This window comes from Oryza sativa, chromosome 2 (genome assembly GCF_034140825.1).
Source record: "Oryza sativa Japonica Group chromosome 2, ASM3414082v1".
Taxonomy (NCBI): Eukaryota; Viridiplantae; Streptophyta; class Magnoliopsida; order Poales; family Poaceae; genus Oryza; species Oryza sativa.
The window spans coordinates 22,679,225-22,800,158 of NC_089036.1; the positions used below are offsets into that span (position 1 = coordinate 22,679,225).

At 42.9% G+C, this 120,934-nt stretch overlaps 9 protein-coding genes, 1 long non-coding RNA gene, 1 other non-coding gene and 1 pseudogene across 16 annotated transcripts; 8 read left to right on the plus strand and 4 right to left on the minus strand.

Moving 5' to 3' along the window:
* The first annotated feature begins 4,784 nt into the window (after nucleotides 1-4,784).
* LOC4329762 (7-deoxyloganetin glucosyltransferase-like) lies at nucleotides 4,785-6,403 on the plus strand (annotated as a pseudogene).
* A 10,854-nt stretch (nucleotides 6,404-17,257) lies between these two features.
* On the plus strand, nucleotides 17,258-19,310 carry LOC4329764 (7-deoxyloganetin glucosyltransferase). Its single transcript, XM_015768641.3, has 2 exons — nucleotides 17,258-17,839; nucleotides 17,971-19,310. Exons 1-2 carry the CDS (start codon nucleotides 17,326-17,328, stop codon nucleotides 18,918-18,920), a joined length of 1,464 nt encoding a protein of 487 aa, XP_015624127.2. The 5' UTR covers nucleotides 17,258-17,325; the 3' UTR covers nucleotides 18,921-19,310.
* A 12,462-nt stretch (nucleotides 19,311-31,772) lies between these two features.
* Nucleotides 31,773-33,621, plus strand: LOC4329765 (7-deoxyloganetin glucosyltransferase). The gene is made up of 2 exons (NM_001428265.1): nucleotides 31,773-32,429; nucleotides 32,515-33,621. The coding sequence occupies exons 1-2, from the start codon at nucleotides 31,913-31,915 to the stop codon at nucleotides 33,477-33,479; spliced, it is 1,482 nt and encodes a 493-aa protein (NP_001415194.1). The 5' UTR covers nucleotides 31,773-31,912; the 3' UTR covers nucleotides 33,480-33,621.
* Nucleotides 33,622-35,564: 1,943 nt separating this feature from the next.
* Nucleotides 35,565-36,605, plus strand: LOC107275846 (casparian strip membrane protein 5). The gene is made up of 3 exons (XM_015768900.3): nucleotides 35,565-35,921; nucleotides 36,019-36,142; nucleotides 36,227-36,605. Exons 1-3 carry the CDS (start codon nucleotides 35,659-35,661, stop codon nucleotides 36,443-36,445), a joined length of 606 nt encoding a protein of 201 aa, XP_015624386.1. The 5' UTR covers nucleotides 35,565-35,658; the 3' UTR covers nucleotides 36,446-36,605.
* LOC4329766 (photosynthetic NDH subunit of lumenal location 2, chloroplastic) lies at nucleotides 36,572-37,638 on the minus strand. Its single transcript, NM_001428266.1, has 2 exons — nucleotides 36,942-37,638; nucleotides 36,572-36,795 (listed from the first exon to the last, which is right to left on the minus strand). Exons 1-2 carry the CDS (start codon nucleotides 37,518-37,520, stop codon nucleotides 36,697-36,699), a joined length of 678 nt encoding a protein of 225 aa, NP_001415195.1. The 5' UTR covers nucleotides 37,521-37,638; the 3' UTR covers nucleotides 36,572-36,696.
* A 9,586-nt stretch (nucleotides 37,639-47,224) lies between these two features.
* Nucleotides 47,225-49,678, plus strand: LOC4329767 (2-hydroxy-palmitic acid dioxygenase MPO1). The gene is made up of 4 exons (XM_015767510.2): nucleotides 47,225-47,586; nucleotides 49,018-49,080; nucleotides 49,153-49,224; nucleotides 49,319-49,678. The coding sequence occupies exons 1-4, from the start codon at nucleotides 47,275-47,277 to the stop codon at nucleotides 49,433-49,435; spliced, it is 564 nt and encodes a 187-aa protein (XP_015622996.1). The 5' UTR covers nucleotides 47,225-47,274; the 3' UTR covers nucleotides 49,436-49,678.
* Nucleotides 49,679-61,109: 11,431 nt separating this feature from the next.
* Nucleotides 61,110-62,949, plus strand: LOC4329768 (NAC domain-containing protein 4-like). Of its 4 annotated transcripts, none has more exons than XM_015767903.3 (4): nucleotides 61,110-61,172; nucleotides 61,351-61,612; nucleotides 61,762-62,027; nucleotides 62,119-62,949. In XM_015767903.3, the coding sequence occupies exons 2-4, from the start codon at nucleotides 61,360-61,362 to the stop codon at nucleotides 62,722-62,724; spliced, it is 1,125 nt and encodes a 374-aa protein (XP_015623389.1). In that variant the 5' UTR covers nucleotides 61,110-61,172; nucleotides 61,351-61,359; the 3' UTR covers nucleotides 62,725-62,949. The 4 variants fall into 4 exon arrangements, with proteins under 4 accessions (XP_015623389.1, XP_015623390.1, XP_066163369.1 ...); XM_015767904.3 differs by having other exon boundaries at nucleotides 62,122-62,949; XM_066307272.1 differs by having other exon boundaries at nucleotides 61,110-61,612.
* A 3,258-nt stretch (nucleotides 62,950-66,207) lies between these two features.
* On the minus strand, nucleotides 66,208-66,279 carry TRNAW-CCA (transfer RNA tryptophan (anticodon CCA)). The gene has a single exon. It is a non-coding gene; the product is annotated as a tRNA-Trp (tRNA).
* Nucleotides 66,280-70,056: 3,777 nt separating this feature from the next.
* Nucleotides 70,057-72,519, plus strand: LOC4329770 (transcription factor MYB106). Its single transcript, XM_015769376.3, has 3 exons — nucleotides 70,057-70,339; nucleotides 70,464-70,593; nucleotides 71,496-72,519. Exons 1-3 carry the CDS (start codon nucleotides 70,204-70,206, stop codon nucleotides 72,256-72,258), a joined length of 1,029 nt encoding a protein of 342 aa, XP_015624862.1. The 5' UTR covers nucleotides 70,057-70,203; the 3' UTR covers nucleotides 72,259-72,519.
* Nucleotides 72,520-97,010: 24,491 nt separating this feature from the next.
* On the plus strand, nucleotides 97,011-104,466 carry LOC4329771 (MADS-box transcription factor 27-like). The gene is made up of 8 exons (NM_001416694.1): nucleotides 97,011-97,455; nucleotides 98,328-98,406; nucleotides 102,750-102,811; nucleotides 103,313-103,412; nucleotides 103,506-103,547; nucleotides 103,640-103,723; nucleotides 103,810-103,964; nucleotides 104,045-104,466. The coding sequence occupies exons 1-8, from the start codon at nucleotides 97,274-97,276 to the stop codon at nucleotides 104,061-104,063; spliced, it is 723 nt and encodes a 240-aa protein (NP_001403623.1). The 5' UTR covers nucleotides 97,011-97,273; the 3' UTR covers nucleotides 104,064-104,466.
* LOC107280166 (uncharacterized) lies at nucleotides 101,833-107,658 on the minus strand. 3 transcript variants are annotated; one of them, XR_010739183.1, is made up of 6 exons: nucleotides 107,286-107,658; nucleotides 106,024-106,088; nucleotides 102,573-102,828; nucleotides 102,394-102,475; nucleotides 102,174-102,275; nucleotides 101,833-102,084 (listed from the first exon to the last, which is right to left on the minus strand). It is a non-coding gene; the product is annotated as an uncharacterized lncRNA (long non-coding RNA). The 3 variants fall into 3 exon arrangements; XR_010739182.1 differs by having other exon boundaries at nucleotides 102,434-102,484; XR_010739181.1 differs by having other exon boundaries at nucleotides 102,394-102,484.
* A 6,508-nt stretch (nucleotides 107,659-114,166) lies between these two features.
* LOC4329772 (cell number regulator 2) lies at nucleotides 114,167-115,406 on the minus strand. Its single transcript, XM_015767756.3, has 3 exons — nucleotides 115,127-115,406; nucleotides 114,740-115,024; nucleotides 114,167-114,645 (listed from the first exon to the last, which is right to left on the minus strand). Exons 1-3 carry the CDS (start codon nucleotides 115,245-115,247, stop codon nucleotides 114,563-114,565), a joined length of 489 nt encoding a protein of 162 aa, XP_015623242.1. The 5' UTR covers nucleotides 115,248-115,406; the 3' UTR covers nucleotides 114,167-114,562.
* Nucleotides 115,407-120,934: the final 5,528 nt, after the last annotated feature.

Below are 120,934 nucleotides of genomic sequence, written 5' to 3' on the forward strand. Positions count from 1 at the left end.
TTTCCCAATGAAGGATACGCATAGTAGTTCGAGCCAACCCTCTGAAATAATTCCCAGTTTAATCACACCACCAGAAGAAACTGAACATACACATGAACATGTCACTGAGGAGGATGTCAGTGAAGCTCCTCGAAGGAGTAAGAGACAAAGGACGGCTAAGTCCTTTGGTGATGATTTCACTGTGTACCTCGTGGATGACACTCCTAAGTCAATTTTAGAAGCATATGCATCTCCTGATGCAGACTACTGGAAGGAGGCTGTCCGTAGTGAAATGGATTCCATTATCGCTAACGGGACTTGGGAGGTGACAGAGCGACCCTATGGGTGTAAACCTGTGGGGTGCAAGTGGGTGTTCAAAAATAAGCTTAGGCCTGACGGTACTATTGAAAAGTACAATGCTCGGTTTGTTGCTAAGGGCTACACTCAAAAAGAAGGCGAAGATTTCTTTGACACTTACTCACCTGTTGCTAGATTGACCACAATTCGTGTGCTACTTTCCCTAGCAGCCTCACATGGTCTTCTCGTTCATCAAATGGACGTTAAGACAACTTTTCTTAATGGAGAGCTGGATGAGGAGATCTATATGGATCAACCTGATGGGTTTGTAGTTAAAGGTCAAGAAGGCAAAGTGTGCAAATTGTTGAAGTCTTTGTATGGTCTGAAACAAGCTCCTAAGCAATGGCATGAGAAATTTGATAAAACATTGACATCTGCAGGCTTTGCAGTCAATGAGGCAGATAAATGTGTGTACTATCGCCATGGTGGGGGTGAGGGAGTTATTCTGTGCTTATATGTTGATGACATACTGATATTTGGGACAAACCTTGAGGTGATAAATGAGGTTAAATCATTCTTGTCTCAAAATTTTGATATGAAGGATTTGGGAGTAGCTGATGTTATCTTAAACATTAAGCTAATTAGAGGTGAGAATGAGATTACACTCTTGCAGTCCCATTATGTGGAGAAGATCTTGAATCGCTTTGGCTACATTGATAGTAAGTCTTCTCCAACACCTTATGATCCTAGCTTGTTGCTTCGCAAGAACAAGATAATTGCTAGGAATCAACTGGAATACTCCCAAATCATTGGCTCGCTGATGTACATGGCTAGTGCAACTAGGCCTGATATCTCCTTTGCTGTGAGCAAGTTGAGCCGGTTTACCTCTAATCTGGGAGATGATCACTGGCGTGCGCTTGAGCGAGTAATGCGCTATCTGAAAGGTACTATGGAATTGGGGCTTCACTATACGGGTATCCTGCGGTACTGGAGGGTTATAGTGATTCTAACTGGATCTCTGATGTGGATGAGATCAAAGCCACTAGTGGATATGTCTTCACACTGGGTGGTGGTGTTGTTTCGTGGAGGTCTTGCAAACAGACCATTTTGATGAGGTCAACCATGGAAGCAGAACTGACGGCATTGGATACTGCTACTGTTGAGGCAGAATGGCTGCGTGATCTATTAATGGATCTGCCTATTGTTGAAAAACCGGTGCCGACTATCCTTATGAACTGTGACAATCAAACGGTAATTGTCAAAGTGAATAGTTCTAAGGATAATATGAAATCGTCTAGACATGTGAAAAGACGATTGAAGTTTGTTAGGAAATTGAGAAACTCCGGAGTTATAACGTTGGATTACATCCAAACAGCTAGAAACCTGGAAGATCCCTTCACGAAGGGACTATCACGAAATGTGATAGACAATGCATCGAAGGAGATGGGTTTGAGACCCATGTGAGTTATACTATGGTGGTAACCCAGTCTAGGTGATCGGAGATCCCGTGAATTAGAACCTGGGAAGAACAAACCATTAGTAAACTAGAGAAGAGTACCAATCTATACCCTCTCTAAGTGAAGATGCATGTACTCTCGTGAGCTGCAAGGCAGGTTGGCTATGCCTTAATGAGTTCTGTTGGCTTTAATTAGCGAAGATGCTATCCTGCAGAGCATTCTTGAAAGAACTCACCTTTGTGAGCTTGACTGTTGGTCGCAGTCTATGGAGATTTTGGGTAAATCTTTTAGGAAGCTTACTAAAGACCTAGGAGTATGACTTATACGCTCCACCCGAGGGGTAGTCTACAGACGGTCTAGTACCAGATAAGACTCTGAATGAAACTTGCTTGCACAAGACTTGCAATTCAAGGCGTAGTCCATTGTTCAAGTTGTGAGTAAGTGTAGCTTGGAGTTCTAGATAGATGTTCAACCTTAATCGGTCTCCATCGAACCGCTGGTATATAAACAGTACATTGGAAAAAGGCAAATCTCAGTGGGATTTTGAGATTTGGTGGAATATTGTTGGAATTAATAGATGGGCTAAGGCCCATTCGAAGATTAGTTCTTTTGAAAATCACAAAAGCTCACCTCATGGGATGGCATGCATGTGGAGTTTAGTACCACCTTGCTTATTCTAGGAGAGGGGGACCTCCTTAAAAGGGAGGATGCCCTCCTAGCCACTTAAAGTATGTGCGGTGGAGAGAAGAGGGGAAACACACATGCGTGCTCGCTCGCCTCGCCTGGCAGGGCAGGGCGGCGGCGCGCGTGCACGACGTACGCGTCGAATGGTCCACAAAATTGCCTCCTCACCCTTGCGCAGATGCAGCCTCCTTTTGTAGTTTTGTTTTGTTGCAGGAAATTCGGATTTGTTTTGTTTTGGAAACATTCCGAAAAATCTGGTGCGTGTAAACGGCGTGGAGTCCGGATAAGTTACGTACAACTTATCCGGTTCGGTTACGCGGGCGCCCTGATCAAGCGACCTATCTCTATATAAACCGAGCCACCGCCTTCGCGCAACATACGCGAAATCAATATAGGGTTTGCCTCCTACTCTGTACTGCGCCGTCACTCGTAGACTACTCCATCCCGCTCGCCGGCGTGCACCGGCGATCGGGAGAGCAGGTCTCCGGAACCTCTGCCTTCGACATCCTGCACCAGGAGAAGGCGGCAATAAGGTTTTTGGGAAGCGCTTCGCGCGACTGCTCCCTGTTCGTCCACGAGGCTCGTCTTCCTCTCCGCTCGCGTGCTGCGCGCCTTCGTCGACGCCCGAAACCGCGAGTTGCCGAGCAACCGGTCTTTCCGTCACCTCGGTACGTGTTCGACATGTTGTGCATATTTGATCTGTTCATGTTTTACTGCTTAGTTTATATGTGTAGATCTAATGATGCGTTCAATCTAGTTTACATCTGCAATGTCATAATTTATTTATGGAATAAATTAAATCATTAGATACCGTAAATCTATTGTTGTAATGGCGCAACCATCCACCACATCGAAACGTTTCTTTATAGGTATTCCATGCCTGGTGATTGGGTATCAGCTTGATACCGACGGGTATCAGATTTTGTACATAGGTATTAGTCATAGACATATATAATATATTCATAGGTATTAGACCTAGTACTCATAATATATCATCCCTTTCGGTTCTAACAGGATGCTTGTCCCCTAGCTAGCAGCCACCCGTTTGTTCATCTGATTAATTAGATGGATCTATAAATTTTGTTTCATTTGTTTTGTATGAGGTAGGAATACTAGATAGCCACCCATGTGAGAAATTAAATTAATCTAGCAAGATAAAAAAAATATGGCCTGCAGCTTGGGATTAATTGAGGAGCTGGTGAGCATTACTCGGCAAGCATAAGACGCACATCATAACTTATGTACACACTTAAAGAACTTTAGAAAGAGACGTCGGGAATCTTTTGGCACTTGCAGCTACTCAATAATCTCCAAGTCATCCAAATACAATTTCTTACTTCAGATTTTAAGACCACAAGTAGATATAGAATGTAGAAATGAACCATATAGTCGGAAGCTAAAGTTTCCCACCTTGTAAAAATTATCACCAGCTAGATGCCTAATTAAGTACCCCCAAGCAATTTCTTAGAATCTTCAGGTTCTCAATCTATACAGAGTACATCAGTACAACTGTCTTAGTCTAACTTGATAAGGAACTTTGTTTAAGACAGGAGGCCACTTTGTTTACAGTAAATGTTTTCACTAAAAATAGGCGGCTTTGAGATGGCCAATAGAGTAGGTGCATTGTGAATAATAAAATGTCATAGTGATGCATGTATATGCGTAATTCGTCGTGATCACATGGAGTCATAGGGGCGCAGCTAAAGGGGGTGCCGGAGAGGGCCAACACCCCCCTATCCGACCCCTTTCCTGTGCTACTAACTAGCGTATTAGCAAGTTAATTAGTCCATTATCAATAAACATGATATAGAAAAATAATTAATAAGAAAGAGACGGAGAGTCAACGCAAATCAACTCCTCGCCTTCATTGCTTCGGCTTCACGTGTATCTCCATTCTCCCATTGCGTTTCGTTGTCGATCATGGTGTCTCAAGTCAAATTGTCAAACATCCAATGATACAACTAAAGAGCTAAATTCAAGTTATTTTATGGCAGAACACATGATGTTTTATTTTATTATCGGCAATGCTTACTTTGACTTATAACTTATTTGCTCTATCCACACCCCCTAACCATAAATCCTAGCTTCGCCCTGGAGTCATGGACAGCATCCGTAGAACTAGCAAAGATATAGGGACTTTGTGTTTTTGACTTTTAATTTGTCTTCCTTAATTTGTTCTTTGTCCGTGGAGAAACGATTAGTTAAAGAAATTAACAAATCAAACAAAGAAGAATAATTACATACGACCGAGGAAGAAACACCGAGCTCTATAAATGGCAGCCCATCTCGTTGCTTCGCCTTCCAGAGCAATTCACGTACAGACGTTTGCACGGATCCTGTTCGATCGAGAGCTGACCAGGCGCGTGCATGGGCAGTGCGAGCACTCCGGCCGCCAGCGACGGCGAGATTAAGCTGCCGCCGCCGCACGCCGTGTGCATGCCGTTCCCGGCGCAGGGGCACGTCACGCCGATGATGAAGCTGGCCAAGATCCTCCACGGCAGGGGCTTCCACGTCACCTTCGTCCACACCGAGTACAACCACCGCCGCCTTCGCTGCGTCCACGGCGCCGACGCCCTCGCGGTCGCGGGCCTCCCGGGGTTCCGCTTCGCCACCATCCCGGACGGCCTCCCGCCGTGCGACGCCGACGCCACGCAGGACGCGGCGGCCATCTGCCAGTCCACCATGACCACCTGCCTGCCCCACTTCAAGAGCCTCCTCGCCGGCCTCAACCGCTCGCCCGGCGTCCCGCCGGTCACCTGCGTGGTGACGGACGCCGGCCTCACCTTCGGCGTCGACGCCGCGGAGGATCTCGGCGTGCCGTGCGCGCTGCTGTGGACGGCCAGCGCCTGCGGCTCTCTCGGCTACCGCCATTACCGCCTCTTCATCGACAAGGGACTTGTCCCGCTCAAAGGTATCGTCTCCTTCCTACGTACACCCGTTCTTCGTTCATGGCGATCCAGTTGCATGACACGCCGGTGATCAGATGCATAGCAGCTGACGAACGGGTTCCTGGACACGCCGGTGGACTGGGCATTCGGGATGAGCAAGCACGCGCGGATCGGCGACTTCCCGAGCTTCCTCCGCACGACGGACCGCGACGACGCCATGCTCACCTACGTGCTCCACGAGACGGACCACATGGCGGACGCGGACGCCATCATCTACAACACCTTCGACGAGCTGGAGCAGCCGGCGCTCGACGCCCTGCGCGCCACACTCCAGCCGGCGGCCGTCTACACCGTCGGCCCGCTCAACCTGCTCGCCGAGAGCCTCGCGCCGTCGAGCGGCGGCGGCGACCCGCTCGACGCGCTGGGCTCCAACCTCTGGAGAGAGGACGACGCCTGCCTCGGCTGGCTCGACGGCAGGGCGCCCCGGTCCGTGGTGTACGTGAACTACGGGAGCATCGCCGTGATGAGCAACCAGCAGCTGGTGGAGTTCGCGTGGGGGCTCGCCGGCAGCGGCTACGCCTTCCTGTGGGTGATCAGGCCAGACCTGGTGACCGGCAACGACGACGCCGCCGCCGCCGCCGCCGCCGCTCTGCCGCCGGAGTTCATGGAGGCGACGAGGGGCAGGGGCCTCCTGGCGAGCTGGTGCCCGCAGGAGGCGGTGCTGCGGCACGAGGCGGTGGCGCTGTTCCTGACGCACAGCGGGTGGAACTCGACGCTGGAGAGCCTGTCCGGCGGGGTGCCGATGCTGTCGTGGCCGTTCTTCGCCGAGCAGCCGACCAACTCCCTGTACAAGCGCGCGGAGTGGGGCGTCGCGATGGACGTCGGCGGCGGCGGCGACGTGCGGCGGGAGGCGGTGGAGGCGAGGATACGGGAGGCGATGGGAGGGGAGAAGGGGAGAGCGATGAGGAAGAGGGCAGCGGAGTGGAGTGAGAGCGCCGCGCGAGCAACGCGGCTCGGTGGGAGCTCGTTTGGCAACCTGGACTCGCTGATCAAAGATGTATTGCTCTCTGGCAGGAGGAGTTAGAAACGAAGGATGGATGCACTGCAAATAAAGTTCAGAAATTGAACACCTTGAAATATAGGGATTATCAACCATAGCATTATTTGGTAAAATTGATAATTATATAGCTATATTTAGTTTGTTACCGAATATTGGTAATATGTATAGAATTTGGCAACATTATTAAACCAATTCTATCAAAATTTTGGCAATTGACAACATTGCTAAAATTTTGGCATTACCAAATTTTGGTAAGGTTCATTTTGGCAGCAATCTGCACAGGCCCATAAATATAACCATAGTGTATACTAGCGAAAATTGCTATCAACACATAATGCTTTTACGAAATCCCGGAATGTGCATCGATATAGTATAATACTTTCTTTGTTTTATATTATAAGTCACTTTGTTTTTTTTAAAATATTATTTTTTAAGTTTAATTAAATTTATAGAGAAATATAGCAATATTTTCAACACAAAATAAACATATTGTCAAAATAAATTAAATGTTAGTTTTAATGAGATTAATTTGATGTTGTAGATATTATTAATTTTTTATGTAACTTAATCAAATTTTAAGAAAGTTAACTAAGAAAAAAAATTAAAAACCAGTGTATAATAAGAAACGGAAGGCGGAAAAGACAAACATCAAGAATGACTGAATTACATATGGGCCATCTGTTGTTCAAATAAGAGCAAGAATAATAGTGAGCTATGAGTAAAATATATGCTTATGTGGAAGAGAGGGATAAAGAAAAGTAGGGAGTGTGAGCTCTTATATAAGAGTTAGCTCAACATAAGCTCCAATAAATATATACTACCTCCGTTTCAAAATGTTTGACACCGTTGACTTTTTAGCACATGTTTGACCGTTCGTCTTATTCAAAAACTTTTGTGAGATATGTAAAATTATATGCCTACATAAAAATATATTTAACAATGAATCAAATGATAGGAAAATAATTAATAATTACTTAAATTTTTTGAATAAGACGAACGGTCAAACATGTGATAAAAAGTCAACGGCGTCAAATATTTCGAAACGGAGGGAGTATTAAATTTATAGTGAGAGAAAGAGAGGGTGACAAAAATAAAACTACCTTATAGCTAACCTATTATACATGTTAGGTTTAATATTAACTTATAGTAGTAAATAGTTATAGTAGGAACTAAACTTGCTCTAAACTCTGGGTGATCCTTCAGATAATAGTTCGGATCGGGCACTCGATCCAACCCGAAAGATCGGACACCCTCCCCGACACTACTGTCAGTTGTGCGTGGCATGACCGTCTCATATGGACTTAGTGCCTGCTTGCTGCAGTAACAACACATGATGGACAATTTCGGTTTTTTGCCAACTTTTATGTCCAATATTAATTTTACCTCTATTTTTAGGGGTTTTATTTTTGCCTCCAGTTTTTAATCGAAAGAGACGTTTACCCCTAGTTTGGACGGAAGTTAGTGGGAGGGTTTATAACAGTAAAAAATTAGAAATAAAAGAAACAAAGATTTTTTGAATTTGTAAGATCACACACTACTATATTTTGATGAAAAAATTGAATGTTATTTCATCACATATAAAAAATTGTTTTATCACTAGGTCAAATGTTTTTCAGAGAAATGAAATATTACTCAATACTGACTGCAACACTTACGACCGCTCTATAAAACATTAAATACCAACAAATGAAACATTGAAAATAATCATATGAGAGATACATTATATTTACAACAAAAATTGATATTTTTGAAACATTTTATGTCATGTCCAGAACATAAGCAATCTTATAAACCGATTTCAGGGTCCGAACCCAGGCGTCCCATTGGGCCACGTGGCATCGCGTGTTGCGCTCACTCGGGGATTCTCGGCTGGTGAACGCACCACGTGTTTGCACCCCTCTAATAGCCGTTAGATGATATATCAACGGTAAAAAATCATCTGGCGGACCTAAATGTAAATTGCAGGTTTGAGAGGGTTTTTTTAAAAAATGTGTGATCTAATCTTGAAGAATCTGGGTTATTGGAGAAAAAAATCAAAAAAAAAATCGCAATAAAAATCTCCTACCCATCGTGTCGCCGCCCTGCCTCGAGCCCTCGATCCACATCGCCGGTGCCTGCTTCGGGCGATGAGGATGAGGGGTGATGGCGGCTCGATCTACGCGGCCTGCTCCGCCTGGACATGCGCCGCCTAAGGGGGATGCGAGAGGTGGCGCCGATGCCGGCGGAGGGAGATGGAAGCCCCTTGCGCGCGCCTCCTCGATGTGCTCGAGCCGACGCCTCTAAGCTTCAGGGGATGTGGATGGCGAGAGAGAGAGAGAGAGAGAGAGGGAGGAGGAGAGGAAGCTGAGCTCGGCGATGTGGATGTTGAGGCTGATGGCCAGCCACGGATGGAGCAGTCGAGCGGTAGGTTTGCTCGTCGGTGGGATTTGGGCCTTGCCCTCAATACCGTCGTCGCCGCCATCCTGTGCCACCGGAGGCCGCTCCCGCTGGGCCCTGTGCCCGCCACGCATGCACTCCTGATGGTCCCCGTCTCTGCAGCCATCTTCGCTGGCATACTGCTCTCCGCCCTCGCATGGTTATCGACTTGTGGATGTGGGAAACGAGTGGTCGTGGTCTCGTGGGAAACGCTGCTCTTTATTCCTACTCCAGTACATGCACTAGTAGTAGTAGTACTCGGCTGGCCTGCGTTACTTTTCCTTTTTTTTTATTTATAACTGTTCGCTGCAAGGCTGCAAACATAGATGAATATCATATGCCCCTATATAACTTAATATGCCAAAGCTAAAGCTAAAGTTAAAATTTTCAAACTTAATTTTATAATTAATTTTAAGATACTTTTAATATAGTTTCTATTTTATATTAGCTTTCAAGTCACTAACAATATATATATATGTATATATATATATATATATATGTATATATATATATATATGTATATGTATATATATATATGTATATGTATATATATATATATGTATATATATATATATATATTATAAATTGATTTTTATTTTTAAATAAGACGTTTTGGTTAATTAGGGGATTATGGACAAGCGATGATGACCTTAATCTGTGTTCAACAGTGTGAGAATGTGAAAAAAATTCTTGTTTTTCGCACGCTCTACCGGAACCAATAAATGATGTGTTTTTTTCAAAAGAAAAATTTATAGGAAATTTACTTTAAAAACCATATTAATTCTTTTTAGGTTTAAAAAATAATTAATACTTATTAATCATATGCTAATGTCTTAATTTTGTGTATCTTATCATTGTTCTCTTTTCTCAATTACTCAAACACGCTCTAAGTGGTAGTTGTTTTGGGATAAATTTTAAACCCAGAAGAGCTTTTTTTTTTAAAAAAAAAGGATGGAGTAAATTAGAATGCAAAGTGGGCTCACAGGGTGTTTGTAATTAATTTTCTCATCTATGCTTTTTACGGTAAAAAAAAAATGATAAACCCTGTGTTTTTTGTAAATAAAAAAAGTAAATTTCACTTGGGACACTTTTTATTGCTGATGTTTCACTTTGGCTCACCCCCAACCAATTTTTTCACTTTTGACTGGGTATTTTCACCTTTGTGGCATTTTATAACATCCTCAGTTGTTTTATCCATATACATCTAAATTGTCGTATGTCAAAGAAATAGTCTACATACAACTAAGAAAGTTTATTAATGAATAAGAGTAGGAGTACTCGAGGTCATTCATATGCATGAGGAGAGAGTAACAAAGGCAAGATTACTCGATCCAAAATAAAAACGTTGCGTAAAAGGTGATCAAAAGAAAAACATCCGCAATAAGGTTGTCCAAAGTAAAATTTACTCTAAAAAATTTCTAGAAAATTATCAAAAAACATATTAATCTATGTTTCAGGTTTAAAATAATTATTAATCATTAATCTTGTGCTATTGACTTATCTTATTTTGTTCATCTTATCATTCTTCCCTTTTCTCCTTCACTCAAACACACCCTAATAAGTTAGTTATTTTGGGACAAATTTTAAACCCAAATGAGCGATTATTTGGGGATGGAGGGAGTAAATTAGAATGTGAAGTGGCCCATAGGGCGTCTATGTAATTAATTTTCTCATCTATATAATAAAATAAGAGGACTTAACTAGAAGAGGTAGGGACAGGGGCGAAGCCAGGATAAATGATCGCCGGGGTCATTACAAATCAGGGTATATGTTTTCAACCAAAACGGATTGAAAACAACGCAATTTTGATGTTCCGACTCGAGAAAAAAGTAAATTCTGAGTGAAATTTCGAATAGTTTTCAAAAATTCAAATTTGGAATGGTAAAATTGAACCAAAATAATAAAAAATATAAATTTTGGTAAAAAAAAGTCATATCGCTATGTTTGGAATCCAATACTAAATCGAAGAGGTGAGCCCTCATACAATCTGGTTGTGTTTGGACCTAACAATTGGTTCTGAACCCTTCTGTCCCAACACGCAAAATGGAGCAAGGATTAACACGTAATTAATTAAGTATTAGCTTATAAAAACTTGAAAGACAATAGATTAATTTGGTTTTTAAAGCAATTTTCTATAGAAATTATTTTGCTAGGGAATTTGAGACGAAGTTGTGGGCCATTGGCCTTATGCATAGTCTCAAATCTCAAAAACTCAAATGTATATCCATATTCAGCTGACGTATATATAATCATAAGTGGTAGCTAATTTTCTATTTGTGCTGCTGCAGTATTGTTTATAATTATCAATTGGGATTTAACGTAGCAATCAACAATTAATGTCACTGGGGTCTAATATTTTTTTTCACCGGGGTCATAGCTGGTAAAGTAAAGAGGACACGAGAGGTTAAAAGAAAATCATCGGGGTCAACTGACCCTGGTAAATAACTGTAGCTTCACCCCTGGGTAGGGAGCTGAAATACAAAACCAACCATGGGTACAATAAGGTTATCATGCATCTTGAAACACTACCATTGTGAATACCTCAAAGTGCACGATCTACACAAGAATTTGATGAAAAATTAAGCTAATTCCTATAAAGTCTAGCAAAATATTAGCATTAATTACCCTCAACAATTATATAAGCCATATAGAGAGAGCACACCAACCAGCATGTTTATTTTCCCGAAGAGCTGGCTCTTGCCTTTTCCAAGAATTGTTAATTATATCGAGGACTTGCTAAATAGTATTGCACGTGAAGCGTTTACATAATTGGCCAAATAAAGCATTCTGCATGCTAGCACATTAATATATTCTACTTGTTGGCCCATTATGCGACAAAGTCTTGTCTCTTTTGAGATGTTATTTTGAGCTTAGATTTTTTTTGCCAGTTTTCCATTTATCTAAGTGTAATATGTTTGTTGAGAAATAAACATTTCCAGATTCTTTTCCCAAAAAGAAATATTTCATATTTTTTCAAAATAGAAATGTATCAAATACCACTGATTATTGTCGCTCGGTTCATTTTTACACCATCTCATATATATCTAAGAAATCAAACTAATTCTAAATAACTCTACTACATTTATATATTCTATATCCTAAACGAAAAGTATAAATATTCACATGGTACTTTTAAGTGGTGCGCCAAAGGCGCACCCATTTTCTAGTATTTACAAATTACCGAGTGAAACATAGTACAAATACTACCTGGAACATTTATAAAAGCACGTGCAACATTTAGAAATCCATTAAAAGCTAAACTTTTTTTACGGAATATAATCATGTGTGGTCTTATTGTAAAGATTTAGTTGTAATAAATTTAATGGTGCAATCGAATCATAGATCAAAGAAGTATTTTAAAAGAAAAAATAGTTTTAAATTTGCTAAAGGACTTTAACCAACCTAACATACATTATTTATCCTTGCAATACAGTATAGCTGCTTTGCTTGGGAAGCTATGTAACTGCAGCCTCTGCATGCATTATACGTTAGGGAGAGCGCTCGATTTCAAACGCGAAAAATCGGGCGTCCGATCCATAGTTGTGTCCTAATCTTTTTGTAATTTTCGCTTAGGACTAATCAAACTTCTTGCACTTTACACCCCTTGTCCCCTAAACCAAATCAAGGAAGAAAGGTAGCCGAAACGGTAAACCACTCATGTAATTCACAATTCCTTGGCCCATCTATATATTTAACATGTCATCTTTTCGTGACAGCCGCGCACCTCCACAAATGAAGAGGCCCAATACATCTACCGCATGGCCGGCCTGGTCAAACTGGATTTCCTTACGGAATAAGTTTACTTTGATTCCCTTAATTAGTGGTCGAATATGAATCGTACCTCTAAACTATAATACCGGATATCTTGACCCCTTAACTCTTTAAACCGGCGCAATTTGACTCCCTCGGTGGTTTTGCTGACATGGCGTATACGTGGCGGCATTGACTCGATCTTCGCTCCACGTGAAGCTGACTTGACGCTTACGTGTACAAAAATAAAAAAATATGAGCGGGACCCGTTTGCCATAAAAAAAGGACCCACTGAGATGTGGGTCCATATGTCATCCTCTTCCCTTCATTCCTCTCCTCTCTCTCCCTTATCTCTCTGGATCGGATCGGCGGGCGAGGCGGCCGCAGGCGGGCGCTGCGACGACGACGTGTGGGCGAGGGCCAAAGCGGCGGCGGCCTCGGCCCGCACGCCCGGGCCTACACCACCTCCAAGCATACCATCGTGATGCCGCCTGCAAGCTCGGCGCCCACAGTATCCGCGGCCGTCTCCTCCGCCGGCGAGCCACCGATGGTGAAGGAGTGGCTCCGCTTGCTGGGCCACCTCGTTACCGGATGCTCCCCGCGCCAGCGCTGCTTGGGCAAACTACGTGGTCGCGCTGTTGATGCAGGTCAAGGCCATGTTCTCGTAGACCTCCTGGCCGCCGCCGCCGGTGACGCGTGCGACAGGGGGCGCCGCGTCGATGAGCAGCGAGCGGCACATTACGTCGGAGATCGAGGAGTAGCGCCGCAGCGACGGCAGTGGGGCGGCGCGACCATGCGCTTGCGGTGGCGATCGATCCCCTCGTCGATTAGGATAATGAGAAGCTAATACACAAAGCCATTTTTATTTCTTTCAGCTTGGTTATTGGCAGCAATCGATTTGGTTGGTTGCCTTGTTGATCAATCGGAGAAGGAGGTGAAGGTCGCCGGCGTATCGCTATCTTTCCTATTTTTCTCATCACGGCCCTACACGGGCTCGACGGCGACGCCATCCGCCGCGGGCGACGTCACCGACGGTGACCATGAACTGTGTCGCATCGGGGTTGTCCGCCACCACGTGGCTGAATTGAAACCTAACGACGAAGCCGCCGGACACGAATGCGGTGACCTTGACGAGCAGCACGAGCTCACTCTCCTTCTCCCCCTCCGGCATCGGCCTCTCCTCGAGTCTCCTCTCCACACGGGCAGTGTTATCATCGTCGTACTGCCACCGCCGCCGCCGATCCGGTCCATGCTCGCTCCGTACCTCTACCCCCCACTGCCGTGAGCCACCGCCGTCGTCCCCTTAGTCCTCCCATTACCGTGAGCCTCCGCGGCCGAGCCGCCGCCCCTGGTTCTGCTGCGCCCCCATGCCGCCGACCGCTGCTGCCAACAAAGGAAGATAGAGTATAGGAGGGGAGTCGCTGACAGGTGGGTCCCACTTTATTTTTTAAAATTTATTTGATGACTGGGATGCCACGTAGGCACCACGTCAGCGAATCCACCCTCCAAAACCGTCGAGGGAGTCAAATTGCACCGATTTTAAGAGTTAGGGGGTCAAGATATCCGGTTTTGTGGTTTAGGATCACGGATTAGATTTCGATCACTTTTGAGGGTCATAAAGTGAACTTATTCCTTTCCTTATAGATGACCAAATGGGCCACCGACCCAGCTCAGCTCGGGCACGACCGAGTTCGGGCAAGAGATTGGTCAGGCCACCAGCACGACTCGACCTACACACCGGGCAGGGCCGTAACGTGCCCGTCCACGAGCTGCACCAATGGCCTAGGCACGACCCAATAAAACTCGGGCCGTGTCTAGCCGGCCAGAAGGCACAAAAGTCCATCGTGCTCCTCAGAATAATTCTATTTTACCCTCTCATTTCGTTGGGCCATGTCTTAAATGATTAGAATAAGTCTATTTTGCATCCCATGCACTTTGGGCCATACATTTGTAGCTGAAATAAGTCTATCTTGCATCTCTAAATTTCATTTATTATCGGATTGTGCTATGCCGGGCCGGCCCATCGTACCGAGGCAGAGGCCCAGACATAGCCCAATGGTCAGGCCAGGCCAGCATTGGCCCGACACCAATCGTGTGTGTGCTGTGATTGGACCAGACCAAAACCTCGTGCCATGGGCCGGGTCGTGGGTCTTTTGGCCATCGATCTATTCCCACCGGTCAGTCGGCCACCACTGATCGAAAACACGAGAAAACTTAGCTTGGCCCCGCGCTTGGCTGGTCCTCGACCACGAGCTGTCACCTTCTCTCCTGACATAACAAGACCACGTTGATGGCGCTGCCAATCCGCGCGCCATGCATGCATTTGTCACTTGCTCCTGCGTGCCAAGCGTGTGACAATTTTTTTATTCGGTGATAACGCCATCTCACGATGATCCACATTGAGCGGCAGCTTGAAATTAAATGGTCGATCGATCGCGGAGTATCAACGGGAAAATGATGGCTTGTTAGTCGATCGCGGAGTAGTACGTCACTCCGCCAGGAAAATAGTGTATCCTACTAGTCATCATGTGACGGGCTCAGTCAGGTTGAACTGATCCAATGACCAATAATGGGCAAACTTGTAGAGACAGGGTCACAGGGATACCTACGTGTTTAGGCATGGGGCTGAGAGGCTTACGTTCTTACCTGAAAACGAACAGCTAAGATGGGAAGAACAACCCGCGCCGCGGCGGCCCGGCGCGCTTTCTTTACCCTTTTCGTTCGGTATTTTTGGTCTTCGCATTCCAAGTATCTAGAAAAAAGGCACAACTTTACGAGGGAAGCACACCAACACAGCAACACTAACACTAAGGTTCGTTCTTTTCTGATAAATAAGATGCATATTCTACCCCTGATTTTCGTTAGCATGCTTTTTTAATACTATTAAACGATATATTTCGTGTGAACTTTCTATATATAAATTGCTCTAAAATATTAGATAAATTCACATTTTAAGTTTATAATAATTAAAACTCAGTTAATTATACGTTAATGTTTTTTATTATGCCATAACTTCGCTTTCATTCAATTAGGTTGTGCTTTGAGATACACTTGATAGTGTGGTGGCAAGGGATGCGTGGTTTCAACTCTGATTTTCCGTGTTCAATTTCCAACGCACTCACAATTTCTTCTTATAAAAATGTTTGGAGGGACGTTTCTCCCTTCAAATCTCCTTTTTTTTAATTAGGTTTTGCTTTTTTATGGGTTATTAGCACATAATTAATTAATTATTGGTTCAATTTTTTTTAGATTAATATGTTTTAAAGCAACTTTTTCTATATAAAACTTTTTTTAAAAAATGCATTGTTTAGCAGTTTAGGAAAACGTGTGCACGAAAAACGAGAAAGTGAAGGTTAGAAACCTCAACATAAGAACTCGGCCTTAGATACTAACACCGCCTAACATAGAACAACTCATGGAATAGATATGAACGAAGCATTTAGAACGGATCTAGCTCTTTTTTTTCGCATTGGGATCTCTAGGTTGAAGAATAAGGTGGTTTTTGGATCCAGAGACTAAATTTGTGTTCTTGTCACATTGGATGTTTGGACACTAATTAGAAGTATTAAACGTAGACTAATAATAAAACTAACTGCATAAATGAGAGCTAATTCGCGAGGCAAATTTTTTAAGCCTAATTAATCCATAATTAGCACATGTTTATTGTAGCATCATATAGGCTAATCATGGATTAATTAGGCTCAATAGATTCGTCTCGCGAATTAGTCCAGGATTATGGAATGGGTTTTGTCATTAGTCTACGTTTAATATTTCTAATTAGTATCTAAACATCGGATGTGATAGGGACTAAATTTTAGTCTCTGGATCCAAACAGTCACTAAGGCCTGTTGCCTGCTCTAGTCTGATTCAACTTTCAACCCAAAAAGAATAGAACAGTAAAATAAAATTTAAGTACCCAAGCCAAATCCCAGAAGACCGGGACAATCAGGGATTGTATGGTTTGAAGCTGATTTTGGCCCTGCCAATATTTTGCTAGTGCCAAAATCTTGGCACTACTAAATTTAGTAGTATAGAATTTATGCTAATGTGCGTAAAAATTGATTTTAAACCAAATATTAAGACAGTACTTTTGAAGTTATCAAATTTTCAGTAGGACTAAAATCAGCTTCAATTCAAACATGGCCTCAATCCATCCCCGAAAAGATGGGAGATGCATGTAACTTAGACTGTAAATTCACATTTTTCGTATATGAAGCATTATTAAATATAAGATGCGTAACTTGGAGTACTATACATTCCATTATCTTAAAAAAAAACACACACAACATTGTGTGTTTCCATAGGCAAAATAATAATTTTCTTCTCTACCTGCATTAATTTGGTTTTGTTTTAAGTGAGACGAGATGTCACAAGTATACTTCTTGCCGTTCAAACTTTTGAGACTATTGTGAACAATGACAATGTCCTTGTGCAATCTATATCGGTCATGACGTCGTGTGTGTCGCATTGTACATGATTATTTATGTTTCAAGAAAATTTTAGACGTTAGTCATTATTCAAGTCAGAGTTCTCTAGGCCAATGATGTGAGAGAACGACAAGCTGGGAATCAAATAATTACGTTTGCTGAAGTATTGCATTAACCAGGCTAAAATTTGTCTTAGTCGTTAACGATGAGACCCCGGCCAAGCTGGAGTATACCAACCAACACTAGAATAACAGTACACGCTAGTAGTATATATGTGCAGTGCCTGCAATCGGAGAGGCTGCATCTCGTACACCGCTGCATCTCGTTTCCACCAGCCGATCGATCGACGAACGACGACGTACGACGACATGGTCGCCGCCGACGAGATCAAGCCGCACGCGGTGTGCCTGCCGTTCCCGGCGCAGGGGCACGTCACGCCGATGATGAAGCTGGCCAAGGTGCTCCACTGCAGGGGCTTCCACGTCACGTTCGTCAACACCGAGTACAACCACCGCCGCCTCATCCGCTCCCGCGGCGCCGCCGCCGTGGCCGGGGTCCCGGGGTTCCGCTTCGCCACCATCCCCGACGGCCTCCCGCCGTCCGACGCCGACGCCACGCAGGACCCGGCGTCGATCTGCTACTCCACCATGACCACCTGCCTCCCGCACTTCACGAAGCTGCTCGTCGACCTCGACGGCAGCCGCGCGGCCGGGATCCCGCCCGTGACGTGCGTCGTGGCGGACGGCGTCATGAGCTTCGCCGTCGACGCCGCCAAGGAGCTCGGCGTGCCGTGCGCGCTGTTCTGGACGGCCAGCGCCTGCGGCTACATGGGCTACCGCCACCACCGGTTCTTCCTGGACGAGGGCCTCTCGCCTCTCAAAGGTATTCGACCATATGACACCACCACATGCATCGTCTTGTTAAAGTTAAACACCGTAACGAGGAACGAAGTGGTTCGCACGCATGCATGACGCGCGTTCTGTGGTGTGGTGTGGTGTTCGACGTACGTGAAGATGAAGAGCAGCTGACGAACGGGTTCCTGGACACGGTGGCGCGGCCGGCGCGCGGGATGAGCAAGCACATGCGCTACCGGGACTACCCGAGCTTCATCTGGACGACGGACCGCGGCGACATCCTGCTCAACTTCCTGCTCCACGAGGTGGAGCGCGCGGACCGCGCGGACGCCGTGATCCTCAACACGTTCGACGAGCTGGAGCAGCAGGCGCTCGACGCCATGCGCGCCATCCTCCCGCCAGTCTACACCATCGGCCCGCTCGGCAGCCTCGCCGACCGCGTCGTCGCCCCCGACGCCCCGGCCGCCGCCATCCGCCCCAGCCTCTGGAAGGAGGACACCGCCTGCCTGGCGTGGCTCGACGGCAGGGAGCCCCGGTCCGTGGTGTTCGTCAACTACGGGAGCATCACCACCATGTCCAACGACGAGCTTGTCGAATTCGCGTGGGGGCTCGCCAACTGCGGCCACGGCTTCCTGTGGATCGTCCGCCCCGACCTCGTCAGGGGCGACGCCGCCGTGCTGCCGCGGGAGTTCCTGGAGGCGGTGGCGGGGAGGGGCCTCCTGGCGAGCTGGTGCGAGCAGGAGGCCGTGCTGCGGCACGGGGCGGTGGGCGCGTTCCTGACGCACTGCGGTTGGAACTCGACGATGGAGAGCCTCAGCGCCGGGGTGCCGATGCTGTGCTGGCCCTTCTTCGCCGAGCAGCAGACCAACGCGCGCTACTCGTGCGCCGAGTGGGGCGTCGGGATGGAGGTGGGCGGCGGCGTGCGGCGGGAGGCGGTGGAGGCGACGATCAGGGAGGCCATGGGAGGGGAGAAGGGGAAGGAGATGAGGCGGAGGGCGGCGGAGTGGAAGGAGCTCGGTGCGAGGGCGACGCAGCCTGGCGGGAGGTCGTTGGTCAACCTGGACAATCTGATCAAGGAAGTCTTGCTCCCAAGTAAAAAATGCGGCTAGATAGAGATGGCCTGCTTGGCTGCTAGCTGCTGGGGTGGAAAAGAATTACTACTGTGTTTTTACTTATGGATTATTCCTGCTAGAATAATATTCACCTGCTTGGAAGCAGGTGATTCCCGGGAAGTAGGATTGAGTTAATTATTTGGGGCGTCCAGGACTCCAGGATTACTATTTACTACTACTCGATCTCCTTGGTTACTGAAATTACTGTCATATTTTTTCTTTGTGTCCATTAAATTCCTGTCATCTAGTTTTCTTATTTTTTTCAGAGAAGACGTAGCTAATAATGTATTGCCAATTCCCAGCAATATTACAATTTTTAGAGTGCAATGGAATGCACCTACTTAACACATATAGAATGCATTTGCACCCTTTAGTGGTTTGGCTCTATCGGCATTGAGAGGTATATGGCTTTGTCGTAGGTCTAATGATGATCGGTCTCGCAGCGATAGTTGGTTTGGTGTTAGTTTTTCTCCTTGGTTTGTGTGTGGTGGTGCCGTTCATTTGTGGTTGACTTGTGGGTGAGCTGGATAAGTTTTTCTTTTCCTTTTGTATTTTCTTCTACTACATCAATAGTAACATCGTACGGTTTTGGTGCAGTTCATTACTAGAATACTCACACATACATATCTCCTACATGCACATAGAAATTGTTAGAGGCTTACAGCCAAGTATGGGCACGCTTGCATATCCACCGCACAAGCGCATGTGTGCATGCTTCCACGATAGTGGGCAACGGTGCCAGCCAGCCAGACATACCAAATTCTAACAATTCGACTCTTTTGTAAAAATAAATCGTGCCAAAAATATATTTTAGAATAAAACATGATCTTAGTGCTATTCCCAATAAATATGCAGCCCAAAATCTCAGCGCTAGATGTTTTGACGCTAACACCCCTTCCGCATTAGCGCCCTATGCGAGCTAGAGGACCAGCATGGCAGGAGGTTCCCGCCACTTAATTACCTCCCAACCTCCCACGTCAATGGACATGGTGTTGACGTAGATGACTTGACCAAAAACTCTAGAGCTTGACAAGGACGTTGTGGCACTGGAGTCGATAGAGCTCAATGAGGATGTCAGTGGTATGGAAGAGCATGGAGTCAGTAGCAACATGTGAGTCCAGCTGTTGTAACTTGAAGCGATACGACACTAGAGGATCCGGACACCACATCCTGATCGAGCTTCTGGCCAAGTCTCCTACCTCAACACCAAGCCCATTGGTGCTCAGGTTGGGGTCGAAGGTCAGTGCCAAATCTTTTGATGTTGACCATGCCACGTCGGCCCTCTTGCTCAGTTAGCGCACCACGATGGTATAAGTGTCAACTCCTGACACCAGCATTGATATGTTGGATTTCAACACCATTAGACTTAGCATTGAAATTATAGCCTATTTTTTAAATAAGTTTTTGGCGCTATATGTTCATAGAAATGTTTTTGTGCTCCTACTGAACATGGTTTGTCATCTAGCTAGTTGCTCATATAGCCCGTCACGCTCACACAATAGCAATAGCATACTTCGCCACCGCGGCTGACTCACCGCACTCACTCGATTGTTGGGATAAAACATTTGGCAATATTATTTTTGTGATAAATTAATTAACGAAAACTTCGCTACTCTCTCTCTGTTTCAGGTTATAAAACATTTTGATTTTGGTCAAAGTCAAATTACTTCAAGTTTAACTTAAATTTATAGATAAATATAGTATATTTATAATACCAAATTAGTTTTATTAAATCAATAATTGAATATATTTTCATAATATATTTATGTTGGGTTGAAAATGTTATTGTTTTTTTCTACAAACTTAGTTAAACTTAAAGCAATTTGACTTTAACCAAAGTCAAAAACGTATTATAACCTAGAACGGAGGTAGTATTTCTTTACCTTAAAAAATAAATCTTTGGCTGCTAACAAGGGTAACAAGTGCCATTGATATCCTATCACGAATGCATCAGATTCTATCAGCGCTGCCTCGTACCCTCAGTGCACTATCAGATCCATCACGGTGAGAAAACGGAGATGATAACTACACTAGCCAGCAAAAGCAGACAAGGCGACAATTCCACAATCCCTTTCGTTTCCATTCCACAAACATGCAGGAGATCCCGCGGACGCAACGAACTCGGCAACAAATTTCCAGCCACGCGACAGGCACAAACCAATCAGAGTCTGTCAGCTCGTCGATCGATCGTCGTTGATCGATTGGAATTTGTACATCCCAACCTTTCCACTTTCTTCCCATCTTGTTTGTCCTTGACGAGTTTGTTCCTTGTCATTTTTTTTCCCTCCTGCATCCAGAATGAAGCTTCAAAGTCTCTTCTTGCTGTCGGTATCGAGTTATGGATCCTACCAGATCTGGACGTGGCATGGCATACTTTTACTGTCTGTGTCTTTGGCATCTTGTATGTGTATGATGCATATACTATAATATGAATGGTTGATGCGTGTGCATGCTTCGGCGAGAGTCTCACGATCGAGTAGTACCACGTACTTCCTCCGTTTCACACCGTTTCACAGTATAAGTCATTATAGCATTTTTCACATTCATACTGATGCTAATGAATCTAAATAAATATATATGTCTAGATTTATTAGCATCAATATAAATGTGGAAAATGCTAAAATGACTTACATTGTGAAACGGTGGTAGTATTAAACAAGCCAAGAACACTGAGCTGGTAGAGATGTGTGGAGTGATGAATCGCTGTCTGCATGGCGCTGTCGTGGACCATGCCTCGTGCTTCTCGTGCCGTTGGTTGGACCCCTCATTCAAGTATGGTGTCCATTCCGTTCTCAAAAAATGCTATATATATTATCGTCTAACCTTAATCAGGTATGTTTAAGATGGAGGTGGTACATCAGACACATTTCAGAGAAAAAAAATCGGATAAATTTCTAGCCTTATGATTTACTCCCTCCGTTTCGTTTTATTTGACACCGTTAACCTTTTAGCACATGTTTGACCGTTTGTCTTATTCAGAAACTTTTGTGAAATATGTAAAACTATATGTATGCATAAAAGTATATTTAACAATGAATCAAATGATAGGAAAAGAATTAATAATTATTTAAATTTTTTAAATAAAACAAGTGGTCAAACATGTGCTAAAAAGTCAACGGTGTCAAATAAAACGAAACGGAGGGAGTACTTCCCTATTTGTGCTCCCGCAAACACCAACAAGATTATGGCCCCATTATAATCTGCATGTAACACAACATAATCAGGGGTGAAGCGGATAAATGATTGATGGGGTCAGTAGTAACTAATGGTGCTAGAAAAAGGCTGTGTTTAGATCAAAGTTTGGATCCAAACTTCAGTCCTTTTCCATCACATCAACCTGTCATACACACACAACTTTTCAGTCACATCATCTCTAATTTCAACCAAAATCCAAACTTTACGCTGAACTAAACACAGCCAAAGAATGGGATGTACAACCAGTGTTTGATGCACTATCTTTTCTGGAATTGCCTATTAAGTAATCAATTTATTACTGAACATGAATATATGCGTATCGTCCTAGTGTTATCCACGTTAAAGAACCTCGCAGCTCGACTGCTCGTGCCCTCGGCAGCTTGGCCATCGCCAATCGCCACTGCCATCCGCCGATCCTTGCCTGCGTTGCTCTGGCTAGATGTGCGACTCAAAAAAAACCCTGTGTTTTTTGGTTGAGGTTGGAACTAACCTCTCGCGCACACAAAACAGACTAACTTATTAGCGCATGATTAATTAAGTATTACCTTTTTTTTTAAAAAAAATGAATTAATATGATTTTTTAAAACAACTTTTATATTGATTTTGTTTTCAAAACATGCATCATTTAACACTGTAAAAAAGCGTACGCACCAAAAATGAGAGCGATGAGTTGGGAAAGTGAAAAAAAACTCAAAAGTCTGAGACTCAACCATGACCATGGGTGAAAAGCCAGAACAGGCAAAGAAAAAGAATGTGCCGTGTAGCGTGTGAGGCTAGGTACTCGGAGGAATACATTGTATGCAAGTGCTTGCTAATTTTGTAGGAGTATTTGCTAATGTCTCTCCTAGTTGATTATTGGGCTTTAACGAATCAATATACTCCCTCCATACTCGTAAAGAAAGTCATTTAGGATAATATTTAAGTCAAACCTTGGAAATATAAATCATGAATAACTCTTAAGTTCTTAAGTTGTTGAGTTTGAAAATGTAAAATTTGTATGAATAGATTTGTCTTGAAAAATATTTTCATAAAAGTATACATATATCACTTTTCAATAAATATTTTTATAGAAACAAGAAGTCAAAGTTGTGATTTGAAGACCGTGTCGCTGTCCAAAACGACTTCCTTTACGAGTACGGAGGGAGTATATCACCGAACACCGGGGTCATGTTGTCTTCTTAAACGGGGTCATAGCCTGTGAAATAGAGAGCGGTAAAGGAGTGAGCAGGAAATCGTCAAGGTCGACTGACCCCGATGACTTGTTGTACCTTCGCCCATGCACATAATCCCTACCGGTTCATTTAAAATCGGCACCTATAACCCTATTCCCACATTCCGTACGATGAAAAAAAAAACTAGCACTTTTGAGCACTATAGGTATCGGTTCTAAAGAAAAACATGTACCAGTTTTTTAAAAGAACATGCTTTTCTTTAGAACCGAAACCTATAATAGGTGCCCATACCAAACCGAACCGAACTCAGCCTTATCCTTATCCTCTCCACACAACCGCCTCCTCCTCCTCCTCCTCCTCCTCCTCTCTCTCTCTCTCTCACTGCCTACCTCGCCGTCCTCCTTCCTCCTCCCTTTCTCCTCCTTATCTGGCGGTGCCCTCCCCCTCTCTCTCCAAGCACCGATGGAGATCTGGAGGTGGCACAGAGGCCGGTCACTGCGGATGACATGGCGACGGCCCTAACCCGAGGGCTCTTCCACCTTCTCCTCCTCCAGCGGGGCGCGGCGAGGTAGTAGCCAGTGCTGGTGAGGTGGCGGCAGCGGAGGGCGACGCAGCGAGGCGGTGGCGGCGATGGTGGTAGTTGAGAAGGCTCGTCGGCCCTCTCCCCCTCTCTCCCGGGGGCCCTCTCTCATCTTCTCTGCCGCCATGCTGCCATCCCCCCTTCTTCTCCTCCAGATCTGAGGCGGGATAGCCTGGATCTTGCTGGCCCCCCTTCTTCTCCTCCAGCGTGGCGCAGCGGTGGAGAAGGCTGGCACCGGCGAGGTGGCAGCCGACGCGGGCGAGGGTGCTGGTTGTGGGTTAAGAACCGGCACCTATAATCTCTATAGGTGTCAGTTTCAGAACCGGCACCTTTGTCCGGGAGTATAGGTGTCGGCTGGGAAACTGGCACCTATAGCCGGTTTCCAACCGGCACATATTAGAGTTTGTTTACTAGTGTAAGTTATAGGGAAGAGGGGACTATTTCCTCATTTACTATGAGCACGATTTCCGAAGTGCTAAGGTGTGCATTCTTTTACAAAAACTTTATATACCAAAGTTTCTTTTTAAAACAAAATAAATTAATTTTTCAAGTTTATAATAGTCAATACTCAATTAATAGTTAACAAATAAGCCATCTAGTATCGCGTGCGGCTGTTCAGCTCATGCCAAGGACTTGTTTTGGACCCTATTCTCTCACAGAGAATCATAGCAAGAGGTGAGATAGTGTCGACGCATTTATTCCCAGTTATATATTTATCTAGATATTCATTATTTCCTACAATGATTGATATATGGCTGTTTTGTATTCCAGCACCATAATATGCACACATTACTAGGATTGTTCTCTACGAAGAGCATCGTTATGAGGCACACCACCTTTCCAAAGTGATTCTTCATTCCAAATAATTAGAGGAGTATTCTCACATTATGAGAACTTTTATGTTCTGACTAAGGCCCACGGATCATGTTCAATAACATGATCAATTGCCATAAATTCGGATACGATGATATTCCTAGATATCAACATCTTATCACAATTAGAACCATTACTTTGTTTAATAGCCAATCTAGTTGTCCCCTTTACGAAACTCCGTGCCCAAGCAACGACGAGTATGAACTAAATCCGCAAGTTTATTTTTTAATGTAATTTTATATTATGACTTATAAGTTTATTTATCTAAGTTTAATTTTTCATGTAATTTTGTATCATGAGTTATAAGTATATTTCCTTGTAATTTTATAATATTTTAGTTAGAATACTTTATGGTTTAACCTTTTATCTAAAGTAGAGGATTTATTTTAATAACTAGGAGAGGATTGATTAATACCGTTATAGCTAGTAGTTAGCTCTACTATTCAACTTAATCTAAGTGCACCCTTTCCATGTGCCGACTTGCTAGCTTACGGGCTTATGACATGTTCGTGAGAGTAAGTACTATAGCAAGCTACAAGCTGCTTATAAACACATGTGGAGGAGAGAGGGACAGGAAAAAAAAGAGTGTTGGTTCTTATATAAGAGCTAGCTTTTCACATGCTGCAAGATAACTGCATTGAATAGATAAATAAGAGAAAAGGAGAAGAGAAGAAGATTGAGACAACCTTCTAGCAATCTAGCTAGTCTATTATACATATTCGCTCTAAAATGAGCTTAGTGTAGCTAGTAGTTAACTCTACTATTAAACTTACTTTGAGTAGTAGCCTCAACCATGTGGATAAGTAGTGAAGGAAGTACTCACTATGGGCCTAATATAGGCCTTGTAAACTGTTTGGGTTCCTATAATTTGGGGTGGGTTGGATTACACCCACACTACCGCTGATTCCATCGGCCATGGAGGGGAGCTCCATTTCTTTTTTTTATTATTATTAAACTTAGCCTCCAGCTTGTAGCCATAAGCAAAAATTTGAATTTTGAAACTTAATTTGAAGTTGATTTTAGGATTTTATTTCATCGTTGGTTATATTCCAATGTTCGCTCCTAAATTGCTAAGAACACGTATATAAAAGTTTTACCTTAAAATTATGTTTTAGCCATTAATAAGGTATTTCACTTATAATAATTGTAAACGAAACGATGAGCCTGTAGATGTTTCTTAGGGCAAGTGCAATAGGGTTATTCGGTCCGACTATTAGACTGCTTAGATTAGTAAATGCTTATATGAAGGTGAGAGGCAACATAGGAGAGAAAAAAAAATCGTTGACTATATAGTCGCCAGTCTTGCATGGGCGGCTAGGCGCCAAGGCTGCAGCAGCCTGCTTTAGGCTATATTCGGCAAAACAGGTTGGGAACCAATCCTCTGCGCATGTAAAATGAAGCAACTTAATTAGTTAAGTATTAGCTTAAAAAAACTTAAAATAAATTAATATGTTTTTAAAGCAACCTTCATATATAATTTTTTTTGTGAAAAATTACAAAGTTTAGCAGTTCGGAAAACATGCGCACGGAAATCAAGAGGTAAAAGTTGCAAAGATGAAGAAAAGAACACAACCTTAGAGCAAGGTTAAATGAAGAGATATTTCACATTTGATTTTTTCCAAATAAGTTGTTCCTATTTGTAGTCTTTATGTATTTAAGATTTAAATGAAGAGATAAATTGAATGTTTGATGATAACCCAAGAAGTCATTTAAATACTCATTGGTTGCATATTTGCATTCACTTTTTGATTTTGTAACATCCAAGATGATTTAATTTCTCCTTGGTCTTGGTGATAAAAGTAATATGTGTAACTTTTGTAGATGGAGGGAGTAGTAGTGTAGGCAATTGGCGTTAATTTCATCCGACTTAGTTATAACTCTCTTTGCACCTTGTGAATACAATAAGGGCCTGTTTGGCACAGTTCCAGCTCCACCTCTCCTGAAGCTGGAGCTCAGCCAAACAGTTTCAGCACCACTAAAAATATGAGCGGAGCTGGGTGGAGCTCTCTCACAAAATGAACTAGAGAGGTGGAGCTGGGTTTAGGCAGCTCCACAACTCCACTCCAGACCCAACTCCTGGAGCTAAATTTAAGAGTTGGAGCTCTACCAAACAGTCCCTAAGAGCAAGTATAATAGTGAGCTATAAGTTTACTATAAGCACGTGGAGGAGAGAGGTAATAAAAAATCAAGGATGTTGGCTCTCATGCAAGAGCTAGCTTAACACAAGCTCCTAGGTAAATACATTAAATGTATAGGTGAGAGATAGAGAGAGGAGAAGAAAATTGTAGCCAATCTTATAGCTAATCCATTATATATGTTGCCTCTAAGATAGGCTAATAGTAAGAAGTGGGCTCTACTATTACTCTAAGTGACCTGCAATGCTAGACCGATCAACTTCACATCATATTAAAATAACTTACTTCCTCTCAAACATGCAGCTCACTCTCTCTGCACTCATCACTTTTTTCTCGAAGCCGATGTTGGAGCCAGCGATAAAATTGTCGCTCACTCTCTCTCCTCCCCTTACTCATCCAGTTAATCAGTGTAGCTGACATGTTTCTCCTATCACTAGTCCAGCTTGTACTATTGTACTCGCTCTCACTCATCTATGCACCAATCGAAAAGAAGATAGGAGGAATGGTGGGCCCAAATAAATAGGTAAACAATACTTATATGGAATACGAGAAAAGATAACATGGACAACTAGGGGAATATCAAGTGAAAACCATCAAATAAGTGAAAACCCGTGAAAACTGCATCTAAAAGTTTTATAAATTTATGAAAAAATTACTAGAGATAGGTATAGGCATGAAATACATTCATACCAAATCTCATGTTCAGACTCAACTTCATTTGAGAGAAACATCTTTTTTGTTTCTCTCAAATGAAGTTGAGTCTGAACATGAGATTTGGTATGAATGTATTTAATTCCTATACCTATCTCTAGTAATTTTTTCATGAATTTACAAAACTTTTAGATGTGGTTTTCACGGGTTTTCACTTATTTGATGGTTTTCACCGGATATGTCCCCGGACAACTATTGAAAAGATCACCTATAAAACTGCTTGCTATATATAGCTGACAGGAAGCTACCACGCGGACATTTAGAGAAGGTAGCCGACGCTGCTAAATTGCCCTTGCCCTTAGTTTTAGAGTAAGTAAGTTTAATAGTATAGCTAAACGATAGCTCTAAAAATTAACATATCACCTACAGCTAATTTTTATATATAATGATTTTGTATAAATATATTTAGCTCATCGTTTTTTCCTCTCTCTCCTCTTCTCTTTTCTTCAGGCATATGCTCTTATAGTACATTTTCTATTTTACTTGCTCTTACACTGCATTTGATAGTACCTGTTACTCTGTTAGGCTAGTTAATTAGTGAAAAAACAAGACAAGCCATTAAATGTATGATTAATTAAGTATTAACTTTTACATATATAAAATAGATTTATTTAATTATTTAAAGAAGCTTTTATTTTTTTTAAGGAATAAGTTCACCGGAGGTCCCTCAACTTAACAGCGAGATTTTTTGAGATCCCTTTACCACAAAACCAGAAATGTTTACCCCTAAACATACTAAAACTATTCACCCAAGGTCCTATGGCAGTATATATGGGTGGTTTCGCTGACGTGGTATCCTAGTCAGAAAAAAAAAGTATGTGGGGCCACATGTCAGCTGCACATTTTTTTCTTCTCTTTTCTTCTCCTTCTCTTCTGTTTTCTCTCTTCTCTCTTTCTCTTCTTCAATGAGAGAGGCTCGGCATCGGGGCAGATGACCGCGAAGGTGGAGAAGAGGGAGAGGGCCTCCCAGGGGCAGCCGTGGCGGGAGAGCGCGGAGAGGATGGCAGTGTAGGACGAGTAGGCGAGGGAGGGAGAGAGGGTCGACTAGGAGAGCGCGCCGCTCGCCGGCGGCGGGGCCCGAGGTCGAGCACCCGGCGCGTTCGAGCATCTCTGCCGCCGAGCTTGCCGTCGCGCCGGACACCACCTCTCTTCCTCTCCCGCCGCCACCGTCGCTTTGGCCACCTCTCTCTCCCTCTCCCCCCGCCGCTGTCCCCATTCCGCCGCCAGCCACCTCTCTCCCCCTTTGTCACCGCACCTGCTCAAGAGAACCCGGAGAGAAGAGAAGAGAAAAGAAAAAAAATAGAGAAATGTGGGACCCACACCATTTTCTCACTTACATGTGGGCCCCACATATTAATTTTAATTATTTTTGCTGACTAGTATACCATGTCAGCGAAACCAGGCCTCTATACTGCCTTGGGAGTTGGGACCTTTTATGTAGGTTTTGTGGTTAAGTGACTAAAAAATCTCGGTGTAAAGTTGAGGAACGGCCGGTGAACTTATTTCTTTTTTAAATAAAACTAGGAAGATAGCCCGCGCATTCGCGTGGTCATGCGCATTAGTTTGTTTCGAAAATAGTTCTAACAAAAAATAAAATTAAAGTAATATATGTTCTATTGTTAATTGAGTATTTATTGTATCTCTTTTTATGAAGAAATCTTAACAAACTTTCATTAGTAATAAATATTTTTTTACATCCTGCTAGCCCTCTCTTTAGTTGCTTCATATATATGCAATTCGTTATGCATGTGAATCAATAAAGATAGAAAAAAATCTTTTACAAAATATTTATTGTATTTTGAATTTAGTGATTGAGTGATTCTTAATTGGACTTTGTATTCAAATCAAATTACTTTATTCTAAATTGTCTTTTTAGGGATTTTAAATTATACTTAATCTTGTATCGTGTTGTATTCGAACTCTTCTTTTAATACTTATTTTATTATTCCAAATTTTAGATATTTATAATTTATACTTTTATAGGGACTCTTGATATTTTATATTCTACATGGAATCTTGATATATATATTTTTTTTATAGTTTTAGTGTTTTTTTAAAATTTTTGTTTGTGTATTTTAATCAAATTGCTTGTTTTATATTTTTTATCTGAATTTAATTACGAACTCCTTCTGGTGATCCGCCTGTCACCATCAGCCTCACCGACATTGTTGACCTCCTCATCAGTGAGCCTCTCTTGATACATTGGACATGACGTGGCGGGGCTCAGTGGCAAAGATGAAGCTGTTTTCTAGTTCTTGTTGAAGACATGGAACGTCTCCCTCTGCCCCCTCCTCTTAGTCCTTGCCCTTCATCTAATCATTTAGCACGCTATTAGGTCCAGGAACTTGTAGAAGTCAATGCTGCTGCTGCCGTCGGTGTCCACCTCACTAATAATATCTTGTAGTTCCACCTTCATCGGGCTCAGGCCTAGAGTATGCATCATGGTTCTAAGCTCCTTGGTGGTGATTGAACTTGGACTTTAGACCCACACATTTGAATTCATTCATCGTTTTCGAAGCGCTATTTTGCTCAAATATTTGTAGTCGGAATAGCCGCATTATCTAACTTCTATATAGTAAATATGGGCAATATGGATCTTGAATTTAATTATAAATAACACAACAAATCAAATAAACTGAGAAAAGTACATGTAACTTGAGAGTCATGATCATTTAGCTATTATTACTATTTTTTATATATTATGTGCTAGGTAGAAAATATGAAAAGTTAGCTAAAAAAATAGGATATGAGAATTGGATCCCAGAGATGAGTAGGACGGTGGAGGGAGTACGTATGTACGTGCATGCTCACATACGGTAGGGGTGGAGGTGGGTGTACCGGATTTATTTTTGTGAGATGTAGCAATTATAATTATTGGGTCTACCTATTTAAAGGAAAATCAATGGTTTGATTTTTTTTTATCATAATTTCTAGGAACTTTTAATTTATTTGAGCGCTACATGGCGTCTTATGAGTGTTTGTAAAAAATCATGTGACAGTTTGAGAGTATTTGTAGGGAGTTTAATGAATTTATAGTATATAATAGATAGTTAATATAGCATTTTTTTGGTTCTTTATGTACTGAACAGCTCGCTAGAAAATATGGATAAGAAAGTGAGCAGGAGAGATAATAAGAGATCATTTACGATGGCATGATATATGTTACTTTTTATAATATTTTATTACTATTTAGTTGTGATATAAAGGAGTTTATGTCAAATGATATGTTTCTTATATATGTACATGCCAAAATATGGTAAACATAGTTCAAATTAAAATCGAATATATTATAAGATATTCTAATTATTTAGTTGTGTTTTTTATATATAAAATTTTGCTACCATAAATGGAAGGAAGAAGAGAGGGGTGGGGAGACATACATACTTTGGATGTACGTACGTGCTAGGAGAGGAGGGACCTAGGGAGAGGTGTGGACGTACCGCGTACGTGACATTTTTTTTTACATATATAGATCTAATGGTGCATAAAGTGAAAATCAATGGTAGGATGTTTTCCTTTTTTTTCTTGGAATTTCTTAGATTTCTCTAATTTATTAGAGCGCCACGTAGCAGCTTAGAAGTGATTGTAGGAGTCACATGGCAGCTTAAGAGCGTTTCTAAAAAGTTTAATGGAATTACTCATACGAAGTCTATTTGTAGACATTTTTTTTCATAAAGATAGAAAAAGAAGAAAGAAACAAAGGGAAAAAAGAGAAGGGAAGATAGGGATCGTACACAATACGTGCATACTGCACGTAGGTAGGGACGGCGGGAGTTTTTTTTCTTTAAAGATAATCTAACGATCTAAAATAATCGGTCCACCTATTTAAGTGAAAATCGATGGTCAGATTTATCTATTTTATTAGAGTGCCACGTGGCGACTCAAGAATATTTTTAGGATGCCACGTGGCGGCTTGAGAGCGTTTGTAGAAAGTTTAATGGACTTTTAGTATATAATAATAGAAGATAGATAGATAGATAGATAGTTTAAGAGTATAAGAAGTGTGTGCTCCTGTTAAATGGAAGTTTAGTGTAATCCAATCCCACTTAAGACAGCAGCCTCAGTCCCAAGTCCCAACTCGTGAATGCTGGCCTGATCATGAATTAAAAAAAAAATTGTCGCTTGCGCGCGATGAGGTGGAGTTATGCTGACTTTTGCTGGCCTTCAGGCTCCATTTTTCTTCATTCAACATTGAGGTGAATAAACAACCCAAAATCTTGGAACCAGTCAACGATCAGCCCGAATTTCGCCGTTGTTGCTTGCCTACCTCTCCACTCCATCATTCGCAAATTTTTTGCAGAACACAGCAAGGAGTAGCAGAGAATGAGCGAGATGCAGCCGCACGCCGTGTGCTTGCCGTTCCCGGCGCAGGGGCACATCACGCCGATGATGAAGCTGGCCAAGATCCTCCACTCCAGGGGCTTCCACGTCACCTTCGTCAGCACCGAGTACAACCACCGCCGCCTCGTCCGCTCCCGCGGCGCCGCCGCCGCGGCCGGAATCCCGGGGTTCCGCTTCGCCACCATCCCGGACGGCCTGCCGCCGTCCGACGCCGACGCCACGCAGGACCCGCCGTCGCTCAGCTACTCCACCATGACCACCTGCCTCCCCCACTTCAGGAAGCTGCTCGCCGACCTCAACAACCGCTTGGCGCCTGACGACGACGACGCCGCGCCGCCGGTCACCTGCGTCGTGGCCGACCACCTCATGGGCTTCAGCCTCGACGCCGCGGCGGAGCTCGGCGTGCCGTGCGCGCTCTTCTGGACGGCCAGCGCCTGCGGCTACATGGGCTACCGCAACTTCCGCCTGCTCATCGACATGGGCATCATTCCCCTCAAAGGTCTGATCATTTCTTGAATTTTTCAATATACGAATCGTGTCGTCGATTCGTCTTCATCAGATTGCTCTGCTTGGCGATCGAGCAGGGGAAGAGCAGCTGACGAACGGGTTCATGGACATGGCGGTGGACTGGGCGCCGGGGATGAGCAAGCACATGCGGCTCAAGGACTTCCCCACCTTCCTCCGCACCACGGACCGCAACGACATCCTGATGACGTTCCAGCTGCGGCAGGTGGAGCGCGCGGAGGAGGCGGACGCCGTGGTCCTCAACACGTTCGACGAGCTGGAGCGGCCGGCGCTGGACGCCATGCGCGCCATCACCCCGGCCATCTACACCGTCGGCCCGCTCGCGTTCCTCACGGAGCAGATCCCGCCGGGCGGGCCCCTCGACGACATCAGCCCCAGCCTCTGGAGGGAAGACGACGCCTGCCTCCGGTGGCTCGACGGGAGGAATCCCCGGTCGGTGGTGTACGTGAACTACGGGAGCGTGACGGTGATGAGCGGCCACGAGCTGGAGGAGTTCGCGTGGGGGCTCGCCGGCAGTGGCCACGACTTCCTCTGGATCGTCAGGCCGGACGTCGTGACGAGGACCGCCGCCGCCACCGCCGCGGAGGCGGCGCTGCCGCGGGAGTTCACGGAGGCGACGAAGGGGAGGGGGCTCGTGGCGAGCTGGTGCGACCAGGAGGCGGTGCTGCGGCACCCGGCGGTGGGGTTGTTCCTGACGCACAGCGGGTGGAACTCGACGGTGGAGGCGCTGTCCGGCGGCGTGCCGATGCTGTGCTGGCCGTTCTTCGCCGAGCAGCAGACCAACTGCCGGTACAAGTGCGTGGAGTGGGGCGTGGCGATGGAGGTGGGGGACAGCGTGCGGCGGGAGGCGGTGGAGGGGAGGATCAGGGAGGCCATGGGAGGAGGGGAGAAGGGGAAGGAGATGAGGAGGAGGGCGGCGGAGTGGAAGGAGGCCGCCGCTCGAGCGAGGGGACGGTCGCTCGCCAACCTTGAGAGGCTCATCGGCGATGTACTGCTCTCTGGTAAAAAGGACAGGGTAATTTGATCATCAAATTCAGTAGAGCGTGTACTTGATTGGTGCAAGTAAAAGTATTATGCGGATGCTAGTGTGCAACTGCAGCATCAGATCCATGTACCACAAATGCGTTGGTGATCCATGGCAGCTGTGCAAATGTGACTTCTCGCCTATTACGAATACCTTGGTTGGGATGAGTCTCCTCTTTAAGTAAAGTTAGAGGGACATTGTCCCTGCCATGTGGGACCCACAAAGGTTGGACCCATATGTCAGTGACCCATGTCTCTCTGACTTTACGTCAGAGGAGCGCGATCTCTTGGTTTGGGTAAATGTGTAGACCTGGTAGATGAGCTGTGGCAGCACCCGAGTTGCAATAGCCTTTTACTTGCGTTATTTCTACACACGCAGCGGCCGTCGTGGCGTCATCCTTCTATTTTGCAATAAGTTTATTTTACCTCTCTCATCTTTTGCCTTGGTTGAATCACATCTCTCAACCGCGAAACCGGGTATAACACTTCCTTCAACTAAAAAAAAGGTTCAAATCAACTAATTCGGCTATTTGAATAGTGGTTTCTGCTGACGTGGCATGTTGGCAAGTTTAAAGTGTGCTGATGTGATAGCTTATCAAAGAAATTGAAAATACAAATGGGTCCCACATGTAAGTGGCAGGTAAATCTCCTTCTCAATCTTGACATGCCTCGATGCGTCGCTGCCGTCGGAGGAGAGGGAGTGGTCGTGGTCCGTCGCGGCGGTAGAGGACAAGATGGGGAGTGCTCCCATGGCGGCGAGGGTACCTTGACCTCACGGCATGATGGCCACCTAGAGCATGCGGTCGACAGCGGCGGAGGCTGATGGCAGCAACACGGTTGGAGGTGTGGCCGCAGCAGTGAGACAAGCGTGGAGGGGACGGAAGTCAGCGGCAGCAGCACGCTGCCCTTGTTACCCCATCTACATCTATCTTCTGTGTCTTCGTCTCCACAAGATTAATCACCGAGTTCCTCGAGGCCTCCCTCCGTATTCCCGACCTCACCCTGCTCAAGAACAACATGCAATCGTTCTGTTACCCTACGTCGCCGCCGACCCTGGACGTCCTCATGCAAGCCATCCTATTGATAGAGGCGGACGTCGCATTGATGGATGTCAGTGCTACCATGTGGTCGGTGCAGTCAAGGCTGACGAGGTGCCCGCGGCCGTGGAGCTCAGCAGAGGCGGTGTTCCAGGTGCCCGAGGAGATGAAGCGGATGCTTGGTAGGTGGTTTTGGAGGAGGGATTGGGTGGCTATGGAGGAGACCGGCTGATCGCAAGTGGAGGAGTCGCCAGCCGTGGCACGCATTGGGAGGAGCTCTCCAGCTGCGAGCTCCCGCTAGCCACTGCCGCCACCTGGCGAGAGAGAGAACTTAACATAAAAGAGAGAGAGGGGAGAGAGTGGTGAGGAAAAAGAAAAAATGAGATCAAGATGATAGATATGTAGGGCTATTATTTTTTTTCTCACTGACATGTGGGTCTCATGAGCGTCACATAGTATGAAAACGCTATCCAAACTACCGAGAGACTCGATTTGCTCTAGTTTTTGAAGATGGAGGAGCCATTATATCCGATTATGAGGTTGTGCGAGGCGATTTAATCAGGGACAAGACTTGACAGAGTTTATATATATGTCATCTTATTTAATAAGATTGAAACTCTTATTAAGAAAGTGCACTGGGAATGGATTAAAGTTTATACTGATTAAAACCAACCCACTTTATTCCGTAATAATTTTTAATTTTTTGTTACCAGAGTAATCAGCTTCAAGTCTGGGGATGGTTGTCAATTAAAAAGGCGGGCGGCGATTGCACACCGATAGCGGCTTGCCCATTTACTGAAGCATAAATTTGGTTCCGTGTGGCATTCTTCAGCAGTTGCCCACTCTCCATTCTGCTGATCTCAACATGCAACCTACTTCACTATCAGTTCATCAAAGTAAAGCAATTGCATCATTTAACAACTGAGACCGTCGCAAGAACTCAATATATATATATTCAGTAACTTTATGCTACTTGGAGAAGTAAACCAGCAAAAGCAGGGTCAGATGTGATCTTTTAACAATCGGGCCGCGGCTTGAAAAATCAACACGCCTAACCATGCCATTACGTCAGGGAGTTTCTATGGGAGATGCGAAAATAAGATTATTGGCAATCGAAAGGCTCAAGGTCGCCGGTTCACCACGATGGAAGCAGGTGAAGAGATCGAGGACGGTGAACCATCCACACCCACCTACAAGGCTCATCATCCTCCTCCCCACCTCCCGCCGCCGATGAGGTCGTCCGGCGTCAGCCTGGTCCTGTCGGTCGCCGACCTCGTCCTCCGGTTCGTCGCCATCGGCGGCACGGCCGGCAGCGCCATCGCCATGGCCACCACGAGTGAGACGCTCCCCTTCGCCGCGCCGTTCGTCCGGTTCAGGGCGGAGTACAGCGACCTCCCAACGTTAATGTAAGCGTGTAGTACGATCTAAGCTAGCTAGCTGCAGCCGTCGCGATGTGCAGATGACAACGGAAGACGTGTTATCGATATGTACACATGTGTGCAGGTTCTTCGTGGTGGCGAGCTCGGTGGTGTGCGCGTACCTCGTGCTGTCGCTGCCGGCGTCCGTCGTGCACGTCGTCAGGCCCGGGGCGAGGAGCAGCCGCGCCATCCTGGCATTTCTCGACACGGTAGCTTCTGACGGCTGCAGCTTTTACTACTGGCTCGCTCGAGCCTTACGTGCGTGTTTGTACTGAGAAACGAATGACATGCAGGTGATGCTTGCGCTGCTGACGGCCAGCGCGTCGGCGGCGGCGGCGATCGTGTACCTGGCGCACAGGGGCAGCGCACGGGCCAACTGGCTCGGGATCTGCCAGCAGTTCACCTCCTTCTGCCAGCGCATCACGGCGTCGCTCGTCGGCTCGTTCGCCGCCGCCGTCGTGCTCGTCGCCCTCGTCTTCCTCTCCGCGCTCTCGCTGGCGAGGCGCGCCTGATCGATACGTGTGTCACTGTATCATCCTTATTTACTTCCGAATTTGTGAGATGTGTTGCACAATACCATTTGTTTTCTTAAATTCACAAATGTTTGTTGACGCAACATAGCAACACACATTATGCGTATATGTGTATGATACTCACGTTTTCTCCGATTAATTAACGAACTTAAAATTTGATTACAAATTCAAGACGACAGTAGTACATTATTAAGTTCCTATATATAGACCTATATAGGATATATTTACAATCAAGCTAGGAACTCTGTCACGTCATCCAGAGACTTGAGAGTCTTCTCGTAGTAGAGGTACGACTCGTACACCTTGGGCGTCCGCACGAACCGATCGAACTGCACAGCACATTAGAATTAGCACTTGTTTTTGCAGTAGCTAAACGAGTTAATCACCGTAATTAACGAGTAAAAAAATTAATCGTCAATAATCCGTATTAAGTTAGCTTAATTTCATTTGGGAATGTATAGTAGACGAGACTGACCTCGGTCATGTTATCGACGAGCTCGTTGGCGACGCGGACGTAGTCGGCGCGGCGGGCCTCGGGGACGCCGAACATGGCGGTGGTGAGGTCGAGGTCGAGGTACTTGGACTTGAGGCGCACGTAGAACAGCACGTACTTCCACGACATGGTCTCCAGCATGGGCCGCAGCGTGCGCATCCCCTCCGCCGTCTGCCGGATGCGCGCCGCGGCCTCCTCGGCGGTCAGCCCGGGCTCGAAGAACCGCTCCCTGACGTACGACCTCGTGCCCCACCTCGGCACCGTCCCGGGCCCCGGCGGCGGGGGCGGCACCGCGGCCGCCTCCGCCGCCATGGCCGGGGGAGGCGCCGCGGGGCGCCGCGCCGACAGCGCCGCCGTCGCAGCCAGCGCCGTCGACGCGGCGACCGCGAGCCGGCGCGTCGCGGACTGCGGCCCGCCGCGCTGGTGCCTCTCCCCCGCCGCCGCCGCCGCGTCCGCCTGCGACGCCGTCCCGCGGCGGCGCGCCGAGGTGGGGGACGAGGCAGACGAGGAGGAGCTAGTGGCGGTGGAGCACAGGATGAGGTGCTTGGCGAGGGTGGCCATGGCGAGCGAAGTGGAGGGGAGTGATAGTGCAAGTGAGACTGAAAGTGAGGAGTAGAGATAGTTTTCTTGAGGTTGGAGAGAAGGGTGTGGGTCGTATGGTAGGGAGATATTATCCACTTTGTTTTCATTTGGGCCTCTGAGACAGTACATGTATGCTTACACTTTTTTTTTTTGGTATTGTGAGGTTCAAAAGATATGGTTGATAAAAAAGGGATAAGGAGAGTTTGTCTCACTAGCTGTGTTGCTGGAGGCTGAATTAAGGCACTGTTTAGATCCTCTAAAATGATAAAAGATTTGCTATTTTGAAGTATTTTTTGTCATTTTAGATCTAAACACTAGTAGTAAAAGTTGGAGTTGGCAATTTGTCATTTGCCATTTGCTAATCCATAGTAGCGAATTGTGCCAAAAAGTACTTTGGGACCACTCTCTCTCTCCACCAAAAAGTGCTAGAATGTCAAAAGTTTAGGATGCATCTAAACCAACTAGTACTTTTGTAATGCCAAAACTTTTGCTATTTACCATTTCAACTTTTGCTAGTACTTTTGTAACTTTAGCTAGCTTTCCCCTGCACTTTAATTTCTAACACATGTACATACTACCAAAGTATTTCATTTTATGGATCCTTTGGCCAGTCTTGAGAATTTGGACATCAGTATTATCAATTTCAGATGTCCAATTTGCTAATGGTGTAATGTCAAGAGAAAACTGCCCTACTGTAATGATGTAAAACCAGACAGTTCCAATTCAGCTTGCACCAAGTAACAGAATTATTGTACAGTAGTACATCTTTATTTCTGTGACTAGGGGAGCTTTAGATTTTAAGAAACTATTGTAAAAAAATCAGCTAGAGAATATGAAAAGAAACTAAATTTTAGCGTAAAGTTTAATTTTTGGATTATGTTATTATAGTTTCTTAGAAATTGAACCAAAAGTTAGATTGTTTAGAATAGCTGTTGATTCTGAGAGAAATTATAACCACTAGAAGCTCCCTAAATATATCTTATATCTAACAGTAACCTACAACTGCGAGGCTTGACCCCAAAAAAATGTTGAAATGGTAAGGACAGTGAAAAACAATCACACGTGAAACGATGAAAGCCGTCTATTAAGCAAAGTACTTGGGGAATCAATTCATGTTCCGAAAAGTACACCGAACGTCCCTCAATTTGTCATCTAGTTACAAAATCGTCCCCCAAGTGTAAAACCAGATATCCCTCAACTAATTAAAATCGGTTACAATAGATCCTTTGGTGGTTTTAATCCCGGTTTTATCCTACATGGCGGCAGAGTCAGCGTGGGACCCACGTGGGCCCCACATGTCAGGATGCCACGTCAGCGCACACTCTCTCATTCCCCTCTTCTCTCCCTTCCTCTCTCATTTTTTCCCCTGTGCATCATGGATTGCGGTAGCTTCGTCGACGCAGCGGGGAGGAGGTCAGGGACGGCGGCCCGAGAGGAACGGGGGTGGCGGCGGGCGAGCTCTTGCACTAGGAGGGGCAAGGCAGGAGAGGAGGGCATCGGCGGCCCACGGCTAGCGACGGGCGACACGGCTGCAGTGACGGCAATGACGACGTCATCCACAGCCAGCGACAGCGGCGCCGTCTCTACCTGCGCCGAGACGGGCAGAGGCAATGTCGTTGTCGTGGCATCAACGACGACAGCGAGGGCAAGACGCCTCTCCACCTCCACCTCTATGTCCCCGCCCACCATAGCCGTCCTCTACGATCACCACGGCCCGCCCCAACAAAGTCCTCAGGGTGGCTAGGCTGCCGCCGGCAGAGATCGGCGACCGCGATGTGTGCGTGCGGATGCTGGTCGCCCCCATCAACCCCTCTGACCTCAACCATGTCGAGGGTGTCTACCCCGTTTGCCCTCCCCTCCCCGCCGCCGTTGCAGGCTACGAGGGGGTCGACCAGGACCACGCCCTCGGCACCGCCTTCGATTCCCCGCTCCTCTCCCCCAGTGATTGGGTCATCCCTTCCCCGCCCTCCTTGGGCACTTAGCAGACCTACATCGTCAACCCAGCCACTGCCTGGCACAGGGTCCGCTCCGATGTGCCTCCCCCAATACACCGCCACCATCACCGTCAATCCACTCACCGCGCTCAGGATGCTCCAAGACTTGATGCCGCCATGGCGCTCAATCTGCTCAGCTCGACACCACCATGGCGCTCGCTGACATGGCCGGTGCCACACCCGGACAACACGAGGCCTCGCCACCGCCGCACGCCACGTAGGTGAGTAGTAGTAAATCCGTGCGACAATCTTGACTACCGCTGGCTGGCACATGCGCATCGAACGCCTTGGGCTTGATTTTGGTTTGTGCTATGTCGGCAGGAGGCGACGGCAAAGGGCGAGCAGGAGGACGAGACGGAGATGGCGAGCACGAGGCTGAGCCTTGAGCTGGGCAAGGTCGGAATCCAGTCGTCGCCGCCATGCTCCAGCAGCTCAAGCGCCGGCCACCCCACGATGCAGCCTGCCGCCACGGCCACGGCGGCGCCGGGCTATGGCCCCAGGCCACGCCACATGCTCACCGAGGTGAAACCGACCGCCATTAAAATTCCACGAGCCACAGGCCGTCGCCGGCAGCCGACGCCTCCTCTCCCGCCAGCCTCCTCCCCACCCGTTGACCAGTCTGCACAGAGAGGTGAGAGAGAGAGAGGAGGAAGGGAGATAAGAGGGGAAATAGAGGGGGTTGACGTGGACACCCTGACATGTGGGGACCACGTGGATCCCACAATGACTCAGCCGCCACGTCGGATAAAACTGGGGTTAAAATCACCTAAGGACCTAAAGTGAACGGTTTTGTAAGTTGAGGGATGTTAGATATCTGGTTTTGTGATTAGGAGACGATTTTGTAACTCGATGACAAGTTGAGGGATCTTCGGTGTACTTTTTCCTTCATGTTCGGCCGATGGCCTAGTTTTTACTGCCGAGGGCCCAAAACTCCAAATGCTATTCACAAGTTTAAGCCCACTACGACACAAGTCATCTTGTCATGAGGGACGTGGTCTTTATGTGGGCTGGTTCAGAGGCCAGCCTACACCGCCTAATCAACCTGCCACCAACTGGGTAAGCCCCAGGCCGTGCGAAGCGGCATAATACTCTCGGGCTCTCGGCCGACCAAAGCAGGAGCAACGGCGGAGGAGCTAAGGGCTTATTTCACTTCTTCGACAAAATAAGGGGAAAAACATAGGAATTTTAGAGAATTTTAATTCTATAGAGATTTTAGAGAAAATTTAGTAAGGGCTCTAACTTTTTGAAAAATTTCCTTTGAATCTATCTCTCTCATTTATTTCCTGCGTTTTTCCTACGCTCCAATCAAACGACCATTCATGTATTTTTCGTGTGTTTTGCTATCCTATGTTTTACACTTTCATTCCTATCAGAATCCTGTATTTTTCCTATTCCTACGTTTTTCTCAACCCTGCAATTTAAAAGGGCCCTAAACCTTATCAATTTTTAGCATTTTCAAATTTTTGGTAAGGGTAATAAACTAAACAAAATTTTATCATTGTAGCCTTACCAAACCCTACCAATATTTGGTAATTCTAAAATCTTCCACTCACAAACATCAAACTAAACACCATATCCACATTTTGATCTTACCCAAAATTGTTAGTGCTAATCTTTAACTTTACCAATAAATGGTAAAGTTTATCTAGGTTTGTCTTTCGGCGGCCTAGCGAGTGGCCCGTGCGCCACAAAGAGCAAGTGTGAGGCAGCACGGCGGTAGTGTGGGAAGTAAGGGCATGTTTAGGGAAGTTTTTGACAGCAGCCGCTTCTTCTAGAATCTTCAGTTGTCAGAAGCTCCCAAATAGTAAATATTTTCATTCATATTTTGAAAAACTGTAATTATAGAATTAAGAAAATAAACTATAATACAGACGTTGGGTTTATCAGCTTCATCAAATTCTCACCGGTTAACTTCTCTCACCTACTGTTTTTCAGATAGTTAAACTCCCAAAGACCTTAAGCGGGAGGGGAGCGTAGGTCTGCAGATCTGAGTTAGTTGCCCCTCGGCCAGGCAAACAGGCACACCGACGGGTTATTTTATTGGTATTTATTTGCTTCTTGCTTTTAAGGCTTTTAGCCTTTCATGCTGCTTAGTTATTTGCTTCGTGGTTTGATACAAACTGAACGATTATTTTTGGAATAGAAACTGAATGATTTTTTGTTCGGATTACAAACTGAATGGATGTATTAGCAAATGTATATGCATATACAACGCATGATCATAACTCTTGGCATACTAAATATTACTACTAACATGTTCTCCAAAATAAAAAAAATAACTCGACATACCGGTTTAAGGACCATTGCACAGATCCGCCATCCACATGTTTTAGACCCTGTTTAGATGGGACTAAAACTTTTAAGTCCCTATCACATCGAATGTTTGAACACTAATTATAAATATTAAACGTAGACTATTAATAAAACCCATCCATAATTTTGGACTAATTCGCGAGACGAATCTATTGAGTCTAATTAATCCATGATTAGCCTATGTGATGCTACAGTAAACATTCTCTAATTATAGATTAATTAGGGTTAAAAAATTTATCTTGCGAATTAGCTTTCATTTATGTAATTAGTTTTATAAGTAGTCTATATTTAATACTCTAAATTAGTGTCTAAATATAGAGACTAAAGTTAAGTCCCTGGATCCAAACACCACCTTATTTGTATCTTTTTCTGTTTGTAGGGAGTAGGAGTACTACTAATGTATTGGAAGGACAACAACTTATCAATTGTCATACTCCCTCTGTAAAAAAAAAAAGTAAATCTAGGACACATACTATTACAATAAATATGGACAGATACATGTCTAGATTCGTTGTACACTTACATTAGAATGTGTCACATCCAATACTATATTAGTTTTTTATGAGACAAAGAGATGATATAAACTGACAATAAGACTATTCTACGAATCTATTACTCTACTCCCTCCGTCCCAAAAAAAAGACAAACCCTGTTTTCCGTACCCAACATTTGACCGTCCGTCTTATTTAAAAAAATTATGAAAAAAATAAAAAAGACAAGTCACGCATAAAATATTAATTAAGTTTTATCATCTAACAATAATGAAAATACGAATTATAAAAAAATTTCATATAAGACAGACAGTCAAAGTTGGACACGGAAACCTAGGTTTGCTTTTTTTTTAGGACGGAGGGAGCATGAATCTTTTACCTACTCCATGTGGTGTGTCCACAGCACCGTACGGTCCAACCTGTATGGTGTGGCTAAAATTTTATTCTGGGTAGGGATGCAAGCAGGACAGACAAGCGGGTTTTTGCCTGTTTATCTTATTTCTTATTTATAGTTTATTTTCTCTTCTAAATTTTGTACTAGCATATGGAAAATAAACTAGCAAACAGGTTTTTTATACGGGTAGCGAGACTACCCACTTACATCTATAATTCTGGGTATGCCCCCTGTTTCGTTCCTTTCCATATTCCCTGATCTGAGACATACTACTCCCTTCGTACACTAGTATAAGGGATATTCACTATTTTTTTTTACGTTTGACCACTCATTTTATTCGAAAAATTTGTGCAAATATAAAACACGAAAAGTTGTGTTTAAAGTACTTTGGATAATAAAGTAAGTCACAAAAAATAAATAATAGTTCTAAAATTTTTTAAATAAGACGAATGGTCAAATAGTACAAATAAAATGTCAAAATCCCTTATATTAGGGGACGGAGGGAATACTAAGCTAAATCTATTTTTTTATTAAGATCTTGTTTAGTTCGCAAGCGAAAAATTTTGACGTGTCACATCAGATATATAGACATATATTTGAAATATTAAGCGTGCACTAATAACAAAACAAATTACAGATTTTTCTTGGAAACTATGAGACGAATTTATTAAGCCTAATTAATCCATAATTAGCAAATGTTTACCGTAGCACTACTTTGTCAAATCATGGCACAATTAGACTTAAAAGATTCGTCTCGCATTTACATGCAATCTGTGTATATAATTAGTTTTTTATTTGTCTATATTTAATATTCTATATATGTATCTAAATATTCGATGTGATAGGGTGAAAATTTTTTGTTTGGGAACTAAGGCCTTAGCTAATCGCCTAATCCCGCAGTTTTTTTTTTCCTCTGAGACCATCATAAGTTTTGCATGCTGTGCTGTTTAGCTGCACGGAATCGTCGCGTAAGGACGAAAGAGAGAAAACAAGATGTTTCCTTAAAAAGAAAAAGAAAATAAAAGAGAGATGTGACATTAGGCCATGTCTTTTCATATATGCTTTAATATAAATTGTTAGATTTTTTTTTCTAGTTAAATTTTGTTAGGTTTGACTAAGTTTGTTAAAAAAATTTAGCAACATCTAGAATATTAAATTAGTTTAATTAAATATAAAATTGAATATATTTTTATAATATGTTTATTTTGTACTGTAGATAATGTCGATGTTTGATGTCGCGATTCCGGTATTTGCATAGTATGGGGATCGTTGGTACTAGGATATACGCGAGACTTAGGTAAAAGAGATAGGGACGAGGATTTTTATACAGGTTCGGGCCCCTGAATTGTCAGGTAATAACCCTGCATCATGTTGGCCGAAGCCGGTATTGCTCTTATTCACTATAATCACACCAGTACAATATTTGGGGTAGCCTATCTAACTGTTGTCGACATGGCGGTCTGAAGTTCTGACTCGTAGTCGACAACAGGGTAGTCTTCCTCTTTGAGTTTGTGCCCGGCGAGATCAGAGACAGCGCTAGATCCGTACGGCCGGCCTCTGTAGGTACCGGATAGGGTCGATCCAGACATATCTCTGATGTCGATATCCGGTGGCTTGTCTTGACGTATGTTGGCTTGTATGTTGATCTTGTGTCTTGATCTATTATTCCGTGTCTTCTATGGTGGGTGTCTCCCCTCTCCTCCTAGGGGGCCTTGTATTTATACCCATAGGTGTCCCCTTGTCCAAGTAGAATTAGGGAAACCAATATGGATACAATCATAGTAGTCCTTATCGTTTCCATGTAGAACTTTAGTCATCCTTTCTTATGCGGAACTCCTCCTATATCTGCAGATTGTTTCCGTATAAGACATGGTATGTGGTGGGTCCTGTCGAGATTTAGTCAACTACTATTAGGTATGTTGTTTCTATAACCCTGACAGATAATATTATAGTTTTCTATAAATTTGATCAAACTGAAAGAAGTTTGACTAGAAAAAAATTTAAACGACTTATAATATGAAACGGATGGAGTATTATTGTTGCGGACTGCTCCACACCTACTATAAATATGTGTTTTCTTGAGAAAATTCATTCATCGATTCATTGTTCTAAGTTTATTTGTTAAATATTTTATTCATATCTGTAATTATGAAGTAACCGGTATAACAAACGGGTGAATACTCTAATTTTAAATTGGGCCTTAAGATGTTGATGTGCTACATCGCAATACTCTATTCATTTCAAAATATAGTGCATATTTTATTTTATTAGGGCGGTTTTGATAAATAGTTGCTTCCATAATATATCATTCATGTGATACGAAAGTATTTTTAAGATGAATCTAACAACATCAATTTTGCTTTAAAAAGTTATACATACCTAATTGTAGGTTATCATAACAAAATAAAGAGGTGTCTTATATTTTGAAATGAAGGGAATAATACGTACATCATATTATCATATGTACTAGCGTCAAATACAACAAATTGGTCTATACACTACCATTTACTACAAATTAAAATATCACTAGTACTCAAATTTAGCACGGGTGACTAATGAATTCTTTAGAGTGCAGGATTCTCCGTAAAAATTAATTCAATTTTATCGATATTCCTTAAATCTTTCCATTTCAAAGGAAGCCTAAATGTACAGTGTACTACGGTACAATCGGTAATTGTTCAAAATCAGAACGCAACTACGCAAGGCATTGTGATCCTCTGTCGTGACTGGGTGTTAAGGTAGAAGATGGGCAACCCTCTTGTAGTTTTGTGCCTGAAAAACTGGCCAGACGAAACTAATTGCTTTTCTCGACTTATTCGGATCGGAGCATGCTTCTTTCAAAATCGTTTTATTTTTTTTGAAAAATAGGATAAACCTGACCTCTACGCATCCAATCGGATGTATGTACTGCCATTTCAAAATTGATATGCCGTCTAGGTTCTGGTCTAATAAGCAACGCTAGTCAAATGAGACGATTATATAGTTTCGGCAATTGTTGACTGACCATATATATGCTGTCTCTGTTTCTAGAAGATTTGTAGTACTTGCTTGATTTGATATTGCCAATAAAGTTATCTTTTCCTATCTCGAGAGATCTCAGTTTTATTCATAAATATCGTTGTTTGAGTCACTTCTATGACAACTTGGTTAGAGCATCGTTGACAAAATAAAAACTATAACACAATTGGCATATTCAAGTTTTATTTAGAATATTAAGATACCTGCTTAAGATAGGGCTTATAAACCGAAGCTAGTTTTATATTATAGAACTTAATTTTAGAATGAATTTAAGTACAGTTTAAAACTGGACTCCTTCCGATCATAACTATTTAACGTTCAAAATAAGATTTGATTAAAACTCTAAAATTATAGCCATCCATTTATTTATATTAGAACAAATATTTAAGCAAAATTTTAAAACCCGGACATAAATCTACCAATAAATTTATGATATTATTTTTTGTTCAATTCTACTTATACTACTTTAATATCGATATTAAGATACTGTTGATAGGTGAAATTTTAATAGTTTGGTCGAATCTTATCCTAACTAAGGGTGTGTTTAGTTCACGTCAAAATTAGAAGTTTGGTTGAAATTGGAACGATGTGACGGAAAAGTTGGAAGTTTGTGTGTAGGAAAGTTTTGATGTGATGGAAAAGTTGGAAGTTTGAAGAAAAAGTTTGAAACTAAACTGGGCCTAAACGTGAGATATCTACGAGCCGCGAGATAGTAAAAAGTAATCCCTTCGTCCCCTAATATAAGGAATTTTGGTATTGTGCTCGCACTGTTTGACCATTCGTCTTATTTAAAAAAATCTTGGAATTATTATTATTATTTGACTTACTATCCAATGTGCTTTAAGCGCAACTTTTTATTTTTTATATTTGCAAAAGTTTTTTAAATAAGATAAGTGGTCAAACAATGCAAGCAAAATCCCTTATATTAGGGGACTGAGGGAGTATAGCAGAGTACCATAAGAATCGTTTATTAAAATTATATTTTATTGTAATATATATCTACTATTATAAAAATTGAAAATATTTTTGCCGGTACTTTGGTACGTCATCCGTGTATAAGTCGGTTTTTAAGTTCGTTCACCTTTGGAAATACAAATCCGTATTTGAGTCCGATTTTAAGTTAGTTCGCTTTTGGAAATACAGAAAGAGTCGTGGAAGAAAACTTTCGAAAAAACTCGCATGCTAATTTAAGATGATCAGATTTCTAATTGCAGTTCACCTTAACTAAACCGTAAAACAATAATAAGATTAAAATAATCTTCACCCATTACAACGCACATGTATTATTTTTTCAGTATAATATAATATAACAATAATATACCACTACAATTTATAAAAAAAAATCACCCTCGCTGTGGGGCCCACTTCTGGGGCTAGTACCCACCTCGCCATCCGTGGGCCCCACAGCCCCACTCCGCCCTGCACCGCAGTTGCAGCAGTTCGCACTTCCCAGTTCCCACCCCCGGCCAAATTGAAACTCTTGTCGTCCTCACCTGGAAGGAACCCCCCGAACACACGCAGCCATGGCGAAGCCTAGCGGCGGCGGCCTCCTCGACCTGGAGCACCACTTCGCCTTCTACGGCGCGTACCACAGCAACGCCGTCAACGTCTTCATCCACACGCTCTTCGTCTGGCCCATCTTCCTCACCGCGCTCCTCCTCCTCCACCTCGCCGCCCCCTCCGCGCACGCCGCGGCCGCCGGCGCCGCCGTCTACGGGGCCTTCTACCTCCTCCTCGACCGCCGCGCCGGCGCCCTCGCCGCGCTCCTCTGCTTCCTCTGCTGGGCCGCCAGCGCCGCCCTCGCCGCCCGCCTCGGCTTCTCCGCCGGATGGAAGGTGCGGGAAACCCTTTCTCTTTTCCCCCCTCTTGCTCTTCACTCGGGGGCCGTCTTGTGATAGTTTTGATTTTGAGTAGCTAGCTAAGCTTTTCTTAGATTCTAAGGTCCTGAGGATCAGCGATGGAGATTAGCTTTTGCTTTGGGTTGAGATGTGCCCCTGTGACTTTCGTGATGGTCAGCGATGATTAGTATTTTCTCTCGTAAATTTATAATTAACTTCTCTTTTGTCCGATTTTTAGGTTGTGATTTTTGCGGGGGAGGAGTAGCTTCTCCTTATGTGATTCATCTATTTCCTAATTTAATCCGTAGGCCAAAGAAATTTCGCTTCATCCTTATGTGATCCATCTATTTACTAATTTGATCCTTAGGCCATAGAAATTTCGCTCGATTGGGCGATACCTCAGCTTATGGAGTATACAGTTTTAGTGGTGTGTGCAACAGTTTTAGTGGTGTGTGCAGTTCTGGTTCGATTTGGTGTGGTAATGCATGACTGGTGTATCGACAAATAGAAATCATCTTTTTGAAGCAGAAGAAAAACTGCAAGTCATGACTTAAATCATGTCAAATGAATCGTGAGGCCTTGTTCGGTATTGTGCAAGTCATGAATTAAACGAACAAGGCCTGAGTGGGTTAACCTTTAGTTGCTAACTTTAGAGTTGTAAAGTATTGTGTAGTTGTCTGATCTGCAAATAATCCATAGTCATTTGTTCTGTTTGTGAAAACCAATTCGTAAGATGGGGCTGTGAATATTCGTTGTGACAGGTGATGACTGATGAGTCATATGAAGTACTAGTCATGCGAATAACGTGAATGTAGTGTTTCTGAAAGGTGATGAACCACATGAAGTACTTGTCATGCAAATAATATGATGTAGTGTAATATAATGCCCATGTCGGAGGAGCTCCCCTCGTAACAGCATGCTTTACCCACTGCTAACTGATGCATCAATCCAAACATTGGGATCCATACTTCTTGTTTGTGTCATTTGCTGATTGTTAATGCCCTATCAGGTTCCTGCTCATGGTTATGATACACTGATTTCGCACATATAGTTACTGTTAACAGCAAGAAGGCATTTTATAATGTCTTATGCTGCATGATGTTTGTTTGCCTCAACTAATTCAGCTTGAGATAAGCTATTTGATGTTGTCATAACCAATTCCAATGTTCCTAGTCCACTGAAAATTGCAATTTCAGTAGCTAGACAGTCCAGGTCTTTGCAAGGGATATATTTGGTTCTGTGTCCTTAGCACAACAATTTTAGAATCTGACCCGAAGATGAAATTGGCTAATTTCTTTTTGCAAAATACCTGTGGCTGATAGACAAAAAGCTCATTGCCTCTTGTTTTCTCTGTTTATATGAATTGAAGCTGTTGCAAGATTCTTTATATATTAAAAAAAATCCATAACTTGTGTTTTTTTTATACAGGTGGTATTGGTAGCTCAGCTGTTCTGTTGGACTATGCAGTTCATTGGCCATGGTGTTTTTGAGGCAAGTCTCTATAACACTAGTTCGGAGTTATGACTCAAACTTATGTATTAAATGTAACTCTTCTCATCGTAGAAGCGAGCGCCTGCCCTCCTTGACAATCTTGTCCAAGCTTTCTTGATGGCTCCATTCTTCGTGCTACTAGAGGTAAACTGCAGAGAAATATATGCAGTTTCTTGATTGCCTCCTTGCAAGGTGACATCGAGATCACCTCATGTATACCTTGTTTCTTTTGCTTCAGGCTCTTCACAAGTTTGTTGGGTACGAACCGTATCCTGGCTTTCACGCCAAAGTGCAGAAGCTGATTGACGAGGCCCGCAAGGAATGGGAGGACAAGAAAGCGAAGAAGATGACGTGAAGTGTGATTTGGAAGTTGGCAACCCCCATACTGCAGAGGCGTCTTAATCACGTGGCCATTTGATATTTTGATTAGACGGAACTGTGTTAACATGTCGCTGCCAACATATTGCCTTATTTATGTTGTAATATATAAAGAGTTTTATGCACTCTCTTGTCTGATGTGTATACGTTACTGGAGAATATAGAATTCTGATGATGATTGTGAACTGTATTAGAAAATAAATACAGGAAAGTCTTTTTACGGTGGTCTCTTCTGTACTGGTACTCTACTATAAGCTGGAAAAATATATATGTAGTGCAAATAAACATGTAAAGTACCGTGGGGATTAAAAAATTAGATGTACGAGATTTTTTCATGTCGGGCATTCATTTTTCATTTTTATAGTTTTCAAGTTTCCATTACACGTGGATTGTACATATATTTTCTCATCTAAGCCATTGATGTATTTGTACTATCGATAAAAGATAATCATACTCGCTTAATTTTGTTGGTGGCTTTCATTATTAGTTTACGACCCGTTTGATATGCCTCCAAACTCCTAAATTTAACTCCAATAGCGGAATAGAGGCTAGAGTTGTGTGGCAGCTAAAACCCATTCCACATTCCTAGTTCATTTTGTGAGAACACTTCATCAAACTTCACTCTCATTCTAGATGGACTTGAAACTGTTGGCTATGTTGGAGCTCTGCCAACCAGGTCCTGCTAATAATGTAATCAGATGGCTTGCACGAACTAGAGGGAAGTGCATATCAGGACCTTGAAAGGGTACGCCTAATGGGCGGGTGATCGCTCCCTCCCCTATACTCCAACGCTCCCTCCTCTCTCCCCTTCCTCCTCCCCTTTTTCTCTTCCTACTACACCATAAATATTTAAATTTAATATTTGACTTATAAACTTTGGTTCTATAAACTTTAGGTGTATAAACTTTAGATGTATAAAAATTATATATATATATATATATATATATATATATATATATATATATATATATATATATATATATATATATATATATATATATATATATATATATATATATATATATATATATATATATATATATATATATGAATTCAAATTCAAATTTGAATCGGGTATATAAACTTTTGATTTATAAACTTTGGGTCTATAAACTTTAGGTGTATAAACTTTAGATGTATAAAAATACTATATATATAAAAATATTTGAATTCAAATTTAAATTTAAATCGGATATATAAACTTTTAATTTATAAACTTTGGGTCTCTAAACTTTAGATGTGTAAACTTAAGGTGTATAAACTTTAGGTGTATAAATTTACTAAAATAGGAAAGTAATGCGGTGCCAAAAAAGAAAACCAAGTGGAGGGGAGGGAATCTAATCTGATCGCCGCTAGCTACCTCTAGCGATCAATCGCTAGGTAGCATTTCCGCCCTTGAAACGCCTGCGGCGTAGGAAAGTACACCGAAGGTTCCTCAACTTGTCATCGAGTTACAAAATCGTCCCTCAACCACAAAACCAGATACCGGACGTCTCTAAACTAACAAAACCGTTTACTTTAGATCCTCCGATGGTTTTGAGCCCGGTTTTATCTGACGTGGCAGCTGAGTCGGCGTGGGACCCACGTGGGTCATGTCAGAATGCCAGATCATCTCTCCCCCCCCCCCTCTCCTCTCCCTTCCTCATCTCTATCTCTCACTTCTCTCCAATTTGATGGCGACGCAGGCGACGCGGCTGCGGTGGCAACGGGCGGCGCGGCGGCGGTGCGGGGAGGAGCTGCGGGCGGGCGGCGGGGGGAGGAGCGGCGCGCGGGCTCCCCCGCCGGCCGCCACCCACGAGGCGGCGGCGCGCGGCCGGCGAAGCGGGCAGGCGGCGGGCAGAGCGGCTGCGGCAGATGCACCCGCCGCACGGGCCTGCCGGAGGATCGGGCGACGGCGCGGGGAGCGGCCGGCCGGTGGAGCAGACGGGGCGCGGGCGTGCGGCGGACGGCGGAGGTTGGCGTCGGCGTGGGCGAAGCGGATGACCGGGTGGGACTCGCGGGCGGCGATGTCGACGCCGCGGAGGTGGACGCGACGAGGTCGGGGTAGGCCTAGTGGTCGGGACGGTAGAAGAAGAGCGGCATGGGGTGGCGGGAGCAATGGCGCTAGTGCTTGGTGGTCGCGGCGGAAGGCGTCCGTGGCGATAAGGTCGTGCAGACGCCGCTGCAGCGGGCCACCTCGGCGGCCGGCATGCAATCAAAATAACAAAGTATTACCGTTTGTTATGGACAAAAGCATGAAATTTTATTCAGAATAGCTCATGATTGTAATGTTACCACATTCTGTTCACTCATAGCACAAATTGACTCTGCAGTGCACACTTACTAACAAAATACATTAGGAAATTTCATTGAATTTATCCATGCAGTTTGCATTGTTTTTGTATCAACAACATCTGTTTGGTTCTGCTTTTATAGTTTTATTTTGAACATTAACAGGCTAACTCTAACTCATATACAACTGGAAGGCATCATCCTAACTTCACCAGCGCTGCATGCAGCGGGCCACCTCGGCGGCCAGCCGTTTGCCGCCACAGCCTGGTTGCCTCCGTTCGCCGCCGCAGCCTGGTCGCTTCCGTTCGCCGCCGGCTCCTGGTCGCCATGCTCCTCGACGGCGCGAGGATCGTCGACGGCTGCTACATGGCGAGGCGCGGCCCCGCCGCCATCAGCATCCCCAGCGTCGAGCGGCGCGCGGTGGAGGAAGCCGCCGCCAGCGACTCCACTCAGCGGAAAGAGGAGAAGAAGGAGGCTGCCACGGCGGCTGCAACGAGGATGCGGACGGTGGCGTTGCCTCCGCCGGCACGACGCCGGCCGCCGGATCCCCGCCCCCGCGGGGCCTCCTCCCCACCCGTTGGCCGCCCTGCCGCCTGCCGAGAGCCCGAGATGAGCACAGGGAGAGAAAGAGGATGAAGAGAGAGGAGGGGAAATAAGAGAGAGGTGATGAGGTGGCAACCTGACATGTGCATAGGTCCCATGCTGACTCAACCACCACGTCGGATAAAAGCAGGTTCAAAAACCACCGAAATATATAATGTGAATGGTTTTGTTAAGTTGAGGGATATGATATATCTGGTTTTGTGGTTAGAGGATGATTTTGTGACTCGATGACAAGTTGAGGGACCTTCAGTGTACTTTTTCCGCGATTTTTCGTGGCATTTCTCCCGGCCCAGCATAACACGGGCCATCGACGCGAAGGTTCTGGGCTGCCTAGAAATGCAGACCCAGTCCATCGTGCGTGCAGCGTTCCGTATCGAAAGGCTGAAACACAAGTTCAGGAGCAAGAAAACAAATGAAGCTGACGATTGAGGTTGCTGAAAAATCTTGTTTCAAACGAGAGAAATTGGCGGAAAATCTAGTCGTGTTGTGCTACTATTATACTCTTTGGTCTACCAATCATGCAGACAGTGAGAAAGTGACCGTTGTCAAAAGTATATAGTAGTTTGGATCAGCAAGAACCATACTGGTACTGTTTACTGGTTCAAAAAGTTCTGGATACATGCGTACTTTAGGGTCAATGCTGCATGGATAACCTCATCATCATGATCTTGGACGGCGCCCAACTACTGCAATATGCCGATATGCTCTTGAATTGGCTGGCTAATTCAAGATATCACAAACTGCAGATATCACACTCTTCTTTTAGGTCAGCCATGCTTTTCTTCGGTTTTCCAGTAATGAGCTGTCTACCTTTAGATTTTTAGATGATGGGATGCCCTTTTGGAAATACAGGGCAAAAATCATCTATTGATCCTGACGGTTCTAAATGGTGGCCAATTTCAGTAGTAACCATGATGCCATTGAATCGATGTTACAGTTCTTCAACCGTATCTGTTGAACATAATGGAGGTGGAAAAAAATTTTATACTAAAGTTCAAACCCTGCTTGTGTTGAAAGCAAAAGACGAGTATTCATATTTGTGCATAAAGAAAATTTCAAGGGTACAATGCACAAGATATTTATTAAGCGTGATATGGCAAAGGCAAAGGTTTTGTTGGGGGAAGAGAAAGAAAGTATTCCTTCCGACTCGAAATAACTTCACCTTTCACCATTTTCTTTGTTCCAAAATTATATTTTTTTTAGCATCTTAGTCGTTCCAAAATAACTTTTTATTTCAAATAATCATTGCATTGGAGTTTGTCGAGACACTGAGTCATGGATAAATAAGGGATACGGGGAGAATATTGTTTTCCTGCCTATCCTAAGAATGAGATGAGCTCGAATTGTAAAGTATGTGACGTGGTATCTCAATGAATAATAATCATCCTCTACTATAGGATCTGGAACGGCTTATATAGCCCCATATGGTACATGCGAAATTACATTAATGTCCTTGAGGGTATATTGGTACATTTGGACGACTTAAGGGACTACTGGTGCTAGCTTGCAGGAGTGGTTGGAATGGTCCCACGACATCTTATTTTGGAATATTCCGAGGGATGGCGTAGCTATGAAGCCTCCCCTTCAACCTGACAAGTTCTAGCTGTCCCCTATAGCAAAACTCAAACAGTGTATGGTGGGTAAGCACAACTTTTCTTTGAACCATTTACCCTTTGCCTTCATCCAAACATGTAGGAAGCTTCAAAAAGTATTAGCCGTTAGTCATGAATAGTTTGATGTTGCCTTTGGGTGGAGTGGAAGGTGCAGCGCGTAGTCCCTGGTACAACAGAATTTGTCAAAATGCGAGAAACAATTATATTGGGAGTAGATAACAGTGGCGAACCAAGAACGATAATTACCAAGGGTCCTTAAAAAACATACTAATAATCTAATTATTGACTGATATACTAAGTAACATGATATAGTTTAGTTAGAATTGGATAATATATCCGATGCCCTTTGACCCCCAGAAAGGAGAACATAACAATGCCACTGCATTAGAGATAAAGTGAGGATATATAATTGTATTGAGATTTGATGAAGTGATGAACACTCTATAATTGCATTGGGATTGATGAAGTGGTGGAACTTTTTTTTTCTTTGGTATTGATATACGTAGTATGTAGCTAGGAGGAGTGAAAAAAAAATTATTTTGAGATAAAGTTAATAGTTTGTTTTGGCTAGTTGTGTAAACATGCTGGAGGCAACAGACATGAAGTAGTAGTAATAGATAACACCTGAAGTGGGCAACCAATATTGTTTACAAATAAGATTTGACAGGGAGATTATTTGACCACATATTATCTTTAGAACAGCTTACTTTATGTTGCTGACATAATATCATTTTCACTAGTGCTAGCTAGCATTACTTTCTGCCTGCACAAGCTGCATTTCAATTAGAAGCACTCAGCCTCGTGGACAGATTATGAGATTATTTTAGATGGAATAGAACCACAGGGTGCATTTGTCCATGGTATGATGAGCACTGCAGATCTGCAGTAGTTGAGATTTTTTTTTTCTTGATCATAACTTTGTAGTTCTCAGGGACAAACGCCTGCATTGAAGAATGTAGATTATTAAAAAAACAAAACAAATGTCAGGGACAAACGCCTACGTTGGAAAATTCAGTCTTAATGTCGTATGTGCAGTAGTTCAGCTGCACTTTTTTTATATCTTTGAGGTGATATATTTTTATTGGAAAATTCCTTCTTCTTGATGACATATTTGATGACAATTGACCTGCAGTCCTGCTCCTGAAGCCAGTGACGACGTGAAACAGACAGAATAGAACAGCTTGCTAGAATCCTGAGTTTTTTATTTGCTTTAGGCTAGCGCTGTTTAGTTATATAATCCTTTTTCGGGAATACTGTTTAGTTATATAATGTCTTTTCTGGATCTCTGATGATCGCATCTGAAGAAGTCAATTGCGTAAAGCCGCCTTGCAACCAACCAAAAGTCAGAAATAATAGTTGTTCAGGTAAGGAAAAAAATCCGAGAGAGAGAGAGAGAGAGAGAGAGTAAGCACACAGGAAATCCCGTCCCTGCAAATTGAGGTCAATGGTCTACAGGCTGCGTTCTGAACAACTTATACAGAGATTTGGTGCGTGGTATGTAATTTTCAGTCCAGTTGCAACCTAACATTTCAGTTCCGGTTACTATTTAATTTGTACGTAGATTCTGATCCAAACAACAAGTACGAGCAAACTATATGTAGGCATCATACCCTTCTTTTTTTTTCTGAAACTTCACGGATCGGTGCAACGCTGGTGCCTGCCTTCCCAGAATTGAACAATCCTTCCTGAACTTTTTATCATTGGACTTCTGAAATTCGCTTGCAGTTTTCTTACAGCACTTAAACTACTCCTGTCGGCATGCCACTTTAGTGGACAGATCAATGTCCCCTCCTGCCCTGCAAGTACACACAACTCTGAATTCTGAAACTACCAAACGTGCTTGCCATTTGTTTTGACAATGGACGTGTGATGATCTGTCGGAATGCAGGGCACAGCGCACCGAAGACTTCGCATGCAGCAAAAGGCTACGAGCTAGGTGGCATCGCAAGGAAGCTGCCGGGCCAAACGGATAGCATTGTTAACTCAAAATTAAGCAGACCAGCGGATGGATCAGTCAGAAACTCCGGCTGTTGGACCGGCCGAACTAGCTAAGCTAGCTTGCTAGCTAGCTAAGCTTTCTCTGCATATCGATAGCTTAGCTTCTTTGCCTGCAACTCTGCGTTGGCCAAGGCAAGCGTGAGAGAGAGGCGTGAGATGGCAAGCAAAGAATCGGATCGATCGCGAGTCAAAAATGCAACCCACCAACACCTAATTTGCTAGTACTACCTTTGAAAAAGGTCTTAGCTAATTAAGTTTGCTACTGTGTGTGCTTTCAGAGCTTCAGAGTTTCAATGCTCAAGAACGATCTCGTTGGAGATCGATATCTATGATCGATCCTGGCTAGCCTTACTGGCTCTGCATCATGCATGCCATGAGATCGACTACTGATTCTGATCGTGACGGCAGAGAAAGCACCCATGCATCGATTGATCTCTCGACCGATCGATCGATCACATGTCACAATTTGTGTTGCTCTACGGGAATCTCTCTCTCTCTCTCTCTCTCTCTCTCTCTGATGATGATTCGTTTGACCTCGATTTATTGCTGGTCGCGTCGTCACAGCGAAACATGCATTGGACGCGAATGATGAGATGAGACGGCAACATGTAAAAACCGCAGTTGGCTCGATCGAGATGAGCCGAAACTGATAGGCACAGCTAAACACGGCGAGAATTAATTAAGGTGCTGTGTGAGAGTTCGAGAGGCTGTATTAATTAACTGCTAAGAAATCATGAAGGCATGCACGACCGCTTTATGAGAATGGAAATGGCGGTCTTAATCTCATCTCAAAAAAAGAAAGTAACGGGTCCTAATCACCATGATCATAGATATCGGTGTCCAAAGTGTGGTCGAGACCAATCTAGCATGGGTACGTGGCAACGAAACTTAGTTTATTTTGCTTCCCGATCGACACTAGAGTACAAATCTACAGTATATATAATATCAAGAGGAGAAGAAAACAAGGAGCAATATAAATTAATGGAAGTAGATAACATTCATTAATCGAGCAAGATCGTACCAGCACGTACCCAGTACGTATAACTGTATAAGACGGTGATCATCAATCGTGTCGGGTTCATGCCGTGCCAAGTAATTAAGCTCCACGAGATCCCGTCGTCGTCGATCGAACCAAGCAGAGGCCACGCCTGGTTTTACATGGACGTCTATACGATGCCATGTTAAATTTAATATTGACGTATCTATTGTCTAGTTGTTGTACCTTGATACGGATATAACAAATACAGTTAAATTAAAAATGTGACCGAACTAAAGAAAAGAAGAAAAACTGACGTCACGCAATCAGAGATGCCCTGAGCTAACGCGTGGCCGCGAGCCAGGGCCGCCGTATGTAACACACATGTGGCTAATCAACGTGACAACGTGATACATGAGAGCTACACGTACGGTACGCTACGTCGTGCTTAGCCAGCTGCAAGTGCACAGTGCACTTACGTGACCTACCTGCATGCGGCTCACGTACGTACGTCCCGACTCGGCCGGCCGATCGTGCAGGGCCCCTCGTGCTGCACGTACGTACGCGATCGTTACACGCATCCAAGAGGACACCTGTGCGCCGCGCCCGTCGCGACACGTACGTACGTGCCTACTTACGCAACGCAACGCGGGCGCGCGCTAGCTCGCACGATCGATCGGCCGTCCGCCGTCCTGCCCCTCACGTCGCCGTCCCGCACGGAAAAAGACGCTATCGATCGCGAGAGATTGCGCGACCACGCACGTACGCCGGCATCCGCCCGCCCACCCGCGCGCGCGCCTAGCTAGCCACCATGCATCCACCAATAAAACCAGCCACCCCTCCCCACCCACGGCCCACGCCCACGCCCACGCCCACGCACGCACACCCGCGCGCGGCACACACGTCACACGCGCGCGGCGCGCGTACGTGCTTCCGTGGCAGGAGTACGCGTGCACGTACGTACGCGTCGCCGTCGCGCACATTGGCAGCTACTACGTACTACGCGGCTAGCTAGATGGATGCGCGCGTTGAAATGTTGGGTAGCCAAAGGAAAGGGACCGCACCAAGCCACCAAAGACGGGGACGTGTGTACTGTAGACGGATGGCGAGGACCGGAGAAGAGGCGGTACGTGCTACAGTGACCGGTGTTCGTGTTCCATCGCTCACCGCAATATCCCATATGCATCTGCATCCCCATCACCGTATCCCCGTGGTCAGAAAGGCCCAAACAAGCTAATTAAGCATGGATCCGTCCATATCTCTTGCAAATATCGATGATTAATTAGTCGTGATCACCGGAGATATTTTTTCAACCTACGCTTGGCAGTTAGTATATTGTTAGCTCGTCTATGTACAAGGACCAGTGTTAATACTCCCTCCTTCCCATAACATAAAAAATTTTAGGTGGTTATGATATATCCTAGTATAATAAATTTGAACAGACGGAGAGAGTATATTGCTAGCTTGTCTATGTACACAGTGACACTGGCTGCAGCAAGTTTAATTGTGCTCTTCGTTTGTACCGCGCGTGTGGGCATGACAACTAGTACTTTTTTCTGTTCTATAAAAATAAACATAATACAAAATATTGCATATTTTAGTAATATAAATGTAGATATATGTAATAATTATCTTTTGTGGGATGAAAGAAGTAGTTCTTGCTGTCACTACTTCGTAACCTTTCACGTTAATTACGGTTGATGACTCAGCTATGATAAGACATCCACGTATGTTCGCACTAATCAATCCCGATCGTTCCAGCGGCATGCACGTTCCAGTTCCACTTCCACACACTGTATACGTGAGTACGAAAGGAAGCTGTGGCTTTAACATTGTTTACGACGAACTGACCAACTAGTAGCAACTAGCAACCAAGCCATGTCAACTTAGAAAATACTCCCTCCATTTCAAAATGTTTGACACCGTTAACTTTTTAAAATGTTTGACACCGTTGACTTTTTAGTACGTATTTGACCATTCGTCTTATTCAAAAAATTTAAGTAATTATTTATTCTTTTCATATCATTTAATTCATTGTTAAATATATTTTCATGTACACATGTAGTTTTACATATTTCATAATTTTTTTTAATAAGACGAACGGTTAAACATGTGCCAAAAAGTCAACGGTGTCAAATATTTTGAAACGGAGGGAGTAGCTATAGTCTGCATGCTGCCTTAATTACGTACGTGGAGCTAGCGGTGCACGACTGGGTGCAATTAATCTCTTGTCCTTGAAAACGTGCTACTTTGGATACACAAGAGTGGACTACTATTCATCTCTTGTTTGAATACATGACCTTCGAATTCCTATCTAGAAATGTTTGATTTCTTTTTTTTCAAGGCCGGCCAGACACAGGTAACACTACTCCAGTACTTAGCTACAATGTTGATTTTGCAGGTCAAACAATTAATCCGGATTGAAAGTCTGGATCAGTTTGGTAGCTAGATGTGTACGTGGAGCTAGCCACCGTACCCATAGTGTGGTTATTGTGCCCACAGTATTCCATTGCCCATATTTACTCGCGGATAAATGCGTATAGAATTCGGATTCTGTTGTTTAAGAGATAAGGATGACAAATTAGATCGTCCTTGGTCTCTTCATCTAAGAGAACTCTAATTCTGCGGTTTTGTAGATTTAATTTACCTCTACAGCATTAGATAGTCCACTGGGATGCAGTACTATATTTTAACCATGTGGTGTACGTTTCTTCTTCGCGTACCCTGTTATTACAAACAAATACAAAACGATCGAGAGACACGGGCAGAAGTTTGGTTAAACAAAAGCGAGAAATGAGTCAAGTTAGAATCTATATATATCCATGTCATGACTGACAGTGTGGTATATTGCACGGTAACTTCGCCAAAAGACTCTGATCCTCGCTGGCGTGACTGCTGCTAGCTAGCTATAGCAGCCACCGTATGATGAGACCGTACGTGTCTGTTCAATCGATGGATCCAGGAGACGACGAGCATGCAGAATATATTATTCCTGATTATCTAGTAGCCCCGGATCACGCCAGATCGACCGATGCCCCAAACTCGATCTGCAGGCCACGGGTTCGATAAATCTGACGAGGCCGGGACGACCATGAACTGATTTCCCTTGGAGTTTGGATGCGTGCGTGTGCGCGGTGCCATACGACGCTAGCTGTAAGCTAGCCGGCAGGCGGCAACCTACCCACGGACCCACCCATTCCGCCAATCCGCCATGCGCCCATGCACCCGTGTTTAACTAGCTACCAGATGTGATTTTTTTAAAAAAAAATTGAACTCTTTAAATTTTTAATTTTAAAAACAAACAATACTCATTTCTAAATTTGAAACCTTTTGAACGTGCCACTTTACCTGACGTGATGAAACAATATTATCACATCACACGCAATTGATGTGACGGTTTTATCTTGTCACTCGGGTGTTGCTAGGGCACGATGAAACAACGTTGCTACGTAAGCCAAATTGATGTAGCAAACAATGTTTCGTCATATTAGTCTAATTGACGTGACCAAATTATTCAAATTTAAAAAAAATAAGTGAAGGGTATTTTTTTTAAAAAAAAATGGTGTGATGCGGTGTTGCTCCATGTGGCTACTTGCATTGGTGCCTGCGAGTGCGAGCATCACTCATTTTGTGGTATATCCTGCGGTATCTGTTCGGTTGGCTTGGTGACCTATGCTAAGTTATTTTTCGACCAGACACTACGAGTAGGGCAGTACGTATATGAGTAGTTTTACCATCATTTATATACGTATGCGTGCAAATGACATATAAATCTTTTGCATATTCTTATCTTTTTATTATTATTAAACTTATGGCTGTGTGTCTTATGACAGAAGCCGGAGATGTAATCCATTTCTATTATCTATTTTTTTTTCATATTCCCAAAAGTAAAAAATGGACTGGAAGATATTACCACATACAGGGAACTCCTTGCAAAAAGGGTAACCACTTTCCAATATTGATTTTGTCTAATAAGTAGTTATTGAACTGAGTGATGATGAGCTAAGGTAAAAGTAGCTAGTCCCTGTAAGTCAAAAAGGTTAATTTAGCGGATCAAACCAACCCCCCTTGCAAGCTGCCGGCTGGTGTGCACAATGGCTGTTTGTTCCTTGATTGCCACGTCTCTTTCCATCAAAAAAATCAATAGTGCTTCCAGTAGTATTTAAGCCCCCACCATGAACCAACCCCTCAGCTTTTGTTTTAATTTCCCCCTTAACCACTTCATCACTTCTCTCGTCGATCTAGTCTAAAAGGTTAGCAAATATCCTCTCTCTCTCTCTCTCTCTCTCTCTCTCTCTCCTTTTCTCGTTCTTCTTTGTTCTTGCTAGCTAGCTCGCTATTGCTAACTCGTTTGTGTTAATATTCTGGGTCCTTTGCTTAATGGTTGGTGTTGGTTTTTTCTGATGAATTGCTCGATCGTTTATGTGTCAGGTTTAGTAGATGCGATTAGCCAGGCAGCAGCAGCAGGTGGTGGTGGCTGCGACGATGGAGCATGACGTGCACCACCACCGGCAGATGATGCAGCAGCAGCAGCAGCAGGAGATGGACCTGCCGCCGGGCTTCCGGTTCCACCCCACCGACGAGGAGCTCATCACGCACTACCTCCTCCGCAAGGCCGCCGACCCCGCCGGGTTCGCCGCGCGCGCCGTCGGAGAGGCCGACCTCAACAAGTGCGAGCCATGGGACCTGCCATGTAAGCCAAGCTTAGCTAGCTACTCTCGATCTCTCTCAAGTCTCAAACAGTCGCGCGTACGTATGATCGCTAGTGAGTAGTACTAGGTTTGATTTTTCATGTGATTTATGGGGGTGATCAGAGATGTGTGTGTACGTGTGCGCATGCAGCGAGGGCGACGATGGGGGAGAAGGAGTGGTACTTCTTCTGCGTGAAGGACCGGAAGTACCCGACGGGGCTGAGGACGAACAGGGCGACGGAGTCCGGGTACTGGAAGGCGACGGGGAAGGACCGGGAGATCTTCAGGGGGAAGGCCCTCGTCGGCATGAAGAAGACGCTCGTCTTCTACACCGGGAGGGCCCCCCGCGGCGGCAAGACCGGATGGGTCATGCACGAGTACCGCATCCACGGCAAGCACGCCGCCGCCAATTCCAAGGTACGTACGTGAGCGTTGATTTGGTTGCACGCGCGCGCGTTCGTGTGTGCCATGTCGCGATCTGATGGGTGGTCTGGTTGGTTGGGTGCAGCAGGATCAGGAGTGGGTGCTGTGCAGGGTGTTCAAGAAGAGCCTCGAGCTGGCGCCGGCGGCGGCGGCGGCGGTCGGCAGGAGAGGCGCGGGCGCGGGGACGGACGTTGGGCCGTCGTCGATGCCCATGGCGGACGACGTCGTCGGCCTCGCCCCGTGCGCGCTCCCGCCGCTGATGGACGTGTCTGGCGGCGGCGGTGGCGCCGGCACAACCTCGCTGTCAGCGACCGCGGGCGCGGCGGCGGCGCCGCCGCCAGCGCACGTGACCTGCTTCTCCAACGCGCTGGAGGGCCAGTTCCTGGACACACCGTACCTCCTCCCCGCCGCCGATCCCGCGGATCACCTCGCCATGTCCTCCGCCTCGCCGTTCTTGGAGGCCCTGCAGATGCAGTACGTCCAGGACGCCGCCGCCGCCGGAGGAGCGGGCATGGTGCACGAGCTGCTCATGGGCGGCGGCTGGTATTGCAACAAGGGCGAGAGGGAGAGGCTGAGCGGCGCCTCGCAGGACACCGGCCTCACGTCGTCGGAGGTGAACCCCGGCGAGATCTCGTCGTCGTCGCGGCAGCAACGCATGGATCATCACGACGCGTCCCTCTGGGCCTATTGAAATATTCATTCATCATCATTGAAAATTGCATTAGCCATTATTATTAGTACTGTTGGCCACCGATTATTGATTGTGTTGTAATATTGGTATTGTTGATTATAATTAATTAGTACGCCAAAGAGACAAATCACAAGAGAACGAAGTGTGTATGCTGTAGATTAATTCCGTATGTTTGTGAAAATATTCTTGAACCCAAGTGAATGTTACTAGTGCTTTTCAGATGCTCATGTTTGGAGCGCCGAATACCGACGCCAATCCTGTCAAATCGCACAGTTGTTTGATGCAGAATTCTTGGTACGCAGCTGATCTCTCAGAGTGAGAGAGGAGTGACCTCAGCCTGAAACCTAAAAACTTGAGTTTGCGGTTGTGAAAGGCTAATCCTGCATTAATACTTAGTGTTTGGTTCTGATACTGTCAGACAGCAGCCAAATCACTCCCATTTCCTGCTGCTTTTATCCATTGGCTCACTACACATTATGTATGTCCGTATCAAAATATAGCAACCTCTAAAAATAATTTCTTTTCTCAGAATTTAGCAACATCTTCACCTGCTACCCCATGTCAACAAGTCGTAATAATCTTTTAATTTCTTCGCATACTCTTCTTATTTAAAGCAATTATAATCATATATATCATGCTTCATTTTAAATTTCATCTACTTCTTTAATCATCATGAAAATTCTAAAAATTCTTATATTTTAAAACTAATAGCTTAACATATCTTATCTAGCTAGCATTTGCAACAACAAGATATCATACCATGGCAGGCTCCATCATCTTTGGCCCTTTCGATATGATCTCCCAACACATGATCGAATAGGAGTATTATATATATAAGATCAACCACTGCTGCAGCTGCATCGCACATAGTCGGCATGGAAACATCCAAACAAACAGTATTGCCATATTTCCACCATTCTCTGGTTTCCCCATGACTCGTCCCGATTTGCGTGGAGCCCAGCAAGATGGAGATGTAGCTCCGTGTCATCTGGTTTTGTCGCCATGGCAAAGCATGTAGTACTATAGTGTCTAGTGATCGATCATTCGATCTGGTGCTGGTGCCATCATCCGAAAGCTCTTGTTGCTTTCAGTCCAACATGTATAGACGGCCGTGCAGTGCAGCAGCAGAGGCTCCAGCTGATCATTTTTCAGAGATATAAGCTAGTACTGCAGTACTGTAGTAGTACACACTTTTTTTTTCTTTTTTTTTTTTGGTGGAGAACTTGCAGTACTGTACTACTGCTGCTGCTGCTATATTCTAACAGGAAGCGCAGTTGGTTCACCAACCTAAAAAGAAATAAAAACCATGAACCAGTATGACCAAATCACGCAGCGACAGGTGTGTCGCTTCTAGATTTATGCTCTGAAGTAGCGCAGTGGAAAGGGGATTATCTTAGCATATCCCTTCGCTTTTGTTTAAGTGTGTCGCGTATCTTTGGACATCTCTCCTTCCTTCTTGATAGAATGATAGGCTCCTGAATTCTATTCTCACCTGTCGATTGCGGTCTAAAACTAAACTAATGAAAACGCATCAGGTGCCGGGATCGATGCATGAATATTAATCAAGGGACATTTTTGTTTTGTAACATTTGTGTAGTGTGTCCGGTGCTGCTCCACGTGTTTGTATGCAGATGTGTACGTGCAAGCTCAGATCGATTGATCGATCAGTCGTTGTTAAATTAATCGTGATGATTGAGAGATGAAGCTGACCATGTACGTGTGTGGAATATCTGGGGATGATTCCCTACTAGAAATTAGAAGAAATCAAGTCTCCTAGTTAATTATCCAATCCTACAGTTTCACACTCGGGTTCGTCAGTGGGGTTGGTGCAAAGTGCCTAGTTAACCATTTGACGCAAGGTGTAAAATACTCCTACATAGCGAGACCAAATGCAGTATTATATACTCCCTCCGTTTCAAAATGTTTGACACCGTTGACTTTTTAGCACATGTTTAACCGTTCGTCTTATTTAAAAAAAATTGTGAAATATGTAAAACCATATGTGTACACAAAAGTATATTTAACAATGAATCAAATAATATGAAAATAATAAATAATTACTTAAATTTTTTTGAATAAGACGAATGGTTAAACACATACTAAAAAGTCAACGGTGTCAAACATTTTGAAACGGAGGGAGTATATGTCACTACTCCTACTTTTTAGTGGTTAATGAAACCTAATATAAACTCCTTGGACTCTTAAAAGAATTCAGAAGTTAACCTCAAACCATATCCAACTTTAATTTGGTTTGGGGTATCATGTGTACGTATATTGTTGGGATGTCGAGATCAGCCTCAGGCTCTACAAGACGAACTAAATTCCTTAAATATTCTTTTTCGTACTCTTTGTGGCGATCGCAAGTGGCTGAAATTAAAATTGTGGACAATCTTTAATTCGTACTAGCACTGATTAATTGCTCTATCAGTAATAGATCTTGACGATCTTGGCAGACGGTTACATGGTTAATATTGGCATCTGGTCTAAATATATATATATTGGCATCTAGCTATGCATTGAACATAGTCGGGATACGTCACGGAAAAAGTACGTGTATATAGCTCTCAGCATGCAGGCGACGAATATAGGCAGATATAGAAGATTGATGTTGCTTCAGGGTTCAGACAAAACCTGGAGATACCTGATCCCAAGAAAATTATAGAAAAAGATTATACAATATCAAATCTAAAGCCGGAAAAAAGAAAGAGAGAAAACGAATGGGGTTGATGAAGTGCTTGTCATGCATTTGCCATTCCTCTACTAGATGATTTTGCCAGGAGTAGAAGACATGTTACACGAAATTTGAAAAATGGAAGAAATTTAAGATAAAGTATGATTCTAATATGATTCGCGTGTAGATCCAATTTAGACATGTCATAAAGGCTGATGGAATTTGTGTTTTAGAATTTGGGAGAGCGAGAGCCGAACCAAGAGGTGATCAAAAGATTTTTTTTAATTTTTATATTTACTTTTTAAAAGATTTTAAGAATAATTTCTCATTTCAGAATTTTACAGAAATATACTCCTCACGTCCTATCATAGGGCGGTGCTTATAAATCGCTCTACGGTATAGCGATCTATGGGATGTGGCACCCCGCGCTTGGGGCGTGCTGTGGCAATTTTGCAGGGCGTGCCACATCATATAGATCGCTATCAAAGGGTGGGAGGAGTATATTTTTGTAAAAATTTGAAACTGCAATTTATTTTTGTAAATCTTTTTAAAAATAAAATAAATTCTCTTAAATAAAGGGTCAAGGATTTGAGGCGAAGCGCACAAAAATGCATATTGCAGGATGGACCATAGACTATACGGCCCATTGGGACGTCAAATTGATTAAAGGCCCATGTCATATGGGCATATGGTGAAGGCCCATTAGGTACCTCAAGTTGGGAAAGGGCCCAGGTTGTATGGGCGGGTGAGGGTACGATCAAGTCTGGGGAAAAAGCGGAAAAAAAAAGGACCCGGATAATGGATCGGGGGTTTGAACCCGACGTGAATCGAACACGCAACCTTCTGATCTGGAGTCAGACGCGCTACCATTGCGCCACGGATCCGGTCATTGAACAATCGTCAACGTTCCACAATTTAGCTGGTAATATTACACCAGCTCTAGCATATCACCTCCATCAGTTGGCACGAGCACATACAAACGCACCGTACGATCGACGGACCGACACATCAGTACGCGCGCGGTGCCTTCAACGCGGGCGGAAAACGAGCCTCGCGCGCGGCCGGCCATGGCCACACGGCTACCCCTCCTCCGCCATCGCCACCGCGCGCGTGTCGTTTCCTTCGTCGTCAGCTAGTAGCTGCCTACCCGGCTGCATGCACTACGCGCGCGGTACGTACAGATTGCGGTACGTCTCTTTCCCCGTATTGATTGAAACCATGTGTCCCTGTCGTTGCATATGCCCCTGATCCATCCAGCCGGTGGTTGCGCCGTCTCCTCGCCCGCCCGCCCGCTCACAAACGCGCAAGTCTCAAAAGCCGAGAGCGCGGCACCACCGCAGCATATGCAGCGCCGCCGTCTGCTGTCCGAAATTGGATTCCCTGGTTGCTGCTGCTGACTGCTGAGCCATCTCAGAGGTTGGCAGAGCCTCACTCCTGCAGGCTGCAGCCTGCAGAGTACGTGGTCAGTGCTGTACTCTGGATTAATCTTTTTGCCTCTTCGGCTAGCTAATTTACAGTTTACAGATGCTGAGATGATGCTGGCTGGCCATGGTAATATAATAGGCGTACCTCGCCAAGACCATGTGGCATGTCCGAAAGCAGGATGACTAATTAATTAAGTACTAACGTGTGAGAATTAAGAAACGACCTCTCACATGCAAGATTATGAGAAAAGGAAGACTTAAGTTTACTGTTACTGTACGTGTGTACCAACTCCCGATTGAGATATGTGATGGATTGGTCAAAAGACTGACTGTCTGTTTTTCACAGCACTGCGACCAGTAAGAGATACACACAGTATATATACGTACTAGTACTACGGAAGCCATGTTCAGATGCCATCAGGAGGAGGGCAAGAACAGAACGGTGTTCCTGCAAAGTTTATCCTTGGACCGCTCTTTGGCGTTATAAATTGAGATCATGCGTGCTCATTTAAGCGGCTACTGGTGTACTACATGGCGTGGCGCTGTCCGCATGTGCAGCCATACAGCGCTAAAAAGGATCCCAGTTTCTCCCCTACGATAAGAAGCATTTTTCCTGTTTACCACTGTGATTCCTTTCTGCTATAAATGTGTGTTTTGCTAGTCCACGCCAAAGAAAAACATTGAGCATTGACCGTGTCAGTGGGTCGTCCAGCCGAGTAGGAGCACTACTTTTTTTTACTGCGTGCGCTTCTTCTCTTCAGATTAAACTCTGCAGGAGCAGGAGGACAGTCACATTTGTTCTGAATATCATCAATGCTGTCCTCCTCTTCATCATCACACTGTTTTACGCTAATTATTCTTCTTCACGCTTGGAACAGAAAAAGACACTGTATTCCCCGGGTCGTAACAAATATCACAAAACAGTAGCCTGTAACACTGTCTCTCAAGGGTTCAGGGTAATTAGCCTGTAACCGCGTGTGATTCTCTCGCTGATCAACCTACAGACACATTGAATTTCTGAGGGTCATGCTTGCTGACTGTAGAATAGTAGGAGTAGTAGTGAACTAGTGATATACCGTACGTCAGCGCGCGCGTAGGTACTACTACTAGTACGTGCGTAGAGCCTACTGCGATCGAGTATCCGAGGGATGTCGGACGGCAGGTCGCGTCGTTCATCCGCAACGGCGAATTCAGCTCGATCGGTGCAGAATTTGCCCAGGTTTCCGTAGCTAAGGTGGCAGTCTACTACAGTATTTATGGTCAAGGCATCCAGTGATGTTATATACACCATGTGGAATTGTGGATCTGATATAAGCCGTGGAGCATTTCATGGAAATGAATTTAGCATCCAATGTATTGCTCTCATTCAAACTTTGACCGTTTCAATTTTGGGAATAAATTTGTAAATGTTTTAATATATAGGGTACTGTTGGAGTATGTTGTATGTTAAGTAGTAGTATAACCATACGACTCCGTTCATCGACTTACGCTAATTTCAAAGTAATGATAGTCGAAACTGCAGCAGTACTAATCGACATTGACAGAAATGGACTCATCACTCGAGCAGACGTCCATTAATTTTTTTTATTCATTTAAATAATTATAAAAAAATAAAAAAAATTAACAAAGATATGATATATAACTCCATAAACATATAAGATTAAATTTGACTTCTACGAGTTGTAAACAAAAAAATAAATTAAACTGAAACCAGTTAACGTAAATTCACATTTGTATTTAATATTTGTGTTACAATTTGCAAAAATCAAATTTTAATTTGCATATTTTTTTGCGGGGATTTTAATTTTAATTTGCATATTTGCAAAGCGATATATCTCATATTAATATGTCTTGTTACTTTTTTTGTTTGTAATAATTATTTAGATGATATGTAAGAAATGAGGGATATCCTCCTGAGAGAGAACTATTTTCCCGACATTGACAAGTATTTATGAATGGAGATAGTAAGTAGACACAGTTAAAACGTGCTCTTGGAAGCAATGCTGGTTGCAGTGGCAAGTGATGAGCAGATTCACAATGTGCTCCTCCTCGTAGGCAGCATAGCAACAGGGATACGTATCGCCGTTTTCTTTTTTTCTTTTCGGTTGGTAGAATTCGAAAGGGAAGGGCGAAAAAACCTTGTCTTTCATGTTTGGAAATCCGAAGTTTAAGATGAGCCAAGACATAATTCCTTGAGATGCACATGCGGCTGTGCGTGAATCGGTTTACATGGGGTGGTCCTGCAACAAATGGACACGGAACCCCAGTGGCCAGTGTTCCTGGCTAAACTTCCTATACCATCAGATGCAGGTGCAGAACTGCAGATAGACAAAATTTATTTACAGCGCGGTGCGTTTTCATTTCTGTCCTTATTTCAAACAAAAGAGGAGGCAGTTTTGTTTGAGTACGTATGACGCCAGAGTCTTTTCAAAATTTGGAAAGACCGAAACTGCAACCCTTGAATGGGATTGGCCCGAACCCGATGAGTAAAACGGGTTGCCGAAAATGTCCAGCGAGTCAATTGCCAAGTGAGACGGAACAGAGTCTTTTTCACCTGCAGGCAGCAAAGGGGGCGTTGATTCCACGCACCGCCATAACTCCTGGCCAGAACAGAGGGCATGCCGTACGCCAGCCAGTGCTGGGCCAGACCAGTAACATGTCATGACGCGTCTCTTGTTCATGGCACGGTAAACCGGCCATCGCCAACACCCCCAAAAAAATGTGGCAGCTATCCGACGAGATCGATAAAACATGGCCGTGTGACCGATCGCATTAACATACACAAAAGCCTGTCGTGTGTTGGATTCCGGTGACTGCACCTTGCGTTTACAGCACAGTGGCGCACGCACGATCGATCGAAATGACGGGGAGATTACGCGCGGCCACCGAGCAAATCGGCGGAAACATATGGAGGGGAGCACCGAAAATTCAGCGGTGCAGCGCGCACGACGAGAGGCGGCACACGCAGCGGTAGCTCGACCGAGAAAGAAAGAAAGAAAAACTCGATCGCCTTGTGTTACTTCCACCGCACGGGCGACTGGATTGATCTGGACGGCAGAGATGGGTCGTGCCGGGACTGGAACGAAGAGCGGAATACCGACCCTGCCCTCGCGTCGTACCTGCTGACGTGTGGGGCCGCCCTCGCGGTCTCACTGAATTCCACCCCAAGAAGAAGATTCTGAACATACGATCGACTGGCTGAGTGTTACAGCGTCGCGTCGGGGCCTATATATTTATGCCGCTGTGTGGACTGGACGTCTGGACCTTGGCCACCCAACCACTGCACCGGGGGGCACTACTGCACTCGATCGATCAGTGGAAAGAAGAGCTCTCGGCTCTCGCGGAGTGGAGGACTTGGAGTGGTTGATTGATCGATCGGAGCGGATGGGGCGGTCGCCGTGCTGCGAGAAGGAGGCCGGGCTGAAGAAGGGGCCGTGGACGCCGGAGGAGGACCAGAAGCTGCTCGCCTACATCGAGCAGCACGGCCACGGCTGCTGGCGCTCGCTGCCCACCAAGGCCGGTACGTGCGTGCCATGCGATCTCGGTTTTCGGCCTCTGATAACTAGCTAAATCGCCTGATCGATCCGCCAATTGCTCACTGGTGTGGTTTTTTGGGGGAATGCGTGTGTTGACGCATAATTCAGGGCTGCGGCGGTGCGGCAAGAGCTGCCGGCTCCGGTGGACGAACTACCTTCGGCCGGACATCAAGAGGGGCAAGTTCACGCTGCAGGAGGAGCAGACCATCATCCAGCTCCACGCGCTCCTCGGAAACAGGTGATCATCGCCTCGTGCTGTGCAGGTGTACGCAGCACTTCTGCAGGAATCATATGCTTTATTTTCGACATTCTTTTCGCCCTCTACACTAAGAAATTATTCTAAACTCTCCTGGGATACTCTTCGTTGTTATATGACATCTAAATGGTTATAAAAAAATTAACAAGATATATTAATATGTGATAAATTACTCCATAAATATATAAGGTCAAATTTAACTTTTCCAAGTTGCATGAAAAAAACAAATTTGACTATGAATATATGTTAACTAGTTATAGTTTAATTTGTTTTTTTAACCTGTAAAAATTAAATTTTAACTTACATATTTATGGAGTTTTCTATTACATATTAATCTATCTAGTTAATATTTTTAATTTTTTTATAACTATTTAGATGACATACAAATAACGAGGAGATATTCTCTCGAGAGTAGAATCTGCTCTCCCTCTGCACTGCAGTGCTCTGCACCGCACAGCCTCTCCCCACTTTGACGACCATGCAACACAGTACACGTAGTACCGACTGTCACCGAAGCCAGATGGATGTAGAGTACAGTACGTGAGATAAGAGTGAAAAAATACTGGAGTCCATCTACCGGGTCCTTTTTTTGGTTTCACCTTAGTCACGTTTACAATTAAAGCCCTTGAGCCCCCGCTGGCTTCGCTGTGCCTCACCATGCGTGTCAGGGCTAGTGGACCATTTGTCACCGCCTTTTGCCCTGTCCATCTCCATGTTGACTTGCCTATCTCCGCCTCCACAATTCACTGCACGCACCACACACACCTCCAATCATTTAGGCATTCTATAGGAGTAGTAGATTCAGGTGGTAAAAGAGAATTTGCAGTTGCAACAATGCAGGAAAAAAAATAAAAGGTAACTGACACTCAGACGCACGTACACAGGTGGTCGGCGATCGCGACGCACCTGCCGAAGCGGACGGACAACGAGATCAAGAACTACTGGAACACGCACCTGAAGAAGAGGCTCGCCAGGATGGGCATCGACCCGGTCACGCACAAGCCCCGCGTCGACGCCGACGCCGACGTCGCCGCCGGCGGCGGCGCGGCGGGCGGCGGCGCGCGTTCCAGGGCCGCGGCGCACCTCAGCCACACGGCGCAGTGGGAGAGCGCGCGGCTCGAGGCCGAGGCGCGCCTGGCGCGGGAGGCCAAGCTGCGGGCGCTCGCCTCGCCGCCGCCGGCAACGGCCGCGCTAAGCGGGGTCGACTCGCCGACGTCGACTCTCAGCTTCTCGGAGAGCGCATTGTTCGGCGCAGGCAGTGCGGCCCCCGACATACACGGCGCCGCGCGCGCCGCCGCCGTTCAGGCCGTGCAGTCATCATACGGGGAGGCGTGCCAGGAGCACCACTTCGGCGGCGCCACCGCCGAGACGAGCTTTGCCGGAGCCGGGACGCTGGCCGGTGTCCTTCTTGACTGCTCCGTCACCGGCGCCGACCAGAGATTCGCGGAGAGGACCGAGGCCTGCTCCGGCGAGCTGCAGGGGGAGGACGACGACGACAAGGGCTACTGGAACAGCATACTGAACATGGTCAACTCGTCCATGTCGTCGTCTTCCTCGTCGTTGACTTCCGAGGTGGTCACGGACACCGAGATGTTCCTGCCGGCGACGGCAGCGGCGGCGGCGTCGGCGACGCCGGTAGAGTTCTGAACGCTGAGAGGAGCCTAGCCCACACGCTCGCGGCTCGCAGCCTCGCACTCAAAACATTGATTAGTCTGTGGGCTGTGGCTGTCGTGCAAGTGGCTAGTACTAATATTAATTCGTTATTAATTAGCGTGTTAGGTTAATCTCGCCGTGTTTTGGTTAATTTCATCTCGCTGTGCAATAAGCATGTACTGATTTTGGTTTGTTTCTGTTGTCTCGTCTGATGTAATGTGTGTTGAGCAAAGAATAGTATCAACGGTTGAACTATCACATATAGTACTGCTGCATCTTGAATTCTCCGGACTTCAATTTAACGGGAAGCACAGCGGAAAATATTTTCACTGAACTTAATGTTTTACTACTCCCAGTTAATAATTATACAACTTTTAATTCCAGACAATGCGTGTCTCATCGCCTACTTGATTAAAATCGTGAAAAAAAAATATCGGCCCAAACAAAGCAAATCAAATTTTGTGATCCATTTCTAAAGCCCAATTTTCATTCACCTTTGCTATTCATTGGTCGTCTGAAATTGGAAGAGCCTTAGGGCATCTCCTGTGGAAAAATCGATTCAACTGACATACATCAGTTTTGGATTTTTGATTGAATGCCTCAGTGTGGTGGGTCTCACATGGATTAGCCTATGGCCCCAGGAACGAAATGGTGTTTTATTCAACTTGATTCGTTCGATTTCAAGCTCTCACAAGTTGATTTGATTGCCACAACGTGTATAATCAATTATCTTCTACGTGGTTGGATTTATAGCACACAATGAATATGGCCTTAGGACTGATGCCATAAAAACTGATCTGCTAGATTTTACTGGATTAGGGGTACAGGTGTAGTGGCCGGTGGGAGGGGAAGGGTGATTTTATAAGAATGGCCAAGGTAGTGGAAGATCATTTAGACAAGCGAACAATGATGCATTAGAACCGTGAGGATGAAAGAGGATGATTGGCAGATTTAGTGACATCAGGACTAGAGTGGTGGAATTGTACCGACACTGATGTAGAGGCATAGCGGCGGTGACAAAAGAGGAGGATGAGGGGGGAAATGCCGGATGGCAGTATTTGCGCATGGGGATTGTAGAGAGAAGCGACTAGGTTGTAGGGATTGCACAAATCCCGCTACAGTGTTGTCTACTGGTAATAGAAAAAGAATATAAACTACTGATCCTTTTCTATCAAGAAATCAGATTAAGAAGCTATGAACCGACATGCAAAAAAAGAGTAAAATTCCCCCCCCCCCCACACTATCTTAATCTCTTTGTTTATCCACACAGCGAAAAACCAAGAACAGGGACAACTCTATCAAGCACCTATATATATATATATATATATATATATATATATATATATATATATATATATATATATATATATATATATATATATATATATATATATATATATAGCTATCCTGCATTCCTATTAGAGAGAATCTATTCTATATCACTGAGTTTGTTCGAGTTCAACAATTTGTCATTGACATTGTTTTTTTTCTATAATATACCGACGACTTTATCAATTGTTCTACAATACGCTATTGGGTTGGGCCTTTTTTTTCAAAAATACCTAAAATATCCTTAGAGACATACAAGATTAACAATTGATTTATCTCATTAGAAGTTTCAAAAAAATATGAAAAGTTTTATGTGGCCTTGTTACACAACATGGAAGTTTGTATAATGTTTCAAGTTTTTTCTGGTATATTTAGTTTTTAGAAAAAAAATATTTTTATGTGGTATATGAGAGAAAATTTGTTTATATAAGAGATAATAGCACAAAAATATCTTATGTAGTGTATGAAAGATGATTTATATTAAAAACATCAATAAAAAAGTATTTTATATAGCATATAACAAATAAGTTATATATTCTGTAAAAGATATAAATGTAAAAAACTTGAAACTTCTATACAAACTTTCATGTTGTGTAAGGAGATCATATAAAAATTTTCATTTTTTTTGAAACTTCTAATAGAATAAATCAACTGTTAACCTTATATGTCTATAAGGGTATTTTGGGTATTTTTGAAAATAATGTCCATCCCAATGGTATATTGCAGAACGTACAATTGATAAAGTCGTAGGTATTTTACAGAAGGAGACAATATCGATGGCAAATCGTTGAACTCGAATAAACTCAGTGGTATAGAATAAATTCTCTCTTCCTATTATGTAGCAATCTTATATTGTTATCCTCATTCAGGAATCGGTGTCACAGGAGAAGGCAGCTCATCTACACGAAACTTTGTTGTAAGAAAAGAGCTAATTCTTGATGGACTTACTACATGGGATTTCTCTGATAAGTCTTATGGGGTTAATAAAAAGAGATTTATAGAGTATTTATTCCATATCTGTCGTTATCATGTGAAATTATTTTCTCTTCATCTCGTTCAATTTCCTTCAAACCGAACAAGGTTATAAGATTGTGAACCCAGCTCGATTGAACATTAATTTGAACCCCTTCTGTAGGCTATACCTGTACCTACTTGGCTACTGCATGTCTACATCTACATGTCCATGCACAGTGTCTCTGGCTTTTCGCACATTAACGATGAACCGGTCGCCGGTCGGTGATCTGTATGTAGTGCCTGATCACTAGCTAGACAAGCAGATAGTAAGTCGATCGATCGGCTTGCACATCAACGTCGTAAAAGACCACGAAAAAAATAACGTGCTGTTGGGCGTATGATGGTCGCGAGTTTTTCCGGCTTTCAAGGTGTGTTTATACGTCTAACAAGGAGGTGCGGCCAACGAACCGCGTAATTGCGTAAACTTAACATTACGGCCGGCGTTAATTACTTGGTGCAACTTCGTCTTCTCCTTTTGGTTCTTTCTTAGCTGACAGAAGCAACGCGTTACTGATCAACTTAATTAATTCCTCGTTTGTTTCTAAACTAGAATCAGATTCAGTTCGGTCCTTCATTACGCTGATAAAAATGACACCCTCTAATTCCTCTAAGAAAACGAAAAACTGACATAAATCTTGAACCAGGCCCAGCTAATATCCATCACCTTGTGAACTCAAAGTAGTACAAGTACAGTGGTAGTGGACGACTAGTACTCGGGCAAGAAATTGGGCCCAAATTACACGAAGCCCATAAACAAATTGGCCTTCTCGAGTTGCACTCCAAACCCGGCCTAACTGAACACGCACAGCACATCAGCCCAAGCCCACTTAGAAGAGAAAGGCCCAGTTAAATGCTCTGGTCGTCTTTTTGCCCCCATTTTCGCGATCAATGATTTCTTTTCTCCCTCTCCTCTTCTCTGTATCTCTCTATTACATGGAAGATGTACAAGCATGCATACTATGTGTACATGCACCGTGACTCATGTAAGCGTACCTGTATGTGAGGATTCTGGATATAAATACTGATGATAGAATTCCATCACCATACTCCAATACTTCAGTTTTTCCATACTCTAATGACAGGTTTTCCATATGTCTCTCAGGGTTTTTATGAGATCATGGAGACCGGCACATCATTAAATTAGTAGTTTGAATATCGAATACATTTTCCTAAAAAATGAACAAAATTGGAAGAAAATTGAATTAGTAACAAAACACCTGAAATTAGTAATGCGTACCCATACCAGCATCCAAGGAAATGCCAATATTTAAATTGAGTCAGAAAGATATATATAATGAAATTAGTGATGCGTGCGTACCCATACCAGCACCGAAGGAAATGTTATATTTAAATGGCTTCGGTACGGAGTATCTTTTTGAATCACGGGAAATATTTGCACTTACTTCCCTTTCCCCAATAGAAAAGGCATCTACTGGTCATAAAAATTCGCTCCAACTGATAGCCTCTTCTCTCTTTTCTAATTGCTGCCTAGTACATTGTTGACATGGTCTCAAAGTACATATGTGATCATTGTTTTTTTTTCTAATTATATTTATAAATATATTTTAAAATATAAATAAATGTGATTAACATGTGAAATCTTAATATTTTATATAATAGTGATTTTTTGCAAGCTAGTGATTTATATTTGAGTGCCCTCAATTTCAAAACTAAACACCGGCGGTGTGGTGGAGCCGTGGGTGCATGACTCCGCCTATCAAGATTTAAATTTTGGTGCCAACGAATATTTACGCACATGCAAGTGGACTTATATACGAATTTAGTGAGACTAGGGATGCCGCTGGTTTCCATCTCTTTAAGCGTGTGATAGGGAGCATTTGCGGGTGTGTGATTATGATGTAGCGTGTGCAGTGGTGTGCACGAGTGTGCTTCTACTGAGTAATCACAAAAATAAAAAAAATACTACAATTCTAAAATTGAAATTTATCCTAAATTAAATGTAATCTTAGAGTATCATTTTCTCTCCAACCATCTCTCCTTCAAATTCCTTTCTATCTTACCCAAATACTCTTCTAATCAAGGTAATAAATACCGTATAATTGTCTGGTAGCAGATTGTGGATAATGGGTGCTAAGTTCCAATAGCAGAATTATAAAAAACAACTATAAATTTAGATTGTACATCAATATCAACATCAAGTTCAACTGAAGATTTAGAATTTAGATTGCACACTTAATTACTCCTATACTCCTATTTCATAACATAAACAAATATATGAAATACATATAAATATATAAGATAAAGAAGGCACACGATGCTAAGTCATATACTATCCCTAAATATATAAAAACATCGTTCAAGCATTATAGCGGTACAATAAAGTCAATAGCGGGCTGCTATTGCGATCGTGAAGCGTTATAGTGGCCACTAAGTTCTAACACGCTATCTTCGGTTCGCTATCTTATAGTGGTAGCGGTAGAGGGTCACTACCACTATTATGGTCACTACGAATGCTATTATTACCTTGCTTCTAATTTTAACCATCCCTCGTTTAACGTCAGGTGTAACTAATTTAGGATGGAGCGAGTACACCATTTATTTAAGATCAGCGGAGCTTCAAGTTATTAAAAAAAAGAAATAAAAAAGAGCGGAGCTGCACATGGACTCTTCCATCCTCCAAAGGCAAACTGACGAGTGACAGCAAAGAGGCGTGCAACTTCCTTAAAAAAGGGTGCAAGGCCTGCAACTGGTAAGTTCACAGGGAGTACTTACGTACGAGAGCGTGAAAGTGGAAACTGCCCCATTTTAGTTGTTGCTTTTGCACTGCTCGAATCCCCAGAATCTTGCCCTTTTCGTCTCACTGATGATTGACACTTGTGATCGCCAGGCATTAGATTAGTACTTTTGCTAAGCACGATGACAACAGGAGATCAGACTAAGTCCTGTTGGTCACTTTATTTTTGAGGTGCTGAGTCATATCCTCGTTTGGCCATTGGTCCTAGGGCATCATATTGCTGCTTCTGCTGCCTCACATGGGCTCCAGTAACCAAGAACTTTGTTTTGTTCAAGTTCCCATGTGTACGTGGTTTGGTTTGAGTGCAGGCAGCTTGGAGATGCAGCATTGAGGATTTCCCAATCAAGATCCTTTGTGTCAAGAATAAGGAAATTGCTGCTGTGTACTCCAATATTTCATGAAGCAATTTTAATTAGGATTATATGAGTAGCTAGGATGCATGGGAGATATTTGTTTTCCTGCAAAAACAGGTCCTACAATATTAATTATACATTTGAAATAGGCTAGCTTGCTCCTGCTTGCACCTGTATATTTTTTCCTTCAGAAATGAAGGTCTATTATATGACTGGAAATTAATTATACAGATAAACTATTGTGAGTGAACAGAGTATTGACCTCTCTTTTTTTTTCAGAGGATAATATAGAGGAATATTGGTAGCTAGGAATCATGTTAAAGAACTATGCATAACTACTTTTATATGATAAAGAAGAGCTAAGCAAAAATTTACAGTCAGATGGTAACATAAGGAAAAATGGTACTATCAAACAATCGGTCTTATTGGGGAAAAGGGACCACATAGGAATTTATGGGATTAGGATGGTTGGGAAGCATGTAGTAGAGTTCAAAAGGAATGACCAGAGCAATTGATACTGGAAATTTCTTTGACATTTTTTTCATGATTCTAGTGCGTTCAACCTCATGTTAACATCAAATCCCAACATTTTCCTATTCTTTCATTTCGCGATACTACTTTACAAACTATCCACGCATACCACTCATTATGTCACTGTGAATGCATTGAGATACATATGAGACACTTGTTTTGCTTCCTAGAGTGCGTCCATAGTTATGCATTTTAATGCTTCCAATCTTTCAAAAACGCCATACATGCTTAGAATTTGACTTGACCTCTTATTCGACTGGCCTCAATTTTGGGCTGGTAGAGCTTTGATAATATGTATTGGTCTTGAGAGTAGCCCGGCCCAACTACATATTATTGAAATTTCTATGGAATTTTTATCGACATAAATGAAAAGAAAGAACATAATGATAATTATAGGGTAGATTTTAATTACTATAGTCGGGGCAAACTTTCAGGATTTATTTACTTTTTATTGTCTCTAGTTAAAGCTCTATCTAGCTGCATGGCAAACAACACACAAAACATTAATAGGTAAGCATGATATTTGCGAGTGTTGAGATAGAAATATGGATCCCCTTATTAACATTTTTTGTTCTTTTTTGAAGTACAAAGTGACCAGTATTGTCCTATGTATGGTTAATAAGAGTAGAACAAAATGTCCATTTAGCTACTACAAAATGTAAAACACCTTTTCTTTAAAGCATATTGTCCTTTCTTTTATTATTGTTTGAATTTTTTTATATCGTCATGCATAACTCTTTGTGAAAGAAACACTTTGTTTGATGTGCATCGTATTCTCAATGATTTACAAGATAAAGTGTAAAAACTTGAGTTTACTCATCAGTAATAATTACTTTTTTTGAGGAGCTTAGTGACCGTCAATTTCTTTGGCTTAACAAATAAAATTCAATATATATAAGTGACCAAACTTTCCTCCCTCTGTACCATTTGGGAACTATCTACAAACTTTTATATGCATGAACATGTCTACAAACTATCTACAAACTTTTATATGCTCGTGCGATCGTGCCACTTCTTCATTCGTTTGGCGGCCAATTTTTAACATATCCATATGACTTTCTTGGCGTGCAATAAAAGAACAATTTTGCTATATCTCACTCGAAAGATTTTTTCTTATCTCTCACTCGATTTTCTCACTTAAATTTACAGTGCATCTTCTTGTAAGTTACAGTGTAATTTATGAAACTTACACTGTAACTTTTGTAAGTTACACTGTAATTTTTGAATCTTCGCATGTAAATTTTAAATTTTGTATTGGATTTGGTCTTTTTCTTGAGGATATGGTAATTTAGTGTCTATTATGGTGTTTCTTAATTGCTTTTTGCTTTTTATTATATCTATCAGATTTTAATCTATAAGTCGACTTTGTGAACTAAGAATTTTTTTAGATTACTCTAGTAAAACGAATCTCCAACTCATCGAAGCACAAGTAACGACACATTGCCATTTATAAAATATCAAGATAAGAAATGCTTCACAACAATAGTGCAAACGAAAATTCTTGTAAATTAATCTCATGGAGTAAAATGAAACCAGTGTGTTAAATTAGCGACAATACATCATGCCATCATATATCATAGTTTTGGAGGTCAAACACTAAGCTCTAGTGTGTTAAACCGTGGGCTATGTAATGGTGCTATAGACTTTCTAGAATCCCTTGAACCATATGCATTTTTGTGGTCATAATAACTTATTGAACTCATGGACATCTTTTATGCATGACGTGAATATAATAGATAAACTGAAAATAAATTTGAAGATTATTTTTTACTAAATAAATGCACTAGCTGAACAGGAGTTCAGGACTGGAAATTCTATTTTCTAACCTTTTTTTATCAGACCCCTAAACTTGTAGCAGAAGAGAATATTTGATTAGCCTTCAAGATGATTTGAATTTCCTTTTAAAAATAATATGGCCATTGGCCATTAATTAAGCAAGTTACTGATCCCACCTATATATAGACATAATTATCTGAGTAATACAACTTTAGTTTGCATCTGTTGAATTTTAGTTCTCCAAATATTGCTCAAAAATTAATTTAAATTAACTTGGTGTTTTCTAAAGGAACAAACAAAACTGATCAGTCTAAGGATGCATATGCATGTATCTGAATGAACAAATTAATAAGTCTACTAATTAAAGGATGCTCTGATCTATTTCGCTCGATATATATAACCTCTCATTTTTCTCTTGACATGTCCACCATGATTGAGTGTAGGCAGAAACCTTAGCTTCCTCAGAGCGTAAAAGGCACTTTCACAGGGACATATGGTGTACTTGGTCACATGGGTTCGCTCTGCTAATCGCATCGCTTTCCGGAGCTCGATCCGTTTCTCATTGGCCAGTGCAGCAAGCAGGACATGATGGCCGTCACATCATCCAATCCCTTCCCCATTGGTCGGTGTACGGATGACCAATTGACCATCAGGACCTCGATTTGGGCGTTTACGGTTTTGTTCGATTTATTCTGTTAACCACTCCAGCTTACCTTAGTTCAAAACAAACGTAAGCGTATACATCATCCGTGGGATAAATATCCCCATACGAATCGTGCTCAGAAAGACGAACACGAAACATTTCATTGACGTATTACAATATATTATGGACCGATTCTACGTGTCGAGCGGGTAAGGAATGTCTAACTACCAAGTAAAAAGCTGCTATCGTGACGATGCCTTACTGGAATAGAGATGGTGTTTGGTGTTTTGTGGGTAAACTGTGGATCTGCTAGTATCAAAAGGTGCGATACCATCATTACTAATTAAATATATGTACTAATTAAATATATGTATGCGACAGGTTGTCACCAGCATATATAAATATGGAAACTTATAGTGCTATATATGCAATACTTTATGTATAGGGTTATAGGTTGTTATTATTGGATAGAAATGAACCGATTGGATCGAATATTTTTATTTAAGAGGCCAATAGGGCAAAACAGAATTAAAGATATAAGGTTGCATGGGTAAATATTGGCCTGTACAGTTTGTAGCCAACGTGGGCCTTAAACAAAATATTAGCAAGGTGAAGTTTGGGTATTATCAAAACTTGCATTTGGTCTGCTATTAAATTGAAACCAAAATTTTAATTTATGTTACGGTTGATTGGTTTTAATTTATCTAATGTTTGGTTTAATGCCATCTGGAGTAACAAACAGTATATGCTATCAAAGTTTTGATATTTTTGGTAGGATTAGTACTATTATGGTAGCATACCATATGGGTGGCGTATTCCATTGTCATTGTTAACTTTTGATACGTTTTTCTTTGCATCCATCCGAACAAGCCCATAAATTATATTAGTGCTTGTGTGATATTTGCAAAAAAGTACGTAGTAGTACATAGTAATTAACTGTATAAATTAACATTTCTTGTTAAATGTTGGCATGTATCATGTAGATCTGAAGCTGATCAAACAACTTATCTCGTTCCCGTACACTCACATCTTGAAACTAGCTAGTTTCAATCGGGACTAAAGATGAGCATATTTAATCCTAGATTCGGTGTCTCTGTTTGCAACCCAGAATTAAAGGGGTTGTAAACTGAGTGTGAAAATGAGTTTTCCAGCACTGTAGCTTGATCATGTGGGCTTGTAAACCGCCATGCAGACATGCACATCACTCAAGCAAAGCTACAGAAGTTGCTGTTACAGGGAAAACGTGAGCTTCACGTGAACGTCGTCTGCAGATGCTGCAGACATCATGTTGCATGCATCTCTCGGTTTTGCTATAACAAGCAATAATCACAACTTTTAATGCCAAAAGTCCAAGTATGCTTCTCCTACGACTATACGTATAGCCTTTATACAGCAAGCACTGGTACTTTGGTTACATATATCAAGAGCGAATCAGGTTTAGTCTATTGATTCCTTTCCTTCCTGATGACGTTTAATTATTCTAGTAGCTTTTTAGGTGTTGTGGCCGGCAGGAATCTCCGAATGTTCAGCATTTTGTAGCTAACTAGGAAGATAGCCCGCGCATTCGCGTGGTCATGCGCATTAGTTTGTTTCGAAAATAGTTCTAACAAAAAATAAAATTAAAGTAATATATGTTCTATTGTTAATTGAGTATTTATTGTATCTCTTTTTATGAAGAAATCTTAACAAACTTTCATTAGTAATAAATATTTTTTTACATCCTGCTAGCCCTCTCTTTAGTTGCTTCATATATATGCAATTCGTTATGCATGTGAATCAATAAAGATAGAAAAAAATCTTTTACAAAATATTTATTGTATTTTGAATTTAGTGATTGAGTGATTCTTAATTGGACTTTGTATTCAAATCAAATTACTTTATTCTAAATTGTCTTTTTAGGGATTTTAAATTGTACTTAATCTTGTATCGTGTTGTATTCGAACTCTTCTTTTAATACTTATTTTATTATTCCAAATTTTAGATATTTATAATTTATACTTTTATAGGGACTCTTGATATTTTATATTCTACATGGAATCTTGATATATATTTTTTTTATAGTTTTAGTGTTTTTTTAAAATTTTTGTTTGTGTATTTTAATCAAATTGCTTGTTTTATATTTTTTATCTGAATTTAATTACGAACTCCTTCTGGTGATCCGCCTGTCACCATCAGCCTCACCGACATTGTTGACCTCCTCATCAGTGAGCCTCTCTTGATACATTGGACATGACGTGGCGGGGCTCAGTGGCAAAGATGAAGCTGTTTTCTAGTTCTTGTTGAAGACATGGAACGTCTCCCTCTGCCCCCTCCTCTTAGTCCTTGCCCTTCATCTAATCATTTAGCACGCTATTAGGTCCAGGAACTTGTAGAAGTCAATGCTGCTGCTGCCGTCGGTGTCCACCTCACTAATAATATCTTGTAGTTCCACCTTCATCGGGCTCAGGCCTAGAGTATGCATCATGGTTCTAAGCTCCTTGGTGGTGATTGAACTTGGACTTTAGACCCACACATTTGAATTCATTCATCGTTTTCGAAGCGCTATTTTGCTCAAATATTTGTAGTCGGAATAGCCGCATTATCTAACTTCTATATAGTAAATATGGGCAATATGGATCTTGAATTTAATTATAAATAACACAACAAATCAAATAAACTGAGAAAAGTACATGTAACTTGAGAGTCATGATCATTTAGCTATTATTACTATTTTTTATATATTATGTGCTAGGTAGAAAATATGAAAAGTTAGCTAAAAAAATAGGATATGAGAATTGGATCCCAGAGATGAGTAGGACGGTGGAGGGAGTACGTATGTACGTGCATGCTCACATACGGTAGGGGTGGAGGTGGGTGTACCGGATTTATTTTTGTGAGATGTAGCAATTATAATTATTGGGTCTACCTATTTAAAGGAAAATCAATGGTTTGATTTTTTTTATCATAATTTCTAGGAACTTTTAATTTATTTGAGCGCTACATGGCGTCTTATGAGTGTTTGTAAAAAATCATGTGACAGTTTGAGAGTATTTGTAGGGAGTTTAATGAATTTATAGTATATAATAGATAGTTAATATAGCATTTTTTTGGTTCTTTATGTACTGAACAGCTCGCTAGAAAATATGGATAAGAAAGTGAGCAGGAGAGATAATAAGAGATCATTTACGATGGCATGATATATGTTACTTTTTATAATATTTTATTACTATTTAGTTGTGATATAAAGGAGTTTATGTCAAATGATATGTTTCTTATATATGTACATGCCAAAATATGGTAAACATAGTTCAAATTAAAATCGAATATATTATAAGATATTCTAATTATTTAGTTGTGTTTTTTATATATAAAATTTTGCTACCATAAATGGAAGGAAGAAGAGAGGGGTGGGGAGACATACATACTTTGGATGTACGTACGTGCTAGGAGAGGAGGGACCTAGGGAGAGGTGTGGACGTACCGCGTACGTGACATTTTTTTTTACATATATAGATCTAATGGTGCATAAAGTGAAAATCAATGGTAGGATGTTTTCCTTTTTTTTCTTGGAATTTCTTAGATTTCTCTAATTTATTAGAGCGCCACGTAGCAGCTTAGAAGTGATTGTAGGAGTCACATGGCAGCTTAAGAGCGTTTCTAAAAAGTTTAATGGAATTACTCATACGAAGTCTATTTGTAGACATTTTTTTTCATAAAGATAGAAAAAGAAGAAAGAAACAAAGGGAAAAAAGAGAAGGGAAGATAGGGATCGTACACAATACGTGCATACTGCACGTAGGTAGGGACGGCGGGAGTTTTTTTTCTTTAAAGATAATCTAACGATCTAAAATAATCGGTCCACCTATTTAAGTGAAAATCGATGGTCAGATTTATCTATTTTATTAGAGTGCCACGTGGCGACTCAAGAATATTTTTAGGATGCCACGTGGCGGCTTGAGAGCGTTTGTAGTTTGTAGAAAGTTTAATGGACTTTTAGTATATAAAATAGATAGATAGATAGATAGATAGATTTTTATGAATATAATGATGTAAAGTGTGCGTCTTTTTTCATACGAAGAGCATTTTGTAAAAGTCTCACTTGTTTTAGTTACTCTAGATCATCTTTAGCAAAATAATCTGAAGCGTTTTGAACTACGGCCGGGAGTACCACACGAAATTAATTATCTGATCTTTCGTTTTTGCTAGTACTAATTAGATGTGCTTTGGAGGGCCTTCATCATATCGCAGTATATATACAAGTGTTGCTTCGGTGGTGTATGAGGATAAGGATTGCTTGTCGTTGTTGCTAGCTGCAACATGATTTCTTAATATTCCCAAGCTCTACAAATCTATGAATCTATATATTGATAACATTTAAATAAATCATTTTGTGTTCATTTTAGATGAAATTTAAAATTTTAAACTAATATAATTTAACAAGCGAACTTCAAATCTATTTTGAATCTGAGATCTAGAGTTGTGCCAAACAAAACCTTAAGTAATGTAATTGTTTCAATATCAATAAAGCTTTCTTTATAAAAAAATAGCTGTGCTTAGTTTGGACTTACTAGTTGGATGTTTGTCTAAGAAATAGGAACCAAGATCCCCATCTTCAACTGCTCGGGGCACATCTGCTAGTCGCCCCTATGCAGGGACCCCCATGTGTTGAGCTCGGGCACATATGCCACTCATCCCACGGAGATGGGCTGTGCTTGGGGCACATCTGTCACCAAGCACGCCCCCTGTGGGCTAAGCTCAGGGCACATCTGCCACTCGTCCCCGTATATGGGCCCCCATGGGCTAAGCTCGGGGCACATCGGTACCAAACACCGGCCCCTCGTGGGCTGTGCTCGGGGCATATCTGCCACTCGAGCTCGGGCCCCCATGGGTTATACTCGGGACACATTTGCCACCTTTCCCCCATATGCTTGAGGTAGCAGCAAAGCGTTGACCCAATCAAGCCTTGCATTCAATGTGAAGCGATGTATACCAACCCAGCATACGTCTGGGACAAAGGGTGACAAGACGGCGCACGCTGACCCTAGGACAAGCCATCATCACTCCTAAAAAGGCAAGGAGCGTGGGCTGTTAGATAGCATGGTTGTTTGACTTGTTGCCTGTCTCGGCCCACTGCAGTGCGGCCCCACGTACCTCTGAGGTTGGCAAGTGGGCTTGACAACTACTAGGGTGTTCATGTCACCTATCCTAAGCCACATGTCGAAGGAAGGAGAAAGGGGTAGAGAGAAGCCACTCTACATCCCCAACACGATTGACACACAAGTTCAGGGCGAGAGTGGGTCCTGCCAACTGTCATGCGACAAGACTAAGCATACCAACCCCTGTGAGCGGGGTCGCACTTGTGTACACATGCATGAGCACTGCGGTATCCTTTGACATATAAAAGGAGGACCAAGACCACTGAGAAAAGGATTCGGCTTTAGTTAGATTCTAGGCATAATACTGTGAAGACGGATTCATTCTCTCCCACTTAGAACAATATTGAAAAACTCATTGCAAACTTGATCATGTAGAGCAAGAACATATGAGTATGGTATTACACTTCCGAGCGGCTCGAACTTGTATTCATCATCAGACATCAGTCAACGTCCTCTCTCGCGTTCCGAATACGAGCTCTGGTACTTGCACCCTGACCAAACTTTCGAGGGAGGGTATTTTACCTTTCTGCTTTCCACTAGAAGAGCTTCTTGCTGCAACAATATATATCATATGCATGGTAATGGATTACTAATAATTTGCACTCAACATGAACAGGCTAGGAATTAGGTTCGAGTATAAAGGATATATAGAATGTGACCTATGCGATTATCTCATTCTTTAAACCAAACGGTACCCTCAGCAGATCGCGGATCATCTTGGCCAACTTAATGAATGAGCTTATGTCGAGTGTCTGTCGTTTTTCTTAATTAGTTAAGCAATAGATTGATAATAGTGACAGAGCTAGCTAGCTGCTTTTGAATCTTTCGTTTGTTTTGATTTGGGATGGCTCGTGGCTGCATAGTGACGTCCCTTCAATGCCACCATTAGCCAACTAATGAGTTAACTTGTCCATAAATCTGACACCCTATTGGCAGGCGATGCATCATAATATGTACTTGATATGATAGTATATTATTATACTAGCTACTAATAGTAATAGTCACTAATTGGATCTGTAAGATTCGCATATATATATATACATCTTCATGTGAATGATACACATCATATCAGCATATGTTCGACTCGATCGTATATATATTACAATTTTTTTCTTAAACACTCTAGTACAGTAATAGTAGTTGGCCTTTCTAGCTAGGTATGATTCAAGCTTGCATTGAGGTCTTGCCAACCACTCTTAATCTAATTACAGATGTTGTGCCTAAACATATACACTTATTAACTTGAACCGGCAATAATATACACCACTTCTGGCGATAGATAAAATTCCTACTACACTGTGTTTGTGGATACGGCTGATATGAGAATACAAATGAAGGTGTGGCGAGAGAGAGAGAGGAGACACTAGTACAATAACGATTTTTCTGTGCGGTCAAAAGCGGTTTTCGCGTGCGGATCTTCCCTCCGTCTGGAACGAAGTGTCTGCGAAAATCTGATTTTTTCCGTGTGGGTGACGCACCCGTGATTTTTGCGTGCGGGTGCTTAAGCCGCCCACACGAGAAAATAAAAAATCGAAACAAAAAAAAAGAAAATCAAAAGCCGCCCTGGAACCCTAATCCAGCTGCTACCGCCGGCTTGCCCGAGGTCCGCTGCCGTCGTCCCTGCGGTCGCTAGCGACGGATCCAGATGCCCGAGGCTGGGAGCTAGAGACCGCTGCCGCCACCGCGCTGCCCGAGGCACGCCGCCGCTGTCCCCATGGTCGCCGGCGACAGATCCGCCCTCCCCGTGGTGGTAGGCAACGGATCTACCCTCCCCGCGGTGGCCGGCGACGGATCCGCCCTCCCCGTGGTGCCGGCGACAAATCTGCTCCACCGCCACCACCCTAGCCGATACCGCCGCCGCACTCGCCGCCACCGCCGCCCTAGCTGAGGCCGCCGCTGTCGCCGGGAATGGGTGGGGCCGAGGTGAGGGGGAATGGGAGGGGGAGAGGGAGACGGAGATGGGAGGAGTGGGAGGAGAGATGGGAGGATGGGAGGGAGAGGGAGTGGGAGTGGCCGAGTGGGAGGATGGGAGGAGATCGAGTGGCGCTGGGAGCTAAAAGGGTGGGTGGGCTATTTTCGCGTGCGGGTCACTTAACAGGTCCACAAGTGAAAATAAGCATATTTTCATGTACGGATCTCTTGTCTACGAAAATTGATTTTTTCATGCGGTCATTTTAAAGAGCCACACGAGAAAATGGAGCACGATTTTTGCAATCTAAAGTGAGTCCCGTATAGAAAAATCATTTATGTAATAGTGAGACATAGATTTTTATGAGACCAATAACTTGGCACTCCTTAGTACAATAATTCAAAGCTAATCTTGAACTTTGGACACAAATTTATGGTTTATAGGTCTTCTCCAACACTTCTATTGCGTAACTTTAGCCTTTTCATGATTGCTATAGAGACAAGTAAAAATAATCTAAAGGAATTTTCGTCAAATCAAACTTTAAAATTAAAAGCCCCTCAAAATTGCAATCCAAAATCTTTGATCGACAGACCTGGTTCCTGGTTCTTTTTTCTAAATGACCTACACAAGATAATACTGTGAAGTTTCATATTACAAGACCATAACTCTGGCAGGCTATAATCAGGAACTGAAAAAAAAAAGAAACAAACCATGCCTCGTGCCTACAACATGAACGACCACTGTTGGGGAACGACAAGGAGCATGACAACTCGATCGGCGCACTCAACTCTATTCATACCATTGGGTTGGAGAGGGAGAAGACGAGAGAGATGGATCCACTCTCCCCCACACAAGCCCACCAACATAGCTATCTTGTGGTGGCTAGAGGCGCCACCGCAAGAGGACAATCTATTTGAAGAGGAGATTGTTAGGAAATGAATCTTCAAACGATGTCTCTAGGGACGTTGCGACATCGATGGCACCACCATCGCCCACCTTAGAGAGTGAAGATATAGTTTTCACCCAAAGCGTTCCAGCATGAAAAGGAGAAGAGATGCCACGGCAATGCTCCCAAGAGGGTGGGGCACTAAAAAGCATTGCCACTGCCGGCCCGGAAATGGGCTGTGCTTTCACCCGGAAATCTTCTCTCTCTCTCTCTCTTGTCATTACATCCATGTCGTTTCCAACTGCCACCGCCATCCAAGCCCCTTCAGCACACAACAATCACCACAAACGCTGGCCGGCCTCCTCGCCACTCCCTACACGATCTCTACCACCGTTGCCTCGGGGGGAACGCCTCTAACTCACTACTGTCCTTCTCAGTTATTGCACCTTGCCACAATTGTCACCCCAAGTGCTACCTCTTTTCCCACACTAGATCTGAGGTAGCACAGGGGGTTGCACCCCGCTAGCTGTAATCCTAGCTTTGCCACTCGGTTTCTGGTGGGTTGCTCTGATGGCAGTGGCGGCTAGGCTTTTTGCCGCCACCCGAGTCACCAGCACGGGGTGAGGCAGGGGTTGTTACTTTACCTCTGTGTGCTGAACATACTAGGTGTTGCAATTCGTTTTTGGTTCTATTTAATCCACATGGTCCCATATATATTATCCACGATACACACAACAATTTATAATCTACTTAAAGCTGTGTTCTTTTGTCCATGTTCCCAACTTCTACCTGCTCGTTTGTCGCGCGCACGCTTCCCGAATTATTGCTAAGTACTCCCTCCATCTACTTTTAATAGTTATATTTCATCTTGGCACAAAAATCAAAGATAAATAATTATACTTATTATCCATTTAAACATGCTACTAGTTATTCCTCGTAAACAATTAAGCGATTCATTAATATTTACTTTCTCGATGCCCATGTAGCCAATCTTGTGTGGAAAAATGGTGAGTCACGCATTAAATCCGAGAAAATCATTAAGATGATAAGTTGTTGGATTGAAATATGCCTATCAAAAATAAATTTTTCAGATTTGAAAATATGACTATCAAAAATAGATGGAGGGAGTAATGTATTTTTCCAAAAATAATTCAATAGAAAAGTTGCTTAAAAATTATATTAACCTATTTTTTAAGTTTTTAAAGTTAACATTTAATTAACCATGCATTAATTTATCGTTTCGTTTTCTGTACCTAGGAGGGAGGGGTTCCCAGCTCTCACCTTAGAACATACTAACCCATTTGTTTGTGTCATGGGGCTGGAATTAATACTTTCTTAGTTATTGAGAAGATCAAATCTTTTTTTTTACCTTAAAAGGTTAATTTGAACACATCAGTCACTCAGTCAGGAACGAAAGATCTATGAAACGAAATTGCTTAGGTGGCTCTGTCGAAAAGTGAAATGCCAAACACATCTAGTGAAGAAGACTTTCGGGCGCCATATATATATATATAGTATGGACCGCGTGGCTTAATGGAGTTGTGTTGTGTTGTTAATTAGCTAGGCTTGTCAAGCAAGAACTACTTTTGACTTTTTCATATATATTGACAAAAGTCAAGGTTGCTGGCCAGAAAACTAAACTAAATTAAAACCTGGACTGATCATGGACAGAGTGAGGTAATTAACTAGGTATTTAGTGCATTGCTCATTATAACACATAATTATCATGAACAGTTGCATACATAAGATGTGGAATTCATTAATTATCTACTGAATAAAATAATTAATTGTGAAGCTATATCTATATATGCCGTGCATCTTGCCTTTGAATTCAACTGCTACAAATTAAATTGACAAATCAACGGGCCGCCGGGTAATTGTCGTCTTCTGATGGAAGATTAATTGTTTACTTTTCATGTGAACTGAAGAGGGTTTTGGTCAAATAAAACTTAGCTAATAAACTAACTTTCAAATAGATCGATCTGCACATGTGGGTTTACACTTTTTTATACTTAACTTTGGTACAGTTCCTGTACTAGCTAGCTAGTGCCAAAACATGGGAAGACCGACAGTAGATATGCAGCAAAATAATATTTTTGAAAGATTAGTTAAGCATAAAGCTAGCTATAGGATAAGCCTGCATATGCGTCACTGATTTCCTGATCAGTTTAGGCCTAATTACACTTATATTAGTAACTGGGCGGATACATGCATGCATGTAATGATGCAACGGGCCATTTCGCTTAGGAAGTTAGCTCCCTGGCTTCCACGCGTCGGTGAATCATCCGGCAGGCGGCTGGTACGCCACGAGCGCCTCTCAGGCTCTCACTATCCTCTAGGGCACAACAACAATATTATCTTCGCCACCGGATTCAATTATTTTAATCAAACGCCACTTTTTATAAGAACATTGCTAAGCACGCTAGCTAGATCAGTATCATTATATTCTAATTAATTAATTAATTAATTACCTGTGATGTGATCTTTTTTCTCATAATACATACGGTTTTATTTGATCTAATGAATTGTTTGGATTTGATGGCTGGACATCCCATTCTAGGGCAGTAGGGCTTGTTTCACTGGATACCACACTTTACCATGGCAAATATTAGCCATGATAATTTTTTAGCGACTGCTTGGTTCATTGTTACAATTATGGTTTGTCAGTAGGGACGAATACAATTAAAAATAGCCCCAACTATTTTCGTAACCATTATCTTAAAGTAGAATAAAAAAAAAGCAAAGCTGAAAATGGAAACAGAATCGGAAATATTGAAAGAAAAGGGGAAACAAAACTATATTGATGGAAACATATCAGTATCGAAAATTAGCACTAAATGTTGGAAATATTAAACTATAAAATTCACATATTTGACTTAGTATAACTATATAATATGAAAAAAAATAAATAAATTCAACACTACAATAGTTAAATGCCATGCACTCAAGTTAAAGATTATTAGATTGAGTAGTTGAAGAGCATGTAAACTACATATCAAATAGAGACATGGACCATATATATTGTGGTATAGAAATACAATAATTACCATATTTTAAAAGCAGAAATTTTCCAAAGAATATGGTAAATTACGAAAACGGTCAGTGTAACAGTAAAATTGTTTCCGTTTAATTCCATGTTTTTTTTACCATTTCTATTTTCATTCTCATCGGTTAACATTTTCACATGGCTCAGCTGGTAGAGATCGGAAACTATTGATGATTAGTCAGGAATTTTCATTACTCGTTTCTTTGCTAAACCTTGCTACGTGTGTACTAGATTGGTAGCCACACTTAGTCGTGGCAAAGTTCAGTAAATAAATGTGGTTATGTCACGCCCCGAACTAGTCCCGACCGGAACTAGCCCGTGACGCTCCAAATTAACCTGTTAATCGATACCAGTCCCAGGAAACAGTGCTGGTATCACAGGGAGACAGAATATCATAGCAACAGAGGTCTCTTTATTATAGAGTAGATGTACAGTCATGTTGGGCTGCGGACAGATCCCGAGCTTACAACTGCATTACAAAAGGAAAGCGGAAGCCAGGACTTGGACCAATCAACACAGGCGCGACTTGGGAACTAGGCCGAAACCCTAAAACTCATCGTAGTCGGCTTGCTTCTGGAAGAACTCCTCATCAGCAGGATCCGCTTCATCTTCTTCAGCAACTGGGGGGGGATTATTTATATAGAGCAAGGGTGAGTACGGGAGTACTCAGCAAGCCATGGGAAGTAAGTGTTTAATGCAGGCTTCAAGGAAAGGCTGGTGTTTTTGCAATTAATTTTATTTGAACTCTTTTCTGAAACAACTAAGTGAGTGCTTCTCAAACGACACGGATGAGACAGTACGTCTCGTCCGGTCGGAGTATGTGCAATGTATCAGTCTTTAGAATTTAAACAAGGTTGGTACCCGGCCAACAGCTTTTTCAACGGCCACCCGGGCCAACAACTTTTCAAACGGCCACCCGGGCCTAGCTGATCCCATCAGCTGCAGATTTTTCAAACACCGAACCCCTTTTCACACAGCAATTTCACAAGCAGTAGTCAAACCAAACTACGCTAGGAATCACCTCACATCCGCCCATGACCGTGGGCACGGCTGTTCGAACAGTTTGTTAACCTCTGCAGATGGGGTACACTTTACCCACACGACATTACTAACCCGGATCACCCAGCCCGTGGGGATCAGCCACGTCGGGAGACCTCCAAGCTTTCATGACAAGGCATTTCCAAAGCCGACACAGGTTTACCATATGCCGACGAGAGGGGTCCCAGACCAACAACAGGTTAGGTCCCAGACCATACTGTGCCAGGAAGCCCAGGGGTCCTCCCCGACACCACCCCGGCGAATCCACATGTCTCTCGGCATCAAGGCTCCCCTGATAAGCTAGTTACTCAGCCAGGGGTGTCCCATTCCACCCATGTGGTCGTACTTGTCTTATGTTTGGATGAAATTCCAAGGAATCGGTCCTTAAGTGCGAGAGCGGGAAACCGTACACCCGGTACGTTCCCCGGTCCGCGGTTTTGGAAATTCATTTAGTTCGCAAGCACCGACCCAGGTGTCGGGTTTTCCAAGTCTTTTGTAAAACTCCAGTTTTACCCAAGTTGTTACTCAGATTTTAAGTTTGAAGGCGACCGTCGATACTGGCACAGGGTGCACGAATATCGAGGCGCAACTGGATGGTTACAAGGGGACATGGTATAGCAATTAACAATGGAAGGATCAAATGCAACAAGTTAGGTAGGTCTGCCAATCTGCCTTGCAGACGGAACAACAGATTAAGTGCAATCCTATCAATGCATAATATTTTGCAAGCAATATAATTATATTTCAAATATAGGCTCAAGATGTTCAAAGGTGGCTTGCCTTGCTCGAGATCTGGAGCTTGATCCTCGAAATCCTCGCACTGCGGGTCTTCGGGCTCCGAAACTACACGCAAAACGGGACAACTCAACAAACGGCGAAAATAAAGCCCTATTAATGACCTCTAAGCGTGCCATTAGATAGATCTCGAGATTTGAGAAATTTTGGAATTTGAACGGAGTCAAACGGATTTACGGTTGGAAAGATATTGAATTTCTAAGATTATTGGATTTTTGGTCTAAAGGAAAAGGATTTAATTAAATCCCTTTTTTTTTGGAAAAGAAAAGAAAAGAAAAGGGGAGAGGGAGGGAATATAGACTTCCCTCGGGCGGCTAGGGCGCGGCCCAAGAGAAAGGGCGGCTCGGCCGAGCTTAACGGGCCAGCCGGCCCAAGAAGGTGGCCCAGAGCGGCCCAAGACGCGCGCGCGCGGGAGGGAGGAGAGAGAGAGCCGGTGGACCGGGCTCACCATGCGCGGTCCCGGGTGGGACCCGCTTGTCAGCGGCTCGGCTCACCGTGCGGAGGGAGTACGCGGCTCATGCGCGCGGGCGGGGGAGGGACGCAGTGCACGCGCGCGGTTCGCGGTGGACGCGGATGCAGCGGGCCCACGCGCAGCCTCACGGCTCGCGGTGGAACGCGCGCACGGGGAGGGACTGACCGGTATCGGCTCGACCCGGTCTAGGCTGAGCTGGCGCCGACGTGGCGCCTACGTGGCTGCCACGCGGGCCGGCGGGAGGTAGACGACGACCCGGCCGCGAATGGACGGCTGGCGGCGGCGGCGAGCGGCGGAGCGAACCACAGCGATACGGGCAAAAGCTAGCACACCGGGCGGTTGTTCGTGATGAGGGGAGACGAGCCAATGGCTCGGATTCGCCAGAGGGAGTTCGACGGCGGCGAATCGCGGCGGCGACAACCGGCGGGGAGGGAAGAGGGAAACGCCGACGAGGTCACGAGGGACCGATTCCCGGCGGTGAGAGCATCTACGCGGTTTCGGGAACTCGATGCTAGCGTCGGATTGGACGGAGCTACGCCGAGCGAGGCTGGCGACGTGTGGGTGCTACGGAGCTCGAGCGGCGACGGCGGCGAGCACACGGCGAGCGACGGCAACGGTCGGGGCGGCGCCGGCTAACTACGGGGAGTCTACTCGAGCTACTACCGAAAGCTAGGGGGAGGAGATGGAGCGAGGAGGAAGAACGGAGGGAGGCATCACCGAGATGAGGAGGGGCGCTGTGACGAGAGGCCGACGGCGCGGGAGTAATCTCTCCGGCCTCGGGCCGGGGAAGAGGAAGGAGAGGGTGCGGCCGAAGTCCCCTTCCGCGTCCTTGCTCGTGCCGACTCCTTCGACACGCGCAACAACGAACGGCGACGGCGAACAGAGCACGGGGGCGGCAGCTATGGCGAGGAGGCGAAAACGAGGGAGATTGGAGGGGAAGGAGCTGGGGTTTAAAGGGGGCGGCAATGTCGGTTTGGGAACCGACTTAGGGCGGTCAAGGCGCGAGCTGGCGCTCGGCGGTCGCGGCCAAAGCGGCGACAGGGAGGATGACGCCGGCGGGGGAAAAAGGGGAAAAAGGAGGGGGAGAAAGGGGCTTGCCCTTTTGCCGATTCGGGAAAAAGGAGGAGGGGAGCGGGGGCGACGCGGCAGAGGGAGGAGGGGCGCTGCCTCCGTCCCTTGGCGGCTTGCGCGTGGAGTGGCGGGGGCCGGGCGGTGACGACGGCAATGACGGCGGGGCGGTTTGGAGCGGCGCGACGACACGAGCGACAGGCGCGGCAGGCGCTGACGATGGCGGCGACCAGGCGGTCGGCCACTCGGCACGCGCGCGCGGCTCGCAACGGGAGGGCGTGGCGGATGGAGCGGCGCGGCTCGGCACACGCGCTGGCTGCGGGGCCGAGCGGCTGCAGGCGCGGCAGGGCAGCGGGGCCGGGCGGCGACCACGCGGTGCGGGCGAGGACCACGCGGGCGCGCGCGCGAACAACAGCGCGCGGGGGCCGGCTTTGCGAGCGGGGAGCTCGCTAGGGAGAGGAGAAGGAAAGCGAGGGGAGGAGGCGCTCGGCGCGGTGACTCACGCGCACGCGCGCGGACAGAGCGGAGGAGGAGGAGCGCTCGGCGCGGCTCCCGCGCACGCGCGCGCGGCGCGCGGGCGGAGCGGAGCGGAGCTGAGGGAGAGGGGAGAGGGAGCGCGCCGGGAAGGGGAGGGGGCGAGAGAGAGCGAGAGAGAGGGAGAGAGAGCGGGAGGAAATCGGCCCATCGACCCCCGGGGGAGGCAAAATAGACTTTTGCGGAGGAATTTGATTTGGAAGGATTTGGATTCGGATTTGAACTCGACGATAGATCGGGGATTGAGATCTTGAGATGGCACGGACACTAGACAACAAGCAAAGAAACAAATTTCGCAATTAGGGTTTTTAAGAGATAATTTTCCCGCTAGGCGCCACGACGGAACGGGCGCTACAGGGTGTGTTCCTTCTCCAAATATGCCCTTAATGTTCAGTTTTATTTGGCAACTAATTAAACCAAGCATATATATACTACCTCCGGCCAGTTTTATTTGTGGTTTTGGACAAACTATATTGATAAAGAATATGTTGATAGTACTTTATGCTTGCCTATGGACAAGTATTTGTGGTAGTCAAAAGTATGACATTGGAATACCTCGCTCACCGTTGAACACAACCGTGAGTTAGCTGACCAGACTCATCCGTGACCCACACAAACTATAGGTTCCATGAATTAATTCCGATGCCCTTTGCCATCTGCATACGCTTCCTACTTTATCTTAAAGAAATTCCATAGTTTACCAATAGGCTCTCTTACTTGAAAAAATAGGTCTTTTTTTTCGATTTCTATTGAGTAGAGGTTTTTCTTTTTGTTTTCTTTTTCTGGATTTGTATGCCATGCATTCTCCCACTGTTCTTTTTAGTATCGTTGATGATTAATCTCCAAAAATATATCTTTTACCATTATTTTCTAATCATTTGTTTGTAGGAGTTACTAAAAGTTTACTAATATCATTCTCATATATACATCAAATCTTAATTAAATGAATGAATTTCTATATTGTCGATTTAAGTTTTTGATATCTGATTATGTGAATGCCAAAATGACATCTACTAAAATCTCAAACATTGGTGAGGATGAGACATCATCTAGTACAACGAATCTGGATAAATAGCTAGCTCATGTCTCATCCTCACTAAGGTTGTTTTTTTTGGGACAAATGGAGTATTTGTGAACGAAAGAAGGCCAAGCATGCACTTAATCACCACCTTTCGTGCGTGCAACGATTTTTCTCTTGGCTCTAGCTAACCTAAGCCGGGACACTTTTAACAGGCCTTTTAAATGGCATCCAGCCATAAATTAAACTAATCGCCAATATCAGGCAGCAGCCAATTGGGCGCTGTCTCCTCTTTCCTCTCTTCCCCCTCCCCCTTGCGTTTCATTGCTAAATAAAGCAAGTCGCTGGCAATTTGAGGAAAGTCCACCCATACCCTGCAAGTTGCATCCACCACCAGAAAAAGCCTCTCCCGCAAACGCCACACACCAAACCACAATTAATCCCATCAAATTCCCCTATAAGCTTTGGCCTCTTTGCAGCTTTCTTCTACCAGCTCCCAGCTAGATCCCCTCTTGCCTTCTTTGGCACATTCGTTCTTGCTCTCTGCTGTGGATTATTTGCCTCCGGCTCCGGCCAATCGGCGGCGTGGCGCGGGCAGATCGATCGATCTCATCGGCGGCGGGGATTGCCTGTTCTAGCTATAGCTTGATAGCTTAGCTAGCTTGGTCATTTCTGGTGAGAGATCGATCGAGATAGCGGCGAAGAAGATGGGGAGGGGGAAGATTGTGATCCGCCGGATCGACAACTCGACGAGCCGGCAGGTGACGTTCTCGAAGCGGAGGAACGGGATCTTCAAGAAGGCCAAGGAGCTGGCCATCCTCTGCGACGCCGAGGTCGGCCTCATGATCTTCTCCAGCACCGGCCGCCTCTACGAGTACTCCAGCACCAGGTCTGTTCTGTTCTTCATATCATCGATCATCCGTCCTCTCTCCTTGCTTGCTTGTTGCTTGTTGATGATTAACTTTTGCTTGAAGATAATATTTGTTATTGATTCTTGTTCTTTTCCTGCGCTTAGCTTTTTCTGCTTTAATTTCCTAGTATTTTGATATTTAGCCAGGGAGCCAGCATGGGCCATGGCCAGCTCTTCTCTGTGCAGTCAGAAAGATGCATAAACTATGCAAAAACTGCCCTCTTATTGAGAAAAGAAATAAACTATGCAAAAACCGTATATAGACATTCATGCACCTAACTAAAAAATGGTTATCACATATATATAAGAGCTGCACGGAGTAATGATTATATATGTTTTTGTCTTTATTTTTCTTTTGAAGGAGATCTGTATGTGTAGTTCTTCTATCTAATTTATCTTTTGTTTTGCATATGTATATTTTTTTTCTTCCTTGTTCTTGACTACTAATTAATTAATTAATTGCAAAACTAAACATTGTCTTTGGTTTGTATTAATTTGTATATTACTTGGCCGTACGTTATCATGTGATCAACATATATGCATTGCAGAAACCATCAAATGAAAGAATATGTGGTGAATGGCAGCTAAAAAAATGATCTAGGGTTTCGTGATAATATGAAGTGTATAGTGTGTGTCTCTAAATGAAAATTTGTATTACTTCGATCTCTCAGCTGTGAATAATTGCGTGGGTCTATACATCTCAACTACCAATTAGGAGGTGTGTTAGATGGATGCTTATTTCTTGGTCAAAAAATAACACATAAAAATCACATGATTCACATATATGATGTGTAATCTTAATTAACAGATTAAATTTTGTTACTTACCGTTATATATATGCAAATATGCAGCATGAAGTCAGTTATAGATCGGTATGGCAAGTCCAAGGATGAGCAGCAAGCCGTCGCAAATCCCAACTCGGAGCTTAAGGTTTGGTTCCCAAGATTGATTATTACAATTTATACAGTTTGATTATTCTCAGATTTAAGTGAGAAATATATCCACTCTAAAAAAAATTAGATCATCCTGAAAGCAAATGCCACAGTGGAGTTTAGAAGTAATACTTAGCAAGCTAGCTTGCATGCATCATAGCTCGAATAATCACACACTATATATTTCCATTTTGTCCGCCATATATAGGTTCCTAACTTCCAATTACATATAGACACAGTAGAACACCATTTGTTTTAAATATAGTCCTTGCGCAGGAGTGTTGCCATTCGTATAAGTTTCATTAATTTCAAGGGAAATATGTGTCTCTTTTATGGTAAATTTTGGGGAGTGGGGCCATGGGGGGAGTATGTAGCACACTGAATTTTGATGAAATAATAACAAGAATAAAATTATTTGATCTTTTAATAGATATAGGTGCACATATTATTTTTGTGTGTGCTAGCTTTAGATATTTACACCATTGCAACATAAATATATATTGCATATGTCTCCTGGCAAACTAATTAAATTGTCTAAACACAATGTTAATCTACTTATGTTCTATGTCTATCCAAAATGACCAACCTCTGATTGAGTATATATATACATGGATAGTTCCCAAAAAATTGCAAGTCTGTTTGTACACATTTGTTATGGAAATAATAAACTAAGCAACTAAATAAACTTAATAATACATTATCAACTAAAGAAATATCAACCATATATACGTAAGACAATCTATATTATGCAAACAAATAAAGCAAGCAAATAATCAACTGCATAAGATGACCATATCTTTCTTGGCAATTAACAGCGTGGTTTTCATAATGAGTATATTTTAATCTTAGAGATTTTATGACTGATATGACTTGATTCATCTTAGCGTACTTCACACCTTATATAATCCCTTTTTCCATTGTAGTGTATTGTACAGTTTTGTTCTGTGTTATCCAAAATAATCACCTTGCCCTAGTGACGTATGAAAATTGCCTAACAGTTCAACTTTAGTTTTAGATTTGTGAAGAATGAAACTAAGTATCTAATTAAGATTAAAACATAGATAAACCAAACATGGAGCATTGCATGAATAATTAAAACAACCTTCCTTATAAATAAAGTCATTGTGGTTTGTCAGCATTTTGATTCTAATCTACCTATATTAATTAAGGAAGTCGATCTTACATGTAGTCTTTGATTAGCGTGGAGCTATCAATCCTCGTGGTCAATTTTTAATGCATGGTTGATATCATCTTATATCTTTGATATCCTACTCAATGAAATCTGATAAGACGAAAAAAATCACCAACAAATTCACATGGGATAGGGGCCAAGACGATTAAACGTACCTTTCGCATGAGAGAAAAACACATTGTTTATGATGTTTATATAGATCCTGATGGGCCTGATAAGGTCTGGAAAAAAAAGAACTGGGAGTAAAAATGATCTTTAAGATCACTTAAGATTAATGGTAAACATAGATAAACCAAACATGGATATAAACATCATAACATGCCGTTGGGCTTGTTAACCGATCATCTTTAGTACTGGTTTATAATTGGTCTGAAAGATTTATGATTTGCCTGACCGAGTAAAGATCGGTTCTCCAGTAGTAACTTAAGGACACGATCGCGAAGTCAGGGAAATTGAAGTAATAAAAAGAAGAATGATTCATCATGTTTTGTTTGAATATCGATTTTACAACCAGTCCTGATTCCTGAAAATTATAACTTCATTTTAAAATAAAATTGGATTTGAAAAAGTTGATTAACAAGGATTTATTTGGAAGGAGATAAGTTAAAATCCCAGTAAGAAGGTGAAAGTTTTATTGTAGTATTATGTGAGTCACAAGCTAGTAATCATGCTGGTTTTAATCTTCACAATCAGTACATTCTGAAATTCATGTTAATTTAAACATTTTCATACAATTTGTTCCAATCGAAAAGTAATATCTACTCAGAGCTTCAGTTGAGAATAATTTGAAACAAAATCAAGCATATGGTGTCAAAAGAGGTAAATTCGGGACTTAGGCCCTGTTTCTTTCAGCTTGGGATTATTATAATCCAGATTATTGGGAGTAAGCTGAAAGAAACAGACAACTTATTGAAATAGCTTATTATAATCTGAAGCCCAGCTTATTATAATCTGATAAGCTCATTTAGGTGAGCTTTTTCCAAATTATTGGGTGAAAAATTACTACCATGCTACCCCACTCCCTCTATAGACTTGCGAACCCAATAATCTAGACTCTAATAATTTAGGAAAGAAACAACTAACGGCTTATTCTACTATAGATTATAATAATCTAGTTTATAGTAATCTGACTTAATCATTTAGATTATAATAATTTTAAACTAAAAGAAACAGGGCCTTAATTAAGGAAGAAGTGGGCAAATAAAGAAGCTCTGACCAAAGCCCTACAGGGCCACATACCTAGTACGAGGTAGTTGGGTCAAACAAGTAACCAAATTATATCTTTTAGATAAAGAAACAAGTAACCAAATTATAGTTGTTTAAGACCCATCAAACAAGATGTAAGTAAGTAGTATTTGCCTTGGGCTGGGTTTTTAGGATGTCAATACAGACTTACCTTGGGCTGGGTTGAGTAGTCGCAAGTGCAACGGGCTGAAATAAATTTAGGGCTTTCAGACTTTTGACCCACCTCAAATTGGCATGACTCTGTATCTATCAAAAATTGACTTGACAGGAAAAATAAAAGAACAGATCTCCACCAAAATGGAATCATGTACTCGATACTTACAAAGAGATGTGCATTACAATCACATGCAAACTTGGGTAGAAATTATGAAGACCAGAGTGGCAGCTCATGTTTTTCCACTTAAACAGAAATGAGGAGTAAGTCCTCCTGTTTGCTCAACTATTCAGAGAAGATACAAGGAGAACAACACAAAAAAAAATAAAAATAAAAATAGAAATAGAAAGTTCACAGTACATGCAAAAGAATAGCTAATCTTTTAACAAAGAACCCTGTTTTGCACCATCTTAGCAGCGGTTTTTATGTGGTCAGTACGGCAGTCAATAGTCAATGAATTACACCCCTGCAATCTAAGAGTAACAAACATTCAAAGAAAATGTCATGTGCCTTTTTTGTCCGCAAAGGTGAATGCTGAACATGTGAGGATACAAAAATAGTGAAATACTACATCCGTTCAAAAATGTTACTAACTACTACAGAAAGAAATATTTTATAGGACTATGAATCTAGACAGGAAATGTCCAGGTTATATTTTGGGACATAGGTGGTTCAGTAGTAAACTACATACTCAAGAAAGCACCTAGGCACTGGTTTTCCTTTCTCAAATAGTAATCCCTACAAACCTTGCATTCTGCTGAATAGGTCAACCAAGGTTTAAGACACTAACTAGGATTCTAGGAATGCACTAGGTAGCATGTTAACAGCAGAAATTAACTTCATAAAAGCTGGAATTTTTCATTTGCTTGAGAACAGTCATACACATCTTTTTCCTTCCAAAAGTAAACATATATTATTCAGTCTCATTTGATTTACAAAAGTACAAAGCTGAGTAGCATGGGACAATGAACGTTCCGCTACCAAAGCACAGGTGACAGGAAAATTATAGTGCTATTCTGATGAACAATCAACTCCAAAATTTACAGGATCACTCACTGGGCATTCCTAGAGAAATTCATGCAAACCTACAAAACAAAGAAACCAAGGATCAAGCCATGAAACTAACATAATGCATTTAGAAATTCATAATTCACTACTAAGAATTGTGACTGGCCTCATGATCAACTCAAAATTGCCCTTCCAAGCAAGCATGTCATGGGTAATAAGAGAAACATTCAGCAGTGGAAGCCAATACACAATGTAGAGACGACGTAATCTGATCAGAGTAAACAACAATAGATGATCAGGATGGACTAAACAGTTTACATGTGCAGCCTTCATTATAAGAACACTAGGAACAATTTTCATACATATTAGATGTTTGACTTCCTTACCAGACTTTACTCATCTAGCACCTTACCAGACTTTACTCACCTTGCTAGATGTTCATATGTTGATGAGTTCATTTGCAATTGCCTGGTGGCACTAGCATCCATGGAAATAAATATATTTTTGTTAATCAAAAGATTTAGAAGAACCATTAAGATAATGTCAACCTTGTCAAAACATGTACCTGCCTCCATCTAGTTTTCATATTATAACTGTTGTAAGCATCATGCTTCAATATTATCTCATGCCACAAGAGTTTTGTTATTAATCATTGTGTTTGTTGGTCAGACATGTTTATTACTTTAATTTTGTCTTGTGTGCCTGTAATTGAATAACTCTACCCTGCTTTCTCACTTGATAGTTTTGGCAAAGGGAGGCAGCAAGCTTGAGACAACAACTGCACAACTTGCAAGAAAATCATCGGTATGGTCTGAAAAACCCTGCAAAATTTCCAAGCATATTATTCATTAGAAACTTGTTGGAAAGAGAAGCGCTAGCATGTACTATCTGAAACCAGCAAGATAGTAATAAAGACAAAAGCCAAGAATCAATGCCCTACAAGTAAGCATTATCATGTGCAAGATTACAAGCACCTACCAATCAACCCAAATACCTGAGACAACAAGGATACTATTAAACACAAATAAACCAAATCAGAACTACTCTGCTGTGAACTCAGTTTCCAGTTCTAAGAAAAAAAAAATAGATCCTCCATATCAGTCTATAGATCAGTCCTATACTCCTATTGGTCAGTATTGGTATCGCTCCCTATTGTATGGTGCATATTGATCCCATAAATGACTAGAAACTATTGAAAGGCCATTGATTTCACACGCAAGCATAGAGAACAAGATATTGCGAAGCCATAATTGCTACTAATAACAAGACAAGAAAAAGGTATCACATATTGGTTTGCTATTATAGGCAGTTGATGGGCGAAGATCTATCTGGGCTGAATGTTAAGGAATTGCAATCTCTAGAGAATCAGCTGGAAATAAGTCTACGTAGTGTCCGTACAAAGAAGGTCAACCCACTTATCATATTTCTCGTTATGCATTGATCATTTATAAAATAAACTTAACTGACATGGTGTTACTGTTACTGCTGCTGTTTTCAGGACCACGTCTTGATTGATGAAATTCATGAACTGAATCGGAAGGTCTCTATAGCATTTTAGTTTTTGTAATCCTCCATGAAGGATGTTTATTATTATTATTATTACTTTAGTATACTGACTCTACTTGGTTGCAGGGAAGTCTAGTTCACCAAGAAAACATGGAATTATACAAGAAGATCAGTTTAATTCGTCAAGAAAATGCTGAGTTATATAAGAAGGTAGCCAGCATGTTAGATAAAGAAAACATAGTGTTGCCACCTAACCTGCTTAGCACATACTGACTTATATTGTAACAATGTTTTAGATCTACGAGACTGAAGGACCAAGTGAAGTCAATCGGGATTCACCAACTCCTTACAATTTTGCAGTAATTGAAAAAACAAATGTTCCTGTGCAACTTGGACTCAGCACACTACCACAACATAGTGACGCCGAACAATCAACTGCTCCTAAGCTAGGGTAACACTTAGCTCTACGTATTTTCAGTCCATTTGCAAATCCAATCTTCATTGGAGTAACGAATGTTCAAACACATGCAGGTTACAGTTGAATCCATGACCAGAAAAACATTGTTTTGCTACACCCTTGTATGCTGAAGGGATACTATTTGCTGTCAAGAGTTGATACTCAGATCAAGAAAAAAAAAACTATTCATGCCATAGTGATTGAGAAATGGACTTGTATACTGGAAATAAATGCCACAGTGGAATTGAGTTGTGGAATCCAGGCAATGAGTGTTTTATGATTCAATTTTTCCATGTATTTTTCATATATTAACCAGTGCGGGCTTGTGTAAAAAATATAACCAGGCAAGGAAAATTAGCTGTATTGTGCATATGGAGCAAATTTCAGGCGTTACTACCATTAAAATCATGACATGCTGTAAGCAAATATCTTGTAGACCTTTATCTACATAGATTTTTTTCAGTAGGGGCCTCCCTACCGTTTCAAAAGAAAAAGAATGCAGATGATTGATATTTCGAATGCCTTCAGACATGGATAATTCATAACTATTGCGATGTGGAACCTTCTTAATTTTCAATTTTTAACACGCTATCTACAAGTGGAATATCATAATCATTTGCTTGTCTTCATTAGTAAGACAAGTTTGAATGCACGTGCCAATGTGAGACAACCGTACCATATAACGGCCATTAGTGCTAGATTGGCTTTGCACCATGAAAACATTGGTTTTACAACCTACTGTGAGGACATTAAAAGCAGAGATACTCTAGCTGGCCTGTTTGGAGATAAACAGTCGAGAAATATTGTGAAGACAATCAAAGTGTTTATTCCTGGGATGCAGTCCAATCCCAAATGATGGATCCAGAACAAAGAAAATATACCTTCCATATGCCTATGTGGGGCTAGAAAGCCCAAGTGCCCAACAAAAGCAAGGGTCCAGTAATCCCTAATCCCAGAAGTATTGAGGGCTTTTGAGTGAAATCCAGCACATGCGGGCCAATATCCTACCAGAATGGCTCAAGCAAGGGTTCTGGTCATATTGCAAGACAGCCCAGAAAGCTTTGAGGTTTGAGCTAAGAAAAAAAATATTTATACATGCAGGAATTGCCCTAGAGGGATGGCCCAGAAAGCTTCGAGCTAAGAAAGAAAAAATATCTACCAAGAAAAACTGTCTAGAGTTATTATTCAAGCTTCATACATGTACATACTGAAATCAGTGGCAAATCTAGGATAAAAATTGAGGTGCTTATGTAATTTGCATTGATAGGTCAAAATATGAAAAATTGATACATATTCCAATTAGCGCACCAAAATCTAAAATAATTCATAAAGCAGAGATGTGACCACCTAATCAAATTATAAATTAATTCTATCCTTGGACGTAGAAAAAGAGTAACCATGGTAACAATTGCACCACAAGCCCATAACCAACAGGTACTAGTCTTCTAGAAGCTATGTAAACCCATCAATTACAGAAGCCATGATCTAATCCCATCACCCATTGGCCCTTGCCATTTTTGCTGTACTGTACGTAGGCACTAGGCAGTAGGCTACTAGCGCCCAGACTAGCCACAATCGTGGATTCACCCTGACTGAAATTTCAGTGGCACCCAACAAAATCCACAGTTGGGCATCAACTAACAAGGTTAACACATCTACAACAGCGTGGATATAAAAATACATGATCTTATAGATAAATTTCTATAATTTTCAAGAATCGGTTATAAGATGAATCTACATCAATCCCAGTAACATTTCTAATTAAAACAAATCTTTACTGCTTCAAGAGTTAGTGGTTGCAATGAGCCGTTTTGTACTCATCTCCTCTCTTCAAAGGTGTGAGAGTCATCTTTGCAAAAGCATGGCTACATCCATTGCAATTCATGAAAACATCACTATCCATCGAAAAACACATGCACTTGGCTAGTTCAATACAAATTAAAAACAAATATTTGCACATGCACTTGGCTAATTCAATAGAAATTTAAAACAAATATTTGCTCATTCTGAACCTTACAGGATTTTTTTAATGGAGAGTGAATTATGGAGGTACCTAAAGATTTTCTTGCAAGATGTGCAGTTGCTGCCACAAGCTTGTCACCATCCCCTTGCATGAATCTGTCATAAAGCAGTAGATCGAATTTAGAGCAACATTTTGGGAGTGGAGCTGAAGTAACTGGAACTAGTAGATGTAACAGATCAGCACAATCGCAAAGAATAACTAGATGCCATGTAGTATTGGCTCACACCAAAAACTGTACTCTTATCAATTAAAAAAACTGCTGTTCTTTCGTGTTAATATAGCTGAGTTTGCCATGGAAGCAGTGAACCATGCATTCATACTGATTTTGCACATACAATAAAAGGACCTCCACAGAGAAGAAACATATGAATGCTTCCTCGCTCTATCTAATCATAGAGAGGAAAACTCTCAAAGTAAAGCCATACGGGTAATTTGGAAAACAATCATAGTTTCATCTTCCTCATTAAAACAGTAACATATGCATGCATCTGCCTGATAGCCTAGCGAAAATTGAACAAGATCCAGCCCAATAATTGAATTTTCTAAAACATGCAGGCAAATTTCACCGTTTTCTAAAAGGAATTTATGATTTAGATCTACTGCGTCCTACAGTTTAGCAAAAACACATCAAACTCCTAAGACCAATTCTTCAAATGCGCGCAGGTTCACAACTTGTTGGCACTATAATGTTAGTATCCAAGGGACAAAGCCATTAACAAATCTGTTACCAGAGAAACATCACATGGAAGGATGATGTTAGAAGGGAAGCGGAGACTGGAGTTTGTGTTACATACTTCTTCTTATAGCACTGAAATGTAGCTCCTACATCGCATTATTATTCAAACAAAAGTGGACACAATCCAACACCACTACTTAATTTGTAAATCCTGCACAGTTTTGTAAACAAAATTCAGAAGTTCCCGACAGAATCGTGCCCTTTTAAATCAACTGCCACTAATGCACGCAAGCTGATGAACCATAATATATTACCACCAAACTTTAAGTTGACTATAATTTCCTGGCATTGTGGTCTCACTCTCCAAAACCCCCCATAATTCCCTCGAGTGTCTGCGCACGCAAGCAAACAGTCACAGTATGACGTATGCCCTGATATGCTAATACTGTACCCCGAAGGGCTTTTCTAGATCCAAACGGAAAAAATCGAAACACGGCAGAAGCCCGAGCTTCTCACATCGTCCTCCAATGCAAGCTATAGCAACGGCACGTATACAAGCATAAAAACAAGCACATGAACATACTTTTCACTGAAAGGGAAAAGCTCGGACGCTCACCTGAGAAACCACGCGCGCGCCGCACCGGCACCGTCGAGGGGAGGGGACGGCGGGAGCTAGCGGAGAAAGGCATTGCGATTTAGGTGGTGGCTGGGGCCGGGGCCGGGAGAGTGGTCAGGGAGGGGAATTCACGAGATCGGTGCGGCTGCGCCGCGCCGTCGCGCGCGGCGGTGCCGGCGATGGCGGCTCAAAAGGGGGAGGAGCGTGCGCCGGATCTGGGCGGCGGACGCGGCGTGAGGACGGCGCGCGGGCGCGCGCGCGCGCGGGTGCCCGTGGCGCGGCATGTGGCCGTGGAAGCGAAGCAAAAGCCGCGACACATGTTGCTCCCGGCGGAGTAGAGGCGAAGAGATATCTGAGCTGGCCGCGATCCATCGATCCATCGATCTATTAATGCCGCGATATGTAGGCGCCTCGCCGAAAATATCTAGGGGATTTCCGCGATTAAACAATGCGGCGGAAGGAGCGATCCACCGAGGGCCACGTCGCCCACCCCTTCCCCCCCTTCACCTCGGGATGATGCTGTGCCGTCCGTGACCGTCGGATGGAGGAGGTGGAAGGCACGGATCTTCGCGCGTGCCGACACCTGTCCCGGCGAGGAAGCGGGTTAACGGGTCCCCGCTCCAGAGAAGGGTCTACAGAAATGATCGACTGTACACACGTGTCTAGTGGTTACTCAAAATAAAAGATTTCGTCGGGTGGTGGTAGTGATCCACTTGTCTGTGCTCTAGGCTAGTTGTACAAGTAGGGACATAAGTTTTATTATTTTTCGAAACATAGCACTAATACATGAGCTTGTATAAAGATACACATACTAGTGAATCTTCCTGTATCGCGGAAGCTGGATTATTACGGGTCATATTTGGTCTTTAGGTTATTCTTTTTAATACACACTCACACACATGATTCTTATGTGAGTATCTCAGAAAACTAAACTGGTATATCCTGACATTCATAAAATCACCATATATTACTCGATATTGATAGGTACGCCGTCTATCACTGGAAAAATAATTAGCTATAAATACGACCACTCCTACTTAAATATAGGATTTTAATCGGGATGAACATGTCCTATCAAAGAAAAAACTAATCATTTGAGGGCATTTTTAAACAAAAGAAACGGTTTTAGTACAAAAGGCCTTTCCAGTACGGTCCATCACTCACGGACAGTGTTGCTCTGGCTAACACAAATTCTATTTCCCTTACTGCTTAAGATTAGAAAAAAAGAACGGGTACGTAGCATCAGTTTCTGCTCTGTTAAATATGTCCATTGGAATTTCTAGTGGCACCTAATATAGTATTTTGTTGCAACATAGTGCACGTGTCTCACGACGTACTACCTCTATTTTTTATTTTTTAATAGATGACGCCGTTGACTTTTTCTCACATGTTTAACTATTCGTCTTATTCAAAAATTTTATGCAAATGTATAAGATATAAATCACACTTAAAGTACTATGAGTGATAAAACAACTCACAACAAAATAAATTATAATTACGTAAATTTTTTTGAATAAAACGAATGGTCAAACGTGTGAGAAAAAGTCAACAGCGTCATCTATTAAAAAACGGAGAGAGTAGTAATCTTTTTGTTATTTAGATTCTTTTTGCTATATTTTATTTAAGAAAGTAAACTCATACTCCTTGCAAACCTATAAAAGCTTATGCTTATCATAGGGCAAGTTCCACTAGTTCTCTTGCATGTCCGAACTCCGAAAAACCACCTTTCATGTTGCAAAAAGTTTTGGATCAACAAACAAATATGTTATAAATTTATTCTCGGATTCATTATCGCAAACATAAATATCGCATTTTCTAGATAACTTCATTACGTAAAAAAAATATGAACAATAACTATCATTTTTTATTTACAATTATTTTATCGTTGTCAAATTTGACATAATAGATAAATGTCCATACGAATAAAAGGAATTACTATATTATAATATTCTAAAATAAATAAAAATGTTATTTTATGAAATATGTTGCACATGTTCTACGTAGGAAATATTCACCTTAATTGGGTTTTTTATGCGTGACTGTACAGTTTGATTTTTATTGTTTCTTAATAGAGTAAATTGTATTGGTGGTATATAAACTTGTAGTATGTAAACTTGTAAATTGTCCGTTTCAGTACACGAACTTGTTTAGTTCGTGCGAACGAGGACCAAAATATCATTGCTTGGTTTTTTTCATCTTTTTTCTACTATCACTATGTCATATTCTATTTTTTATTGGAGAAGTGTACTTCTAATAGCCACTTTTTCATATATATGTTTACATAGTATCCTAATCAGCTCCTGAATCAATAAGATTAGCCATGTAGTGTCCTTTTCGCCTTCCTCCGCACGCACCATACAAGTTCATGCACCAAAACAAGCATTTTACAAGTTCATGCACTAGATTGCATCCACCTGACAAGTTCGTGTACGGGCAATGCAATTTACTCTTCTTAATATTAAGAAGTTAAAGAGTTGATTTACACAGTTTTTATACTTGTATAAAACCTTCAGTTTAGATAATAGGTGATGTGAGATTCATTGTCACCAACATTTTTTCCTTTTTAAAGAGTACAAACTTTTTTTTGGAAAAGTATAGATATTTCTCTTCTTGATTGGTTGATGAGAGGTTGTGGTGCTGTTGGTGTTCTCATTACCCCTACCCAAGTTTATGACCTCTTAGGCTCAATTTTGGTGCCTACCGCTTTATATAGCCAGAAGGTTTTATTTTAACAAAGGGAGTATGTATTGAACATAGGGTAATTTTCTTTCCAGCTTCAACCCTGTTCATATATATGTACAGAGAAATTAATTATGTCGCTAGAAAGTTATTACATTTCTAATTAACGGCAATAATGTTGACACCTATTAACAATTGTTCTTTACCTAATTAGAGTAGCTCTTAAAGATTCATCAAGTGACTTTGATTATCCATTAATCACCATGACTCGCATAAAAAGTGTACTATTTAGGGTTTAGGATAGCTGAATTAATAAATTATTTGATTTGTGTGATAGCTATTTGAGGGTATGAATGGATGAATTAACTTATATAAAGTTCAAATTTTATTTTTATAAAGGGATTCCATGATATATTTTTTTTCACGAAAAGAACCATTTAGAAACTTAGGAAGCGTGCTAATGAAAAACCAAAATATTGAACAGAAAACATGTCTTAGGGCTGGTTTGGTTTGTGCCTTATCAATTTTTGTCAATGCTAAATTTTGACAAGTTTTGGCATGGCTAATTTTGGCAAGGCAAAGTTGTGTTTGGATTGAAGCCAAAATAGTGTAAGTTAACTATTGAAATTGCCTATTGAAGATGCACTTAAACCCCCTAGTGGATTTTGGTGATTAATGACAAGGTGGTTAAAGGGAAGTAACGTGTTTATCAAGTTTAGTCCCAAAGTATGTTGTGATGGCTAAGAATACATGGAGACCCCCCCCAATTCGAATGTTCCTAAATGCGAGAAGAACCGAGTGGTTAGACTAGGTTTTACACTTTCAAAATTGAGTTTGGGGAAAACCGTACTATTAAGAGGGGTTTCAAGTGTGGTTCTAGGGTATACAAAGTGCTCTTAGTCATATCCATGAGTCAAAATATTTTTGGAATCATTTTTGAAAAATGATTTTCTCCCCGGGACAGAGAGGGCTACCCGGAGGTTCTGGCCAGAACTTCCGGGTGCCGTTTAAAAGCAAAAATTTCCTAAGTGCTGCTTGGAAGTTCCTGGCACTTTTGCCCGGAACCTCCTGGCAGGTTTCCAGTTCAAACTTGTGAGTAACGGCTAGATGACGTCACCTAGCCGTTATATATATGGATTTCGTCCCCAGCTCACCCTTTGGCCATTCCACTTCAGTTCTTTCATGTTCTAGGGTTTTCTAGCCTCTCCTAAGCTCCCTTTGCTTCCTCCACTTAAATCTAGAGCCTATCTTGAGAGATTGAGAGAATAGATGAGATTGTAGGAGTGTTTTGGAGATGGTTTGAAGATTGGGTTTGATTGAACACTTTGGATACCTTGTGGGCCGTCACTTGGGCTTATTACTCTTGGAGATCTTCTCCTAGACGGTTAGGAGTCGCCCGTGAGCTTCCAAAGATCTTGTGGATGTCCCGGGAAGGTTTGTGAAGGTTTTCCTCACCTCCGCAAGGAAACGAGGTAAGTGAGTAAAGATTCTTGTGTTGAGTTTTCAGAGGTTGTCCTAGGTAGAGCAACTTGCATTTGTGGTCTTTTCTAGAAGGAATTGTGAGTTGGATCTTGGTGGTCACTCAATTCTAGAAAATGACCTAGAAGTGTTGAGTTGAAGGCTGTGGACCTCTTCTGGGATCTTTGCATAAGTGAGGCAAGGGGTTAATCGAGACCCGACTCTTTGCAGCACCTCAACGGAGAGTAGGATCCGTGTGATCCGAATTTTGGGAAAAAAATCTCCTTTGTCTCTCTTGTGCATGTTCTTTGATTGTGTCTGCTGGTATCGTGTGATCTATAACTTGTGCATCTCTCTGCCTGAATTTGCCGCTAGGACCTGTTTTTCTTCTCAGATTTCGATTGTATCTGTTGCCCGGAAGTTCTTGGCTCAAGAACTACGAAAGTTCCGAGCTACTCTTCACTGTTCGGAAGTTCCAGTATTCATTACCAGGAGGTTCTGGGACTTGGTAAATTTAACCGCTGCGATTGTTGAGAAAATTTCAGGAAAGCCCATTCAACCCCCCCCCCCTCTAGGCTACATCTCTGCGCGTTCACCTATTTTCTTAGGCATGCCAAAATTTGGCTTCAAACCAAAATTTGGCATGCGAAAACTAAACTCTATTGAAATTGCCAAATATTGGTAAGGCCAATTTAGGCCTCAAACCAAACCAGCCCTTAAACTCCCTTGTAACACCGTGTCCTCATAAGAGGTCAATTGATATTGGTTAATATTAAGCTCACATTCATAACATAATGATTTATTTCGCCATTATGAATACATAGTACAAAAACTAAATACAACCTAGCATAATCCATTATAATTATGTAATCAACTCTCTGTTCTAGTTTAAACGGAAACAAGTATAGGAAAAACTCAACCCGCAGTGGTGGATTCTTCTCTCCACATCCCACCTTCAATTTGTTTTATGTTATTAACAAAATAAATTGTTATCCATATCTGACTTAATAGGTGGCAAAGAGGTAGCGCTAGAGCGGTCATGATCACCTTAGCAAATCGTCTTAGTTGACTTAGATACGACGCTTCCTCGTGCATGTGGGAGTCAAAGATGCATGCATGCGTTGTTTAGAGGGCCAGAGAGATATCTTTGGAGACTTTGTTTATTAAAAAAATTAGATTGATGGTTTAAAATATTGGGTTCATCATCGGTTTACGTGGAATCAGTGGGTATCGATTCATGGTTTTAGTGTAAATTAGTTAATATGGATCTTAAATTGTTAATTTATTGAGTATATAATATAATGGTGTAGTACATTATTTGAAAATAATAGTCCAAACTAATTAGTCCCCTAATTTAAATGAAGACTATATTACATTATTATTAATTTAGTGGGTAAATATAATGGTGCAAACTTTATTAATAAACATTTTAGAGCTAATTAGGTTATGCATTTTTAGAAAAATTATATGATGATATAATATTTATGAAAGTATGATTATTTAAAAAAATTTATCACTAATAATAAGTGTATCCATGAAAAAAAGAAAAAAAGTACGTATGTAACTACCTATGTGCGTACCTATGCAACAGGAGGAGAGATCGAGGTGGAGCCGAATTTTCCCATCTAAGCACATGTGCCCCCTAATTTCAAATGTGAGCATGTATTGTCCAGAGTTCTATTTCTAATCGAATTAGCTAGTACAAAGCAAATGATCCACCAACATGTATTCCTAATATTTCAATTACAGTACCATGTTTTTTTCTCTCATTGCTGATGCCGCTTCTATGTAAAACAAATTAATATTTGTTAGCACAAATTATGATTTTGATGATCCAAGCAAATGGGTTAGATTTGAGCTTACTGTTGTAGTTCCAATTTCCAAAACGAAAACTCAAGACTGACGGCATGATGGCAGGGTGCCCTATCTCGTAATGGTTGACCTAATCAATTGCTAATTGTATTTGGGTTTTCTTTTTCAACAACAAACAGTGTCAAGTAGGCTTAATAAACAAGCTGCTACGAGCAAGTGATTTGTCATAACGATCAGCAGCCCATCAGTCTGTTATATTTTGTTGCAAGTCCGATGGGACGACCACTGCACACACACGCGAGCTTTTGATTAGAAACAAAATTGAATTAGACGGTTGCATGTGCTTTAGATGGGAAAATTTTGGGGAATGCATGGCTGGTCTTCGACACAAACAACCGGATCCCCTTTTAATTATTTGGTAGAGCCAATTCTTTAGTAGGATTAGAGTTCATATTATCTAGTTGGGTTGCTAGCAATATCCTCAATTGATACATGGTGAATAAAGTTTCAGAGTGTTGCCAAATTGAATATTGGGTATTTTCCAATGATTTGGCTCCACTTTAAATCACACTACTATTTAAAGTTGTCGAATAATTCGTTTGGTAAATTTCGGTTTAGTTCCACCGCGGTCAAAAAAAAAAGTTGAGGATTAGGCTTTCAATGCAAAAAAAAAAAGTTTATTTTGCATCACTCTGTTTATCCCAAATCCCAAAATAAATTTATTTTTCAGTAGTCATTGCATCGGGATAAATGCAACGAGAGTAGATAGAATAGAAAATAATTACGTCGGGATTTAATAAAGTTGGGTCATTCTAGATTCTTTTATTGGTATATGTGGGATGGATGAAAATAAAGTTATTTTAGGTCGAAAGGAGTACACGATAAATAGATGCTTGTCCAACACCAAATTGATCATCTCACGGGACCAGGGGTGCACAAATAGTGGAAATTTGTATTATACTGAATTCGGAAATCATTTCTATGTGCCATGGTTTACGAAACAGCATACACATCAAGAAATGAAAATTGCACATACATGCATACATATTACAACTACCTGCTGGTAGGTTTATATAAAAAGGAACCGAGGGAAACCAACAAGAACAAGTTCCCCATCTGCTAAGCCTGGCTATGTGATCTACGAACCATCAAATTCTTCTTGCAATTTGCATTACGCGTAATAAGTTATAGACATTTTGAATTATTTTTTACAAACCCGCAAGAAAAATCTGGCTCGTATAGTCGTATGTAGGGCATATATAGCAAGCTGCCCTGCCCTGCCCTGCCTTGCCCATCTCTTGCAGAGAAGCCGCTGATCACTCGATCGATCAGCGTGTCATCCCGGGGAACATGTGCGGCGGCATGGTCATCGCCGGCTTGTGACCCTGCCTCTCCATGTTCGCGTGCCATCCTGCACAAAACCAACGAAATCGTCGTTGTCACGATCAACCAACCATATATAGCAGTACTAGTAAATTCCATCAGAAAAATGGTTGTCGTTTTACCGAGGTTCATGTCGAAGCCGCGCTTCTTGAGCTCGCGGTACTCCTGGGAGAGGGCGCAGGGCTCGCAGAAGAAGTGGACGGGGCAGTCGGCGCAGGGCTTCTCCTGCAGGCCGTACTGGGACCGCATCTTGGCGCGGTAGAAGCAGGAGTAGACGCAGTTGCAGCCCGTGAGGAGCATCACCAGCGCGTACAGCGCCCCGCTCGTCCCGCACGACGACGACCCCCGGTCGATGATCTCCGCGATCTGCCCGAACGTGATGCACGGGCACAGGCACGTCACGCAACCTGCCGCACGCACAACGATCAATCATCGATCAGCGCACACACACCATGCCGATCGAGCAAGAACACAACCGTATCGGGGGGGGGGGGGGGATTACTACTTACAGTTGCCGCAGTCGTCGAAGCAGTTGAAGAGGCCGGTGGACCAGGCGGCGAGGGGGACCTTGCCCTGCATGGCGAAGGCGGTGGTGACGCCTCCACCGACGTCCTCCGGTTTCGAGTACATGCTGCCCCGGCGCGGCGCCTTTGTCGATCTCTCGCTCTCCGGCCTTCGGGTGTGAGGCTCTCTCTCTCGATCAGAGGGTAACCGGCCGAATCGCGGACTGGTCGTCCACCGTCCTCCGGCTTCGAACAGTTGCTCTTCAGCGAAAGCGGCGGCGTCGACGAAGTTTACGGGTAGTGCGCTAGTGTACTAGTAGTACATGGGTCGAGACTTTTTTGGGCGTGAGATAGGATTGATTTGCTGGCTGGTGATGTTGATCGAGTCGTCGTTCGCGTGGTGGCATGAATGCGTGATGGTGCTGGGTAGGGTGTGGTTCCGTGTGTGACGGGGGTCAAGTCGTCGCCTGGGCCCCAGACGCTTGCCGCGACTCGGCGGCAAGCTTTGGTTTGACTGGCCACAGCCTTGTTTCTTGACTGGTGGTGGAGGGAGTCGCTTGCCAGAGTCCAAAAGGACACCGCAATTTTTGCGATTTGGGTTGGGGGCTGGCTGGGAGAGTGGTCAGGGAGGGGAATTCACGAGATCGGTGCGGCTGCGACGTCACGCGGTCGCGCGCGGGCGGCGCGGCGGTGCCGGCGATGGCGGTTCAAAAGGGGGAGAGTGCGCCGGATCTGGGCGGCGGGAGGACGGCGCGCGCGCGAGAGAGAGAGAGTAGGCGCGAGAGAGCGGGTGCCCGTGGCGCGCCGTGGCGCGGCATGTGGCCGTGGAAGCGAAGCAAAGCCGCGACACATGTCGCTTCCGGCGGAGGAGGAAAGGCGAAGAAATATCTGAGCTGGCCGCGATCCATCGATCCATCGATCTATGCTGCGATATGTAGGCTCCTTGCCGAAAATATCCAGGGGGTTTCCGCGATTAAGGCTGTGTTATTCCCCCTATTTTCCCAACACACCTCTCTCAGTTTTCCACGCGCACGCTTTCAAACTACTAAACGATATGATTTATAAAAAAACATTCTATATGAAAGTTGTTTAAAAAAATCATATTAATCTATTTTTCAAAAAAAATAATTATACTTAATTAATCATGCAATAAAACGAACTTCGTTTTGCGTGCCGGGGAGGAGGGGTACCCCCTCTCCGAACACAACCTAAACAATGCGGCGGAAGGAGCGATCCACCGAAGGCCACATCCCCACCCCTTCCCCGAGAAAACGGAGATAGGTTGGGTTGGAATAAAATACCACTCAATACAATACACCGGATAAAATGCCACTCAATACGTTGCCTAATGGATGAAATACCACTTTAGAGATTTTTGTGCCCAAAATGTCCCTGGAGAGAGAGAGGGGGGGGGGAGAAGGGAGCGTTGGGGAGGGAGGCACCGGAGGCCTCGCTGGGCGGTGGCGGCGGCGGCCGGCAAGAACAGCGGGGGAGGAGGATAGGATGGCGGGCAGCGGAGGAAGAGGCGACAGCGTCGGGAAGGAGGACTGGGCGGTGAGCCTACTCGCGCGTTCACCGCTGAGGGCAGGGGGAGGAGGAGGCGACGCGGGAGGAGGAGCGCCGGGGAGGGCCGGCCGGGCGGCGCTAGAGGCCTCGCCAGGTGGTGGCGGCAGCGGCCGGCGGGGACGACGGGGGGAGGAGAACAGGGCAAAGGAAGATGCGACGGCGGTGGAGCCTCAGATCATCGTCCCCGTCGCTGCCCGGCCGCTGCCGCTCGCCGCGCCGTCCTCCTCTCCCCACGTCGTATCCTCCTCCTCCCCCCGTCGTCCCCGTTGGCAGCCGCCACCACCACCGCCCGGCGAGGCCTCCGGCGCCGACCAGCAGGCGCTCCCTTCTCCCTCTCTCTCTCCAGGGACATTTTGGGCACAAAAATCTCCAAAGTGACATTTTATCCGGTAGACAATGTATTGAGTGGCATTTTATCCAGTGCATTGTATTGAGTGGCATTGTATCCCAGCCCAACCTATAGAGTGGCATATCGTCCGTTTTCTCCCTTCCCCGTCACCTCAGGATGATGTTGTGCCATCCGTCGGATGGAGGAGGTGAAAGGCACGGATCTTCACATGTGCTGACACTTGTCCCGGCGAGGAAACGGGTTAGAGCAAGTACAATAGCAGCCTATAAGCCAACTATAACCACATATCGAGAAGAAAAGAGAAGAGAGAGAAGAAAGCGGGCTACAGATTTGTAGTCAGCTGCAACATGGACTCCAAGACGTTTTGTGTGTATGAGAGATGGGACCGGGTATTAATGGTGTAGTATATTTTTATAGGTAACTATTGTATGAATGGGCTATTAGGTTATATATAGATGATTTGGAGCTAACATTTGGCTATACTATTAAACTTACTCTTAGAGCAAGGATAATAGTGAACTATAAGCAAGCTATATGCTTATATGGAATAGAGAGATAAAGAAAAGTGGGAAGTGTTGGTTCTCATGCAAGAGCTAGTTTCACACAAGCTTCAAGAAATATGCATTAAACTCAAAGTGAGATAAAGAGAGAGGATGAAAAAAATAAAGCTAACCTTATAGTTAATCTATTATACATGTTAGCTCTAACATTGACTTATAATAAGTAGTGAATTGTACTATTAAACTTGCTCTTAGGGCAAGTACTATAGGCATTTTAGGCATCCAAGCACAGACCCAAGATACCACATAGCACTAAGGGCAAGTACTACGGGCATCTAAGCACAATCTCCTAGTGCCACATAAGCTTAAATAGTGAGGTGGAGGAGAGAAAAAATGAGAGAGATAAGGAGCCACCCCTCATGCAAGAGGCAACTACTACACAAAATTCAAGACAAAGAGAGCGAGAGAGGAAGAGTAGATAGGGCAAACAAATATTGGGGCTAGTGTATTATAATTAGTATAGATGTGATATATTGTACATGTTACCTCTATATTTATTAGTTGATGATGTGGTCAAGATTAGATGTAACATCCACCTCTTTTATAAAACTTGCCCTAAATGATGAGATGGAGGAGAGAATAAAGATAAAAAAGAAATAGTCACCTCTCATGCAAGGGGCAACTCCTACACAAACTTCAATAAATATGTGAGATTGCTAGAAATATTGGGGATGTGTGGTAGAGACAATCTATTACACATGTTACCTCTTAATTTAATGGTGTATGACATGCATAAAATTAGATGTGGTACTCACCTCTACCATAAAACTTGCCCTTAGAGCAAGTTTAATAGTATAGCCAAATCATCTATAGTCAATTTAATAGCTCATTTATATAATATAGTTAACTATAAATATACTATATCATTAATAATTGGTCACACATATCATACACACGTAGCGTTTTAGAATCCGTGCTGCAGCTGGCTACAAATATATAGTCCGCTTATCTTCTCTCTTTTCTTATCTTCCGTACCGCAGCTGGCTATAAATATATAGCCGACATTATGTTAGGGCCTCATCGGATGGATGTATGGGCTGAGGCTTTTCAGCCAAAGCCTATCGAATTGCTTATTGGGCTGAGGACTTTAAACCGAATTGCTTATTGGACTGAGGACTTTAAGCCTCAATAAGCCAAATAAGCCAATTAATGGCTTTTCTTTAGCTTAAGGAGAAAAGGTAACTTTGACTATTCAGCCAAAGCTCTAGGTTAACCGATGAGGGCATTATTGTACCTGCTCTTAACGGGTCCCAGCAAGGCCGACTCCAGAGATGGGCCTACAGAAATGGTCGACTGTACAGTGTACACATGTGTCTAGTGGTTACTCGAAATAAAGATTTTGTCGGGTGGTGATAATGATCCACTTATCTGTGCTCGGCTAGTTGTACAAGTAGGCATATTTTTTTTTCTTCAAAACAGCACAAATACATGCACTTGTATAAACATACACACACTTATTATTCTTAATACACACACTCACACAAGAGAACACACGCACCCATGATTCTTATGTGAGTGTATGAAGATTGAACTTGAATATCCTGAGATTTATAAAATCACCATATATTACTTGATATTTGATATTGATAGGTACGTTGGCTATCAGTGCTATAAATACAAGATGATTTGATAGGTGGCAAAGCGATAGCGCTATAACGACCGTGATCACCTTAACAAATCATCTTAGTTGCCTTATATAAGGCGCTTCATCGTGCATGTGAAAGTCAAAGATGTATGTATGCGTTGTGTAAAGGGCCAGAGAGGTATCTTTGGAAGCTTTGTTTATTAAAAAAAAGATTCAATGGTTTAAATAATAGGTTCAATGGTTCGAAGGGAAACTATTTTTTATTAAAAAATAGTATGTTCACCGTTTTAGTTTAAATTAGTTAATATAGACCATAAAATGTTAATTTATTGAGTATATAATATAATGGTGTAGTACATTATTTGAAAATAATAGTCCAAAGTAATTAGTTCCCTAATTTAAATAAAAATTATCTTATATTATTATTAATTTAATGGGTAAATATAGTGGTGAAAACTTTATTAATAAACATTGTAGAGCTAATTAAGTTACACATTTTTTAAAAAGTTTTATGATGATATAATCTTTATAAAAGTATGATTATTTAAAATTTAGAGTAAATTGCACCCACGGTGCAACAACTTGGTAGGTGGGTGCAATTTAGTGCAATAACTTGAGAAATGAGGGTTCCAGTGCAACAACTTGGTAGGAAGGTGCAATTTAGTATAAGAACTTTATAAGTGATCGTATAAATACAACAACTTGCAAGTAGGTACGATTTTGATACAATAAATTAAGAAGTTATATGATAACTTAATTTTTTTGGAGCATTTTAATTTTTTGAGTATTTATTTTGACAATATTCTAGCATGGATTTGTATAATCATATTTATATATTTATCCTAATAACTAATAACTGAAAGTTAATAAAACTGGATGTAGAATTATTATATTTCGGTTGATATTTGAGATGGTGAAGAAAGAAAAAAAATCTTAAAGTTAATTGGATGTAAATTGTATGTGCAGTATAATTCTTAAAGATTAAATTCAATATTATAAGGTAATATCCGTAGGAATATTGTGTAATGGCATATTGACATCGTGAAAAAACTCACCTAGCATATGCTTAGCCAAGTTGATGCACCAAAATACTATAAATTGTAGTTCTTGTACTAGAATGCACCCACTTGTCAAGTTGTTGTACTCAAACATTTAATTCGCAAGATCTTGCATTATATCGTACCCACCTGCCGAGTTATTGTACCATAGGTGTAATTTACTCTAAAATTTATTATCACTATTAATACGTGTATCCATGAAAAAAAAAGGAGAAAATGTACGTATGTACCTACCTATGCAACAGGAGAAGAGGTCGAATTTTTCCCATCTAAACACATGTGGCCCCCTAATTTCAAATGTGAGCACGTATTGTTCAGAATTCTTTTCTAATCGAATTAGTTGGTACAAAGCAAATGATCGATCCATCAACACGTGTAGCTAGTAAATTACAGTACCGTGTTATTTTTTCCCTCCTTGCTGATGTTGTTTCTATGTAAAACAAATTAATATTTGTTAGCACAAATTACAATTTTGATGATCCAAACAAATGGACTAGATTTGAGCTTACCGCTGCCGTTCTAATTTCCTAAACGAAAACTCGAGACTGACGGCATGATGACAGGGTGCCCTATCTCGTAATGGTTGATCTAACCTATTGCTAATGGTATTTGGGTTTTCTTTTTCATAACAAACAGTGTCAAGTAGGCCTAATAAACAAGCTGCTACGAGCAAGTGATTTGTCCTAACGATCAACA

Excerpts from the sequence above, each read along its gene's own strand:
- LOC107275846 (XM_015768900.3), top strand. The coding sequence starts at position 35,659 with ATGGAAGCAGGTGAAGAGATCGAGGACGGTGAACCATCCACACCCACC. Across the intron at positions 35,922-36,018 it reads AGCGACCTCCCAACGTTAAT|GTTCTTCGTGGTGGCGAGCT; the intron begins GTAAGCGTGTAG and ends ACATGTGTGCAG. Across the intron at positions 36,143-36,226 it reads TCCTGGCATTTCTCGACACG|GTGATGCTTGCGCTGCTGAC; the intron begins GTAGCTTCTGAC and ends AATGACATGCAG.
- LOC4329768 (XM_066307272.1), top strand. The coding sequence starts at position 61,360 with ATGCGATTAGCCAGGCAGCAGCAGCAGGTGGTGGTGGCTGCGACGATG. Across the intron at positions 61,613-61,761 it reads CGAGCCATGGGACCTGCCAT|CGAGGGCGACGATGGGGGAG; the intron begins GTAAGCCAAGCT and ends GTGCGCATGCAG. Across the intron at positions 62,028-62,118 it reads ACGCCGCCGCCAATTCCAAG|CAGGATCAGGAGTGGGTGCT; the intron begins GTACGTACGTGA and ends GGTTGGGTGCAG.
- LOC4329771 (NM_001416694.1), top strand. The coding sequence starts at position 97,274 with ATGGGGAGGGGGAAGATTGTGATCCGCCGGATCGACAACTCGACGAGC. Across the intron at positions 97,456-98,327 it reads TACGAGTACTCCAGCACCAG|CATGAAGTCAGTTATAGATC; the intron begins GTCTGTTCTGTT and ends GCAAATATGCAG. Across the intron at positions 103,548-103,639 it reads TTCATGAACTGAATCGGAAG|GGAAGTCTAGTTCACCAAGA; the intron begins GTCTCTATAGCA and ends ACTTGGTTGCAG.
- LOC4329767 (XM_015767510.2), top strand. The coding sequence starts at position 47,275 with ATGGCGAAGCCTAGCGGCGGCGGCCTCCTCGACCTGGAGCACCACTTC. Across the intron at positions 49,081-49,152 it reads TTGGCCATGGTGTTTTTGAG|AAGCGAGCGCCTGCCCTCCT; the intron begins GCAAGTCTCTAT and ends TTCTCATCGTAG. Across the intron at positions 49,225-49,318 it reads CATTCTTCGTGCTACTAGAG|GCTCTTCACAAGTTTGTTGG; the intron begins GTAAACTGCAGA and ends CTTTTGCTTCAG.
- LOC4329772 (XM_015767756.3), bottom strand. The coding sequence starts at position 115,247 with ATGTACTCGAAACCGGAGGACGTCGGTGGAGGCGTCACCACCGCCTTC. Across the intron at positions 115,025-115,126 it reads CTTCGACGACTGCGGCAACT|GTTGCGTGACGTGCCTGTGC; the intron begins GTAAGTAGTAAT and ends TGCGTGCGGCAG. Across the intron at positions 114,646-114,739 it reads CGGCTTCGACATGAACCTCG|GATGGCACGCGAACATGGAG; the intron begins GTAAAACGACAA and ends GGTTTTGTGCAG.
- LOC4329765 (NM_001428265.1), top strand. The coding sequence starts at position 31,913 with ATGAGCGAGATGCAGCCGCACGCCGTGTGCTTGCCGTTCCCGGCGCAG. Across the intron at positions 32,430-32,514 it reads GGGCATCATTCCCCTCAAAG|GGGAAGAGCAGCTGACGAAC; the intron begins GTCTGATCATTT and ends GCGATCGAGCAG.
- LOC4329766 (NM_001428266.1), bottom strand. The coding sequence starts at position 37,520 with ATGGCCACCCTCGCCAAGCACCTCATCCTGTGCTCCACCGCCACTAGC. Across the intron at positions 36,796-36,941 it reads TCGTCGATAACATGACCGAG|TTCGATCGGTTCGTGCGGAC; the intron begins GTCAGTCTCGTC and ends TGTGCTGTGCAG.
- LOC4329764 (XM_015768641.3), top strand. The coding sequence starts at position 17,326 with ATGGTCGCCGCCGACGAGATCAAGCCGCACGCGGTGTGCCTGCCGTTC. Across the intron at positions 17,840-17,970 it reads GGGCCTCTCGCCTCTCAAAG|ATGAAGAGCAGCTGACGAAC; the intron begins GTATTCGACCAT and ends ACGTACGTGAAG.
- LOC4329770 (XM_015769376.3), top strand. The coding sequence starts at position 70,204 with ATGGGGCGGTCGCCGTGCTGCGAGAAGGAGGCCGGGCTGAAGAAGGGG. Across the intron at positions 70,340-70,463 it reads CTCGCTGCCCACCAAGGCCG|GGCTGCGGCGGTGCGGCAAG; the intron begins GTACGTGCGTGC and ends CGCATAATTCAG. Across the intron at positions 70,594-71,495 it reads CACGCGCTCCTCGGAAACAG|GTGGTCGGCGATCGCGACGC; the intron begins GTGATCATCGCC and ends GCACGTACACAG.